The sequence below is a fragment of the Hydra viridissima genome, unplaced genomic scaffold (assembly GCF_058129835.1).
Source record: "Hydra viridissima isolate aposymbiotic clone 2 unplaced genomic scaffold, HvirCarnegie_v1 scaffold_2, whole genome shotgun sequence".
Classification (NCBI taxonomy): Eukaryota; Metazoa; Cnidaria; class Hydrozoa; order Anthoathecata; family Hydridae; genus Hydra; species Hydra viridissima.
The window spans coordinates 18,451,655-18,577,500 of NW_028324301.1; the positions used below are offsets into that span (position 1 = coordinate 18,451,655).

At 31.0% G+C, this 125,846-nt stretch overlaps 12 protein-coding genes and 1 long non-coding RNA gene across 18 annotated transcripts; 8 read left to right on the forward strand and 5 right to left on the reverse strand.

The window, feature by feature from the left end:
• Positions 1-8,510: 8,510 nt before the first annotated feature.
• LOC149892300 (zinc finger BED domain-containing protein 4-like) lies at positions 8,511-10,298 on the reverse strand. Its single transcript, XM_090078102.1, has one exon. It carries the CDS (start codon positions 10,296-10,298, stop codon positions 8,511-8,513), a length of 1,788 nt encoding a protein of 595 aa, XP_089934228.1.
• A 27,119-nt stretch (positions 10,299-37,417) lies between these two features.
• LOC149892301 (zinc finger BED domain-containing protein 4-like) lies at positions 37,418-38,175 on the reverse strand. Its single transcript, XM_090078103.1, has 2 exons — positions 37,878-38,175; positions 37,418-37,815 (listed from the first exon to the last, which is right to left on the reverse strand). The coding sequence occupies exons 1-2, from the start codon at positions 38,173-38,175 to the stop codon at positions 37,418-37,420; spliced, it is 696 nt and encodes a 231-aa protein (XP_089934229.1).
• Positions 38,176-46,852: 8,677 nt separating this feature from the next.
• On the forward strand, positions 46,853-57,317 carry LOC149892302 (uncharacterized). Of its 2 annotated transcripts, XR_016449754.1 has the most exons (3): positions 46,853-47,517; positions 47,695-51,045; positions 56,284-57,317. It is a non-coding gene; the product is annotated as an uncharacterized LOC149892302 (long non-coding RNA). The 2 variants fall into 2 exon arrangements; XR_016449755.1 differs by lacking the exon at positions 47,695-51,045.
• LOC149892303 (uncharacterized) lies at positions 54,223-54,996 on the reverse strand. The gene has a single exon (XM_090078444.1). The coding sequence runs from the start codon at positions 54,994-54,996 to the stop codon at positions 54,223-54,225; it is 774 nt and encodes a 257-aa protein (XP_089934570.1).
• LOC149892304 (uncharacterized) lies at positions 55,243-56,312 on the reverse strand. The gene has a single exon (XM_090078443.1). It carries the CDS (start codon positions 56,218-56,220, stop codon positions 55,243-55,245), a length of 978 nt encoding a protein of 325 aa, XP_089934569.1. The 5' UTR covers positions 56,221-56,312.
• Positions 57,318-57,575: 258 nt separating the features above from the next.
• On the reverse strand, positions 57,576-60,925 carry LOC149892305 (E3 SUMO-protein ligase ZBED1-like). Its single transcript, XM_090078442.1, has 2 exons — positions 58,081-60,925; positions 57,576-57,985 (listed from the first exon to the last, which is right to left on the reverse strand). Exon 1 carries the CDS (start codon positions 60,333-60,335, stop codon positions 58,287-58,289), a length of 2,049 nt encoding a protein of 682 aa, XP_089934568.1. The 5' UTR covers positions 60,336-60,925; the 3' UTR covers positions 57,576-57,985; positions 58,081-58,286.
• Positions 60,926-63,278: 2,353 nt separating this feature from the next.
• LOC149892306 (uncharacterized) lies at positions 63,279-64,289 on the forward strand. The gene has a single exon (XM_090078104.1). It carries the CDS (start codon positions 63,279-63,281, stop codon positions 64,287-64,289), a length of 1,011 nt encoding a protein of 336 aa, XP_089934230.1.
• A 5,525-nt stretch (positions 64,290-69,814) lies between these two features.
• On the forward strand, positions 69,815-72,656 carry LOC145186212 (gamma-aminobutyric acid type B receptor subunit 2-like). Its single transcript, XM_080062324.2, has 3 exons — positions 69,815-71,653; positions 71,763-72,203; positions 72,305-72,656. Exons 1-3 carry the CDS (start codon positions 69,947-69,949, stop codon positions 72,341-72,343), a joined length of 2,187 nt encoding a protein of 728 aa, XP_079918450.2. The 5' UTR covers positions 69,815-69,946; the 3' UTR covers positions 72,344-72,656.
• Positions 72,657-77,683: 5,027 nt separating this feature from the next.
• Positions 77,684-99,577, forward strand: LOC145186199 (uncharacterized). 3 transcript variants are annotated; one of them, XM_090077057.1, is made up of 18 exons: positions 77,684-77,811; positions 78,297-78,328; positions 88,703-89,050; positions 89,207-89,368; positions 90,697-90,876; positions 91,072-91,290; positions 91,562-91,720; positions 92,178-92,297; positions 92,418-92,534; positions 92,834-92,950; positions 95,520-95,645; positions 95,769-95,955; positions 96,041-96,208; positions 96,389-96,586; positions 96,712-96,788; positions 98,406-98,853; positions 99,040-99,142; positions 99,242-99,577. In XM_090077057.1, the coding sequence occupies exons 1-18, from the start codon at positions 77,768-77,770 to the stop codon at positions 99,443-99,445; spliced, it is 3,009 nt and encodes a 1,002-aa protein (XP_089933183.1). In that variant the 5' UTR covers positions 77,684-77,767; the 3' UTR covers positions 99,446-99,577. The 3 variants fall into 3 exon arrangements, 2 of the variants coding, with proteins under 2 accessions (XP_089933183.1, XP_089933184.1); XM_090077058.1 differs by having other exon boundaries at positions 77,695-77,835; XR_016449414.1 differs by lacking the exons at positions 96,041-96,208; positions 96,389-96,586; positions 96,712-96,788; ... (1 more) ...; positions 99,040-99,142; positions 99,242-99,577 and adding an exon at positions 93,679-93,748.
• A 3,476-nt stretch (positions 99,578-103,053) lies between these two features.
• LOC145197699 (proteasome subunit beta type-2-like) lies at positions 103,054-113,965 on the forward strand. Its single transcript, XM_090077059.1, has 7 exons — positions 103,054-103,198; positions 107,165-107,287; positions 109,946-110,016; positions 110,123-110,215; positions 110,497-110,566; positions 111,083-111,132; positions 111,633-113,965. The coding sequence occupies exons 1-7, from the start codon at positions 103,108-103,110 to the stop codon at positions 111,738-111,740; spliced, it is 606 nt and encodes a 201-aa protein (XP_089933185.1). The 5' UTR covers positions 103,054-103,107; the 3' UTR covers positions 111,741-113,965.
• Positions 112,255-113,965, forward strand: LOC145197657 (molecular chaperone MKKS-like). The gene has a single exon (XM_080073914.2). It carries the CDS (start codon positions 112,255-112,257, stop codon positions 113,848-113,850), a length of 1,596 nt encoding a protein of 531 aa, XP_079930040.2. The 3' UTR covers positions 113,851-113,965.
• A 362-nt stretch (positions 113,966-114,327) lies between these two features.
• On the forward strand, positions 114,328-116,669 carry LOC145197673 (tyrosine-protein kinase fyna-like). The gene is made up of 3 exons (XM_080073917.2): positions 114,328-114,457; positions 114,598-114,822; positions 115,459-116,669. The coding sequence occupies exons 1-3, from the start codon at positions 114,390-114,392 to the stop codon at positions 116,543-116,545; spliced, it is 1,380 nt and encodes a 459-aa protein (XP_079930043.2). The 5' UTR covers positions 114,328-114,389; the 3' UTR covers positions 116,546-116,669.
• A 957-nt stretch (positions 116,670-117,626) lies between these two features.
• LOC149892307 (uncharacterized) lies at positions 117,627-121,017 on the forward strand. 3 transcript variants are annotated; one of them, XM_090077061.1, is made up of 7 exons: positions 117,627-117,772; positions 118,353-118,390; positions 118,556-119,194; positions 119,302-119,869; positions 119,951-119,985; positions 120,167-120,212; positions 120,336-121,017. In XM_090077061.1, the coding sequence occupies exons 1-7, from the start codon at positions 117,742-117,744 to the stop codon at positions 120,470-120,472; spliced, it is 1,494 nt and encodes a 497-aa protein (XP_089933187.1). In that variant the 5' UTR covers positions 117,627-117,741; the 3' UTR covers positions 120,473-121,017. The 3 variants fall into 3 exon arrangements, with proteins under 3 accessions (XP_089933187.1, XP_089933188.1, XP_089933189.1); XM_090077062.1 differs by having other exon boundaries at positions 120,167-120,194; XM_090077063.1 differs by having other exon boundaries at positions 117,728-117,772; positions 118,653-119,194.
• Positions 121,018-125,846: the final 4,829 nt, after the last annotated feature.

Consider the following 125,846-nt stretch of genomic DNA (forward strand, 5'->3'; position numbering starts at 1 on the left):
TCAGTTTCTAATGACATCAAATGGCAAGTTATTGGTATGGCGCGGACAAAAAATCACACAAACGTTCAAATAGGCAAAATACTTAACATTTCTGAATATTGCGTTAGAAAAACCATCAAAACCTGGGAACTTACCAAGGACGTCTCCGACATGCCGCGTACAGGGAGACCATCCAAACTCAGCAACCGTGACAAAAATGGTATATTCAGAATGAGCAGAGAAAAGCCCAGACTCAGCTACAAAAAGCTTGCACAAATCTTCAATGAGTCAAAAAATAATCCAAAAGTTAGCAGAGAGCTCGTGAGACGAACATTGTCGGACAAAGGTATTGGAACGTACATAGCTGCTAAAAAACCTATTCTTTCAATCACAGATAAACGCAAACAACGAGTGTGGTCCAAAGAAAGGCTGGACTGGTCTGTAGAACAGTGGGCAAAAGTTATTTGGAGTGATAAAGCTAACTTTCAAGTTGTAAACCGCAAGGGAAGAATCTATGTCAAAAGATTTGCAACTGAGAAATATTCAGACAGGTTTTTGCAACATCATCGACAAGGCAGTGGAGGTTCGGTTGGCATCTGGGGATGTTTTTCTCACAAAGGTATAGGCTTCTGTGAGCTGTATGAAGGCCGAATTAATCAATACAACTACAAGAACACATTGGAAACGTGTTTAGTTCCATCAATCAGACACTTGTATGGCAGAAGCAAGCAATTCATCTTTCAACAAGACGAGGCTTCAGCTCATACAGCACACTCAATCAAAGAATATTTTTTGAAAAAAAAGTTCAATGTGATGCCCTGGTGCCCTAGATCACCAGATCTCAGCCTAATCGAAAATATTTAGTCTTGGATCGACAATCAACTGACATACCATGAAATTCAATCAACTCAGCATTTAAAGCAACTTTTTAATAAGTACTGGCTGAAGGTACCTCGCGTGATGTGCATGAAATTAGTTGAATCAATGCATAAACAAGTTTATCTTTGCTATAAAAACAAAGGAGGACACTTCAAATATTAATTTCGCTTTTTTTTTCATTTTTTGTACGAATGTTGCAATTCGTTTAAACTTTTGTGCTTCTTATTTTTCCTATAAGATTTTTTGTAATAGCTTTTTTCTAACTAAATATTAAAATTTTTATAACATGTTCATATTCATTTTAAAGCTAATTACTTTTTCTTTAATAAATAAAAAAAATTAAGTCGATATCATTTTACAGTTTATCTTTATTAAACAAAAACCAAACATACTTGATATAAAATTCTGCAATCGTTTAAACTTTCGTGAATAGCTGTATATCTCGCCTACTGATAATTTACTCTCATCAAAATTCTCAACAGTTATATAACTCATCTTTTTATAAAGAAAAGAAAATTACTTAACTCATTTTTTAATCCGTGGAAAATTCTTCAAATTTTTTATTCTGCTCCTTGACTTTATTTATTTTTCTGCGAGCATACCCGAATATATCCTCCTTCACCATGCCGCTTTTTTTAAAACGAATCCTTCCACACGTTATTTTCAACTCAAATTCATCCTTTCGACGAATAATGGTAAAGTCCAAATCGTTTTCAAAACTATATATCTTGTAATGATACCTCTCCTCATAAGGAGAACAAGAATAGGTCTCTTCATAATCTTCCGTTTTAAGATACTCGTTTATAAACGGCTCAAACAAAACCATCATCTTACTCATTTTTAATGGAAAAGAAAATTACTTACTCGAAACAATTCTTTATTATCCACCCACGAGTTAAACGAGTCTGGATATCCTAACCATTTAACCAGTGATTTGCTCTTTGTTTTGCGAATGATTTTTTCAATTCTAAATATGTCTTGATTGGTCTTTTTCATTTCCTGCTCGTAAAAAGCAGAGCTGTGGAGTCGGTAAGCTGCTGTTCCGACTCCGACTCTGACTCCTTGATTTTATCATGGACCGACTCCGACTCCCGACTCCGACTCCCGACTCCGACTCCTTCATAAGTAACCAATTTCTAACAACAAGTAGTTGTTTGTTTTACTACAGTTATTTGTTCGTAACAACAAATAACTGTAGTAAAATGTTAACATCGGCTATTTCATCACTATGATACAAATAATCCAACCACTTAGTCCACCAATTTCTAACAACAAGTAGTTGTTTGTTTTACTACAGTTATTTGTTCGTAACAACAAATAACTGTAGTAAAATGTTAACATCGGCTATTTCATCACTATGATACAAATAATCCAACCACTTAGTGCTTTAAACAATATTTATAAGAAAACAATTTCTGAACAAACAACTTTTCTCAATTCTGGTTATGCAATAAACTCTTATGCAGTCCCTAATAACATTATGAATTTGTCAAAATCATGTTTGAAATATTGTCAGTTGGACAATATTTCAAACATGAAAGAACTTGTTCTTCTTTAAGTTCATATTCTTTAAGAATCTTTTCTACTGAGACCTGGAGAAATTCGCTGGTGTGATTAGTTTTGGCGTCTTTTACTGCCAATGTCTTGGTAACTGCTTCATTTTTTTAAAAAAAGAATTAAACATTGATTGCAAAATAGTTCACTCTGTTAAGAAACACAAAGCGTCCCTTGAGACATTCATTAAGTTCTTCTTTTTGTTTAACAGCTTCTTCAATCACTAATTTTCTAATATTCTCTCTCTCCAGAGAAACAAAGCTAATTGAATACTTACAGTCTTTCTGTTTGTGGAGCAACTCTTTGGTGCTTGGTGGTGGCACGCCTAGCTTTCTACTAAGAACATGTAGCACAGTGCCAGACAATTTAAGTCGGGAGTTAGGGGATCACGAAGTTATATAGTTTAACGGAAGCTAGAGGAGAGCGCAAGGGAGGTGATATATGATTCTCAGTGATAAGCAGCAAAATACCCTATTGCTTATCACTGTTTTAAAGGCCTAAAAATAATATGTCAAACTCCTTGTCCTCCAGTTGTTGCAAACTACAATTCCCATTGTGTCTGGATATCCTACAGCTTTCAGAGCATTCTGGGACTTGTAGTTTTGTAACGACTATAAAATCCTTATGAAAATTATGAAACTTTGAAAGATTTTTTTTAAACCGGAGTCGGAGTTACAATTTTTCCGACTCCGACTCCAGCCAAAATGAGCTCCGACTCCGACTCCGACTCCACGACTCCGACTCCGACTCCACAGCCCTGGTAAAAAGTACCTTGAATTTCTTCACCATTAGCGTCAGCAATTTTATACGTAGGAGGATCTGTATACTGAACTTTTTACACGGTAAAAACCTATTAAGCCCATCTCGGCGTATACCCCTTTTCAAAATTAGACTTCTTTTTAGTAATCCGCACTTTGTCACCTATGGAAAATTTTGGTTCTTTTCTTTCATTTTGCGTCTTTCCATACAGATTCATCCAAACCTTGCTCTTTTCTTCGCTGGCTTCAACTGGTGTCATTTTTATATAAAAGTGCTTTGTGCTGTTGTAATTTTTCACCATTTCATCTAAAACGTCAATGTATTTATTGGTGTTGTTGGGTGAAAAGTATTTAACAATTTCTCTTTTATCGTTCTGTTCCATCGCTCGACAACACAACTTTTTCCCTCGTTTTCAGTAGAATACAATTGCACACCCAGCGCTTTCACATGCTTGTTGTAAAATTCTTTTCCTTTGTCCACCCACAATTTAGAACACTTTCTTTTTTCAAATATTTTTTTCAACGCTTCAGCTACATCAAGACCCGTTTTGCTTTTTAATGGAACAATCCATCCATACTTTGAAAACACATCAATCACCATGCACAAATATTTTACGCTGTTGTTGAATTTTGAAAACGATTGCATGTCAACCAAATCTACAGCCCATATTTCATCGACGTCATTCACAATCACCCTTCTTCTCTTAAAATGACGAATTACCGGTTTATGAAGCTCCTCTGCAAGCTGATCTGTCCATTTCAGGATCGTCGCGGGAATTTTTTTTTTTACCAACACCCAATCCGAATTTAGCTTTTGCTTTAATCACAGGAGTAATGAGCTTTCTTTCGTTGATTTCTTTTTGAGTGGGGTTGGGTATAGAATCCATCTGATCTGCTAAATTTCTATTCTGTCTGTCATTAAAATACTTGTATGCTAAATCGTGATGGTATGCTGGATTGTCCACTCTGTCCACCGGCTTGCTCCACTCCTGATACATGTCTGTAGAAGTCAATCTCTTATCCAAATTCGTACCAGGACCTGCAAAGTTCATCCCGGGAATATGCATTTCTCCTGGAAACTTAGCCCATGGAAGCTTCACTTTGCTCGACAGTTTATTAATCGACTCTACCACATCACCTCCTTTTTTCAAAGAAACAAACTTGCATTTGGTTGTTCCGCAAGAGTCGCAAGTCCCTTTTAACATATTTCGATTATTTTTTGTCTTCTCGTTTCTCATGTGAATGGTTTCGGTTTCTCTTTTACACTTGACGCAATACATTTTAAATATAAAAAGAAAATTTTTTTATATATAAAAATGGAAGTTATTAATCTATCATGGAACATTGGTAAAACCGAAAGAAACAACAACAAGCTTTTCCCGAGAAGCATTCGAGGTATCATCGTTGGAAAGTCTAGATGTGGAAAAACAACGTTGCTTCTCAATTTATTGCTTAGACCTGGATGGCTCGATTACAACCGATTGCAAGTGTTTGGAAAATCCCTTTTTCAACCTGAATACAAAATACTTAAAAATTCCTTCGAAAAAAAATTACCTAAAGAAATCATCCTCGAACTTTTCAACATTCAAAACAAAATTGAAGAGTTAAACTCCAGTCCTGAATGTGTCATTGAAGAAATTTCTAAAAATTGGGAAGGAAAAACAGATATTGAATGTCAATTCTTTGAAACTGAAGAAGACGTTCCTGAACCTGAATCCTTAGACTCTACCAAAAACAATTTAATGATCTTTGACGACTTGCAACTCACCAAGCAAAACAAATGCGAAGAATATTACATACGAGGACGACACTCTAACGTCGACTGCTTTTATCTCGCTCAAAACTTTTTCACGCTTTCCAGACAAACCATCAGAGAAAATGCTAATTTTATTTGTCTCTTTCCTCAAGACCAAAAAAATGTTGATCACCTATACAGAGACCATGCTGCTGTTAACATGTCTAAAGAAGAGTTTAAAATGTTCTGCAAGTACTGCTGATCTCAGCCTCATGGGTTTGCTGTCATTGATTTATCTTCTAAACAGAACCAAGGAAAATACCGAAGCGGATTTAGCGATTTTTATTTTCCAAACGTATAAAAAACATGTCCGGATTTTATTTTATCGTTAAATCTAAAAAAGAAGCTTCTACCGTAGACAGCAGCGTCATCAGAACCTACTTTGATGTTCCTATCGAACTTGGAACCGAAAAAAAGTATGAAATGGCCTTAGTCGGGCTTGAGACTTATTACAGCTATCCTAACATAACCTCAAAAAATAACGTCTTCATGTATAGTCCTAAACTAGGATCGACCAGTTATACCATCTACATTGAAGAAGGCGCTTACGAAATTAACGAAATCAACGATTACTTGCAAAAAGAAATGAAAAAACAAGTTGGAACTTTATACAGAGCAGATGGAGTCATTCTTGGAACAAGTGATACTACTTCAAGGTCCACACTTACTTTTGGAAAACCTGGAACAAACACTCAATATTGGGTCGACTTTAACGTAAACAACAGCTTAGCCTCACTTCTCGGTTTTGATAAGAAAAAATACACTTACGTTGAGAAAAAAGAAGATCCTGTTGACCCTAATAAAGTCACCAGCGTTATTGATTACTACGAATCTGAAAGCATTGTAAGAATTGAAGAACTTGCCGTCATTAGAGTTACCAACGACATTATAGGTTCATCCTATTTAGATGGAAAATCGACCAATGATATTTATTCCTTCTACCCTGATGCTCCTCCTGGATACAAAATTAGTGAAAAACCTTTTCATCTCATCTATCTACCCATTGTTGTTAGGAAAATTTCAAGAATGGAAACACAACTTATTGATCAACATGGAGATTTAATCGACTTTAAAGAAGAAGATATCATTATTCGATTTCATGTTAGAGAAAGAATTTCTTCTGTGCTGCAAGATTTACATACAAACAGTGCTATTGATCGGTAAAAATTTTTTTTCTTTTTCTATAAAAAATTAGCAATTATCAAAACATCAAACTGAACATCTCACAAGGACAAGCTGATAAAATTAAAAAAGCCGTTCAAGATAAAACTGACGCTTGCATTAAACTCACTCATCAAGACTTAAATGGAGATCATGTTCTCGCTGTCACAACATCTCAACTCAATAAAATTAAAAAAGCATACAGCAATGGAAAAGGAGTCACACTTAAACTTAGCAAAAGACAAATTGCTTACAACTCTAAAGTGGAAGGAAGTTTCATAGGAGCTCTTTTACCTTTATTAGGAATGATTGGAAGCACTCTCGCCACAAGGGTTGTTCCTGCTCTTGCTACTGGTCTGCTTGCAGGTGTTAGATCTTCTGCAGGTTCAGCTATGGTTGATAAAATCGCAGGACGAGGAATTGTATACATGAGCAAAAATGGAAAAGGAGTAAAACTCGCTGCTGCCGGTTCTGGTTTATACTTAAGACCTTGGACTAAAAATAAACCCATTTACGGAGATGGAGTCTTTATTAAAAAAGGAAAAGGTTATGAACCTATTGGATCTGGTTTGCTTCTTAGACCTAATTCAACCTTCTCAAGCATTCCATTCTTAGGCGCTATTCTATAAACTTCTTTTAAAACGTTTTCTAATGTTTTTAAAGAAAATAGACTTTTATTACTCCAATTTTACCAGTAGACATGAAAATAAGCGGATTATCCTTCTCCACAAAAACATCCAATACGTCAGAAAACAAAACAATCTTTGATATTCGATACAATTGTTCCAACTTATACACGCTATGAACTTTCATCTCATCTGACAAATCCTCTACTCCAAATTTAAAACTCTCTAAAAAAATATCTTGAGTGTCCATTGAAAAAATAAACAACCCTTTTTCCCTTGTAACGCTAAATTCAGAAGTAGGCTTAATCATTCTACACATGTCGCTAAATCTCGAAACTGAAATTCTTCTTTTCGACTCTTCTTTTCGACTCTTCTTTTCGACTCTTCTTTTCGACTCTTCTTTTCGACTCTTCTTTTCGACTCTGCACCATATGAAAAACAATCAAGAAAAACACATTTTGAACACTCTCTGTTGTCACCTTAATGCTGTACTCAAAATTATCTGAAGACTTTACATCAATAATTAAACTTACAGGACTAAAAATCGATAAAGTTACTGAGCTCTTCTTTTTCATCGTTTTAAAAGCCTTACTAATATAGCTCTCAATACCAATATACAAAGGCTCGTCAAAATTAAACACGTACTCATCAAACTGGTCTGCTGAAAGATTAACTTCGAACATTAAATTAATGATGGTTTTTGATTTGAAATGAATCCATTCCTTACTAATGTTTAAGCTCACCATCTTCATATTATAAAACAAAAGATCAAACATGGCTTTCAAGTCACCTGCATACTTTGTTCTCGCAATAAACATTTTTTTAATATTTAAATTGATTTTATTTAAGCCAAAAAAAACTTGGATGGACTTTTTTAATTATTTTTATTTAATTATTATTTAATTATTGAAAAAGGTATGATTTACTTAGAAACTTTCTAACTAAGTTATTACAAAAACGCATATTCTTGTCCTAGAATCGGCAACTATGTAAAAAGTGACGCCATCTTTAAAATTTTCCAAGATTTAAAAACCTAAGACCTTAACTATGGAAAAATTGGTAATGTCCTGGAATCGGCATTTCCCTACTACTAACGTTAAAATAAATTTCTTTTATTAAAAAAAATGATCAATTATCAAAATGTAAAACTAAACATTTCGCAGGGTCAAACTGATAAAATAAAAAAAGCAATTCAAGAAAATAGCGATGTCAGCATAAGATTTTCCCATGAAGATCAAGATGTAGATCACGTCTTAGCTGTGACAAAGTCTCAATTGAACAAAATTACAAAAGCATTTTTTATTATTAATCTCAAATGAATTTGCTTATTATTTTTTAAGACCTCAAATTTATAAATAAAATTTTAAAATAAAGTTGGCTTTGTTAATTTTATTGAATAACAATTACTATTCAATATAATATGTATGAATATATATATATATATTTGTGTTATATATATATATATATATATATATATATATATATATATATATATATATATATATATATATATATATATATATATATATATATTAGGACCCTGCGAATCGGCATTTTTAGTTTCGAATCGAATCTTGAATCGAAGCAGGTCTTGATTCGCGAATCGAATCGAATCACGAATCGAATCACTAATTGAAAGAAATTTAAGTTTTTTATCTTTATTTTTATGTATACTATACAAAATATTACAAAACTTGAATGTTATTTGAACAAACTCTTTTTGTTACTTCTAGCCCAAATTAACCGTTCCGCATTTTGCTAGGAAAGACTATTGCGTTTACTGTCGATCACTCCTCCTCCCACAGAGTTAACTCTTTCAGACGAACAATTTGTAGCTTGAACAGCAAGAAAATCAGTTGCAACTTTTGATAATAAAGGGAAAATGTTACGTTTGTTTTTCCAGTAGAGAATAGAACAATCTGAACGTCCCAACGTTTTCTCTTCGATGTATGCAGTAGTTTCAAAATTTAATTGCTCATCTAAAGTTCTTTTCTCTGGTAGAGTACGATTTTTAGAGATATGTTCAAACATTTTATCAAAAATTTCATTTGCTTCAGATGACAAATTTGCTACTTCGAGTTGAATTTCAGCGGGAATCATAGTGATATTTAAATCGTGTTTTTTTTCAGATGTCATTAGATAAGATTTTACGATTTGTTTCTCTGCCAAAGTAAACATTTCTGATTTAAATCGAGGGTCTAAGAAAGTAGCGGTAAGAAAAACGTCTTCACTTAAATCAAACCTCATTTCCAACTGCGTAATAAGATCGTCAACAAATTTACCCATCCCTCCTTTATCCATCGAGCGAAGATAATTTTTCAAAGTTGTAATGCACGGATAAACTAAACTAATGCTTACGCTTTTTTCCGCACTTAGTATAGTGGTGGCTTCAGATACTGCATTAAAAATAGGAGCGACTGCTGTTAATAATTGCACTTGTGTTTCAGTTAGACAAGTCGGTGGCACTTTCATACAGTTTTTTTTTTGTGAACACTCAACTAGAGCAATCTCTATAGAATCATTATTTTTTTTAATCCATTCCAATAAGTTAGAAGTGCTGTTAAAGCGCGTTTCCACATCCATTGGAGGCTTTGACTCAGGTTTTCCTTGAGAAATCTGATACTTTTTGAGAGCTGCCTGTCCAACTGATGATGAGTGAAAAAATCCTACTATTTTATGAGCCTTGCTAATTAATGTAACAAGAATTGGTTGGTTGTGTATAGCTGATTTCACACAAAGTTGGAGTTTATGAGCACAACAGCCTAGCCAATCAATCCCAAGAAGTTTAAGTGTGCATGGCATACTAGGAGTAGTATCGGTTGTAGCTCGGAAAATATTATCTGAAGTCAAGTCAAATTTTGACAGCACGTTTCTTAAAATTTCTTCAGTGGAAGTAGCTTTGTGACAAGCATTTATTACTTCCAGATTTACAACTGATAAACAGCATGATTCTAAAACCCAAGAGGATGAAATAAATTGGCAAGTAGAAACAAGAAAGTTATCGCCATTGTCGGCTTTAAAGTGATCAAAAGTGATGCTAGGTTTGGAGATTAACTGGCTTTTTATACTTTGTTGGAAGTTAATATATAAATCATCGACCATGTCACCTAAATTTCGAGATAAAGTGGTCGGGTGTGGTGGATGATATTGCCCTTGAGTAAGCACCGAGCACAGATTAATAAAGCCAGATCCAGAAGTTGAGTCAAATGATCTTCCATCTTCAATTACAAATCTAAGCACTGCATGGTCGTAGTTTTTTTTAATAACTCTATCTATTGGAGGTCGAATAAAATACGAATTTAACGAGGAACTTGATGATTGCTCGATTGTGTTATCGGAATTCTTTTTTCTTTTAGTAGCAGATGTGCGCTTTTTTGTTGCTTCTACGTGTAGTTTTTTATGGTCACGTTTTAAATGGTTCCATAGATGAGATAAAGTTCCAGTTTTCTGAACAGAATACTTTTTGTTGCAATTTTCTTGTTTGCATTGCCAGAATACTCCTTTTTTTTCAAAGAATTCTTTAACTGCCGATTTTTTAGAAGTCATTTTATAGCTTGATGCGAAAATAGCTTGATGTAGCACAAACAAAAAGTATCGAATTTAAAATTACTTTAGTGAAAGCGAAGTTAAACATTAACGACGCAAAAAATAAAACCTAACGTTTGCGTTACTAATTTGCGTTCCGCTCTGTTTAAATCCCTAATCGACAATTAATTTTAATGAAAAGTATGTTTACGTTTCAAAATTACTCTTCCGCTGAATTTTCTGATAACATAAATATTGATATTTTGAAAACTTTTTAACGCCGTTTGTATGAAAACATAAAGTAATTTAAATAAAAAAATGATTCGAAAATTTCGAATCATTTTTTTCGAATCGAATCTCGAATCGAAGCGACATTTGATTCGCGAATCGAATCGAATCGAAGCGATTCGCAGGGCCCTAATATATATATATATATATATATATATATATATATATATATATATATATATATATATATATATATATATATATATATATATATATATATATATATATATATATATATAACTACTATAAAATGAGAGTTCTGGCTCATTTTTTATTTTCATCGTCGTTGTGTAAATTTTTGATAATCGTGGGGTGAAAATTTTCTGGTGGTAAAAAAAAAATTCCGATGAGAAAACATTTTTTTCATGACGTGATAAACACGCGTAATGAAAAAAAAAAAGCTTTAATTTTTGCAAAGGTGTTTAAATCTTGTGCGAAAAATTTCTTTTTTTATTTGTTCTTGTTTTTGTTCTTGTTTTTGTTCTAGTTCTTGTTCGAGAATTGATTTGTACATTTCAATTTCGCGCCATCCTACTCCTTTGCTCCTTAAATATTCAATGGGGTCAAGTGTTTTTATGCTTTTAATTTTTCCGTCCTCATTTTGCAAGATCTTGTTTTTTTTGTTCATTTTATTATGCCAAGAAAATTATTTAACTCAAAAAAAATTTTTAAAAAGGATTTTTGAGAATGGGGAGTTTTGTCCGAGAAGCAATCAAGATAGGATGGGTACATATTTTCTGTCTCTTTTGAAGTATAATCCATCTTTGAGTGAGCTTCCTGTGACCCATGGTGTTAAAAACAGTCCATCTCCTTTGTATGTGGCAATTTTCATTCCTTTTCCATTGCTTTTGAGGTAGGCAATACCATTTCCAACAATTGGATCCAAGAGAAGAGGCAACCCCGCCCAAAGCGGCCTTACCAAAAACTGGGACGGCTTTAGCTGCAACCCGTCCCAATAAAGGTAAAAGAGCACCAAGAAATCCTCCTTCTACTTTTGCGTTGTGTTCCAATTGAGTTTTGCTCATTTTTATGGTGACTCCAACTCCTCGATTGAGAGCGTCCACAATTTTTCGATGTTGGCTTTCTGTTAAAAGTAAAACGTCGTTTCCGTGTAGATTATCTTTTGAAATACGTATGCTCGCGGGTTTTCCTTCAATGATTGATTTTTTTATTTTATCGATCTGTCCCTGAGACACATTTAATTTGACACGAATGTAATTGCTCATTTTTAAAATGCCGGAAAAAATTATTTCACTTCTCGAATGTGATAACGGATCGTGATGTCCTCGCCGCGAAAGTTGATTAGATTACCGTTTTGATCGACAACGCGTGTGACCATCGTGGAAATTTCTGGTACTTTGACTGGGAGGTAAACCAAATGGGTGGGTCTTTCGATGATTTTAAAGCCAGGACCCACAGAGGGGTAAAATGAGTAGATGCAATTTGATTGCGAGCCGTTGATGTATGCCAACCCGATAACGTTGTTGACAATTCTGATCGTGTTGACGTTCGTAATTCTGACAATGTCGTCGGACTCGTATTCGGAATTGGAGTCTAATTGTCTTTTTGTGAAGCCCAAAAGGGAGGCGATGGTGTTTTCCACGTTCAAATCCATCAAACAGTTCAATCCAAGTTTGATTGTTGATTTTAACGTGTTTAAATTGGATCCAATCTTGATGTTTTCTGGTGAGTAGCTGATTTTATTTGCGGTAACGTAGCTTGCGCTTTGAGACGCATAATTTTTGATTGTGTTTGAGACGGTCTTTTGCAAATAATTGTTGATGTCAATAATGTCGTAGCTTCCTTCTGGAATGACGACGTTTTCCCAATTGGCACTGTTGGTCATGCTATACCGGAAAGAATTGTTTTTGCTGGTGATGTTTGGAAAGCTATTGTACGTCTCAAGACCGAGAAAAGTCATCTCATATTTTTTTCCTTTTTCAAAAACGATTTTGTCCAAAAATTCTGTTATTATTATGTTTGATGTTCCATCCACATCGATGATTATGCCTGACATTTTTTTAATGGGTGAAAAAATTTTTTAAATGGCTTCTTTTGGAAAATAAAAATTGTTAAATTCGCTTCGATATTTTCCATCGTATTTTTTTGACGACAAATCGATAACGGCAAATCCGTGAGGTTCAGACCAGCAATGTCTGCAAAATTTTTTGAACTCTTCTTTTTTCATGTCGCTGGAAACGTGGTCTCGATAGATGTGGTCAATATTTTTTGAGTCTTGAGGAAACAGGCAAATAAAATTGGTGTTTTCTCGAATGGTTTGTCGGGGTAGCATAAAATAATTTTGAGCGAGGTAAAACCAGTCGACGTTGGAGTGCCTTCCTCGAATGTAATATTTTTCACACTTTTTTTGTTTGGTTAATTGCAAATCGTCAAAGATCATTAAATTGTTTTTTGTTGAATCGAGATCTTCGGGTTCAGGCACATCATCAGCCGTTTCGAAAAATTGACACTCCATGTCCTCTGTTTTGGGATAATTTTTTGAAAGGTAGTTGATGAAGCATTCAGGGTTTAGGTTTAATTCTTCCATTTCGTTTTGTTCCTTGAACAAGTCGAGGATAATCTTTTTTGGCAAATTTTTCTCGAACGAGCTTTTCAGTATTTTGTACTCGGGTTGGAAAAGAGATTTGCCAAAGACCTGTAAGTGGTTATAATCCAACCATCCAGGCTTGAGCAGTAAATTGAGAAGCAAGGTTGTTTTTCCACAACCTGATTTTCCAACGATGATTCCTCGAATGCTTCTTGGTAAAAGATCGATGTTGTTCCTTTTGTTTTTTCCAATACTCCATGACAAATCGGTTACTTCCATTTTTTTTAATATAAAAATAATTATTTAAAATAAAAAAAATGTACTGCGTCAAATGTAAATGGAAAACAGAAACGATCCATTTGAGAAACGAAATCTCAAAAAACAACAGAAACATAATCAAAGGAACTTGCGACTCTTGTGGAACGACCAAATGCACGTTTGCTTCTTCGACGGCAAAAGGAGGTGACTTGGTCAAATCGATCAACAATTTTTCAAAAAAAATAAAGCTTCCGTGGGCAAAATTTCCAGGAGAAATGCATATTCCAGGAATGAATTTTGCAGGGCCTGGTACAAACCTGGGCAAAAGGCTTACATCAACCGACATGTACCAAGAGTGGAGCAAACCGGTGGACCGAGTGGACAATGCAGCGTACCACCACGATTTGGCTTATAAATATTTAAACGACGTTCAAAGCAGAAATTTGGCAGATCAAATGATGCTTGAAGAAATGAACTCCATTCCAAACCCCACTCAAAAAGAAATAAACGAAAGAAAGCTTATCGCACCCATCATCAAAGCCAAAGCCAAATTCGGATTGGATGTCTCTGCAAAAAAAAAAAAAAATTTTTTTCAAGTTTAAAATGGACGGATCAGCTTGCAGAGGAGCTTCACAAACCGGTCATTCGCCATTTTAAAAAAAGAAAAGTGTTTGTGAACGACATCGATGAAATATGGGCTGTCGATTTGGTTGACATGCAATCGTTTTCAAAATTCAACAAGGGCGTAAAATATTTGCTCATGGTGATCGACGTGTTTTCAAAGTATGGGTGGATCGTTCCTTTGAAAAGTAAAATGGGTCTTGAAGTGGCTGAAGCGCTGAAAAAGATTTTTGATGAAAGAAAATGTGTAAAAATGTGGTTGGACAAAGGAAAAGAGTTTTACGACAAGCACGTGAAAGCGCTGGGTGTTCAATTATATTCCACTGAAAACGAGGAAAAAAGTTGTGTCGTTGAGCGATGGAACAGAACGATGAAAGAAAAAATGTTTAAATATTTTTCAGCCAACAGCACCAATAAATACATTGACGTTTTGGACGAAATGGTAAAAAATTACAACAACACAAAACACTCGTCCATAAAAATGACTCCAGTTGAAGCCAGCGAGGAAAAGAATAAAAATATGGTCTGGATGAACCTGAATGGAAAGATGCAAAAAGAAAGACCAGAGCCGAAATTTTTAATGGGTGACAAAGTGAAAAAAAGAAGACCAATTTTGAAAAAGGGTACACGCCGAGATGGACTGAGGAGGTTTTTAGTGTGTCAAAAGTTCAGCGAACGGATCCACCCACGTATAAAATCGCTGACGTCAACGGTGAAGACATTCAAGGAACTTTTTACGAGCAGGAGATGCAAAAGACGGATCAGAGCATATTCAGAATTGAAAAAATAATTCGCAGAACAAAAAGCAAATCACTGATCAAATGGAGAGGATATCCAGACTCGTTCAACTCATGGGTGAACAATAAAGAATTGATCCGTTTGAAAAAATGATATAAAAAAAATTTTCTTTTCATATAAAAAAGATGAATTTTGTTACGATTGAAAATTTTGACGACAGCAAGCTATCGGTTGGAGAGATTTATTCCGCATCCAAACCAATTCAGTACCAAAAGATTCCGCTTTTTTATGAGTAGCCCTCTGGAAAAGGTCCTTTTATTCTAAGAACCCCCGTTTTGTTTTCTCTGGGTGTAATTGAGAACTGCAGTTTTGGAACAAACGAGCTGGAGGGATATTCCATGTCCTTTCTCGGTTTCAACGAAAAAAATGGAATGAGCGAAAAAGAAAAAAAGTTCATCGAGGTGACTGAAAAAATATCAAAATTTCTTCGCGAAAAATTAAAGGAGATGATTCCCACTTTGAAAAAAGGAGGAAGAACGAAAAAAATAACGACAGAGGATCTGTCCATTTTTAAAAACAAATCCGATAATCCACATGCAGCGCCCATTTTTTTCGGAAAATTGTTTACAAAGAAAAGAGAAAAAAACATTGAGGTTTCTTCTTTGTTTTTCAAAAAGGAGAACAAAAAGCTGGTAAAAACAGATCCATTGACATATTTTCGTCAAAGGTGTTTTGCCGTTGCGTCTTTGAGAATCGAAGGTGTTTTTGTTGGAGCGCAGATCGAGTCCATTCAGGTTAGGATTCCCGAAGTGGTAATTGCAAAAAATGCGCCTTCAGTTCAAAGCATCATGGGTGACGATTTGGATTTGAGGGAAATGGAATCTGACGAAGAAATGTGAAAAACACGAAGAAAAAAATGAAAATAAAATGAGTTAAAAAAATTTTCTTTTCATATAAAAAAGATGACGATTGAAAACGAATGTACGTTATTGCGCGAGGCATCGGAAATTGATAGACTTGAAACTTTCCGGTTTTTGTTGCAAAACGGAGCCGACGTCAACGCACAAACCGACGAGAACGAAACGCCGTTGCATCTGACCTGTAAACATGGGTCTTTTGAAACTGCTAAACTCCTTTTGCAACACGGAGCCGACGTCAACGCACAAGACCAAAAAAAATGGACCCCGCTGCACGTCGCTTCTTATAATGGTCATTTCGACATTGTTCAGCTTTTGTTGCAAAACGGAGCCGACATCAACGCGCAAGCAGCTTACCAATTGACGCCATTGCTCGTCGCCGCTGTTAAAAAACATCTTCAAATCGTTCAATGCCTTTTGCAACACGGAGCCAATATCCACGACAAAAACTCCCTCGGAAGATCGTCTCTGAATTTGGCAATTTTTAATGGTCACGACGAATTAGTTGAATTTTTGTTGCAAAATGGAGCCGACATCAACGCTTAAGATGACGAAGAAAAAAAATGAAAATAAAATGAGTTAAAACATTTTCTTTTCATATAAAAAATGCATGCCCCTCACAAGTTTTTTAAAAACGTTTCATCGGCAGAAAAACACGTCAATTCGAGTTTGGAGATCTCGAAAATGTATTTGGGACACATGGATGAGAGGATAAAAGAGTTGGAGAGATTCAAAGAGTCTGATCGAACCAAAAATTTAGAAAATTTGGTGGAAAGAATCAAAGAGCTGGAAAATTTGGTGGAGACAATAAAAAACCTGCAAAAAAAGACATCGCAAAATATTATTGTGACAAAAAAAAAATTGGATCACCCAAACTGTTTTAACATAAATGCGCAACACGAGATTTTTGCCCAAAAAGACATAAAATTTGCTGCTCTTTCTCAAACGGCAATATTGTTGTCTGTTGGATTGAGTTTTGACAAAGGAATCGCAGTCGTCACTTTGTTGCATTCGATCAACGAAAAACTAAACTTTTACAAAAACGATGCCATTTTTTCTGAGCCTGTGGAAGACATCGTTTTGGATATAACCAGCAACAGTGTTAATGACATCATAGTCAAAAAAGGCGAAATGCTTTGCAAAATAAATCACATCGATTCGAATTAAAAAAATCTGTCTTTGTTAAAAAGATGGAGATAATAAAAAAAACTGAAAAAATTTATCCAGTTCTTCCAACCGATCCAGTTCTTCCAACGGCATCAACCGATCCGGCTATTCCATCAGCACCACCCGATGAAGGAGGACACATTTACCGTCTTCAAAAAATAAGCGAGATCCAAAAAGAAATGGAGGATGAAAAAGTGAAAAGAATGGCTTTGAGCAAAAAGTACCATCGAGTGGCAAAAGTTATTCGTTTCGTAGACGATGGGTTGCAAACGGTGTGCATTGGTTTGGGGATTACAGGTATTGCACTTTTGTCAACCGTCGTTGCCACCCCAGTTTCTATTGCGTGCGAGGGGATTGCGGTTGGAATGGGTGCTTTGTCCATTTTTGGAAACCATCAAAACAAAAAAATGATGATAAAGGCTGAAAAGCACGAAAAAATAAAAGTTCTTTCCGAATCAAAATTGAACACGATTAGCGATCACATTTCAAAATCGCTCAAGGACGGGTTTGTGAGCGATTCCGAATACGAACTAATCCTCAGAGAGCTTGAAAAATTTAAAACCATGACAGAAGAAATACGAACAAAAACAAAAAGCAGCATTGACGAATTGACTAAAGAGTCACTGATCCAAAAAGGAAGAGAAGAAGCCATTCAAGCATTTAACAACCTTTTTAAAAAAGGGCAATAAACAAAAAACACAAACGAGTGTTCGTTTTTGTTTAAGTTTTTTTCTCCGTATTTTAAAAAATGGAGTTCTTTAAAATACATGACCCAAAAAAGAGAGAAGAGATTGTAAAAAATTACATTGCCAACAGGGAGAAGCTTTACAATGAGAGCCTCAACCGGAACGTTTCAAATGCAAATTATCAGACTGATCTGTCAAAGTTTTTTCAACCGTTGATCGAGAGCAACGAAAAAGTGAAAAACGATCTAAAGAGCATCGCATACAAAGAGGATGGAAACACTCCACTGGCTTTGTCTTACCCAGAAAGCGAGACGTCTTTTGAAAAAATGAATGTTGGAAATACTGCTTTGGATTATTTGTCAAAATACGCAGCCAAAGCAGCTGTTGCAGACAGAGTGTTTGGAATCCACGCAAAAGAACGAGGAAAAATGTTTATTGGAGACAAAGAAATTTTTATCGAAAATAACGACATCATTACTGATGGAGAAAAGTATGAGGGTACTTTAGGTTTTTGGGAGCTGATCACAAGATCCAGACCTGATATGACAAAGGTAACAAACGAGGACTTGAAAAATTATGAAAAAATACTGGTCGAAACGCATGCAATGGAGAGAGAAGGGAAGCCAACCATACCAAAAGCTTCGAGAAGTAAAAAGTGGGAGAATATTGTTTCAAAATTTTGGGAAAAAAATTACACAAAAACGAGGGGAACAAAAGGTCGCGGAGTAATCATTCTCCCGAGCGATCCAAATGCGCTTGTTCAAAGACTAAGCTTGAGCATCGCCGCTGGTCATGCTGGAAATATTGCATCGAGAAACGAAGCTGTGGCCATTTGTGACGAGCTTTTGAGGCAGGGTGAAATAAACAAAGAGGAATACCGATCGATTCAAAAATACATCGAGTCGTGAAACACGAATTTAAAAAAATATTTTCTCATTTTAAAAAAATGCTCATTGTGAACAACAGAAGATATTTAAAAAAGAACGTCGTCGGAGGAGGAGGGATCGTTGACACGTTTAAAAATTTTTTGAGGAGAATGATAGCTTCAAACGCATCAAAGTCATCTCTTCATTTATTGAGGAAAGCAGCAGCAAGCGAAATTGGAAGAGAAGCGATCACCGCCGCCAGATCTGCCGGAAAAGAATTGGCCTCTTCTGCCATATCAACCGCCAGAGACGTTGCCATCGACAAAGGGAAAAAAGCGATTAAAAAAGTTTACGCCAAGACGGGGACGGTCAATCCAAACCAATTGACCAGCACGATTTTGAACGAAGCGGCAAAGCAATATGCATCTATTAATCCGATGGAAGAACTTCATAAAAAAATGTTTGGCTCGTCCATTCAAGCAAAAAAGAAAATGACAAAAAAGAACGCTTCCAGAATCCAAGATCTGGTCAAAATGGGGAGCGGGCTTTTGATTGCGTGATTTTTTTTTGACGAATCAAAAATGACATAAAAATTTTTTTCTCATTTTAAAAAATGATAAACAGCGACAGATTTAAATTCTTCAGGATCGATCGTTTTTGAGATTGATTGCCAGTCTGTGCAGACACTTCCGTCTGAGGCTTACATCCTCGTCGAAGGGGTTCTGAAAAAAGCGGACGGAACTGCTTACGCGGCAGCAGACAACATTGCTCTGGTGAACAACGCCATGATGTATTTGTTCAGTGATGTCACTTACGACTTATCAGGACAGCAAGTGGAAAGAGTCATGTATCCAGGACAGGGAACAACCATGCTTGGATTGCTAAAATATCCTTTCGGTTTTCAGCTTGCCGATGGTTTGAAGCAAATATGGTATAAAGACACCTCAAACGCAACTGGAAACGCGGGGTTTATCGTCAGGCGAGACCACTTGTTTGCAGACACCACATCCATTGGTGCATTTTCTTTTAGGGTGCCTTTAAAACACATTTTTGGTTTTTGCGAAACATACGACAAAGCCGTTTACGGATTCAGACACACGATCACCTTTACAAAAAAAGAATACGACGACGCCATTTACAGAGCGGGGACTGTTGGTACAGGAATGATCGACCTTAAAAAATTCCGACTCTTCATGCCTCGAATTGAGCTGGATGTTTTGAAAAAATCCGAATTTTTGAATCTAATGGCAAAGAAAATCTCCGTTCCAGTGGCTTACAAAGCAAACAAAGTCGAAAGGCAAGCCATTCCCGCTGGTCTAACAGAATTCACTTGGACCCTTGGAAGAATCACTGACAAAAGCGTTCCGAGATATATCGTGTTCGGTCTTCAGACAAACAGAGGTTCCAGTCAAACCGCAAATCCAGCCGTATTCGATCATTGCGATGTCAACAATTTTTTTGTGATCGTCAATGGGATTAAATATCCTAATTACAATTACGACTTGAATTTTGGAGAAAAGAAAGTGGTTATGGCCCATTCCGACTCGTTCACTTTTGACGAAAAATATTATGGCACAAACGAGCTTGTTTGTCAATCCGGTTTGTCTCTGCTTGAATATAAAAATTTGTATCCGTTGTTTTTTGTCGACATCAGCAAGCAAAAGGAAAGAGTTGTTTCCGAAACGGCCGAATTGGTTGTCAACCTAAAGTTCCGAACGGCAGTACCCGAAAGCACCGTTATTTTCGCAGTGATCATTTCCGACAAATTGATCCAATTTGTTTCAGACGGAACCAACATGAACGCTGTTAATTAGGCGTCATGAGATTCTTGACAAAAAATTGATTTAAAAAATTTTTTTCTTTTTAAAAATAAAACATGAGACTAACAAAAAATTATCTGAAAAATTTGCTGAGAGAAAATGGTGTCACAAAAACCTCAAACAATTTGTTGACCTTGATGATGATTGCGGTTGAGAACAATCTCGTAAGCAAAGATTCTCTTTTGGAAGGTGCGAAAGAATGCAAGTCGGTGGGTCGACCGAAAAAAGAAATAAAAACGGAAAATGCGAAAACGGAAAATTCAAAAAAAATGATCGATCCAAAATACGAGAGGCTTGGTTCGATTCGAAAAAAATCTGTGTCTGTGAAAACGACCAACATCGAAACCGGGGAGGTGGTTGAATACGGATCCCTTTACAAAGCGATGAAAAAGACGGGTCATGGCTGGAGATACTTGGAGCGTAGAAATGGAAAAGTGGAGGATGGGATCAAGATTGAGATTTTCAATTCTGAAAAGCTCAAAAACAGAAAAAAAACTCCAAGCCCGAAAAAATGAAAAAAAAATCCAAGTCCGACAAAAAAATTTTCAATTCTCGGAAAAAAAGAATTAAAAAAATTCTCGGAAAAGAAAGAAAAAAAATTTTTTCTAGGCATAATAAAAATGGAAAACAGAATGCGAAAAATCAGCAAGCCCGAAAAAATCGGGAAAACAAAAAAAATTGATTTCGAGTTAAATAATTTTCTTGGCAATAAAAAAATGGAAAGCAAAACTGTCAAAGAATTGCGAGATATCGCCAAAGCCCAAAAATTGAAAAATTATTCAAAGATGCGAAAGGCTGATCTCGTTAAAGCAATAAAAAACGCGAGACCGGTTCCTGCTCTCCGCGTCCTGATCCTCGTTCGATCTCCCCGCGTCAAACTGCTTAAAAGCCTACCATCGCTCCGAAACCATCAATAATTCCACCAAGACCTATCACGTGGAAACCAGCTCTTCCTCAAAAACCAACCCATTTGCAATAACCTGTCGTTGTGACTGTTTCAGAGCCGTCACGTTATATCATTGACGCTCCTGTTTCAGATTCGACTCCTGCGATGACTCCTGGAATTTTTTCAAGGTTTACGGCGGCTGTGAAAAATGTGGCTGCAAACACCTTCAACAGCATGTTTGAGTTCGTTGATCCGTTTGTTCCAGAGGTGGTGAAGAAAACAGTGAGAAGTGTGGGGAACAAATTTAAAAAAGAAATCGACTCTCTCAAATCAATGGCCCTCAAATCAATTGTGCGCGAAGCAGTTTACAAACCACGCATTCATTTTCATTTGACCGATCACGCACTGAGGCATGTTGCAAAACAATTTTCGCATCAAGTCGAAGGAAACAAAAAGGACGCTTCTGCCTTTTTAGATTTGGCGAAAGACGGAGCGATAAAAATTCTTCAAGAGAATAAAAACAAAAAAGCGAGCCTTGTTTTGACTTGCGATATGGAGAGCGTTAGCCTTACAACGGGAGAGGAGGTGCATCGAATTGTACCTTTTTTGTCAAAAGCTGGGATTATTTTGGAGTCAACGGACACAGTGTCCGCCATCTTGAAAATGGATATCAATTTAATTGACTACAGACCCATCGGTGGTCGGTCGTATATCCCTCTCGATGACTTTTTGGCAAGCAAAAAAGCAATCATTAACATGGAGAACGAAGACAACGAATGTTTCAAGTGGAGCGTCACAAGGGCATTGAACATGAAAGAAAAAAACGGAGAAAGGATTGACAAAGACTTGATTGAAAAATCAAAAAAAATAAATTGGGAAGGGGTTGATTTTCCAACCAAACTAAATCAAATCAAAAAATTTGAAAAAAATAATCCAGAAATCAGCGTCAACGTTTTCGGGTACGAAAAAAAATCCGTACACCCTTTGCAAATATCGAAATGCTTGAACAGAAAGCATGAAATAGATTTGCTGCTTGTTTCAGACGGAAAAACAAATCATTATTGCCTGATCAAAAATCTGAGTCGACTCATTTCATCCCAAGCATCCAACAGAAACGGAAAAAAATATTTTTGCAGAAATTGCTTGCAGGGGATGAAAAGCGAGGAGGATCTTTCAAAACATTCGACCTATTGCAGAGAGTACAGCGCAGCACGAATGGATCTCCCTCCAAAAAATTCGTTCATGAAATTTGGGCACATTGAAAGGTCGATGAGGGTTCCATTCATTGTTTACGCGGATTTTGAAAGCTTTGTCAAACCGATGGACTCTTGCGAACAAAACCCAGACCAGTCGTACACCAAAAAGTTTCAAAGGCACGTTCCGAGCTCCTTTGCCTTTCACATCAAATGTTTTGACGAAAACGTTTATGACGGTGAACCATCCATTTCCGAATCGTCAAACGAGAACCAAGACGTGGCCCAATTTTTTGTCGAAAGTTTGGAAAAAAGAAATAAAAGAAATTTTTGGAAAAAATTTGAAAAAAAATATGGTCTTCACAAAGGACGATGAAAATAGTTTCAAAGCCGCAACCGTTTGCCACATTTGCGAAGAAAAAATTCTCGATACAGAAAAGGTTTGCGATCACTGTCATTTTACTGGAAAATATCAAGGAGCGGCTCACAACGAATGCAACCTAAAATACAAAACGCCAAAATTCATTCCTGTCGTTTTTCACAATCTGTCAGGATAAGACTGTCATTTGTTTATCAAAAAATTGGGTGGAGAAATAACCTGCATCCCATGCAACGAGGAAAAATACATCAGCTTCTCGAAAAAAAAGTGGGAGAGTAGATTGGGAAGGACGGAAAAACAAAAGAAAAAAAAATTGAATTGAAGTTCATCGACAGTTTTAAATTCCTTTCCTTCGGTTTGGATGCTTTGTCAAAAAATTTACAGCCAGAAGAGTTCAAAAACCTCGCAAAATATTTTAAAGGAGAAAAATTCGATTTGCTTCGAAAAAAAGGCGTGTACCCTTACGATTGGATGGATGGATTCGATAAGTTTCATGAAACGCAATTGCCACAAAAAGAAGCGTTTTTCTCAAAACTCAGACACGAGGAAATAAGCGATGAAAATTACGCGCATGCGCAAACGGTTTGGAACGTGTTTCAATGCAAAACGTTCAGAGATTACCACGATTTGTACAACGATTCTGGCGGACGTCTTTGAAAATTTCAGGGACGTTTGCATTAAAAATTACAAGCTCGACCCAGCCTGGTATTACACGTCTCCCGGGTTGGCTTGGGACGCTTGTTTGAAAATGACAAAAATAAAATTGGAATTGTTGAGTGACCCCGACATGCTTCGAATGATCCAAAAAGGGGCTCGTGGAGGTATAAGCATGATCTCCAACCGGCATGGAAAATCGAACAACAAATACATGGGCGACTCGTACGATCCAAGCCAACCATCAAAATTCATTCAATACTTGGACGCCAACAATTTGTACGGATGGGCAATGTGCAAACCTCTTCCCACTCACGGTTTCGAATGGATGACAGAAGACGAACTGTCCGATTGGAGATTGGCTCCTTGCATTTTGGAGGTTGATTTGGATTATCCGGAAAGCCTTCATGATGAACACAACGATTATCCGTTGGCACCCGAGAGAATGAAAATTGGAAAAGTGGATAAGCTCGTTCCAAATTTAAACGACAAAAAAAATTATGTCCTTCACTGTGAAAACCTGAAATTGTACGAACGATTGGGAATAAAAATCTCAAAGGTGCATAGAGGTATAAAATTTGAACAACGGGATTGGATGAAACCGTATATTGACCTCAACACCGAATTGAGAACAAAAGCCACCAGCGAGTTTGAGAAGGAATTTTTCAAGCTGATGAACAATTCGGTGTTTGGAAAAACCATGGAGAACATTGAAAAAAGAGTGGACGTGAGACTGGTGACAGAAAAGGAAAAGGCAATAAAATTGTCGGCGAAACCAAACTACGACCGGCACACGATTTTCGACGAAAACTTGATTGCCGTTCACATGAAAAGGACAAAAAATTTTTATAACAAACCAATTTATTTGGGTATGTCCATTTTGGATTTGAGCAAAACCTTAATGTTTGAGTTCCACTACGTTTACATCAAAAAAAAATATCCTGGTGACGTAAAGCTTCTAATGACAGACACGGACTCGCTGGTTTATGAAATAAAAACGGACGATTTTTACAAAGACATTGCCGACGATGTGGAAAAAAAATTTGACACGAGCGATTTTAGCAAAAGCCATCCAGCCATTCAAAGCGCAGGGTTCAAAGCGGGTTTAAACAAAAAGGTCATTGGGATGTTCAAAGACGAAACCGGAGGAAAAGAGTTTGTCGGTCTCCGGTCAAAATTGTACTCTTACAAAATCCATGAAAAAGAGCACAAAAAATGCAAAGGGGTCAAAAGAAATGTCGTCCAAAAATACATCACACACGACGATTACAAAAAATGTCTCGAAACCAAAAAAGAAAAGGTAAACAAAATGAATGTCATCCGATCCCATTTGCATGACGTTTACACGGAGGAAATCAACAAAACCTCTCTCAGCTCCGACGATGATAAAAGAATCATTTTGGATGATGGGATACACACGTTGGCTTATGGTCACTACAAAAAAAGACCTTGTCCTTATTCGGTCGATAAACCTTGTTTCAACTTGATCAATTATGATAAGTTTTTCGGTCCAGAGACAGAGGCAGAGCCAGAGGCAGAGCCAGAGGCAGAAACAGAAACAGAGGCAGATCTAGAGCCAGAGTCAGAGCCAGAGACAGAGACAGAAAGGTTGATCGCAGAATGCAGAAAGATAATCGCGGAGAACAAAAACATTTCAAGTAAGTCAAAAAGGTTAATCTCAGAGTGCAGAGGGATAATCGCGGAGACCAAAGGATTTTAAAAAAAGAAAAAAAAAGGTAAGTGACAAAAAAAAATTAACAAAATAAAAAAATGAACTAAATGATCAATGTGGAAGGAGTTATTTTACCGAACGAGGCTTTGACCAATTTTCAATTGATGGAAGCAGCAAAAAAACTAAAAATAAAAAATTTTCGAGGGGTTTTTGTCAGACATATTGCCAAAAAAACCGAGAAAAAAAGAATGCGGGATTATCAACACGGGGGATTCGAGCACTGGAGGGTTTCATTGGGTGTGCTGGTACAAAGACGGAGACGCAAAGTTCAGCTTTGACTCTTATGCTCAACCCCCTCTCGTCGAGCTCGTCGATTATTTAAAAAGCCCTGTCTTTTACAACAGCGAAAGTGTTCAATTTGGAAACACGTCTTATTGCGGTCACTTGTGTCTTTACGTCTTGAAAAAATGTGAAGAGGGAAACAGCTTTCAAGACGTTGTCAACACCCTTTGGTGATTGCAATTTAAAAAAAATTTTTACCCTTTTAAAAAATGATTGACAAATTCAACAGAAATGAGTTCAGCGTTTATTTACACAATCTTACATCAGACTCAGCAAGCAACGTTTATATCAAAACGGATGGGTCAAGCACCATCACTGCAGACATTGATTTTAACTCAAACAAAATCATCAACCTGGCAGAACCAACCAACTCACACGACGCTGCCACAAAAAATTACGTGGACACGCATTCAACAGGCGGAGGTGGAGAAACGGTGATTGGAGCTGCGGACTTGGATTTAAATTTTCACAAAGCGATCAATTTGAACGAACCGACCAATCTTCACGACGCCGCCACTAAAAATTACGTCGACGTCAGCTCAAGCATGCGCGTCAAAACAGATGGAACGAGCACAATCACTGCTGACATGGACCTAAACTCCAATAAGCTGATCAATGTGAAAGATCCAACCGCTTTAAAAGACGCAGCGACAAAAAACTACGTCGACACAAAAGTGGCATATAACAATATCTTTTACACGGACATCAACATGACAGCACACAAATTGACCAATTTGGCAGAGCCAACTTTATCCTCGGATTCAGCCACAAAAAATTACGTGGACACGCATGCATCAGGAGGAACTGGCACGGTAATTGGCACAGCGGACTTGGATTTGAATTCTCAAAAACTGATCAATGTGCTTGATCCTTCAAACACGCAAGACGCTGCGACAAAAAGTTATGTGGACGCTTTGTCACAAAAATCCAACTTTTTAGGATTTGTTCCCAATTCAAGCTTTTCGTCATTGGGATTAAAGTCGCAAACGGTAGCAGGATCAACCACCGCACCGGTTTTCAGCTACATTGACGGTCCTGGTGTTCTGAGAAGATTATGGCTGGCTTTGAGCGGAGCCGGAACAAACGTCCCTGGAAATGTTTTTATTCGGATATTGGCAGACGGAGAAATCAGAGTGGGTAATTATTCAACAACCATTGACGCTGTTGGTGTGGACGCCGCTGCTCTTGCTACTGATTTGCTTTTTTCACCTCTCGGAGGACCTTTTTACGCCAACTCTTTGCAAGGATGTAACATGTTCAGCACCACATCCTTGGGAGGATATTTTACCGTCGACTTGCTGTTTACATCAAGCTTGACCATCCAATTGGTTAATAATAATGCTGCAGCCATTACTTACTGGATTCAACCGTTCATTTCCACATTCACCTCCATTCCTCCTCTCCTTTCCTCCGTTAAATTGCACTGCAGGACGTTCAGATATTTTCAAACAGCTTACGGAAACGAATATGTTTTGCTGAACACCCACGGAAATGGAAATGGAGTTTTTCTAAAATACATCCGAATGCACATCATCGGCTCCACTGGAAACTGGTGGGAGCCTCGAGTCAGAATGTACGACGGAAATTTACCTCCCGGAAACGGTACTGTCCTTAGCCCCTGGACACCTTACAGTGCAAAAAATTACAACACTTTTCCTGGATACGACGGAGACAGCAAATGCATCTTTTCCTCATCTGGACTTGAAGATTTTTACTTGTCCTCGTGGAACGGATCAAACATATCATCGTTCAACAACAAATCGACGGAGCTGCTGTATCAATCCAATGCTTCCATCGGATCCACCACCACAATTTCCTTTTACAGAAATTTTGCAGAAGCAGACTCCATGCCTAGCGTCGCAGCCGGCAGAAGATTCGTCGTCACTCTCAACTCCGGCGACGCGCAAGTCGGTCAATCCGGAAGCTTTTACCTTCTTCTCGGACAAGCCTATTATTACGCTTAATTATCAAGATTTAAACACCTTTGCAAAAATTAAAGCTTTTTTTTTTCATTACGCGTGTTTATCACGTCATGAAAAAAATGTTTTCTCATCGGAATTTTTTTTTTTACCACCAGAAAATTTTCACCCCACGATTATCAAAAATTTACACAAAGACGATGAAAATAAAAAATGAGCCAGAACTCTCATTTTATAGTAGTTATATATATATATATATATATATATATATATATATATATATATATATATATATATATATATATATATATATATATATATATATATATATATATATATATATATATATATATATATATATATATACGCTGCCAGTTTCTCTTTTCAGAATTGTCAAGAAGTCTTTCTATTTTCTTGTTCTTTAAGAACATTGAGCACTTTCTATTTTATATGTTCTGCTCTGAATATTGAGCAATAGTTTTGTAAAATACACTAACACAATTTACATCCAATTTAAGATATCTATTGCAAGTAATAAGTAATCAAGATTTGAATAATAAATTATGTGGTTTGTTATAAATCATTATATTATATACTAATTCATAACATGTTATGAACTCATGATATATACTCAAAAAATTAGAAAACTTTCCTGTCGGACTTTTTTTAGTCACCGCTTTATTATAAACGTCTAGAAAAATCCCGCGAGATCTGAATGGCATAATTTTACGTCACCCTCAGATAAACGAAACAAACCCGGAATTTACGGAGACTGGCCTTAAACTACATGAGTAGTAAATAAATAATAATATTCTTTCAGTTTTATTTTAATTATTTTAACAAAAAAATAAAATGGCCAACAATAGTATAGCAATAACTAAGATGCTAAATTCGTCAAAGTCTGACACAGACAAGCTGAATTCAATTTGGGAAGAATATCTCTGGACAGATCGAATAGATGACGAACTCAACAGCTCTGATGATGAAGTTGCCATGGCAGACCATGAATCCGAAATTTCTGACTCTGATGATGAGAAGGATGAAGTTGATATGAAAAAAATTGATTTTGAACTGGCAATAGAACATGCTCAAGTTACTCCAGAGATCGTTACGGTTACGATTACGGTTATATGTTATATAAAATATATCTGGTAAAAAACGAAAAACTGTCAATGAGACGCGACCAAGAGATCGAGGTCGGGGTCGTGGTGCACGACGACGTGGTTTAGACTTAACTGTTTTTTTTATTTTTGTTTTAAACTTTTAATGTTTGTTTTAACTCTTCACTTTTTACTCTGTTATGCTTGCTTTTAAACCAGCACATGAAATTTTTTATAAACAAGATTTAGGTATTTTTTTTGCTTTAAATATTGTCAATAGATTTAAAAATCTAAAAATTAAAAAATTGATAATAATTTAATTTTCTCGATGTACTAAAAGTGTTATAATTTAAAAAGTAATCAAGCTACAGTAATATTTTTTTCAGGACTTGTTGCAAATGTATTACAGTAGATGTGTGCCAAATTAGAACAAAATCCATGCATGGTTGCTAAGGAGTTTTCTATTTTATATGACATCAAACCTTTAAACGCGTTTTTTTCCGTTTTAAAATTTTAATATAGATGTTACATTTTTGCTCATAACTTTGGCTAGGGTCAAGCTAGAGCAATAATTTTTGCATCATTTTAAAGCAGAATATTATACCTTTTCAAATATGTATCACACTCAAAACTAAAAATTTTATACATGTGACTGGTTTTGGTCAGATGGGTCACATATTTCTTCTACTTAAATATTAACAGAAATATAAATAGAAATAGAGATAAAAATTAGTTTGAAAACTTGCTACGTTCATTTCAGCAATTTCTTTTATTGAAAACTTTATGCATGCCTCTAAAATATCATTTATTGTTAAAACGAATATTAATGAAAATTTTCAAATAACTTAATAAATGATTAGTTCTTTTTCGGAAACTGTTTGTATGCATCAAAAACTATCACGTTTTATTAAGGCAAATATTAAGGGAATATTGAGGCAAATATATAAATAAAAAGTCCGTAAACCGAAAATGTTATTTGATCCGTGTTTTCGAATTTTTAATCCGAAAAGTAATCCTTATTAATAATCTGAACCGTTTTTGTGGATTTTAAATTCAATAAATAATCCGAAATATTCGTCCGATCCGATATGGCAAACTTAATCCGATTCGTTTCTTTTTCTTTTATTTCACTTTTTTTTTCTTTTCAGATGCCTAAGCTGTCTAATATTTGGGAATTCTTCAACAATGTGGAGGAAAACAAGGCAAAATGCAAGGCCTGTGGCAAAATATACTTAATCAATAAAAGCACCACAAGTCCTTTAAGGAACCATTTGAAAAGAGTTTATGTAAACAATTTATGTAAACAATTAGAAAGGAAAGACAAGCAAAAATCAACAATACCAGACATTTTTGATGAGCTTGCCTCTGAAGACTCAGATTTTGAACAAACACAAGAAAGAGGAAAAAAGAGGAGATGTCCACAGACACAAAAAGATACCCCAGCATCTCTACAGCCTGGACCAAGTGGAACTTGTTGCACTTCCAACACACAGACACGGCAAGGTAGAAAACAGGCTACCAAACCTGAATGGGAAGTTACTGACATCAATCAAAGAAGAACTGTTGTTGACATTACTAAATGGGTGATCGAGGACACTCAACCATTTTCTATTGTAGAAACTGACGCATTCACCCGGATGATGAAAACTGCAACCAACGGTCAATTCAGAGCCATTACAGCAAACAATATATCTACGAAATACATTCCTCTCCTTTTTAAATTTATCAAGGAACAAGTAAAAAATATTTTCAATTCAGACAAGTCAAATCTTGATGGAGTGGCCTTTACATCCGACGTGTGAACCACTGATCACACCTTTTTGTCTTTCATGAGCCTTACACTCAACTATATAGATTCAAAGTTCCAATTAAAGCTCTTCTTGGTGGAAATGTCCTACTTCCCCAAACAACATACTGGCGACAATATTTCCAAGAAGCTCAATGAATCTATCAACAAACTTGAACTTGATTTTGGAGTCAAAACCTGGAAAACAGTCGACAGTACAGCTAATGTCCAAGCAGGTGTTAGGAAATCAATTGGATTTCAAAGTGCAATTTGGTGTGTCAATTACCGTCTAAATCTAGCTGTCAGTGGTGCTGTTAATGATAAAAGATGTCCAAAGTGGTCAATTCTCAACCACAAAATAACAAAATTAGTAGCTCACTTTAGACTACTTGCGTTAAGGAAGTTAATATGCTTTTGTCAAGCCGCGTTTTTTTAACCGATTGTGTAAATTAGCTTCTGTACTACCATAACGTTTAATTTAACATATTCGAATCAATTCAAATAGCTTAAACTTGATCTGAATTTCTAATCCATTTTCAAAGCTTAAAAAGGAGTTTGGGCTATTCGAGGCAAGTAGAGTTCAAACATTAAGCTTAAATAAGATTGATGCTGAAAATGATTTACAAAGTTATTAATTGTTAGTGTTTTGAAAATGTAAATTTAGTTATTGAAGTTCTTTTATCCATTTATACTTTGATTTAAAATTTGAAAATATTTTTTAGTATTTTAACACTGGTATGTACCGGTATTATAACTATTTGAATACCGAAAACCAGTATTAGAACATGGAAATACCATTTGTTATTAACTTGAATTAAAAAAAAATTCTGCCTGTGAAAATGTAAAATGTACTTGTTTAGTACATTTTACATTTCCACAGGCAGAATTTTACTTGTTAGTAAAACACCCAAAGTTATTATTTATACAATTGCGTAGGCAAGATAGGAAGGCATGAGGTGAGGAAGGGATTTACAGTTGTGGACAAAATAATGGTAGTGGTTAGTAAAACAATGGTTTGTGATAATAATTTTATGTAAATTTAAATATAAATTAATAAATTTAGGCATAACAGTAATACAAATACTGAATAATGAAATGGGAGTAAAAAATGTTGGTAGCACTGTTCAAATTATTTTAGTCTACTATATTCGTATATAAAATTCGGGGAAGTCCCGATTTTTATATACGATTATATCTAGATTTGTAGGTTAAAATAACAAATCTGTTGTTTCCAATCAATTTATTTATATTAGCTTTTTGTTTATTTGGTTTTAGTAAGACTAATTAAAGGTAAGATTAATTTTAGTGTTAATTTAATGAAATATATAAAATAATCGTATACATTTATTTTATAAATAGAAATTATGGGTCGTAATGTAGGCGAAAAAAGGGGCCGAAAACAAAAAACGACTGAACATGAAGACAGATTGATAAAATGTGCTGCTTTTGCCGATCCTTTTGTAACTTCCCGCCATACTAAAGAAGATTTAAATTTAAGCGTTTCTTCGAGAACAGTACGTAGGTGGTTAGTACAAAATAAGTTAGTCGCCAGAAGCCCAAGAAAAGTTCCCCTTTTGAAAAAAAGGAATGTGGTAGCAAGATTACATTTTGCAAAAACGCATGGAGATAGGCCTGTTTCAAAATGGTGCAATATTTTGTGGTCTGATGAAATCAAAATTGTTTTATTTGGGTCAAGTGGACGCAGGATGTATGTAAGGAGGCTACCTAACTCTGCATACAAACCGCAATACACCATAAAAACTGTAAAACATGGCGGAGCAAAAATAAATATTTGGGGTTGTTTTTCTTATTATGGTATAATGTACCAAGACATATGCCTTCAAATATTTTGTAATATTTGAAGGTATATGTCTTGGTCCATAATACCATCAATCTTATCTATAAGATTGATGGTATTATGGACCAAGACATATACCTTCAAATATTACAAAATACCATGTTGCCCTATGCAGAAGAAGATGTGCCCCTAAGATGGATTTATATGCAGGACAACGATCCAAAGCATACCAGTCGCAGGGTAAAAAGTTGGTTCATCGAGAATAGGGTTGCAGTTATGGATTGGCCTGCACAGTCACCGGATCACAATCCGATCGAAAACCTTTGGACGGATTTAAAAGTGGCAGTTTATAGTCAAAAACTAAAAAATCAGCAGGAGTTAAGGCAAGTTGTCCAGAATGCTTGGAACAACATTCCTTTAGAATGTTGTCAAAATTTGGTTAACTCAATGCCGAATAGATGCAAAGCTGTGATAAAAAACCGGGGGCATGCGATTAAATATTAATTTTTTACTATTGTTTAATTTAACTTATATCATTTTTTTGTTAATAAAATAAATTATTTGCAAAATAACATTAAATAAATTAATACTACTATTAATATGTCCAACCTTTTTTTTATACTTAAATAATTATTATAAATAAAAGCAAAAATTTTAAATTTTCTACTAATTAGTTTATCATCTCACACCTATTTAATTAATAATCCAGTATTACAACCTCATTTTCAGTAACTGTTTAAAGATAATAATATTAATTCGTTAATTTTAATCACACCACAATTATTTTGTCCATAACTGTATGTGTTAAGTAGAAGATAAAAACTTTCAAATATATTCATTGAATAAAACTTGAATGCTAGCTGTTTTTATGATTTAGCTCGTGCATATGCATTCAAGCTTTTAAGCAATTCCCAAAAAAAGGAATTTTTGAGGGGGGAGGTTTTGAAGATCTTTGTAAACAAATAGGTGGATTCCGGAAACCCCCACTCCTCCCCAGCCATTACGAAAACCTACCGACAACGTTTTTTGTAGGTACATATTACTTAAATGAAAATTTTTTGGAAGCCTATAAATAATAAACCTTATTATTGGTCTTCGTTAAATTTAAAAAATTTAATAACATATTCAGCAAGCTTTGCTAAAACATAAGGCTATTGATGCTTTATTAAGTGAAAATTGTGTGGCAAGGCACTAAGGTACATGCATTAAAAAGCAATATTTTAACAAGCTTGGTTTAAAAGTAAACTGTGAATAATATAGATACGTGCGTATCCATCTATTTGCAGCACCGATTTTGTAATCAAAATCTTCGACCATTTTATTATTGCATGCAAAATGTCATTTAAAAATATTATGTAGCAGAGACCTAATTTTTTGTAGCAGAATAAATACCTTAGTTAAGCATTTTCCGCAATATTATGAAAAATGGGAGGGGTGATCTCAATGATTAAATGAAATAGTCCATCATTATAGCCAATTTCATTAAAAACAAGAATGAATATCATCATAATAGCTTACTAACTTGAAAAAGAGTATCCATATGATGCACCTCTGATTTGTTCATAATAATCCCTTTGCACACGATTATTATATTATCATAATTATTATAACTATTATAATAAAATATACCCACAATTCTGTTAAAAACAATATTAAGCAATGGGAAAAGATTTTATTATATAAGCAGTATTCATTACATATTAACATATTACAAATTATAAGCGTAATAAGGTGTAATGTTATAATTACATAAAGTATAATATCATAATTACGCAGAAACTAACATTACGCTTGTATACGTGATATTCAGCATATTAATTTATGAAATTTTATTATTGATTTTTAATTCATTATTAAAAATATTTTATTGTTTTAACCAAATAAATTAATTGAAGTACTAAAATATTTTTAATATTATGACAACATTATTTTTTATTAAAGCGCAAATAAACAAATAAAGTTCCATAACAAAACTACCGTTAGCCGAAAGGAAATTTTAATGTTGGTTGCAGTTTTCTTAAGGTATAAGACCCCTCAAAAAGTTTTTAACTAAAATAACTTTTGACAAAAAACCAACTTTATTCTGAGAAAAAACCAGGTAACAACATTTAAAAAAATAAAAAATAATTTTATCAGTTGTCATGGTTACCAATTAAAATAGTCAACGTTGAAAAATGTTTGTGCAACCCCGGCCATACTATCTCAGTAACTGAAAGCATTTAGGGTATGAAATTTTGGCAAAAGGTTAATAACATATTGATCTACAAACTGAACTAAAACTATTTTTAAAAAAATAAATATTTGAGTTACGCTGAAATTTTTAAAATGGTGCAGTAAGGTGGTTTACCAGGAAATAAAGTTTATATTTTTCAAATTTTTCAAATTTTCAGTTTAGATTGTTTTAAGATAATTAATTATCCCTGAATTCATTTCTGAAATCTGTTTTTCAGAAAAATAAACACAAAAGGTTTATTTTAAGATTTAAACGAGGTGGTTAAAATAATTTTCCATAGCAACGGCCCCTATCAACACACTTATCTTTCTTGTTTTGGACTAATTTTTGTATACTTGGCATACTTTTCAAAAAATTGAATTTTAGTATGATGGTTAAGTCTGTTCTATACCGTAGATTAAAAAAAAATAAACGAACTACATTTACTTTCAGTGTTATATAAGAGATGAATAAATGACAAAATTTTATATTTATGTTTACCTTTACTGATGAAGTTGTTTATGGATTTTAGTTCTTTTATTATTTAAATATAGCTAATATAAAAAGTAAAGGGAAATAAAAAAAATTATTTAAGAAAAGTGAAGAGGACATTCGCTGGGAACAAGTTCCAAAAAGCAAGTAAAACCGAAATAGTAACAACAACTTTACTAAAAAAATCATGTAGTGCTAAAAGGCTTAGCAAATTTAAATTGAATGAAAAACAGTGTTCAGATGATTTTAATTTAACTATGTATTTTCCTATTCTCAAAGAAATATTAATGCAAGTTGGTAGCTGCCCAGATTGTCAAAATGGAGTAACCATACCAGGGGCGTGTACAGGAATTTTTTTGGGTAAGTCGCAGTTTTAACCCCCCCCTCCCCCCCCAAAAAAAAAAAAAAAGTTAAATTTTAGCATCCCCCTCCCCCCCCCCCTTCCTCATTCACAAACGCATATATGAGGTAAGACGGTGTTGCGTTAAAAAAGTTAGTCGTTAAAAAAGTTTATTAAAAGTGAAATCTGCGCATGCGCAAAATCATTAAAACTTTTTTAACGCCTTACGGCGTTAAAAAAGTTTGTACGTTAAAAAAGTATTCAAAATGGTACCGTCAATCGGAGTAACTTTAGTCGCCGGGGTGACTTTGTTGACCGGGGTCAATTGTTGATTTTTTTTTAAATTCCTAAAACTTAACAAAGATAACATGTTTTAATTTTCTTAGAGATACCAACAATATATATCGACTATTATATCAACAATTTTGGTATATCAACAGTTTTTGTGAATATAGCACAGTTACTTCGTAGACTACATTGAGTTTATTTTGGCATTTTTTGACACTTCTGATACATTTATTGAACCATTTGAATTCTTAGCCGGTGAAAATGCCGAGGAAATATAAGCGAAAGCGTGGTTCAAGAGCGTATGCAACTTCATACAGTCAAGAAACGTTTTCCAATGCTATAAAAGAATGTTTAACTGGGAGAATAAGCGTGAGAAAGGCTAGTCGACAGTTCGGAATATACGCTTCCCATTTGCTTTAACCGCTGGACGTTGCTGTTTTCCGTCCGCTAAAGATAGAAACGCGCATCAAAGAATCAATACCAAAAAATGTGGAATATTTCCCTTCGATAAAGAAATGGTCATGAAGCGTTTGCCACAGGTTAACAAAGACATTGGAAGAGGTACCGGTAGTACTGTTAAGGAAGTATTCAATGAAGATATAGGTCTATTAGTGAAACATTGTGGACAGGATGGGAAAACAAATCGCACCAGAGGGAAAAAGATCACACCTGGCAAAGCGATAACACCGCAAGATCTGGTGAATAACACAACTCCTACCACATCAAAGAATAACAATAACACCAAGAATAACAGTAATACCAAGAATAACAAGAAAAGGGCAAGAGTTGAACAAGTGTCATCATCCTCAGATGACGATAATGACCTACTAGAAAATGACTTTTAATGACTTTTGCACAATAACAGGGAGCTAGTTGCAAAATATTTTGTCCATTTAAATGTTCTTTTCATTTTTCTCTAAGTGTTTAAGGACTGATGATTTTTTAAAACTCCAAAAAGTGACCAATGTTACCCCATAGCAGGGGTATTATTGATCAAACATGATAAAAACCTGGGGTAACATTGGTCACTTTTCGGCGTTTAAAAATAAGTATTTGTAATAAAAAAATTAAAAAAATAAATATAGAGGCCTATAGCCAAGACCTATAATGTTATTACCACAAGAGAAAACTGTCAAAAATTAATAAGATTCAGAGATGTTTAAGAAAAACTCCCAAAACTGACCAAAGTTACCCTGGCTAATGATACTCTTTAATTTGCGCAACCCTCAAATCCACAACAGAATATGCTTTGAAATTTTGATTAAGGCATTGGGAGGCATTCTTTTTTTATTTTTGAGCAAAAGCTCTCAAAGAGAGTTTCAATTATTTTTTCCAAATTTTTTTTCCCTGTAATTTTCTAATTCTACAAAGTTATACAATTTTCATGACATTTTTTTTTTTCATTTGACCTCCTCATAGTATCAAAGCTTTTAAACTCCTAAATAAATTATATTTCATGAAAAAATAGAACATAGATACTCACTTCTAAAAGAATTATACTATACTAATTATAGTAATATATACAAAATCAAATATTTTTAAATTCTCATATTATAGTTCAGAAATATTAACATTTCACCATGAGCTCCTGTTAAGCTATATCTCTTTGCAGTATATACATTTCCACCTATACTAAAAAGTCTTTCACTCTCCACAGAAGACAGTGGGCAGCTTAAATACTTTAAAGCAAGCTTTGCTAATAGTCGCATTTTGGTTTTCTGTGATTTCCACCACAACAAAAGATTGCTTTCTTTGTCAATAAAGTCTTCATTTGAGTAGTGTTGAATTTTGTTTAATAAAGTTTCATTTGAAATTAAAGTTTGTGGTTGACCGATTTATTTAGAATTAAATCCTACAAGTTCTTCGAAGCAATTGTCAAAACCTATTTCTACTATATCTTTCTATTCATTTAGTACTGTACCATTATTTTCATATTCTGAGTCAATATTTTCAATGTCACAAGCTGCAGACAGATCATTTTCAGTAACTGATGTTTTTTATATTTTCATGGGTTTTAATAAGTTGAATGGTTATGTTCTCAGTACTTGTTTTAGCAGCTGAAAAGGTGTTTTCATTTTTGAACATTTATAATTTGAATCTGGGATCAAGAAATATTGACAAGATGATGTTATAGTTATCAGTATATTGTTTGAAACTATTCTCCATTGAATTAGTTGTCATCAATTAAAGCTTTATTAATGAAATGTTTCAAAAACTGTATCTGTGGTATAATATCTGAGACAATAGAATTTCTTTCACTCAAGCGAACTCTTGTTTTGTGGAAATCTTTTAGCAAAACACAAAACTGTCCAATAATCATCCATTTGTTTGCATTTAATAAAGGAAACTTACCATTTTCAAGTGTATACATGGTTAGAGGTTTCCTTTGTTTATAAATTAGTTCTAACATATGACAGATACTATTCCACCTTGTTAGAACATTTTGAATAAGTTTGTGCTTAGGAACATTATTTGCTTCTTGAAGAGCTTTAAGTTTAGGGCAGGCTTGGGAAGAATGGCTGAAATGCCCAACAATTGAATAGCAGTTTGCAATGACATTCTTGACAACTGTTTGTTCAAAATTACACTCATTAATTACTAGTTACAGTGTGTGTAAAAACAAGGCGTACTATCATATGGGCTATCTTTAATAGCCTTAACAATATTTGTACCATTATCTCTAGCTATTAAATGAATTTTTGAAGGTGATATTTTAAATTCAGCCATAATATCTTCAATCAATTCAGCAATATTTGCTGCTGTATGCCTCTCAGGAAAAGGAGCTACTCTAAGTACAACAGTTTTCTGATTAAATGTATTGTCTAAACAGTGACCTGTCAGGCTAATGAAGCTTTCATTTGAACTACTGGTCAATATATCAGTATTAAAGCTTATGAACTCAGCAACTGAGTAAACATGGACAGCCATTTTTAACATAAAGTATAAAATAATTTCAGCAACTGAGTAAACATGGACAGCCATTTTTAATATAAAGTATACACTAATTTTTATTATTTTACATACCCTAATGAAACAATGCAACTTTTTTAACGTCTAATTTCATTCCCTAACGAACACTCCTTTGACCATACTGCGCATGCGTAACGCATGTGCAGAACTATTTGTTAACTTTTTTAACGACTAACTTTTTTAACGCAACAACGGCTTAGCAATCGCCCGATATTTTATCGCACATGATGCTAACCATTATCAAACATCATCGCTTCGCACGCTATCTATTTTTAGAAGAAAATGATGATAACCATAGTCAGCACCAACGCTGAACAATTACACACGACCTATTCTTATATGAAGCAAAAAAAAATTGTTGAAAAACTGTCTAAACTTTATGTTTAAGAAATGTTTAATAAATACTCACTAAACAGGGTGTATGTACCAAGGGAAGTCCAAATTTTATTTTTAATGTTTAAAACCCTTTCTTTCTTTTTATATTTTTTAAAATGCAAGTAATTAAAAAGATACACAGCTTTGTATAAAATAGTTGGGGATGTCCATTGATATATTTTAATATATGCTTGTTGTTAATTACAGTCTTCTCCTCCTGATGATAAATATCAATAGAATTTGACTAAAACTTTACTCAGGGTGTAATTAAAAAGGGAAGTCCGGAATTTGTTCTCTAAGAAATAATTACTTTTATTTTTTTTAAATTAACAAAAGAAAATATTTAAAAAATGAAATACCTTATAACTTAATAAAAAAAGGTATGTCCATTCAAGTTTCTTATTAATTTGTTTAAGTCAAAAATTAAAACAACCTCCGTTTAAATATATAAATCGTTTTTTTTTTTTTTAATAAACTTTAGACCGTTCTCGATTTGACAAGCACTATGCGCGAGGTTAGAATTATTTAATTCTATCTCCTATTTTAAAAGTTGGGAGAAAATGAGTTATTAATTTTAGTAAGTAATGATTACTTCTAAAATGCGCTCTATTTTACAAGTTTTTTTCTAATTTGTTTAAACATAAATTATTTAAAGCATAAGTTATTATTTCTTTAAAAATTAAGACTAAGTTTTTAAATAATTATTACTTTAAGAAAAAAATCAAAAACTTTCTCCCAACATTTAAACTTGGAGATAGAACAAAATAATTCTAACTTGGCGTATAATAAAATACTAAACCGTAAATCTAACTGTTATGCCGGATTAATAACTTCTTACCATCCGTTCGAACAGTTAACCTTGTATAGTTTGCTTAATTATTGCTTTAGTTTATTATAATTATTCGCTCTGTTTGCTTTTATCTACCGACGCATCATATTTACTTAACGAAATATTGAAGTTGTGAAAAAATATGTATATATACATATTTTGGGTATGTCCAGCGACGTAGCAGACATCCCCTAGACACGCCCCTGTCATACAAAATGATGATTCAAAGAGAATGGGATTTTCACACAGTTTGAAAATCAAATGCACATCGGCGCTACTGCAGTTTCTCCCCCCCCCCCCCCTTTTTTTTATTTTTGATTATGATAGAGAATTTTATGCTGATTCAGAAAAATATAAAAACATGGACCTGAAAATCAACGGAAAGTGCTCTATTTCGAAGTCAAAGTTGAAAAAAATCCCACTAAAAACCCTAATATTCGCCATTTTGAAAATATTAAGTTAATGATTTTTTAGCTGACAAAAGCAATACATTTATAGCATGGTTTTTACATTAAAAAAAGTCGTTAAAGTATGTTTATCATTTCGTTTATTACACTTTCGTTATAACACTTTAAAATAGTAATGCGAAGGCTGATGGAAACCAGGTCTTTTTATTGCGCAATGTAACGGTAATTAACTTTCGTTAAAAATGAAAGCGTTTTGAAAAAAAATGGCGAATATTAGGGTTTTTAGTGGGATTTTTTTCAACTTTGACTTCGAAATAGAGCACTTTCCGTTGATTTTCAGGTCCATGTTTTTATATTTTTCTGAATCAGCATAAAATTCTCTATCATAATCAAAAATAAAAAAAGGGGGGGGGGGGAGAAACTGCAGTAGCGCCATGCACATCATGTTCATATGAATGGTGCACTTTTACAAGTAATACTGCGGACAAAAGCACACAAAGTAAAGGCAGGAGTGCATTTGATATTAACTTAAGAATGATTATTGCTTTTAATCATTATTGAAAAAGTGTGTTCATGGAGAAACACAAAATTGTAATGAAGGGATCAATAATGTAATTTGGTCTAGGTGTCCCAAAAATGTGTTTGTGAAGAAAGCTACCCTTGAAATTGGAGTGAGTTCAGCTATATTGAGTTTTAATGAAGGAACATTTGGTCTTAAACGCGTTTTTGAGTATCTAAATATACCACACAGTGGTAAGACTGTAACCGGTTCATTGAAAAAGGACAAGCGTTGTGTTAGTAATATGGAGAGAAAAGAAAAAAATTTTATTAAAAAAAGAAGAATTCAATTAAGGGGATTATCTAAAGGCTGGTTTGATAAAGAACAAGAACTTGAAGCTAAAAAATCAAATGCTTCTGGAAGTTTTTAGACTGTTTTTTATCTTTATATTTTTGAAATGCTGTTTTCTCAATATGTCATTCTTTGCTATTTGCCTTTACGTGGAATAAGATATTTCCAGATTGGTTTAAGACATGGAGCTGAAATTTTCAGCATTTGCAGTTATAACTTAGATTTGGAGACTGAACTAAAATCAAGACATAAGGTGCTCTATTTACAGTGTTATTACTCATTGTTCATAATTTTTTCATGTAGACCCCCTGAAAAGTGGTATAAGTTATAGCAAATTTTAATAATTGGCCTTTCTACTTATGCAATGAACTTCATTTTAGTTCAGGAACTAGATAATATAAGCAAGATTATTTGTGCAAAATTTCGAAAGAAAAAGATAATTTATCTTTGAATTTTCTTGTTTCATCCATGTGTACAGTTTAATGCCTTTTTCAGCTAAAATTTGATGTTTTTTTATAAAAAATTTCAGAAATTCAAATTTTTTTTCATGACCAGTAACTAAATTTCGCTATTGGAACTATTTTATTTAATGTTCTGAAAAAAAAAATTCAATTTAACAAAAAAAATTTATTTCCTGGTAAACCACCTTAAAAAAACGAAAATTTTTAAGATCAAGCTAGTATAAATAAAAAAGTCTTTACAATATTGCAAAACTTTTAGTGCCAATTGTATAACTAGATGCAATAAATATTTGCTGAAAGTTTCATGCAAATTGAACATGCCATTAATGAAATAGGATGGCCGGGAGGTCTAAAATTTTACATATTGAGAAAAATGCATTTAAATATAACATTCATAATTGTAACAAAAATTTTCAATGAAAATATCAGTTTAAAAACAGTTACTTATAAGAACATGAACCAGGATCATATAGTCTACTTTCTTGGTCATTATCTGCATTTTTTTTTTTTTTTTTGCACCCACGAAATACTTTTCGTTGCTTTTTTGATATTATCCGATTTTGATACTCTGCAAAAATTAGACGTTTTTTGTTTATGAATGAACAACCTTGAAGAGTATATATTCCTGGAATCGTATTCAACTTTTCAAATAAAAGAACACTTGTTTTTTTCCAATACTAAAGTTTGAAACAGTGTTGTAAACTCCAAACTCCAACTGTGTTAAAGAAACATACTTTGTTTTGGGTATGCGCTGCCATATCATTCCACAGTGGGCCAGAATTGACTTTTACAAAGTTCGTAACTAATTTAATATTAGAGCTATATTTACTAAAATTAGTATGAATACTAAAATGATGTCTGCGCTTTTTATGAAGGTAATATTTTTTTATCGTTGCCTTGGATACCTTTATTTTGATTAGCAACAACCTACTTTTGTTATCTGCAGATATTTTATAAGTACTATATTCACTAAATTTGGCATGAGTACCAATATGAGATCACACTTCTTAAAAAAGTGACAATTTTTAAAATTTAGTTGCTATGGATCTTATATTGCTTAGTTACTGGATACTTTCCTTAGTTACAAAGTGGTAAATTGATATTTGAATATTTTATCGGATTTTTGACCCACCTATATTGAATAACAATTGAGTATTTAGGTAAATACTCAATGGCTGCACTTTGATGTTAGAGACAGTGGAGCTAACTCCCCAGTGAGATACCACATGTGATTGCTGAAAGCTTTCAGAGCAGCATTTGCTAATTAAAACATACCAAGCTTCCCAAGAAGAACCTCTTTGTTTTCTCTGATCTCTATTGCTAGTAACATTTTAAGTTCTTTAGACAGCATTTTATTTTGTTGTGTATTTGTGAATTATATGGCATATTAGTCGACTATTTATACTTTTCTTTAGTCAAACATTATGAAAAATTTGTTTAACCAAAATTACTATAGAAAACCTACATAAATAAGCATTGAAATTTAAATACGTTTTAACGAAACACAAAAAGGAACTGAATAATCGATTAAATGCAGATTTTGAATAATTAGTTCATTATGGAGTTACTAAAATCCTTTTCAGTTTTATCTATAAAATATCTACATAAAAACACAAACAATGAATGTTCAATAATTTTGAAGCGCTAGCGTTGTTTCAAAAATGGCCGCTAAAAATCACGAAGAAAATATCTAAAATAGAGATCAAAAATCTATCTGAAGTTTTTTTTTCGAAAAAACGCATTTTTTTTATCTGAAAAAGCGATTCCCTTGTTCGTTTATAGCATCGGATTTAATAACGAAGTTTTTATCTTAAAAAAAGAATTTTTTGAACGTTTATAGCAATGGACTTTTTTTTTCTTCGCTTTTTACGGTAAAAACTTCGTGTTTTTACGGAAAAAACTTCGTTTTTTATGTTTATAGCATTGGCCCCAGCTAAAAAACCAGAAAAACACCTTCAGTCAAGAGCTAGTTAACTCATTTACTAAAAGAGTCACTGAAAGGAGGAATGTTATATTAGTAAACTTAGTTAAATTATCTGCATAATCCTGATGTCATTAATGAAGCAACTCATGACATTTTCGAAAATTCCATGCCAAAGAGAAATGCAATTGCTACTACTGCATCAAGTTTGTTTAATCGTTTGTTTAATCGTTTGTTTGAGCAAAAGAGAAGTGAGTCTATAGATGAGGAAAACTTGTCAGACAATGAAACTAGTCAGGAACAAGTACAGCAATTTACTTCCTTGTCAGAAGAGCTGAGTTCTCCATTAGAAGGACACTCAAAGGGGTTACACTAAAGAAACAAAAAATAGAATTAACTTCTAAACTAATGCTCAAAGAAATGGCAGTAATTGAGCTAACAAAAAACGAACAAGCAACTTAGATTTGTTGTACACAGCTTTGAAGTCAATACAAGTAACAAGTGTGGAGGCTGAAAGGTCATTTTCTACAAGTGGTCTATTTGTTACTAAACTAAGGTCAAGGTTAAATGATGAAACACTCAATGCTTTATGTTTTTTACGTGCTTATAGTCTTAAGAAACGTAAAATTAACCATTTAAAAGACTTATTTGTTTGCTGCTCAATTGTATTCAATGTATGTTTATGACATTGTTACTATATATATTTAAGTTTTTGCTGCTGTTGTTCCCCTGAAATATATAAAATAAAAAGATACACTAGAAAACCGGAAAACCGTTTTTAAAACATTGAAAACCGCGGTTTATTCAAAAAACCGTTTTTAGAAAAAACTTAAATTTTCCTTTCCCTAATATATATATTATATATATATTAAGGTGTGTCATAAAACAACATTTTTTGAAAGTGTGTTATGAAACCCCATAAATGTGTTCTATGTAATAAATTAATACTAAATTTTAAAAATTTTTGAATAAAAAATATTTTTAGTGGTAGTTCAAGACCCTTAAACATCAGAAGGGTTCCTAATATTTTTAAAAAAAAAGTCATTTAAAAGCATATCATGTTGGGTCTCAAAAGAAGTGAAATTTTATAAAAGTTTCAAAAATAATAACAAAAAAATTATGGAAACACAAATTTCAAAAGTTTATTTAGAAAAATTATGAAAAAGAGTATTTTTTTATTTTTTTTAAAAAAATGATAGTTTTTAAGCCATAAAAATCTCGGATGGGCAATAAATTTTTTTCAAGTTCGTTTAGTACTTTAGTTATACCTTCGAGTCATGGGTTCTCTGAAACAGGTTTTCCCGGTTTTCTTTTGATTAGTGTTTTATATATTTGTCTCAGAATGGCTACAGAATTTTCTTGAACTTTACTAATAAAATTAAGTTGCAATTCTATCTTAACTCGTTTTTGCAAAAGCTGTATTAAACTTTTATACTGTGACTGATTTATTTTTCATGTAATTGTCCACCTGGTGTTTTGGCTGTCTCGTTCTTTTCTTCGATCAAATGTTATATGTTTTAAGTTTGGTAAAACTTGAGTATAATATTTATAAATTTCCTCATTTTTCATTCTCACAATATTAATAAAAAAGTTTTCTAATCCACTTATAACAAAAATTGAAAGAGATAAAAAAGAAGATAAAAAAGAAATTTTTTAAACAAGAAAGATATTAACAAGGACTATAGCAGTACTAAAGACCATGAGGCATCTCAGAGATAAACGGCTATGAAGCGTCATATATGCTGGCTGAAGCGTCATATATGCTGGCTAAAGCAAAAGGAAAGTGCTTCCTTAAATAAATCAGTGAAAAAAAATCAGGAAGAATCTGAAAAACTAGTGGAGTTTACTATAGTTAAAAAGTTATATCTTGGAAAAAAAATATTGAATTGCATTTTTAAAGGAAGATTTGCGTAATGTGAGGAGGGAGAATTAAGTTGAAAAAAACAATTAGGAAAAGACTTACACACGAAGACTTTACCTATCATGTAAATAAACGATAAGAAGATAAAGTATAAGATACAACAAGGAGAGTAAGAAAATATTATTATTTGTGATTTTATTAACGCAATTAAGGTATGGTCAAAAATATCAAAATTTTTCATTCTTTGAAAGTAATTTTTCTTAGGATTTTCATTCATGCTGAAAACGATAGAATTATCTATTTTCCAATATATTCTATATAAAGCCTTCTATTTTTCATTTTAAAAAAGGTACTATGAAAATTGCTCCTTGGCAATGGCATAGCAACAAGGTAAACATAATGTATTGATTCTTATTAAACTGCCTTAAGCAAGTATTTTCTATAGTAAGTTTTTAGAAAGTATTGAGTGATATTTGCCTTCTTTTTTTGCCTTCAAAGTTATAAAACCAGCATTTATATATGTTGTTATCACTTTATTTCTTGTCATATTTGTAAAGTGACTTAATAGCAAATGTTATCTATTTTAGTTACTTGTGCTAAATATAGCCTGAGTATAATCATTCATTATTGTGTTTTAAAATGCTTAATGTAGATAAAAGTAGATATATTATTTCTAATTGTTCAATATGAAAACTGATGCTTTGAGGAGAAGAAAAATTGGTGCCTTCAGAGTGTTTAAAAAAAGAAAAAGCACTTCTATAAAATCAAGTTTGCCAATTTTTGCCCAGAATGAAGATTATTTTGTGAGCAAAGAACTGCCATTAATTGAGAGTAATGCTTTAAGCATTTTACCTAACTTTACAACATCAACCAGCAATGTTATTGCTAATAATGAAGCTATTCTATAACCTTAAAGTAATAAAAATAAGTCTAGCTTATTTGATCTTGATATTATTGTACAAACTCTTACCTTAGTTGGAACCCTGACTGTGAGAGCAAGTCTATTAACATGAATATAGATCATAGAAATAAAAAAAGTTCTTTGTTGTTATTGAGTTGCACTGAATGTTTATGGAATACGAAGTTCTATACCAGTAAAAAAGTTTCAAGTGAAATTTCTGAAAATTTTTTTGATATAAACTTACGTTCAGTAATTGCAATGCGTGAAATTGGAAAAGAACATAGTGCATTAGAAAAACTATGTGGTTTTTTAAACTTACCACCTCCACTTCAAAAAGTCACATTTAATGATGTTCGATATAAAATATCGCTGTTATTTAAGCATATTGCAACACAATCGGTGATCAATGCAGCTCTTAAGTTTACAGTAAAAGATGATACTTGAATTTCAGATGTAACTGTTTCTTGTGATGGTACTTGGCAAAAACGAGGATATACCCAGCAACCACACAACGTTGAAACAACGTTGAGATAACTAATAAATAACTAATGAAATAAATAATAATGTTAATTAAACATCTTTAAGGGTGCCTTTTTGAGATTCCGTGCACATTGGGTGTTTATAAACAGTTGGAACAACCGCATTGGTAGTTGTCTCAGAGCTGGGGAAAAAATTCTAATTATCAAATTTGATTTAATACGTTACGAATTTGATTTGACTGGCTCCTAAGAACCATAATTGAGACATTCAACCGCCACAATAATGTGCCATTGTATGTGAAAATTTAATGTTATAGGTTAATTAGATTTTTTTAGAACTAAATCTTGTTTTAGTCGACAAATTTTAGTTAGACTAAAAAGTTAGTCGACAAAATTTAGTTCGGCTAAAAAGTTAGTCGACTTAATTTAGTTAGACTAAAGAGTTAGTCGACTAAGTTTAGTTGACTAAAAAGTTAGTCGACTAAATTTAGTTAGACTAAAAGTAACCTTAACTCCCACCCCTAAATACAACTGTCCCTGAATATTGTGAGGAGGGAAAATGATAAAATTGAAAAACATTATCTTTAAGTTTTACCCGACTCAAGCTAATAACATTGGAAGGAAGAAAAGAGTGAGTCAACCAAGAAAAGACGTACATACAGAGACTTATTCATCATGTCGTATAAATAAAACACGAGAAAACTAATGAAGCAAAAATAAAAAATAACCATTAAGAAAAGACGTACATACAGAGACTTATTCATCATGTCGTATAAATAAAACACGAGAAAACTAATGAAGCAAAAAATAAAAAAATAACCATTAAGAAAAGACGTACATACAGAGACCTATTTACCTGTCAAGTAAACTAATGAACTATAAAAGCCCAAAAAAAGAAAGAATCTGGCAGAGAGAGAGAGTGTGTTTTTTTTGGGAAGACAGTTTTTAAAGAGAGCTTTTATTGGGAGAGTTAAGAGAAGAAGAATTAGAGTTTTTAAGTGAAGTCTTTGGAAGAAGAGAAAGAGTTTTTGAAGAAGAGATTTAAAAGAGAATTTTAAGAGAAAGAGTTTTAAGAGATTTAAAAGAGGAATTTATGAGAAAAAGAGTTTTGAAGATTTAATAAGAAATTTATGAAAAGAATTTATGGAAAATTTAACAAGAAACTTATGAGAAGAATTAAAGGAGAATTTAAAAGAGAACTTTATGAGGAAAGTTGGTAAGAAAATATTTGAGTAACTTTCGATATGCGTTATTATGAGAATTAATGTATTGTTATATGTACAAGTTAATATTAAGAGAACATATATATTGATGAGAAATATTTGAGAATATTTATTAAGAAAAATAAGTAAAAGAAGAAGAACCAGTAGTAAGCACCTTTGTTTGCATTTAGATTATTAATATTATTGTTGATATTACTATATGCGTAAAATATTGTTATTGAAAAGTTTGATGCTTTACTGCTCACCTTAGCATATCTGCGCCACTAGATTTACGTCACACAAATATAAGAGTGCTTACCGTTACACATCAATAGAACATTTGTTGAGTTTTGTAGTATAGAATATACTGAGGACGGCGAATGTAAGTTAAGCCTTTTCGATTAGACCTTGCCCATTCCTTACCAAACTATTCTCAAACCTAGCCCTTTCCTAACCAAATACTCCCCAGACCATCAACCTAGTTCCCAACCTCCATATACCTAATCCAACAACACACACTAAACCCAAACTTCCCCTTCCCCTTCCCATTCCCCTTCGCCTTTACTGCAAAAGAAGAAAACATAACATAATAATAAAAATAAATAAAAAAAAAAAAAAAACCCACAGCCCTCACAATATCTATTCAACAGACCAAATGATTTTATCAAAAACTGTTAAGAGAAGATTTCACTTGCTAATGACTCTGAGATGACTGGAGCTTGGCTACAAAGTCATGGAGTATTTACGGTAAACAGTTTCTCAGGTAATCATGAAGGTTACACTTTAGATTTTAGAAGTGACAAATTGATGCCAAAATGTTCTTGCAAAAGTTTGCGTGAATCTGCATATTTATGCCAGTATTTTTTCCTGGTATTTATAAGATTTCCTGAAACATGGTCATGGAATTCTTTGTCATCATTATATAGAAATTCTCCTTTCCTGACTGTGGATAATGATGATGAGAATACTGTATACATTCCAATCAACTCACCAAGCCCATAGTAAGTTGGTGATGAATCAATGTTATACAGAGAGTGTTTGTCTCCGGGACTTGACTCGATGAAAAAAACCCCTATAACAACTTCAACTCTTTCACATATTCGCTATATGTTAAATCAGATAAAAAAGTTAACATGATGTCGATGAATCAACTATTGATAGCAATGAAGTTTGTGAAGATTTGGCAAAGGTCTTAAAGAAATTTTCAAATGCCACCGAAAAGGAAAACAGAATTCCAGTTAGAAAAGAACTGGGGGAACCCAAGTGAATTAAAATATATAAATAAAATATATAGTAAGTAAAAGTCTCCAACATTTTACTTGTTACAAAATGACATTTTAAAGATCTATATTTTCCTTATCATTATTTTTCTTTCGTTGGTCTGATATTCCCAATTTTCTATGAGTCCCCTTCTACTACTCCCATTTTTTGAAATGCTAAAATTTAAACCATCAAAAAATATTACAATCTTTGTATTCGTAGCGTTAGAAAAGCGCTCAACAACATTACAACAAGATTTTAATAAGTTGAGTTCTCCGTGAAATGGGAGCAGCAGTTTTAGTATTTACTAACCAGCAAAAAGTCTGTTTAAGAAGTGATTTAATTCTCACAAGTTAGATAATATTTTACCTTAATACTTACTGTCTTACGAAGATGGATGCGGTAACGGAGAAAGAAGACGGTACTGGGTAATTTTCATAAGGGGAATGAAGATGACAACAAAGTTGGAGTGTGGAAAGACCAAATGAGTCTAGTGGTTATAGTCGACTCCCTGGCTACAGGACATGATTATTAGTTAAAAATGTAGACACTTTCTATTTGTATTTAAGATTTGACATTGGAAATAATCTGTTAAATATTTATACCAGAAGTAACATCTTAATAGTTATTAACATTGAACTGTTATTAACTTTATTTAGGCCTACCTCTAGTCCAATTTTCATTGTAAAAAAAAAATCTTTTAGCAAAATATGAAGTAAAAAATCTAACATTAATAACATTTAAAACCTTCGTTTCACAAAACTCAATATAGTTTTATCAAACTTGGAAAATTCATTTCCATTATCAACCCACTGACGTAAAAATACCAAGTACAAAAATTCTTAGCTGTGTTTTGATCAAATTTACGTTAATTTTTACGGACATTGTGGAGTGACCTCTTTTTGAGGGATGTTTTAGTATCTCAACCATTATATTGGAAAATAGATAATTCTATCGTTTTCAGCATGAATGAAAATCCTAAGAAAAATTACTTTCAAAGAATGAAAAATTTTGATATTTTTGACCATACCTTAATTGCGTTAATAAAATCACAAATAATAATATTTTCTTACTCTCCTTGTTGTATCTTATACTTTATCTTCTTATCGTTTATTTACATGATAGGTAAAGTCTTCGTGTGTAAGTCTTTTCCTAATTGTTTTTTTCAACTTAATTCTCCCTCCTCACATTACGCAAATCTTCCTTTAAAAATGCAATTCAATATTTTTTTTCCAAGATATAACTTTTTAACTATAGTAAACTCCACTAGTTTTTCAGATTCTTCCTGATTTTTTTTCACTGATTTATTTAAGGAAGCACTTTCCTTTTGCTTTAGCCAGCATATATGACGCTTCAGCCAGCATATATGACGCTTCATAGCCGTTTATCTCTGAGATGCCTCATGGTCTTTAGTACTGCTATAGTCCTTGTTAATATCTTTCTTGTTTAAAAAATTTCTTTTTTATCTTCTTTTTTATCTCTTTCAATTTTTGTTATAAGTGGATTAGAAAACTTTTTTATTAATATTGTGAGAATGAAAAATGAGGAAATTTATAAATATTATACTCAAGTTTTACCAAACTCAAAACATATAACATTTGATCGAAGAAAAGAACGAGACAGCCAAAACACCAGGTGGACAATTACATGAAAAATAAATCAGTCACAGTATAAAAGTTTAATACAGCTTTTGCAAAAACGAGTTAAGATAGAATTGCAACTTAATTTTATTAGTAAAGTTCAAGAAAATTCTGTAGCCATTCTGAGACAAATATATAAAACACTAATCAAAAGAAAACCGGGAAAACCTGTTTCAGAGAACCCATGACTCGAAGGTATAACTAAAGTACTAAACGAACTTGAAAAAAATTTATTGCCCATCCGAGAGATTTATTGCCCATTCAAGAAACATCTGCAAAGAAAAGGAAGGATCGGTCATGAAAATCTTGTAAAGTTTTAATGGAGTTTTTGAGGAAATTTTAGAAGAAGTTTTTATTGTGGTTTTTTTAAAAAAGAGTTTTAGAAGATTTTCAGAAATTCTCCTGATGAGAGACTTTAGGGAAAAAGTTTTGAGGAGATTCTCCTTTTTTGAGAGAATTTCATAAGAAGCATTTTTGGAGATTTTAAAGAGAATTTTATGAGAAGGTTTTAAAGAGAATTCATGAGGAATTCACTTAGAGAATTTTTTGAAGAAGATTTAAAAGAACGAGATTTTTTCAGGAAAAGAGAAAAAGAAGATTTAAAAGTGAGCACAGTTTATATAGGCCACGTGTCCAAAAGTGGTAAGAAAAAGATATTTGAGTGACTTTAAATGTGTCATTATCTTTATAAATGTATTATTATTTGGATAAGTTAATATTAATAGAATATATAATCATGAGATAAATAGTGGAGAATATTTATTAAGTAATTTAAGTTAAAAGAAAAAAACCAATGGTAAGTATTATTAATTTTTATATATTTCAATTAAGGCATCATCATCATCATCATCATCATCATCATCATCATCATCATCATCATCATCATCATCATCATCATCATTATTATTATTATTATTATTATTATTATTATTATTATTATTATTATTATTATTATTACTATATGTATTAATATTTTTTTTGACAAGTCTCACTCTATCTTATTCTATTCCTGTGCTACTCATAAACACCCCCCACATATTATTGACACCACCATGCTAACAGTCTTATTTCACTGCCTTTATAATCTCATCATCTTAGCACTTAACTCTTTAAGCCCAATTCTCACAAATACTTAAATCCCATCCACATACTTAAAACTCCAACCACAGGTTTTAAACCCTGCCCTCACAACACTTTGAATAAATCTTGGTTTGAATCATCAGAAACACTACTGGTTTCTGATTAAACATTTTCTTCAGAATCTGAAATAGGTTCTCACATACTTCTCTTACTGCTTTTTATTTTTTCTCAGTTTTCTTGAAAACGATTATCATTGCGACTTTCTGAAGATAATTCTTTTTTTCTTTTATATAAGTTCTTACTTAAAAATTAATTTTGAATTATATTCAGAATATATCAACCTACTTTTGATATCAAGAGTAATATGCTTTATCACTAATTTAATTTGATTATCGGTGAGATCTTACTATGGCCTTGGCAAGGTATATATTTCTGAGGTAGAGGCTTTGCTCCAATCATCATCTTTTACTTTTCTGAGCTTTATTTTTGAATTGATATAGAAAGAGCCTGGCTGTGATGCTCAGGGAATTTCAGAGTACTGTATAAATTTGCTTGAAATTCTTGTTCCTTTTTAATGGTGTCAACAATATCCCGCAGAGTAAAACACAGCTAAGCAGTAATTTTAGAAAAGTGCTATGGTAATTTATGTTCCTTTTTGTAGATAGATCCTAAATGTGTAATTGAGTTTTTTATTTGATCAGTGAAATCAATCTTAATACTGCTCCAAAAGTGACAATTGGTTTACTTTAAATGCTCTTGTTAATCTTACATGCCACCACCAAAAATCATAAACGCTGCTAAAATAAAATCAACAATATAATGCTTGTGAGCTTTAATAACCCTAATAATCTGATCCCTGTCAGAAGAAAATAGAATCTAGCCATATATTATTGCTCTCTCTCTTGTCTTTTGTTGTGATTCCCTCTAATGATAACATTGCTTTTTATCATCAGTTGTAGTATTCTTCACTTTTACCATTTTGATGTTTTGTTTTTTTTTTGCTTTTGTTTAATTAAATCATTTGTATCCTAATCATACTTATACAAGCTAACAATGATAATGACACTGTAATTCAAATATACTACAGTCTCCAATAGACTATACCAAATGATGCTTACTTGACATCCTTTTAGACTAAAATCTGGATAAAAAGTGTTTCAATAGTTTTGGTTTCTCAATACCTACAAAAGGATTTTATCCACGTTGAGTTCAATTTTATCATAGACGAGTTCAATATGTTGTGGTTTTCTTAAAGTTGAGTTCATTATATGTAATATATATAGGTTTAGTAAAAGTTTGCCTTCCGCTTAGTTTTGAGAATAGTTAAAATTTATTGCAAGCTTTAATAAAGTTAATAAATTTATCTTCACACCAAGCTCATTGGTTTTCCTAATACAAAAATGAAATGGTTTGTACCATTGTCTAAATATTTCATTTTGCAAAGTATACATCTAAAATGACATTTAATATCCATTCTTTTTTTACCCAATTATTTTTCATTTACATTCCATTTCTCTTATGATAGTTGTATCATTTTGTAGCTATACTAGTATACACTAATATAGTTTAGTAAAGATAAGCTCAGTATAAACTAAACTGGTTTAGTTTTACCTACTTCAATGTAGTTTAGTTAATAAGAAAAGTCATAAAACAATGGAAAGAGGGATAACAGTTACACTATTACAAGTTGAAGGTGAAGTTGGAAAACCCACTTATATAAAAATAGCTGTTGCATTTCCTCATGATAACACTAAAAAAAATTTAGATTTTTATATAAAGCAAAGAAACCTGTTCTAAGAAACAACAGAAGACCTGGTCAAACTATTAGAAGAAACTCAGATGCAAAAGAGTAAACGCAAAAATTTTTATGTTTTAAATAATTGCTCTGTGCACTAATTAGACCAAGAATATTCAAACATGTTAAAATTTTCAGGAATCAAGTTTTTTCATAGAAGACATAAAAAGTTGCAGCTTCTAAGGGACTTGGTATTATTGAAACTAATGATTTAAAATCAAGAGAAAAAGTTCTAAATCTAAAAATAAAAAAATGGAATGCTATGTCTAGTTTTAAAAAGAATAGATCTGTTCTAGATAAGTGTAAAAAAAATCAATATGCCATTCACAAAAGTAATGTCAGATTTATTAGAAAAAATATATAAACATTTTGATGGTGGTATGTCAAGAAAACTTTATAAATATCTTTTAAAATTTCTAAGAGAAAAAATGGAAAAGTTTGAAACCTATTTACTTTAAATAGATTTAGTTCATGTTAATCCATTTGGTGGCTCATTATTGTACGCTTTTAATAGTAGGTAATTCTAATGTTCGTCAGTCATTAATTGTAAGTTAGTCCTTTACCTTGGTTTGGTTCATGGCAGTCCCATGTGCTCAATTAACTATTTATATATATTTATAAAAAAAAAATTTCTCAAGATTGAATATTAAAAGAGTTTACAAAAAATGTATTTTAAGAGGTCATAAAGAATGTATTTAGCTATAGCAAATATTAACCTTGATATTTAACTTAGTAATCTCTTCTATCATTTTTAGTGTGTTTATCTGTGTTTCCAGCATTTAGTTGATAATTTGCTGGTAATTTTATTTTCTCTCTTTTAGTTCAGTATCCCAGTCATTTATTCTGAGCTGAAGAATTTTTTCAATACTTTTGCTTTAGTATTTGTTAAACTAGTCTTTATAGGGTAAATTATAGTTATTATTCCTCTCATCAGCACCATTACCTTAAAAGTTGTTAACTTTAGGAATTTCATAGCATCTTACATCAACTTGTTTATCCTCAAAAACATTTAAACCAATTACAACAGTATCCATTTTTTCTGTTAATCTGTTGGCATATTCTTTAGTTTTAGTTTGCTCAACAGCTATTGTAGCATCTTTATTATATTTTATTTCTACTACAATTCCTTTTTTATTTTTTTCATCAATAAACATTATATCGGCTATTCCCTTACCAAGGTATATCTCTGTACCAAATTTAAATATAGACTTGAGTTGGAGTGTTATGTAAGTCATCACACAATGTATAAAATCTTCATTACCATGAAAGGCTTTCTCAGTAATATTATCTGCAATATTCTCACCTTTAAGCTTTTCAAATTTGGGGAATTTCGCTAATAGTTTTGTAAATGATTCTTTAAAGCTTTCAGTAGCTTTCCCAGTTTCTATTTTATCTTTAGAATCAAGAATTTTTTGCAATTCATCAGTAACATCCGTAAAAAACTTTGTATCTATATTATATTCTTGTTTGTAATACTCTAGCAACTTATTTTGAAATTCAGCTTTTACTTCGTTATTTGGTAGTTTGAAATCTTTTTCTGTAGAAACAGTTAAGTAACCAGCAGAGAACAAGTAAGAAAATAATATGTCAGCTACTGATTCATTTATTTCATAGTTCGAACCTAAGTTCATAACTTCTTTTAATATTTGAAAATCATTAGAGCTAATTTGCTTCTTTAAGTTAAAAAATAAAGAATCATCGTTTAACAACCGGCCCATTTTACTCTTTACTGACGGTACTTTAAACAAATCTTTTATAAATTCTATATTACCGCTTTCTTCCCAGTAATTTTGCAAAATTACTTTTTTTAGTCTCTGTGTATCTTTTATATACTTATGTTCTTCAAAGTTTGTCAAACATTTAACTATCGACCATGGATTATATGTTTGGCTTTCATTAAGTGTATAACCATTATACCAATCTTTTATATCTCTAGCTAAATTTTCTGGAACTTCATATTGATTTTACATATATTCAACCTCTTGCTGAGTAAAGCCATAGTACTCAAAAAATCTTTTATCTAAAATGTTATACTCACTTAAATTTAGTGCAGAAAATAAATTAGCTTTTGCTATTCTAAACACGCCAGTTATTAGCCCTTTCTCTAAATAGTCGTTATCTTTAAAGGTAGTTTCATTTATACCTCTAAAAAGGTCTACCACCTTTTTTGATTCTTTGTTGCTAAACTTAATGTAGGAGTGATTTATTGCAGCATCATACTCATCCATCAATATATAAGTTTTTTTTCCAAAATGCTTTGTTAAGAAACTACTCAGTGTAAACAATCCTTCAAATACTTCACTGGTAGTTAAATTTTGGTGTTCTAGAGAATCAATATATTTGTTGAAAAGTGCAACTTCATCTCTTCTTAGTTTACTACTATTGAATAAATATTCGTGTTCTGAGAAGCTCTTATGTAACACTGTTTTAACTCTTCTTAATACTTCTTCATACGAATCTCCTTTGGTATTTTTAAAATTAACATCTACTACTGGAAATTGACCTTGACGTTCAAGTATAATATTTTGATGTCTAGCTATTTTAAGCTCAGTAAGTAGTTTTCTTCTGCCACCTGCTAATCCCAAATCTATTTCTCCCCCTAAAAATAATTTAGGATTTTGTCTTTCATCTCTAGGTAACAATTCGCCATTTTGGGTCATTTCTATACTAAGAAACTTTTTAATCATGTCCATATTAATGCTTTTGCCCCACCTTCTTGGAAAGGTCATTAACAATGTTTCTCCTGAATCTTCTAGGAAATCTTTTATGAGTAAACTCTTATCTACGAACGCAGTGCTGTTTAGCACCAACTTTTTAAAATCGCTCACTCCAATAGCTGTTTGTGGTTTTAGCCATTTTTTCCCATCGGGGTTACTATGATAATTTCGTACAAAAGCTTTACTATAATTGAAAACTGTAAGATTTGCTAAAGATTTCCACATATTCTATACTTAATTCAAAAAATTCTATCTTTTACTCGTATAATAATTTTCACTTTTTTGTAGAGGAGAGACTTTCGATTGCCTTAAACGAAGATATTCGCGAACGAGTAAAATTATTGTTTCCCGAAAATCGATCATATTTATTGAATTTTTCGTAAAAAACGTCATTATTTGGTTCATAATGTCCGGTCATACTCTTATTAATGGATTTAGTTGTTATATTTAATCGTAATAATCTGACTTAGTCGGTTACGGAAATTTCCGTCAAACGCGTTTTTGTTTTTTTATTTTTATAAGAAATTTGTACTAGAAGCCCCAAAATCTTAACTGTAAAACATTTTATCATACTTGTTAACATATTTTCAACTTCTATTTTACATACTTTTTCTCTCTTTTGATAATTTGAAACTTAAGAAACTCTAAGAAACTTTTAGTATTAAAAAAATTTTTAGTTGTTAAAAAAGTCCCCATAAAATAGAAGCTTTCTAGTACTAGCCCATTTGCTTGGTTACTTATTAACAAAAAAAAACGTGCAGGTTACGTTAAAGTTCGTAAAAAACAATATGGGTCATTTAATAATAAACGATTTGGTGTTTTTAATATAATTTTCTTTGTTTAAACGTGTTCCATTTACTACATCAGTTCTTGTTATTTTTAAAAGAGTTTTTAAAGTCGTATTTTAACGGGTAACTTTTGCGCTTCGACACTTCCCCCCTCCCTCTTTCACTCCTAATTTTATGATTGGTTATGATAAAGGATTTCATGCTGATTAAGAATTGTATAAATATTTAGGACTCAAAATCCATGTAAAGTACTCTAATCTGAAGTTAAAAGTACTAAAACACAAAACAAATCGCTAATATTCACCATCTTGAAAAATGATTTTTTTTGTGTAAAAGTATTAGCAACTTGTTTTTTATTTTTATAATAAAGATTTTAAATAATAGAACGTTATTGGGAATTCATCGCGTTTATCATGCCAGTTTATTTTAGCAGGATTTTTACTTTTTTGATTTAAATATCTTTAAAATTTTTATGAAATAAGTAGAAAAACTCTTTTGTAGATTATAGACAGCAATAAACTTAAAACAACTTAAACTGTTTATATTTAAGAAATATACATTTTAAACAATTGACTTTCCTTTAATACAAGTTAGTACCCCCCCCCCCCCCCTCCACCATTTAAATACTTTTTCTTTATTAATAATAAATATTTTGATTGAAATCATAAAAATTTGATATAAGTTAAAATCTCCAAAAAGGAATTTGTTTCACAAGAATAACGTTTTATAAGGCCGGGTGAATAAAAATGAGCAATTGCTTTTACTCAGTTATTGGTCAGCTTTACGTGAATAGAAACTTCAACAACTTTTCTTAAGTTTTTATTCACGTAAAATTGAGCAATTACTGAGTAAATTGCTTACCTTTACGTGAATAAAAATATAAGGAAAACTGCTGAAGTTTTAATTCACGTAAAGCTGACCAATTACTGAGTAAAAGCAATTGCTCGTTTTTATTCACCCGGCCTATAGCTTTGTTTGTCGGTTTGATAACCCTCAGAAGAACGTCTTTAATAAACCAAAAATAGTTTTTTATGGTAGAAACCAGGCTGGCAATTTTTTGCTGTTGAAAACAAAATCCACCGCCAAGTTAATTAACTCAAGATGGCGAATATTAGCTATTTGTTGTAGAGACCGCCGATTCGTTACTGTTTATCGGTTTGCGGATTGTGCACCGAATTATCTATGCTAAACGGTTCAAACTACTTACGGATTGATTTGATCCGAAAATAATTTATCGGAAAATAATTCGTTAAAATTTTTTCGGATTATTTTTTCGGATTGCAATCCGATTCGATACTTTCGGATCGGATTGCAATTCGAAAAATTTTTTTCGAATTGGAATCCGAACCGATATTATTTTTACGGATTTATACGGATTCAGAATAAAAAAAGCTTTCGAATTAAGATTCATTTTTATTTACTTATAATATTCAAATATACAATGAAACGAAATGATTTCCTTGTTAAGAAATAAAAAAAAGTCAAAATCACACTGAAAGTTAATCATTTTCCAAATTCATTTCCTGGCCACACAATGTCTTGAATTTTACTGAGTTGCTTAGTGTTTTCTTTCATATATACCAACATCTCAACCTTTGAGATTGAAAGATTGGTTCTTCTAGAGCTGTATATATACCCTGCTGTTGAGAAAACTCTTTCAGATGTTGATGATGCAGCAGGTATACAGAGGTTTTTTCTGGCCAGCCTTGACATTATTGGGTAAATATACTGGTTTTGTTTCCAGAATTCCAGTACATTTGTATTTGCTGGAACTGGTTTTGAATTCAAATACCCCTCAATTTCAGTAGAAATGGCTTTCTTGGTGCTTGTTTCACCTCCAGGATTAATGTAACCTGCACCAAACACTTTCTTCCTCAGTTGTTCAGTGAAATCAAAGTCGTCATCATCTTCATCATCCAACATTGAAGGGGAAGGAGTGCTTTGGCTAGCCAAAATTTCTTTTTTTGACAGTTCTTCCATAGCTTTTTTTACTGCAGTTTTGACTACTTCAAATTTTTCCCCCTCATCCACAAAGCACATGCCCTTGCTGTTAGGATCTAAAAAATGAGCTATAGAGAATTCAATATTCATCAACTCCCCTTCGAATCTTTTGTTTAGATCTTCATTGAAGTAGTGAGCAAGCTCTGATGACACCTCGGTTTTTGGCTTGATCATCTCCCTTGCTAATCTTCCTCTGATGTTGTATAGGCAATTAATAACGGAACAGATGCTAACATTCTTTTCACTGCTGCATTTCTCAGAGAATTCTGAAAAGCCTCTCAGAAGCCGGATGACAGATTGAATAGATTCCACTTCATCATCTGTTGGTAAAAGATCTGTCAACTTACAACCTCCAGAAACAGTAGGGTTCGGATTCTTTAAAGAATGCATCGCCGGAAGAAGATCCACCACAGACTCCATTTGATGGAGGTCAGAGTTCCATCTTGTGGGGCATCTCTGTACTAACTTCGTTCTGGAGTTTTTTAAGGCTTTGGGAGCATTAACTAAAATCATAGCTTTTTGAGAGGACTGGTTGAAGTGACCTACTAATTTTGTTATTTTGTGGTTGAGAATTGACCATTTTGGACATCTTTTATCATCGACAGCACCACTGACAACTAGATTTAGACGGTGGTCGACACACCAAATTGCACTTTGAACCCCAATTGATTTCCTAACACCTGCTTGGACATTAGCTGCACCGTCGACTGTTATCCAGGTTTTGACTCCAAAATCAAGTTCCAGTTTGTTGATAGATTCATTGAGCTTCTTGGCAATATTGTCGGCAGTATGTTGTTCGGGGAAGTAGGACATTTCTACCAAGAAGAGCTTTAATTGGAACTTTGAATCTATATAGTGGAGTGTAAGGCTCATGAAAGACAAATTGGTGTGATCAGTGGTCCACACGTCGGATGTAAAGGCCACTCCATCAAGATTTGACTTGTCTGAATTGAAAATGTTTTTTACTTGTTCCTTGATGAATTTAAAAAGGAGAGGAATGTATTTTGTAGATATATTCTTTGCTGTAATGGTTCTAAATTGACCGTTGGTTGCAGTTCTCATCATCCGGGTGAATGCGTCAGTTTCTACAATAGAAAATGGTTGAGTGTCCTCAATCACCCATTTAGTAATGTCAACAACAGTTCTTCTTTGATTGATGTCAGTAACTTCCCATTCAGGTTTGGTAGCCTGTTTTCTACCTTGCCGTGTCTGTGTGTTGGAAGTGCAACAAGTTCCACTTGGTCCAGGCTGTGGCGATACTGGTGTATCTTTTTGTGTTTGTGGACATCTCCTCTTTTTTCCTCTTTCTTGTGTTTGTTCAAAATCTGAGTCTTCAGAGGCAAGCTCATCAAAAATGTCTGGTATTGTTGATTTTTGCTTGTCTTTCCTTTCTAATTGTTTATATAAATTCAAGTGGACTCTTTTCAAATGGTTCCTTAAAGGACTTGTGGTGCTTTTATTGATTAAGTATATTTTGCCACAGGCCTTGCATTTTGCCTTGTTTTCCTCCACATTGTTGAAGAATTCCCAAATATTAGACAGCTTAGGCATCTGAAAAGAAAAAAAAAGTGAAATAAAAAAAAAAAGAAACGAATCGGATTGAGTTTGCCATATCGGATCGGACGAATATTTCGGATTATTTATTGAATTTAAAATCCACAAAAACGGATTAGATTGTTAATAAGGATTACTTTTCGGATTAAAAATTCGAAAACACGGATCAAATCACATTTTCGATTTACTGACTTTTTATTGAAATATTTGCCTCAATATTTCCTTAATATTTGCCTTAATAAAACGTGATAGTTTTTGATGCATACAAACAGTTTCCGAAAAAGAACTAATTATTTATTAAGTTATTTGAAAATTTTCCTTAATATTCGTCTTAACAATAAATGATATTTTAGAGGCATGCATAAAATTTTCAATAAAAGAACTAATTATTTGCCTTAATTATTGAAATGAGCGTAACAATTTTTCAAACTAGTTTTTATCTCTATTTCTATTTTTATTTCTGTTAATATTTAAGTAGAAGAAATATTACAATATAAATTTTATCGGACCAATCCACTAATTGAAGCAATCCGCAAAGCGAAATAATTCGCAAAGGAATTCGATCCACAAAAAAAAAAAAAAAAAAACCGCAAAAATTCAGTTTGAAATATTCTTAACTTTTAAATCAAATTAATATAATATTGGCTTACCGTAATAAATGTAGGTGAAGAATAATAGACTTGATCTGTTGAACGAATTGTTGTATGTTAAGATTTCCAAATAGAACTGATTGAAAATAAAAAAGAAATCCACTATTTATAGGACGCGCACATAATAAAAACGTAATTTTTTTGGACCACACCATTTAATGGTGACGCGAACGGAACGCGATTCGTATAATTCGCTAAGCGAATTAAAGTTAAATTGATTTGTAAAAATTTTTCGGATTAATAATCCGAACAGCAAAGAGAATCCGCAACAAAAAAAAATCCGCTAGTGGTTCGTAAATTAGTTTTCGGATTATTAATCCGAAAAATTTTTACGAACTGACTATTTTAATCCGCAAAATAAGTCGGATTGGCTTTTTGCGGATTTTACGAACCGAATCGGCGGTGCCTAAATATGGTTGAAAAATAACGATCTAAGTTTCAACGTTATTTCAACGTAGGTTCAACGTTAAAAACAAACGTTGAAAATTTCCGCGTCTTTTCTACGTTAATTTTCAGTTATTTTCTAACATCGATGCGTGTTGCAATAATTATTGCTATTAATAGCAATAAAAAATTTACCGACGCAAATGTATTTCCCTTACAGGCTTTTGCTGATTTAAAATGGATTTAGATCGCGTTAAAATGACACTTAAATCAATCTGAACGTTTAGGAATCAATTCTAAACGGATTCCGAAAAGCGATTATTGCTTTTTTTTTAAAGAAATTGTTTAAAAATGCCTTATGACTTAAGGCACAAAACAACACATTTAGAAGACATTCACAATTACTTTTTATTTTTGCAATAAAAAAAAATTCTTTAAAATGTGTTGATAACTATATTAACTAAATTTTCCGGGATCTTTCTCAATAACGAGGGATTGATTCTTCAATAGAAATTCTTTTAGGATTTGTTGGAGAGAAAGTAGAAAAGTTCTGAGATCTTTTCGGATGGAGAGGCTCAGATGAAGGGATTCTATCAGATTCATTGGAGTTATCTTTGTAGTTATAATTTCCATCATTATCACTGATTTCCTCAGCCATTGATGCGTGATGTCTTGAAGCAACAGTGGTCTCATGCCCATCAGGCATTCTTACATGAAAATATTTACTATTAGCCTCTAAAAGCTCAATCTTTTCAACAAGAGGATCATATTTGCAGTGTCAAGCATGACTTTTAAGCAATACAGGACCCGAGTTAGTTAACCATGTAGAAACAGAGTGCCCATTAGAAGAACATCGACTGAATCCAATTAATTGTTCATGAGGTGTACCATTAGTAGAAGTGCAAAGTAAGGAGCGCATTGAATGAAGGACATCGGGTAAAACACGTTCCCAGTTCATAGTAGGTAAATTCTTTGATTTAAGAGCAAGTGAAATTCCTTTCCAAATTATGCCATTGTATCTTTCGGTTTAAAGCTTACGAGTTGCGTCAATTTGATTGAAAAATCAAAATTACTTTTCTTCTTACGGAAAAAATCCACGTACGCTACCATTTTTTACCACATAACAAACGTTATATTGAGTTTGTAATCATTTATTTGTTATCTTTCAGCCGCCACTCTTATTTTTATGACAGATTATTTTGTTTCAAAGATATTTAAGAAATTTACAACTTCACATTTGCGGGGAAAGTGCGACAACGCTAGTTACTGAAAAAGATCGTTAAAGTAAACGTTTAGGCTAGCAAGTTAATAAACTTTATTAATCGTCAAAGTAAACGTTTACGATATTATCATTTTATGAAAGAATTTTATGTAAAAGTAAAACATAATTTTATTAGAAACTTTAAAAGAATATAATATAACTTTGTTGTCATTTAGTGCCCAAAAATTTTTAAATGAGAAACTACAAGAAAAAAACTAATCAAGCTAACTGGAACGAAGATGACATGAAAAATGCTATAACAGCAGTAAAGGTAAACAAGATGTCTTTAAGAAAAGCTTGTAAAAACTTTAGTGTGCCAAAAGATTCACTACATCGGCGTGTTAAAAAGGCTTCACTTGAAAGTAGTTTACATACTAATTTACTTGGAAGATTTAGAAAAGTGCTTTCTGATAACCAAGAACAAGATCTAAATAAGTATGTTAAAGATATTGTTATAAATTATAACTAATTATCAATTTACAACTCCCTTGAGAAATATTATAATCGTCGCGTTATAACTACCATTTAATTTTTTATTGTATTGATCTACGTTATTTGATAGATAAAACCTTTGGAGTTAAGAGGTTATTATTTCAATTTATCTATTAAAAAATTAAAAAAAAAAAAAAAAATTAAGTAATTTTCATGGAGAAATATCTGCGTCCTGAAAGATTTGACGCGAATCCAAATTCTTCAACATCAGGTAAAGAATGGACTCACTGGTTTAAAACTCTCGAAAATTTTTTCTTATCTTCAGAATCTACATCTGACGAAAAGCTAAGAATATTAATAAACTTTGTATCACCAACTGTTTATGAATATATATCCGATTCACTATCTTTTGAAAATGCGATCGACGTTCTCAAATCGTTGTACGTTAAACCAAAAAACGAAATATTTACTCGGCATCAATTAGCAACACGTAAGCAACAAGCTGGCGAAACACTAGACGAATTTATACAAGCTCTCCGAACTCTTGCAAAAGATTGCAACTTCAAAGCAGTAACAGCCGATGTTAGAGATGCGTTTATCACTGGCTTAAACTCAAGCATAATACGTCAAAGGCTAATGGAAAACACGAGACTCACACTAACATCGGCATTCGACCAAGCACGCTCATTAGAATTTGCTCAAAAGCACTCGGAACAGTACCAATCTAGCGTACCCCAAATCGATGCAATGCATAATGCAAGAAAATACACTGATAATCAGTTAACTTCACCTCCGTCCACAAAACTGTGCTACTTTTGTGGAAACAATCGCCATCCACGCAGTGCTTGTCCTGCTCAAGAAACCACATGTCACAAATGTCAAAAACGAGGACACTTTGCAAAAGTGTGTAAATCAAACAAATCATTAGCTGTTACCGAATCCGATGATATAGTAGCAATGATTAGTGCTGGGACAACTAATTGCCTTTCGTACGCAATTCGGAAGGTGGAAATAAATGGGTGGAACTTTTCTGCTTTAATAGATACGGGAAGCTCGGACAATTTTATCAACAAATACATAGTAGATAATTACCAAATCCCATATACGAAAAGTAGCGGCAATGTACCGATGGCATTATCATCACTCAGTACAAAAATTCAAGGCTACTGTAGGGTAAATATGATTTTCCAAAACCAAAAGTATGCTAATATCACCTTTACCTAATTTACCTAACTTATGCGCTGATATTGTCAATTTTACCTAACTTATGCGCTGATATTATCCTTGGTCAAGCTTTTATGAAACAGCATAGCAATATAACAATCCCTTTTGGGGGAATATTACCCCCTTTGTCAGTTTGTAGCTTAAAGAAATCGCAAATATCACCTGCAACATTATTTGCAAATCTTTCCAAAGACTGTCGACCGATTGCAACTAAATCTCGAAGATTCAGTCACGTTGATAAGCTGTTTATTCAATCCGAAATTAAGAAATTATTAAAGGACGAAATTATAGAACCAAGTAACTCACCTTGGAGGGCACAAATTGTAATCACTACAAATGAACGACACAAAAAACGAATGTGTGCTGATTATTCCCAAACTATAAACAAGTTCACTTACCTCGATGCCTATCCTCTACCCAGAATAGAAGACCAAATTAACGAATTGTCCAAGTACCACTATTTCAGTACTCTTGATCTTACTAGCGCCTATCATCAGATACCACTTCTAACAGAAGACAAGCCATATACAGCATTTGAAGCTGATGGCAAACTATATCAATTTACTCGCTTGCCATTCGGTCTAACAAATGCCGTTGCTGTTTTCCAACGGAAAATTGACGAATTTATAAATGAGAACTCTTTAAAAAACACCTATGCGTATTTAGATAATATTACGGTAGCAGGGATGACTCAAGCTGAACACGATTTTAATTTAAAGAAGTTATACGAAACAGCGAAGGAAAACAAACTTACTTTTAACAGCAGCAAAAGTGTAATTTCAGTTAGTTCAATAAATCTACTTGGCTATGTTGTATTTCATAACAACATAAAGGCAGATCCAGAAAGATTACAACCCCTACTTAATTTACCTTTACCACTTAATGGTAAAGCTTTACAAAGAACTGTAGGACTCTTCTCCTATTACTCAAAGTTTATCCGTAATTATTCTGAAAAAATTCTTCCATTATTACAGTGTCTAACATTCCCACTCAATCAACAAGCTACAGACGCTTTTAAACTACTAAAGAACGATATTGCAAATGCTGTTGTAAAAACAATTGATGAAACAATCCCATTTGTTGTCGAAAGGGACGCCTCTGACTTTTCGTTGGCTGCAACATTAAACTAAAATGGTCAGCCAGTGGCCTTCTTCTCAAAATCTCTAAACCAACATGAAACGCACCAACCGGCTATTGAAAAAGAAGCATACGCGATTGTAGAAGCTCTTCGGAAGTGGAAACATTATTTGACCGGACGCCATTTTACCTTAGTAACCGACCAACAAGCTGTTTCGTATATGTTCAATCAGAACCATCGAGGCAAAATTAAAAACGATAAAATTATGCGATGGCGTACTGAACTTGGTTGCTACAGCTACAACATACAGTATCGACCAGGAAAGTATAACCAAGCAGCTGATTGTTTAACACGTTCCTCGTGCTCCGCTTTACTGACTCAAAAATTATCAAACAATGAAAACTCACTTTGTTCGTATATTAGTAACAATAAAGTAAAATTAGAGGAGCTTCATAATGCTCTCTGCCACCCAGGCATCACAAGAATGAATCATTTTGTCCGCAGTCGAAACTTACCATACTCTATAGAAAAGATTAAAAGTGTCGTAAACCAGTGCATTACCTGCTGCGAACTGAAACCTCGATTCTACAAACCACCCAGTACTCATCTTATAAAAGCAACCCAACCATTCGAGCGCCTTGACATAGATTTTAAAGGCCCACTTCCAACATCAACTAAAAATTGTTACATCTTTACAATTATTGATGAATACTCACGATTCCCATTTGCTTTTGCTTGCCCTGATACTTCTTCCTCATCGGTAATAAAGTGTTTTAAGAATCTTTTCTCGTTATTTGGCATGCCTGCTTATGTTCATTCTGACAGAGGAAGCTCCTTAACATCAGAGGAACTACGTACTTTCCTTCATACTCGAGGTGTTGCAACGAGCAGAACGACACCTTATAACCCTAGAGGAAACGGACAAGTAGAGCGCTTTAACGGAATAATATGGAAATCAATAACATTAGCCCTCAAATCGAAAAATCTACCAGTCGAAAACTGGGAAATCATGTTACAAGATGCCTTACATTCGATACATTCTTTACTCTGTACTGCAATAAATGCAACACCACACGAAAGGTTCTGCAATTTTCCACGGAGATCTACGAACGGACAATCTATGCCAACCTGGTTACTAGAACAAGGGAAAGTATTTGTAAAGAAGCACTTTCAATCTAGTAAATACGATCCCCTAGTAGAAGAAGCCGATCTAATAGAAGCTGAACCACAGTACGCCCACATCAAATATCCAAACGGACGAGAATCTACTGTATCAATTAAAGATTTAGCACCATTAGAAGGAGATAAAAAAAAACCCTAATCCTAATCCTGAAAATGCTGACAAAAAGGATTCCATTCACTCAGAGCATACCCCACAATTAAATAAACCACTAATTACAGACCGAGAAAACTTGCTTGATAGGGTATCTGAAATGGAAACTCATCCAGAAGTACAACCTAGCCCTTTTCCCAGACGTTCTCAACGAAATCGGAAAGCGACCCAAAGGTTTGGATTTGAGGACAATTAATTTTATTGATTGGAAGAATGTTATAAATTATAACTAATTATCAATTTACAACTCCCTTGAGAAATATTATAATCGTCACGTTATAACTACCATTTAATTTTTTATTGTATTGATCTACGTTATTTGATAGATAAAACCTTTGGAGTTAAGAGGTTATTATTTCAGATATGGACAATTTATTTTATGGTCTCTCAATGATGGATATTAGATTGATAGTATTTGAGCTCTGCAAAAAAAATTTAGTTCCAAATCCTTTTAACAAAGATAGTAAATAAGCAGAAGAAGACTTTGTGCAAGGCTTTTTATCGCCATTACGCCATCCTGATTTATCACTAAGAAACTCAGAAGCAATTTCTATAAACAGAGTATTTGGTTTGAACGAAGATAAAATTAAAATCTATTTTAGTAATTTAGAGAATTTGTTAGATATCACTTTGAGCCACATCAAATTTTTAATTGTGATGAGTCTGGGTTGTCATGCGTCCATAAGCCATTAAAAGTTATCTCATCTACAGGAAAACGGTATGTTTCATCAGTGACAAGTGGGGAAAAAGGAGTCACAACAACAATTTTATGCGCATATAATTCTGTTGGTCATTATGTACCATCCATGATGATATTTAAGCGCAAAAAAAAGAAATTATTACTCACAGATAATGCTCCAGTTGGAACTGTTCAAGGATGCTAAAAAAATGGCTGGGTTAATACTGATTTATTTTTTGAATATATACAACATTTTGTTAAACATGTACGATGCATCTTGATCAACAAAGTTTTATTTGATGGTCATCATTCTCATACCAAAAGTTTAAAACTTATAGACTATGCTCGTGACAATCGATTGTTTTTGCTATCGCTACCACCACACACAACTCATATACTTCAGCCATTGGACCATGGATTTTTAGCCTTTGAAAACCTTTTTTAATCAAGGATGTATGAGATGGATGCAAAACCATTCAGGAAAACGAATACAAATAGAAAATCTTGGAGAAATTTTTAATGAAGCATATTTAACAGCTGTTAATATGGAAAATGCTACTTCTAATTTTAGAGCGACTGGAATTGTCCCATTTAATCCACATTTGTTAGAAAATGAATATCCAAGGACATCTTTAAGTGTTAATAATGATAAAATCAGGTTATCCATACCTCATGAAATTCACTTTGAACGCGATAACAAAAAAGAATGACTACATTAGAATTAATGAGTCATGATAAATTAAAGCCAATTGAAAGCTTTTTAGAGACCACTGCTTCTTCATCAAGTTCTTTTGAAGACATACTTCAAATTCCAAAACTTTATCCTACAAAAAGAAAATTAGCTGAAAAATCTCAAATTATAACTAGTTCTCCATATAGGAAAAAAATTTACTGGAAAAGAACAATGATAATAAATTAAACAAAAAAAATATAAAAAAGAAAAGAAAATTAAAGAAATGCTTAATTGAAAAAAATGTAAACAATGAAGAGGAATGGTTTTGTCCAGTTTGTCTAGGGAAATGGTGCAATGATACCCAAATTGACTGGATAACTTGTTGTGTATGTACTGTTAGGGTACACGAAGAGTGCACATTAAATGATGTTAGCTTTTTATGTGAATAGATTTTATTCAAATTTTTTTACAAACATCAAACTTTGCACATGCATTTTTTTTATTGATTATTTTTAATTTCTATCATGTTTTTTGATTTAAAAGTAAAAATTACATTATAAAATGATAATTTTGTGTTTTTATTTGCATTCTTATATTTAATCAGATCGAATTTATTAAAAGTCTGCTTTAATTTTACTGAAAATTATATTTTTTACTTAGTTTTTTCTTCAAATGAAATCTGTCTCACTTTGCCCCAGGTTTTGGGGAAAGTGAGACAGGGTAGTTATTGTCTTTTTGAATTTAATTATGTACCAATGCAACAACCTATCACCACAAATATTTAAGAGATTATTAGACACTTAATGTGCTAGTGGCCTGCAAAATTTCTTGTTATGAAACGTGATTCTTCTCAAGTTATGAACATTCTCCCTGAAAGTGTCTCGTTTTGCCCTAGGTTACCCTAATTCGTAATATTAGAATAAACAAAAAAGTTGGCAGAAAAAGTTGTCCATACAAATGAAATTTGTTTAGAATATTAATTTTGATTGAAGGTTTCATAATTTTGCGCTACAACATAACTTACAGCTGCATTCTATAACAATATCTGTTTTAGCATTCACTTGCTACAATTATTATGCGACAGAGTGAGTAAAGAAACAAAAGGAATGCGCGGAACGCGTTGTATGACATTTTAAATTCAAACAGTTTATTTGTAAGTAATAAGGCGAATTTTCACTTAAAAAACATCAAACTGCTAAAGTCTAAATTAAATAGAATAATCACTTTGAGTAAATTAACTGGAATGAATTAAATTTAAAAAAACATAATTGGAACTATTTAAATAGAATAAAGTGCATTATATTATAGCAATCAGGATATTTGTTTGTTGAGACTTTTTTCTTTAACGCAGGCGAGTTAAGGTTCACTAAACTGAGTTAGCTTCGCTGATGTAAAATTCGCTTCTCTCAAACTGAGTTGCATCAAAGATCGCCTTGTTTACTAATTTGTTTGTTATATTTTATTAAAAAGGATACAAATATATTTTCTTAGGATGTTCGTGTTAAGTCAAAGTTAACTTATTCAGGAATCTGTGGTTTAGACGAAGACAAATGGTTATTATTCGTTTTACATAAAATAACGAAACATTTAAAGATAAAATATGTATTGATAATTTTATTTAAACATTTTTGTGTTTTATTACTTATTAAAGAACTGCATAAGACGAATTTTTATCCCAAAGTTTAAGAATGAACCAAATGTTACGGAACGCTTTCTCAATCTGTTAATCAAATATCAATAAGTGCTAAAATTGAATTATTATGAAACCGTTTGAAACGTCACATAATAAGCTAATCTTCGAAAAAAATCGGAGAAGAAAATATCGTTTGAATGTAAAAAAAAAAAAGTTAGCAGAGTTAAATGTAATCAAAATTACAAGAAGTTGTTATTTTAGATGTTTGAATATTTTTTGTTTCTTTTTCTTATGCCACGACTGCATGGGGAAAACCTTCATCTCGCTGTGCTTGTTCCCTCAGATAAGTTAGACATCAACTGCACTAAAAGTGCCATACAAATGGCAATTGACGATATTAACAAACTACCTAATTTCATAGTGCATAATAATGTGTCTTTTAGTTTGCATGCCCACTTTGTGAGTTCTGATTTTGAAGTCGCAAGCATTATTGAAGCTCAACACTTCTTATACAAGCATAACCCTATAAAGATTGTTACGATTGGTCCGCCTTATATGGTCCAGAATGAATATTGTATCGATTTTGCAACTGCTCATGGCAATTTACTGTTTTCGTATAGTGATGCAGGCAACGAACCATTAAAGGACTTTTTTCAGCTGTATTTTACTACAACCCCTTCTATTGTGTCTAGTTTTATTGCCGTGAAATCATTTATAACAAAATTTAACTGGACTAAAGTCGGAATAATTTACGATTACTCAGATGATCATTACCTTAAAAATGCTGATAATTTAAGGGAAGTACTTGAGAATGGAGATAGTCCGGTTAAAATATCGTCCTTTCAAGGAATATTGAGTCTTCAAGTATCTTATAAGATGGAATCGGTGTTTGAAGAACTTCAGAGAAAAGGTGTAAGAATTATAATTGCTCTGCAATCCGTATACGGTGCAAGAAAGATTTTTTGCGAAGCTTATAAACGAAAGATGTTGCTGCCAAAAATGATCTGGCTTTTGTTCGAAATTTTACCGAATGACTGGGCTACAAACAATTATAGCTATGGTGAAACAGATGGCTGCACAGAGAAGCAATTACATGATGCTGCTAACGGTTTTATTACATTCACAAAGCAAACACTTCGAGAAGATAATGTAACAACTTTAAGCAATATAACAAGCGCAGATTTCATGCGTAGGTTATACGACTCTGCTGGTAGAATTTGCGATAGGGCTGCTGCGTATGCATATGATGCAGTTTGGTTATCTGCTCTCTCTTTAAAAAACATGGCAATTAATTTAAATCTTTCTACATACAATTATACAACAGACTTTGGAATAAATTTCGAATTTCCACTTAAGTTAGCAGAATACACTAAAGAAATTTCTTTTGAAGCAATAACAGGTCCTCTATCATACAAAATCCAACTAGAAAAAGGGACATACTATGCTCGTATTGGGCAAATATCCATACATGTGCATCACGCTGAATCAACTTTTGTTGGGTTGCATGATACTTCTTCAAATACACTAAAGTTAGAGCCTTACGCAACAAATATTTTGTTTGGAGATAATTTAGTACTAAATGATCAGCCAACCTATGTAACCGAACTGACATCATTTCCGTTTTCTCTCCTTCTAACATTTTGGCTAATTGCATCAGTAGGAATATTCGTTTCACTGTGGTTTATCAGTTTTTCTGTTACAAATCTTATTGGCTCAATGAGATACTTATACTTTCTTCTTACTCTCGGTGTTATCTTCTGTTACCTTTCTGTAATCGTGTATGGCATAGATACGCGGTTTATAGACATAAAGTTGTTACCTGCAATGTGCACAACATTCACATGGTCTTTATCGATTGGGTTCACATTAATGTTTGGGTCACTGTTTTCAAAGGTGTGGATCAATTATAAAACTACGACACTTTTGGCCAACAACTATTTAACTGGTTACTCGGGAAAAACTGTAATGGTAAGCTATGATCAATCTAAAACTAATATCAGTCTTTTAAACACAATTTTCATTTATTTCATTTCGCCCTTTCTCGAACTTTTTTTACGATATTTTATACATTTTATAGAAATTTATTCAATGGCCGACTCTTTTTGGTGGCTTTTTGCTTGTTGATATCGGTATATTAACAAGCTGGATAACCATTGCCCCATTTAAAGAGGTGATTAGGAATACAACCATAAGTGATCCCTTTATTGATAATACAATAAAAATTAGCCAAGTAGCTTTTTGCACGAGTAAATTTAGCAAAGAATTTATAATTGCAATATATTGCTTCAAAGGATGCATGCTCCTATTTGGTTTATTTTTCGTTTGGCAAACACCTAGCAAAAAAAAGACGAATAATATTGCACTATCAATTTACAGCGTTGTTTTCGCATCTCTGGTCGTTGTTATTACTACAGCAGTTATATCTAACAAATCCAACTACAACATTATATATACTATTGTAGGAATTGGTATTTTTGCTTGCACCGCTACAACATTATTACTGATTTTTGTGCCTGAGGTAAAAAATGATTTTATTTGATTTCTCCCATACAGATTTTGTTCGAAATCAATTTCTTAAAAATCCTTTTTCATAAAGAAAATCATTTTTGCTATTTTTAGATAAAGAAAGTGATCGGAAGAGGAAAAAACACAGATTAATCGGCACATCAATATAGTTAAAAAACAATAAATCAAATAAACAAAACGGGAACAGTTTCGTTGTCAACATTTCTTATATTTAAAATGAATACATTAACTATTGTTTTAAAATGAACACGTTAATTATTGTTTTGATTACGTTAACTATTGAAAATTTGACAATCTTCAATAAATCATAGTCCTCAAGACAATCTTCATCCTCACGAAATATTTGTAATATTGCTATTAATGTAGTATATTTATTTGTTTAGTATTTTCAAATTCTATATCTGTAAATTTTTGTATCTTTACAGTAAATGCCATTTATGGTTGGTGAACTTTTTTTCTATTTGTCCAAATCGAAAGAAACTTTCACAGAAGTTTAACTGTTTAAAAAAAACAGTTTGGTAAAGAAAAACTTCCGATTTTTTTTATTTAAGTAATATTTAAAATATAAAAAAGATTTGTAAAAAAAAATCAGAGTGCAGGTTTAAATTCAAATTTTACCGCACGATAAATTATAAAAATTAATTAGGTCTCAACTTTAAATTTAATACTCGGTTTGATAGCCTTTACAATTAATAAATAGTTGGCAAGGCATGGAATACACAAGGTTGGTCCGTGTGTTGATTTGTAAAGAAATCCTGTTTATTTGTTGGCTTTCTGCATATTAGTTGGGGACTCAAATGCTCCCATAAGTGTTCTTTAAGACTCAACTCAAAACTTTGCGATGGTCATTCAAAAAGCACTAGTTTTTATAGTTTTAAGTTAAAAAGTTCTTTTACTGATTTTGGTTGTATGTGTTATATCATTATCCTGCTAGAATGTCCGATCACCCAGTTGGCATCGACGTCATTCTCACGTCGGTTCGATGTTAGTTTTAGGTTAGCGACGTCGCCAACGTAAATTCAACATCGCACCAACGCACAGTGGGCCAGAATTCACTTTTACTGGACAAAATTCGTAACTAACTTAATATTAGAGCTATATTCACTAAAATAAGTATGAGTACTAATATGATGTCTGCGCTTTTTATGAAGGTAATATTTTTTTATTTCGTTGCTATGGATACCTTTATTTTGCTTAGCAACAACCTATTTTTGTTATCTGCAGATATTTTATAAGTGCTATATTCACTAAATTTGTCATGAGTACCAATATGAGATCACACTTCTTACAAAAGTGATAATTTTTTAAATTTAGTTGCTATGGATACTTATATTGCTTAGTTTCCGGATACTCTCCTTAGTTACAAAGTGGTAAATTGATATTTGAATATTTTTGACCCACCTATATTAAATAACAATTGAGTATTTAGGTAAATAATGTTTTAGGAATAATAAAAGCAAAAATAGTGCAAGAAAACATTGTCAATTTTAAATTGCACCAAAAAATTTATAAAACAATAATATCGTTTGAACCTTCCCATCAATCATTGTAAGTTCAATAATACAATTCACTTCTATAGAAGATCTGCAAACCTCAAATAAAATCATTCCCAAGCTTTCTATTTCACTTTTAATGTACTGATCTTCTTCAATCACAGATTTCTTGGATTCCATTTTGTATGCAAATCTTATGGGTCTACAATTGGCTGTGGAGGACGACTTTTGATTTTTCCAAATAGGCACCTTTTCGTTGCTGTTGTTAAATCCAGTCAAATCCAATGGTACTAGACAAGTAATAAATAGTGATTCTTCACGCTTTAAATCTCTGTTAATGTCGGGTTCTGATAAAACTTGTTTATAAATACTTTAGCCAGTAGCACCATCAAAACCATCCTTACACGTTAGTGTCATTGTTTTTATTGCTTTGTCGTTCAATATCAAGTGCCTTAGCACAGGTTCCCGAACTGCACAGATTCTTATCAAAGTATGAATTATTAAATCTTTTAAAGGAACTGAAGCTGAATAGTCCTCCATTGTTATGTTTGCAGGTTAACATTTCAATTTTGCATCTCTGACATCATTGTAAGCAGGGTAAATGTTATATTCTAAGACTCCGCTTCTAACCAATTGATAGGAAGCTTTTGTCAGACTTGCATCAATTATTAAAGCCAGTGCTTCGTCTGCTGAATATTTAGTTGCTTTATCTGTATTTGAAATATTTAAAACGTTCTTGGCAGCAACAATAATAGATTCATCTCTAAATTTTTTATTAGCAGCAAAAAATAATTCATTGGATGAATGAGATTCAATTAAACAAGATACACGCCGTTTTTTAGTTTTATTAGAACTATTATCAAATGCAACTGGTTTTCGACCACGTCTACTTGCAGTTGGTTCATTGTCTTTTTTTCTGACAATTAAATATTCATTAAGCCAGCTCACAAACTTCTTTTCAAAATTTTTGACAGTATAGTTTGCAGATTTCCACTTTTTTTTATACAAGTAAACAAATCGTTGAACAGCGTGTCTAAAATCAACGTCTTTAAAATCAGCAAATTTTGGCTGAATAAATTTTAATATATCTTCAGAAATATATTGTTTTGAAATACTAAGATTGTTTTTTTGGAGAAAATTATGAATGTCTAAGTTTAATAAAACCATATCTAAATTATTATTGTAGCAAGTATTTTGTATTTAAAAGTTTAATGTTATAATATATATGCCGTCCGGACTACTAATACTTGTTATTAATTAAGTTACTACAAGTGTTAGTAATTAAAATTAAAAGTAATTAAATTACTGTTAGTGTTAGTAATTAAATTACTAACAACTACCGAAAATATGTTGTTGCTATGCTATGCAAAGTAAGGTATCCATACTAACCAAAAAAAATAATCCCATAAGAATTGTGAATCTCATTTTAATACATATCCCCATATTGTGTACTTAGCGCATGTAAAATACTGTTAAAACAACGTTAATGTAAAATTGAGTTGTTGCCATGCAAAATTTAGTACCATAGCAACCAAGTTAAAACATAAAATCTGAACGGGGATTTAAGGGGACGAGCAATCAATTAAAACTCAATTGAAGCATCATATAGCTCAAATAAATATAAGACAGCACATGGCAAATTGTGGTAATTATTAGTTATAGTGCGGCAAAAAACAAATTTCTTAAGGAATTTTTTTTTTTAATCTGTGATTTTCAAAGTATAACTGAGATAACATGCTATGACAAATTTATTTCACACATTTGGTTTTTCTTATCTCTAAACACTCTAGAATAACATGTGCTAATTTTTTGTTTCAAAAAGTAGATGTAGTTGAAATATAACACAACGTTGATATCACCGTTAATTACTTATTTAAAATTTTTTTTTTTTTTTAATTTCAATATTCAAATGCTTAGAGTCCTGGTAACTAAGGGATTTAATATAAGTAAGTTATCAATAAATTTATCCTTATATATATAGATACTAAAATTAAATAGGTTTTCAAGATTAGACAACTAAAGTCTTTCCCATTTTGTCCACCTACTGGCCCACTGTGCAACGTGAGAATGACGTCGAAAATTAACATCGAGTTGCGATGTTAAATCAACGTCAAAACGACGTAAAACATCGCGATGTAATCGCGATGACATCGCGATATCATTGAATATTATCGTTGATCCAACTTTCCATTTCCAACGTTAATGCGATGTCGCACTCGACGTCGCCTAAACGTTAAACCAACATCGCCATGCCCACTGGGCACTTGGGACATTTTTTCTTGAATTAAGTAGCAAGATTTTTTTAAATTATATCTTTGAACATGATTTGATCCAAGATGTTTAAAAAAACCTTTAATTAGACAAATTTATCCGATTGAACATCTACAGAACTTTCCCCATACAAAGTTCTCCGACCCAAATATTATTTCATATTCGGCAATCGATATTTTGAGCTTAATCTTTGACCTGAAGGACGACAAGAATACTTATTCCATCTAATCCTAAAAGTATGAACTTTCTTTCGTCATTCCTCAGAGTCTTAGCTGCTATAGTGTTCTACTTACATATCGTGAAACTCAACGCAGGCTTTTTTATGCATCACAGAGAACTTGGTCTCTTTGTTGGACTTCTTTTAAATAAATTGGCATAATGTAGCCTTCCTTTTGTTGTGTCTACACTACAATTTACTTTATGAATAAAAAACATTTCAGAATTCAAATTTTCAGCACTCTTTCAGAGATTTGCTTCAGACAAGTTAACGAGTTCTCTATCGTCTATTTTTTTTGTGGCAATTCTTAGTCTTTCTGAACGTTTTTTGTTTTTAATAATTCCTTCCTCACATTGAAGTTTCTTAACTATTAGAGAAACTGTGGGCTTTAGATACATTAAAGTGAGATGCTAGTTTGCTATAAAAATTTTGGTTGATAACACTTCGAACACTCAAATAATTTTTGCAAGAGGGGCTATTTTTCGTTATTAATTTAATTGCTGTAAAATAAGCATCGAAGTTTGGTTTTTTTCGTTAAAAAAAACAAAAAACAAACAAAATACAAAATTAAAACAGCACTCTTTACGCGTTTAAACCAGGAATTTTTTTGGTGTGACAAATATATATTCATGCATAAATCAAAATTTTTCATTTTTAAAAAAAAAAAAAAAAAAAAAAAAAGGAAAACGGATTTAATTGAATAGCATTATGTCTATTGCGCAATATCTTGAATAGTTGAAGCAAAATGATAGAAGATATCTGAGATACAGCAAATTTTTTGACAGAATCTTAAACTTTGTGTCTAAGTAAGTAATTTTAAATTTAACTTATTTCAAATGACTGATATAGAAGTTTGTAATTTATTCGTTATTAATAAAGAAACAAAACTCTAATGCTTCCTATACAATGCTATTGGTTAACTGATTTAATGATAAAATGTTTTGAAATTATCTTTATTTCCCACATTCAGCAATTCAAAGAAAATAAAAATTGAAACTAACAGGAAATCGTTTTAAGAATGTAAATAATATTTTTATAAATCGTAAAAAAGTTATTTACATTCTTAAAAACGATTAACCTTTGCACGGGTAATTTTTTTCATTCCTCGTAAATATTTTTTTTTGAAATAAAATAAAAATGTATCGGTTTTTTTTTTTTTAAAAAAAAAAAACAACCAAAAAATCTACTTTTTTACAAAAAATGTTTTTCATAATGTTAATTTTTAAAATGGTAATTTTTTTGAAAAAATTCGGAAAAATCAACAAGAGAAATAAAGTAAAAGTTCTGCACTTCTACAGTTTGTATTCACTTATGAAAAAAAGTATTCCTTATTTTTCTTAAAAAATATTTTCTTCAACTTTAGCCGTTGAAAATACTTACTAGGACGAAGAAGACAAAAACTATTCGCGAAACTATCTTTGTATAAACATTCCACACGCAGTTTATGACGCGTTTTTCATTGTCATATTTACTCAAATTTTACTCAGCGCGCTTTTTTTTACAGGAGAATGTGCTAATCGAAATGATAAGTGCGTACTTGTAAAATATAAAAACATAAATGTTAGAAAAAGAAATATGGAAAACTATTATTTGCACTTACTTTTTATAGTTCTCAACTGGTGAGCGTTTAATATATTTTTTGTGTAAGTATTTTTATATAATCATCGCGTGCGTTACGATACGAATTTCACAATTAAGCAAAGTAAAGAATCGAGCTAAACTTATGTAATTACGCATGAAATTCAACAGTTAAATAGTCCTTAGAGTCTTGATCATTTTACTGAAATAAATATTCGTAGTAATGATGCTTTTGACAGATTTCTTAATCTGTTCAACGCGTTTGAAATTTATTGATAATAGCTAATTTGTAAACAACGCTCCTCATTTAATCTATCAAAATTGAGATAAAATCGACCGACAAGCTTCCCCCTCATACAAAACAGTTGCATTTCCCATAACTTTTTTCAGATCAAATGAAGGTCTGCAGGTAAACGAAAAATGGGTTCTTAATGGTTTACCATGAACGCAGAATTGAAAAAGTTAAAAGCTAACGGATTTTTGACGCTCTACATCAAAGTTTATCAAATTATTTTTCTGTTTTTAGTTGTTTAACGGAAACTTTAACCGAAAGCCAAGGTAATATTTGTTGTTATATCATATAAAGTTATTTGGAACCTTTTTGTGTGACATAAGAGATGTTGATGTCTTTATATACTATTTTTTAAAATACTAACTGACAGTAACTCGTTTATTAATTGGTAGCTGATTGTAAACGATATTATGAACTTTCTTGATTTAATTAAAACTGGTTGGTTTCCGTCTTGTTTGTTACTGTGTGTTTTGTGAAACCAAAACTAATTTGCCCAGTTTCTACGTGTAGTTTTTTTTCTCATGAGTAAGGACATATAAAAAGTCATGGTAAAAAACGTGCAAAAAACACCGCATACTTTTATTTTGTATGTTGTTATTTTTGTATGTATTTTGTATGTATTTTGCATTTCGTATTTTGATGCGGTGTTTTAATAACATCAAAATACCACCATTTTTATTACAGTGCAATCTCTCTAATTCGAATCTCCTTAATTAGAAAACCTCCTTAATTAGAAAACCTCCATTCGATTAAATGTAAAGTCAAATGTAAAATGCGCCTAAGAAACTCTTATGTTTAACTTCCCAGTGGGCACGGCGATGTTGGTTTAACGTTTAGGCGACGTCGAGTGCGACATCGCATTAACGTTGGAAATGGAAAGTTGGATTGACGTTAATATTCGATGTTATCGCGATGTCATCGCGATGTTTTACGTCGTTTTGACGTTGATTTAACATCGCAACTCGATGTTAATTTTCAATTCATTCTCACGTTGGTACGATGTTGAATTTACGTTGGCGACGTCGCTAACCTAAAACTAACATCGAACCGACGTGAGAATGACGTCGGTGCCCACTGGGTTTCTATAATTCCAATCTCTATAATTCGAAAACCTCCACAGTTTAATTGGATTTTTTGGACCCGTTAGTATTCTCTCCGTAAATCAAACTTTTTAAATTTCTGACTTGTAAAAAGCTTGTTAACCATTCAGCTCTTTTTTCAAATTTCGAATGTTTTAAGTTTTTAAAAAACGGTTAACGTGGAATTATTCTCTTCTGTTTTAAAAAAAAATCATGGCTTCAAAGAGTCCGCATAAAGAAAACAGTTTAAAGCCGAAACACGATGTTCTACTGGAGAAACGAAAAACAAATAAAGAGATTTCGAAAACCTTTGATTTTCTACCAAACACTCTTTTAACCTGGAAAAAGAATAAAGATAAAATCTTTGACACTTTTCGTCAAAGAATTTGGCTAAACGGGTGAAAGTTGATACGTATTATCACACCAACAAAGCTGTACTTAAATGGTTCAAACGAATGAGAGCTTATATTCAAAAAAGACAATCTACAATTACTGACTTTCTTTTAAAAATTTAAAAGTTTAAAACACATAATCTATATTGCATTTAGGCCTAAGAATCACTATTTGTTTGTTTTTTTCATTTCTCTTTGTTACTTTGACCAGAATATTTGAAAAAAAGTCAACTTTCTATAAGTCGAAAATCTCTCTAATTCGAACTTTTATTTTTCCCCATAAATTTGAATTAAATAGTTTGTAATTTAGTAGTATATCAAAAAGATATTTTTGGTATTCTGTCGTGTTTATCCGTATTTTCCCCCGTGTTTTTATAAAGATATGCCGTGTTTTATGCGTTTCTTTTTACGATGATTTTCGTCTGTCCCCACTCATGAAATCTACTTAAGTCAGTGTTGAGGTAATGTTAGTAAGTATTGATGTATGAAATAAGGAGTGCGTAAATAGTAAATGATTCATATTGTTGGAATGCTAAAACTTATTTTGGGTTGTTACTAAAAAAACATTTAAAACTTTACAGGCTCAGTTGACACTAAAAATCGATCAAATTTCTCGCCCGGTTAGGTTTTAATGTTAGGTACAGAAAGTCTTCGGTTAGTACAATATAAATATTTTTAAATTATAGTATATAAAAATGAAGTAGCATTGTTATACTAGATGTATAATGTTTTTTAATCTTCATATAAAACAATTTGAAAATATTGAATTTTTGTTCTAATCCTCTTCAATATTCCAGAAAACCTTCCCAAACCATTTTTAAGTAAAAGTGTTCTTAAGAAATTTGCGAAAAGTTTTGCAATTCAAAAAGTTCTGGTTCCCGTTGATCACTACAAAAAACTGATATCATTATCGTTAAGAACAGATACCGTAACCGGAACAAAAACCGAAAGAAGTTATTATAATTTGAAATAATTTGATTTTGAAAGGAAGTAATAATTTTTGAGATTGTGTTCAAGAAAGTCGTGTTTTTTCTATTGCTAAAGGATGGGATTTGAGTAATAGGAGCAAATTCATCTTAGAGAAATTCAAAAGTATTTATTTAGGACGTGAAAATGCATTTCGTATTTCGAAAACCAGTTTAAATTCGGAAAAAACTATTTGTATTTTTGATCCAGTCCCAGTGGGCACGGCGATGTTGGTTTAACGTTTAGGCGACGTCGAGTGTGACATCGCATTAACGTTGGAAATGGAAAGTTGTATCGACGTTAATATCGATGTTATCGCGATGTCATCGCGATGTTTTACGTCGTTGTGACGTTGATTTAACATCGCAACTCGATGTTAATTTTCGATGTCATTCTCACGTTGGTGCGATGTTGAATTTACGTCGGCGACGTCGCTAACCTAAAACTAACATCGAACCGACGTGAGAATGACGTCGATGCCCACTGGGGTAGAGTGGGAACTGAGTAATCTATTTTTTTTATAGCTGAAAAATAGTTTTTGGTTGTATTTTTCATAGAAACTTTCATCTCTTAAACACTGACATCATTGAATGATGTTTCAAAAACTGATAGTTATTGTTGCTACAATTGAGATGCAGTGATTGATGCAAGAATCGTACTTGACAATATTTTGTTTTGTCTCTTCATAAACAGCCTTCATTTTTCAATGAGACTTTGACAGAAAATTCGATTGCCACTGTCGAAGGTTTTAGGAAGGTGGCAGCAATGTCTAACTTTAGAAGTAAAATTCGCTAACGTCATTTTTTAAATTTATTTAAAAAAAGTTTATTTAAAGTTCAGTCTCTGGTAATAGTTTGTTTTTGATCACAAGTTGAAACTATTTACCCTTTTTTTAGTCTTCCTATTCTTACCTTGTATCAAAGGCTTTCTTCAATTTTACTAGTTTAACAGCTTTTCTTATGTAAATTAAAATTTAGCATTTCGCTTCAAATTAATAATAGTTTTTTTCAAAATGACAAACATTGATAGCAGTGTTTACGCCGAAGTTTACATCTTGTATTTATCATCCTTAAAAACAATCTTAATAATAACGTATCTCCAGTTGACTCATAGTAAGTTTCTTTTTTCAAATTCTAGTTTTTGAAAAAAGAAAAAGAAGAATTAGAAATTTTTTCTTTTATTAAGTTATAAAGTTGTTTTATAAAGTTGTTATTTACCATAACCATCATTGCAAAGAAAAAATCGTAACAAATATTGTGTTTTTCAAAACATCTTGTTAAGTTTCTGCAACTTACAAATTCAAGGACTTGTCTGCAGACTTAAATGGGAAACATGTCCATCAACAAATAAAATAACAGGAAGCGTTATATTACTTCCTTTAAGCCAAGGGTGAAAAAGTTTGCCCAGAATTCCAAAAAAGGTTCCGTCTGCATTAAACCAGAATCACTTTTTCTAAGTGCCCAACTAGAAGGAAAATTTAGCGTTATTTCCGGAGAAGGCGCTCATATTTTTAAACCAACAATGGAGTTACAACACTGCTGTTATGATTGCCAATAATAAGTACTGTGAGACACTCCTTGTCATTTAAATTAACTTGTTGATGTATTGTCTAATCTCTTTTTCCTGCCAGGACCTTTAGTTCCTCTTGGGTTAAGAAAAAAGGCTGTCTCGTCGCCATTAAAGAGCTGTGAGGGTGTCCATCAGAACTTGTAAAATATCTTTTTTTTAAAACATTCTTAAATTTCCGTGAACCAACCTAAAATATTGTCCTGTGTCCCTGATGCACGGGAAACTATTAAGTTTTGGCTTATACATTTAGATGTATTACTATTTCTTCTTAAAAATCCTTCGATCCACGTCCTCCTAGGAGATTGTCAGCAAAGGGATTGTCTCTCCTAAAGTCAGTCATCAACCATTGAACACTATCTTGAAGCTTTTTTACAGTTACAGGGAACCCTGCTTCTGCCATTTCTAGAACCCAGTTAGCAATAACTGTTTCCTCTTCATAGCTTAAGATGGGTTGAGGTTCCATTTTTCTTTCTATGGGTGACTTGCATTCCACTTTATATGTTAGAGTAATTATCGCTACACCATATTTTTTAGCCGCTGCCCAGACTGGTGTATTATTAGTTCTAACATGGCTTCCTTAATTGCTTTCTCTGAGAAATTCCCAAATTGGCCATTTATGGCAGGCATAATGAATCTGAAACACTACAAAAAAAAAATGGATTCAGAGGTGACACATCATTGTTCTAGTATTTGACCACTTGGTCATCTATTAGATAAACCTAACCTTTTATGCTAAGAATACAAAAAACAGTGAAATTTTCTATAAAAACATGAAACATGCATATTACGATGAGTTAAGATAAATAAAAGAATTACTTAGTAATTGACCACCCTGGTCAATTACTAAACTTTTTAAATTTTCTGATCCAATATTTGAAACCCCTCATAACTGACTACAGATGGACTGTAAACAGGCGATAAATAAGTTTTAATTAGTATCAAATATACCTTTTTCAAAATATAATCATCTAATATTAAAAAAAAACGTACTTACCTTTTAAAATTAATCTTATTTGTGACATCTCCTTAACAAATTGTGGAAGAAAACTTCAAAAATTAGGCAAGAGCGTAGCACATTAACATTGACTGTCAGCTAGGGTTCGTTATCGAAATTGCAAATTTCGAAAATTTTCGATTAAAACGGTACCGAAATACTTCTTTCTTTTCGAAATCTATAAAAACTTATGAAAATAATCGAACTAGCCAAATTAATTTCGAAAATAAAAAAGGAATTTCGAAATGTGAAATTAATTTCGAAATAAAAAATTGCACTTCGAAAACTGAAATTAATTTCGAAAGAAAAAACAGAATTTCGAAAAGTGAAATTAACTTCGAAAAAAAAAGTGTATTTCGAAAAGTAAAACTAATTTCGAAAGAAAAAATAGAATTTTGAAATGTGAAATTAACTTCGAAAAAAAAAGTGAATTTCGAAAAGTAAAATTAATTTCGAAAGAAAAAACAGAATTTCGAAATGTGAAATTAATTTCGAAAGAAAAAAAAGAATTTCGAAAAGTGAAATTAATTACAAGAAGAAAAAAAAAGAATTTTGAAAAGTTAAATTTATTCCAAAAAGTAATTTTAATACCTTATATTTTATTTGCATAATAGTATTAAAATAACCGGGTGCCTAAATAATTTACCACGGGTTGTTTCGGCAAGTAGACCTTTTATTATATATATAAATAGTATTTATATATATAATAAATATTTATATATATATATAAAATAATACATATATATGTATATATGGCAAAATAATACTATCTTGGTAAATTTAAGGTGGCACACAACTGAAAACAAGTTGTTTTTTTTAAGTAATCAAAATTATGATTTTTTTTTTTTTTTGGTGAGAATAAATTTATATTAAAATAAAATAAAAAACAGCTATTTTTTTTTTTTTTAATTTTACTATCCATAATGGCCAAAAATGTGTTGTAAAACACGTGTTTTTAGTAAATCTTTAAAACCTAATAACTTGTTTTTGCCTCAACAACTCGAACTAAAATTTTGAGTTATGTAACAAAAAGATTGCTTAGGTATAAATATAATTGTTTGAAATCGTTGTAAATCTCATCTAAATAATCCCAAGAGAGTAATTAGGCGTTTACGTTACAACAATGATTTCATATACGTGCGTTACAGGCCTTAAAGGAATTGCATATTATAACTTTTAAATATCATAATTATATCATTTAGGAAAAGCGCACGAACTTTAATGCAAATTCTAAATCTAAAGTTTAAACTTACGTTATGCAAATTTAAAATTAAAAAGTGTTTAAACTGGTGTTCATATTGACTTAGACTAAATCGACTAAAAGTCGAAATTAGTCGACTTTGAAAAATCTTAGAGTCGATGTAATCGACTTTGGATTTTCTACTAATCGACTAAAAGTCGATTTAGTTGTATAATAGTACTTATACATGTATTTCTAATATTTTTTTATTTGATTGAACATTATAAATTTTTTTAAATTTTATTTTGTTAACAAAAGCAAATATGATTGTTGAATAGAATGCAGTTTTTTCAGAGCCGGAATAAAATATTTACCCCCCCTTCCTTTCATATTAAATTAGAAATTAAAATATAGTATCTCCCTCCATTATATTAATTGTTGAATGAAGATGCTTTTAAGCATCTTCATTCAATAATTAATAACTAAAAATTTGTATAGTAAAAATTTAAAAAATTCTACGTTCAAAATTTACAATTTAAATTGTAAACAAAAACACTTAAGTAGCTTTTGCTATATGTAGGTTTTATTCACTTTGAGAGGGCTAATATTTTATATGAAACATTTCACCGTGTAGATGTAAGTGGTCATTCGCAAATTATGTCACGCAAAAAACTTTTCAGATCCCCCCCCCTCCCTTTTCCACAAAATGTCACAAAATATCAATCCCCTATCTTATCCTGAGGGTTCTAATCCCTGTAAAAGAACCTTTGGGGTTCTAATCCCTGCAAAAATATTTAGAAGCAAATTTTAGAATTTCGAAGGTAAAAAATCGTTTCGGTATTATTTTCAGAATTTCGAAATCACAAAAATATTTCGAAACAAATTTTATAATTTCGAAGATAAAAAATCGTTTCGGTATTATTTTCAGAATTTCGAAATCACAAATATATTTCGAAGCAAATTTTAGAATTTCGAAGGTAAAAAATTGTTTCGGTAATATTTTTAGAATTTCGAAATCGCAAAAATATTTCGAAACAAATTTGACAATTTCGAAAGTGAAAAATTATTTCGGTAATATTTTCAGAAATTCGAAATCGCAAAAATATTTCGAAACAAATTTGACAATTTCGAAAGTGAAAAATTATTTCGGTAATATTTTCAGAATTTCGAAATCGCAAAAATATTTCGAAACAAATTTGATAGAGCCAAATTGCAGAAGAATATTTTCCCGCTGTTTTTAAAATCGTTTTACCAGAGTAGGGCTTATTTTAACAATTATCCTTCTAAATGGTCAACTACTGGCACATAGTCAATTACTCATTCATCATTGACTGAAAAGACCAAACCTGTAAAAAAATCAAAAAATTAATCCAATCACCTATGTCACCAATCTGATCTGGATCATCAATTTTACCATCCTGGTCATCAACAGTTGATGATAATTATTGTCCAGGAATATTTTTGTCGATTGGAGAAAAGCTAGCACAATTGTCTGTAGCTGACTCAATATCTGGACCATCTTCATCATTGTCATTTGCGCTTAGCATTCCAGCTGGAAAAAAGATAAGAAGTTCAATCCAGTATCAAATTATCCTTAAAAAAGTTCTATAACCTTGAAAATGATAAATACAGCAACAAATGAGATTTGAAGAATACTTACAGTTATGTATGAAACTCAGTAATCGATATGTAAATACTATGATATTATGCATAAGTAAATCATTTAGCAAAATTGGAAAGGTGCTTAGCATTGCAACTAAAAATAATGTAAGAGTTTCAGGCCTAGTTTCAAATTATCCATGATAAAGGTAGTAAACCTTGAAAATGATTAATACAAAAACAAATGAGAAATAAATAATACTTATAGCAATGTATGAAACTCACCAATGAATATAAAAATATCATGATAATTTGAATGAATCAATTGGCAAAACTGGAAAGGTTTTTTTAGAAATATAAATGTAGTCTATAGAGACTTGATAAAATTAACTCAACAGTTAAATCTGCCTGAAATTTCACGTTGGAAGATGATGTAAAAGTTGTTAATTCCACCTACAACTTGTTCAATGTTCCACTTCATCATATTCTTCAATATCAGTGTCCACACTATAATCATCTGGCAGTTCTTCTAATACTTCACTTATTTCTTTCTCGTTCAGATAGTTTTTAGGCTTTATAGTTATCTGAAAAATGTCAGTGGCATTAGAATAGAGTTTCAGCCAAATTATCTTTCATACATTTAATATTTTATAAGAATAAACTTTGTAATAAATACAAATGGATCATGGGCAACCCTAACCACATTTCCTAGTTAACCGAATAGCCAATTGGTACCGCGAAGTTCCTTTTACATAATGACTCATTATTTTTTATTGAATTGGTATTTATTACGTATAAATCATCATTATATATCTATAATGATGATTTATACATAATTGTATGTATAAATTGTATAAAAGGTTGTAGCTTGTGGCTGCAGTGGGGTGGCAGTGTAAACATGACAACCTCTTCTTTTGCTATATCAATTGTCTTAATAGAAAGGTGTGTATCATGATTGTCCAAAATCAATAAGACTGGTTGTTCATTTGAATATTTTGTTGATAAAATAAAGTGGTTCATAAATAAATAAAAACTATCAGCTGATGCATTAGCTGTCCCAACTGTTCCAGGTGGAGTACTGTGTACCATTGAATCTTTGAAATGCACTCTAAAAAACATCTTAAATGGAGGAATTGCATTTCCTAAAGCATTTACCATAGCAAGTATTGTAACCAAAATACTCTGCTTAAATGATTTTTCCTACTTGCTTATCTTTTTCACAGGCAATGACTTTTATATCCCCTACTTTCTGCACTGTACAACAACCTGTCCCATCATGGCTCATTGCGTTATATATGTCATTAGGATTAAAATTATTATTTCTAAGAATTTTATTCCAGATTTTTAAAAAATTCTGCACTATTTGTTTTACTAAAACTTGTTGCACATGACAAACTGGTTACTTCTGGTCTATATAAAGAAAAATCTGTAAATCTGTTCGTAAAACCACACAACCAATCTTCTCCAGCAGTCAGGCTTTTTGTCCATAGTAAGGGAACAATTTTCCTGTTGAGGTCAGCAAAATCATAAACTAATTTTTTAAACTGAGTGTAAGTAAGTCTATAATGTATCCTGGAGGCCTTCACTACGTAATCTTTTAACAATACTTTTTCTTCATTAGTGAAAACCTATTTGTATTTGCAGTTTAATGTGTACTTTATTTCATCAAGAACATATTGGTTAGCTTTTCCCATATACTGACAAAAACTTGAAAATGTGTTTTTACAAAGAGCAAAGCATTTTTAGTTACAGCAAAAATGATTTTCCCTTTCTTAATTATTATACACACTGCCTCCTTCATGTTTACAGAGCTTGTGTTACCAATTTTTTTTGTTAATCTGTTTTCAATTTCTGATCATATTGACTAAAGCAAATAAAACATAAGCAATTATTATTGTCTATAATGAAATTATGTAGGTAGTATTTTGTTAAGCTATTTTTTCAAAATGATAGACATAAAATATTATAAAGTCATAATAAAATAATACTCAATTCAAAATTTTGTTACTGCATAAAATTAAAAAAATCTACTCCAAACATATTTTTATCTATTATATTCATATATTTAAATGTTGTTCAAAAAATAAAAATTACTAACAACAGCATATCTCATAACTTGAAGCTAAAAAGTTCAATAAAATTTATTAGTTTTAAGTTATGAGATATGAGATAAGTGGGATATGAGATAAATGAGATTAGGTTATGAGATATGAGATATGTGGCTTTTAGAATGAAATTTTTTTATTGTTTAGTCTCCGTTATATTAAACTAAATCTTTTAAAGTCATATTTCTGTTTACATTTTAATGAAGATACCTATCATACATAGAGGGTTTTTTTTTATCAGAACTGTTGTTAACAATTTATTTGCTAACAGATATGTACAAGTGTGCAAAGTGGCACATTAAATGGCTGTTTTATTAGCTGCTATTTTCTCATAAATTTTCAGGCACTCAGACCATTTACTATACACTTGCCTTCGAGCTCGATTATGAATAATTTTTTTCCCCTAGCTGTGTCTTAGTCTTGGTCTTAAAATTCTTGTTCTTTGTCTTAGTCTTAAAACCTTTTGCATTAAATTTAAATGGTGCTGGTCTTGTCTCCAGGCTCAAGGAGGCTATTATATCTTATACACTACATATAAATCTATTTCTAGATTTATGCTTTACAGCTTTTCTGTAATCAATTCCCCCCCTTATAATACAAACAACTTTTTGCATCTAATTTGTATAGTTTTTTCAATGATTATCTAATCAGTTACTAAATAAATTGTTTTTTAAAAATCTTTTTCATTAAAAATTTGAGATTTCTCACAGAATAAAGTAAAAAGAAGTTACTAAACAATCAAATTTTTCTTAATAGGTTGTCAATTTGTGTTAAATGATGAAAGTGGTATTATTGAAAGTCCAGGATATCCAAAGCCATACTCCAACAATTTGAAATGTTCATGGAAAATAATTGTTCCTCTTGGTCGTCAGATTGTCCTCACAGTTAAAAAATTTGAAATAGAAAGAAGTTATAATTGTATGTCAGATGCATTGTATATTTATGATGGACCAAATGAAAAAGCTGATCTTTATTCCAAACCTTATTGTGGTATCAATATCCCTTCTGATATCAAATCCAAGAGTAATATTCTGTTTCTTCGCTTTATAACCGATGAAATGGATAATGCAAAAGGATTTTCTATGCAATACTATTCAGTAAAGAGTTAGTTATTTCAAAAATTAAATTCTGATTTAATTTTAAAAAGATTGTGTTTTTTGACAGAGAGTAATCTTTAGATATTTTCTTGTAAATCTGATAATAATGATTTAGATATTTTATTTTTTAATAGTGTGTATACATAATCTTAAATATATTTAGTATGCGATTTTGAATTTAACAAATCAAATGGTTCTTTTTCATCACCAAATTACCCTCAACACTATAATGCTAATGCTAATTGCTCATATCTTATTAAAGCAAATCCTGGGCAAGTTATTGTTCTTCAGTTTCTTAATGTTACACTGGAAAATGAATTTAATGGTAGGTGAATAAATTGCTCTACTTATATTGGTTTTAAAAGTTAGCTTTTGTTACACAATGTTTTGAAAAGAAATTTTTAATTTTTTTTTAAATTGTACAATATTAACATTGCTACTCATTGATAAGTAGAATAGAGTTGTTTGTATTAATGACATAAATATTTGTTTTTTTTTGTTCTTTTTTTTTTAATAAGGAAAACACTTATTTATGACTACCTAAAAAAAAATTGCACTTGATGTTGAAAACCCTCACAATAGATTGTACAACTAATCCCAAATCTCAAATCTATTTTATTAACGTTTGATAAAACTCTTAATAAGTTGTCTATTTAACCATAGTTCAGAAAATAGTTGAGCCCGTGTTTAAATACAATTAAATGTTCAAAAGTGTTATTAGATAGTAAGAATTAAAAGTTTTCAAAAGATTTTTCAAAAGAAAATAGATAAAATTTATCCATGCACCCTTTTCCTTGCCATACAAAAAGTTAACTTAATCATTGTTAATAAGTGCATATGCCAACAAAAATTCCTTAATTTTTGTAGCAGTAAGTGATGAACATTTACCTATCAGTTACTTAAAAGCTGCTTTTTTCTTTAACATTGCTTTTGTGAAGTTTTTCATTAACTAAAACTTGATGTGTATTGGAACTAGTATAATCTTATTTATTCACATAAGAAACAACAATACTTAAAATGTACACCCTGAAGACCAATATAGAGTAAGATAGCAACAATTTTTAGATCACCACAGATTGACATGTTGATGTTGATCTTAACTAACACATCTTAAGAGCTCTTTCAATTTCTATTCAATTCCATGTGTGGTTCAGTGGATGTGAAGACAGATAATCTGGATTATGTAAGGTTATTGGTTCATCACTGTAAGCTTCCTAAGGTTCTTTTTTTGTATTGTAATATTTGGATACTGCAAAAAAAAAAAATTTTTTTCTAAGTAAGGCCTTTGTTAATTGGAAGCATCATCCGAAACTTACAAACATGAAGTTACAAACATGATAACTTGTAACATTTTAAAATTTTAAAATGTTATAACAATAATTTTTTTCAATTTTCTGTTGTTTTTTGTTTGTTGGTTGGTTTTTTTGATTTTTTTAAAATGTTTACCATTTTATGAATGATATATTTTTGAACATTTTTGATTTTTTATTCTGAGTGTTACACACTCTCTGTCCTGTCACTTAACTTTTTTAAAAATATTATTCAAAAATTTTTTAAATCATAAATTGTTTAGGAAATTGTTTGGATTCTATCAGTGTATATGATGTGTTTAGGAAATTGTTTGGATTCTATCAGTGTATATGATGTGTTTAGGAAATTGTTTGGATTCTATCAGTGTGTATGATGTGTTAAAGAATGGTTTGAAACTCCTTAAAGAATTTTGTGGATCATTTAAAACTACATTTACTTCATCATCGAATCAAATGTTAGTCAAGTTTCATTCAGATAATTTAATCAATAAACCTGGTTTTACTGCAACTTTCTACAGTCTTAGTAAGTCTTATTTGAAAGTAATAAAATTTCTTAGTTTTTGAATAAAGTTATGATAAGTGAGAGAATTGAGCCTATTAACTTTATTTTTCACTTATAAAGGTGTGACAAAAGAACATTAAAAAAAGTTCTTTTAGACTTTTATAAAAGAAATACCAAAGTAGTAGGTTATTTATTTATTTCAAATACTGCATACAGATAGTAAATGTCAGCAGTCTGAGTTCCAATGTGCCAATGATAAATGCATACCTTTGATGCTGCAATGCAATGGTATTAATAACTGCTTTGATAATTCAGATGAATTGGAATGTAGTTGTCAAGAATTTAAATGCTTAAATGAAAAATGCATTGAGTCAAAATTTGTTTGTGATGGCTTGGATCAATGTGGGGATGCTAGTGATGAGAGTCAATGTTTGGGTATGCAGTGTTTTTTTGTTGAATATTTTTGTTTACTGAAAATTTAAAAATATTTGTTACTTATTAATTTTTTTCTTTATAAAAAATGTATGAAATTATAAATTTTTTTTCTTATAGTTTATTATGAATCTATGTATTGATCACTATATCAGATATTACTGTCATTGTAGTAAATAGACCTACTCTTAAATGTTTCTCATGTATTTCCTATGATATTATATTAATTATTGTAATAAACTATTTAATGAGTCTCTAATTTTAAAAATTGTAGGTGCTGTAACTACAATCAAAACGCAACTAACTTCATTAAAACCTTTAACTTGTGGTTACACACAGTTTAAATGTGCTAGTGATAAATGTATACATCCTTCAAAACGATGTAATGGCCAAAATGATTGCATAGACAATAGTGATGAAATTGATTGCAATGGTAAGTGTACATATGCAATGGTAAGTGTAAATGTGCAATGGTAAGTGTACGTATGGCTGAAATAAGTTTAACTAATAAGGATATGTTTAAAGCAAGCAGATTTAGAAAAATGTAAACATTAGATTTACACAGTAAAATAGTATGTAAAAAAACCGTGGCTCATTAAAAAGTCTAATTGAAAAAAAAAAAAAAAAAAAAGCAAAAGCTTGATACAAAGATACTTGACTTGATAAAAACAAAGATACTATATTAAGACACTATAGCAAAATAATTAAAACTGAGGGCTATTCTTCATAGCTCAATAAAAATAGCAATAACAAATGATAAAAGTCAACAGGAATAATGGTGCAATAACTTAGTTAATATAAAATAAGTATTACTTTAAAAGCGTTTTTAAATCAGTAAATTTAAAGGATAATCTTTTGAAAGGAAGTTAACTTTTATTCAAATTTCATAGGTTTATGCAAAATAAATAATGGTGGTTGTGAGCATATTTGTATAACTGATCAAAAAAACACAGTGCAGTGCCAATGCTATTCAGGTTTCAAGCTTGACTCAGATCGTGCATCTTGTATAGGTATTTTAGTAGTTCTGTTGTAAAACAATAATAGTTTTTTTTAGTATAAGTTTACTTTTAAGTTTTAGTAAAAATGTTCAAATGGAAAAAGTTGTAATAAACATGTTATTACTTGTTCAGATATAAATGAGTGTTCTTCACGGCCTTGTGCTGAACTCTGTACAAATGAATACGGCTCCTTCAAGTGTGGATGTAGTCAAGGATTTCACTTACAAGATGATCAGCGCACATGTGTTGGTATTTCAATTGAACTCATTTGAAATTTAAAATTTTTAAGTATTGAAATGTTTTAAGATCAAAAAGTACTATAAGCAAGATATAAGTATTACATTAAAAAAGGTTCACTTAACATTTAATTAAATTAAATTACCCTTTTTTTTTTTAATAATTCTACTGTTGATTATTCATAAAAGCATTTATTGTTTAAATTTAATTCTGTTGCTTAAGCAAATAAATAAAATCTCCTCTTTAACAGTTCAACATCTAAAATACCACATGCTTTGTGTGATATTTTTATCTTATACTGTTGTATTTAGACTTAGATGAGTGCACATTTAAATTGGATAATTGTGAGCAAAAGTGCATTAATAAAATTGGTACTTTTGAATGTACATGTTTTGAAGGTTATCTGTTAAAAGACAATGTTTGTAGAGGTTTGAAGAATTTTTGTTTTAGCTTTGCTTTTGTTTTGCTCTATTTCTTCTATCATTAAAATATTTAATGTTATCCATTTAAAAAGATTTGTTTATGATTTTTTATTTATATAATTGGGTGTTATGTTTTTTATAAAGTTTTATGTACAGGGCTTGATAGACCTCAAAAAACTTTGGGATGTTTGTCCCCCAGACCATTCTTCCTAGAGGCTAAGGCCCCCAGCCTCCGGCTTCCAGCATTCAGATAATGGTTAAGTTAAATCTGTAGAAACAAAATCCTAAATATTTGGTTTCAATTACTGGTTTTGACAAGAAGAAAATATTTAACTTCTATCAGTTTAATTTTTTCAATGAAAAGTATTTACTCAGCTTTTAAATTTTTTAAAATTTGGACTATATCTAAAAATTAAAGAAAAAAGAAATGTTTAACAATTATTCAGAGGATTCAAGAAAAAGAACATCAAATCATTAATAATCCCAGATTTCAAGCTGCTTTGCAAATTAGAGGCTATAAAAGTCAGCCTAGAAAACAAATACTCAAGTTTACTTGTAGAATTGGCAACAAGGTTGACAATTTACAGAAAATGGTTGATTGCATCAAAGATATCTGCCTTTTTTTCAACACCACTCCCAAAAAGGTCTTGTTTATCTATTAAACAACCTGGCAATACCAGGAATTTTCCTCACTGCAGCACAAAAATCTACCACAAAACTTTCTTATTTTTTAGAACGTCTTGTGGAATTTTTTGGAAATTTTCTTCATGAAGGGCAAAGAGTTGATTCCTTAAGCAGTCCAAGGTTTGAATTAGCAGATTTAAGTTTTTGGTTTACTGTTTGAATTTTACTCTAAAAGCAGAGCAAAATTAAATTCATGTAAAGTTTTGAAACAGTTTTAAAATTTAATTTAGGCCCTGCAACACTGATAAGAACTATAGTTCATGAGTTTTAGAATACCTTATCATCATTATTGTGCTATATTTCATAGAAAATATGAAACCAGAACTGCTGCACTGAATGATGTTGTTATGAAGCTTAGTCTCTCTACACCCCAGGCTTTCTAGAATTTTTTAAGCAGTTTGAATTTTTGCAGTATGAGTTTTCTAAAGTATGTTAATAGATAATAAACTCTATCTGTTTTGGATTAACTACCTTTAATAAGTTGGGCTAAATCTCTTTGACCTGACCTATTTAGAAAAAGAAAAATTCAAATCAGTTGTGTAAACGTTGTTCAAAATTTACACAATTGACTTTGTGCACAACTGCATAGATCAAAGTTATGCAATCTGTAAATTTCTATGGTTCATTTTTATAATGTTTAAGCCTTATTTAGACCTTTTATTGTGTTTGAATAGTTTTAAACCAATATTTAAACTATAAGTTATCAGAAGATCAAAAGGAGAGATTTTTATTCAAGAAGTTTTATGAGATTTGCAGCTGGATTTGAAGTTTCTAAGATATAAATTTGTAGTGTTATTTAATGTTAAAAGCAAGATAGTGTTTTAATTTTTAAAAAATACAGAACAACCTCATTTTACAAATAAGAGATATGGCAGGACCACTACAAAGCTTTTGATAGATGATGCAAGAAAACTGGGTGCATAATTGGTTGCAGAGTTCTGTGAAAAAAAACAGAATGAATATTGGTGTTGGAATTTAAATAATTAAATAATTTCTGTCTTGGAGTGTTCATCACGAAATCCAGATCTTAATCTGGTTGAACATCTAACATTTAGATTGACAATTTAACAGAAGAAAACTATCAAACAAATATGATTTTTTGTACTAAGTGAGAAAGATATCAATCAATGTTCCTATTAAGCTTGAAATTAGAACATCAGTTTGACAATACTTCAATGCTGAGACATTATCAAACTGTTTCTATTACAATAGACTGCCCAACTAAGTACTGGTGTAATTTTGTTTGACATTTAGGATTCTATTGTAGATATTACTATTAGTAACCTTTTCAGTATGATTTGAAAAAGCTTTTCAGAAATAAAGCAGGAACAAACTGAATTTTTTTTTTTTTTTTTTTTTTTTACATATTTTTTTTTACATATATGGCTCCTCTTATTTGCATAACCCTGTAGCAGATTATAAAAACATAACTAAAACATAAGTTTTTCTCGTCAGTTACAGCTCTTGAGATATTGCTATACAAGCCATTTGTAATTTTTTTTAAAAAGTTAGTGGTTAAGAAAATAGCTGCTTTGACAAGATTCTAGCCACTGTCCTGGAATTGTTAACTTATTTTTGTTTCAAGGGTAGCTTAAAATTAAAATAATATAGTATAGACCAAAAAAGAAACATAATTTCCTAAACATAAAATTTCTAAAAATATCTAACAATAAACTCACACACTACAAATCAAAAATTAATAAAAATGAGGTGGTCTCTTGAGCTATTTGTAGTATTAGCTATATTAAGAAAGTTGATATCTGTTCTTAAAAATTTTTAAAAATTTTTCCAGGTTTAACTTATTAAATTTACAATCAATACAAAAATGATGGAGGTCCGGAGGTTACAATCTTAAATTTTTCTCTATTTAACGACGTTCTTTCGGTTGTAGATATCAATGAATGTGAGATAAATAATGGTGGTTGTGATGAGAAATGTGTTAACACGATTGGTAGTTTTTTTTGCAAATGTAACTTTGATGGACATAAAATGATTAAAGGCAAAACTTCGTGCGAAGGTTCGGTTTGAAAAAAATGTCTTCAAAATATTGATAAGTTCTTTGGTTTTTAAGTTAAAGTAAAGATTGAAATAGTTTAAATTAAATGTATTAAAGCGATGAATATTTTTTTTCTAAACCTAGACATTGATGAATGTACAAATGGCTTAGCAAAGTGTGAGCATATCTGTTTAAATACTAATGGAAGTTATGAGTGTAGTTGCCAAGCTGGATTTTACTTGAGTTACGATGGAGTAAGTTGCTTGGATGTCAATGAATGTCATGTTGGGACACCTGGTTGTTTAGGAAATTGTATTAACACAATAGGAAGGTTTAGAAATTTAAAAAATTACTTTTCAAAGTCAGTTTCGTTATTTTCTTTGTTTTCGCCATTTAAGGGCAGATGTTATCTTTAGTTACATATGTGAATGTGCAGTAGGTTATCGATCAATTAGAAATCAAACAAGTTGTGAAGATATTAATGAGTGTGCCATTATAAATGGAGGTTGCTCACATATTTGTGAAAATACAAAAGGAAGTTTCTCTTGTAAATGCCAGGAAGGATATACTGCTCGAGATCATAGGTATTATCTCATTGCATTCTTGGTACACCTGTACTAAATAATAGTAGTAACACAATAAGTATAATAAACTGTATCTCCTTGTTTTTGTTATTCTACTTATGATTGCAGTGGATTTCTTGGTATTTAGAGTAAATTTTCTTTAGTATGTTAATTTTTTGTTTCGTTACTTTATCATTTCAGTTCATTTACTTGTGTTGATAAGAATGAATGTGAACACAACCCTTGTGAAGGTACCTGTATAAACTATATTGGGACATTTAAATGTGAATGTGCTATTGGCTTTCAGCTTGTAGATCAATTAAAATGTCAAGATATTGATGAATGTAAATTACCAGAGTTACATAAATGTGAACACAATTGTATTAACATACCAGGCAGGTTGTAAAGTTGTTTCTTTAAAAATACCATGAAATTTTATAAAATAAGATTCACATTTAACAATACATTTTTTTGGTAATGTTTACTTTTTATTTAAATGGCATTAAGAATTTTTTTTTGTTTAGTTACTTTTGCATGTGCCAAGACAATTATATCTTAAACACTGATCAGATGTCATGTACTAAGGCTATTAACAACACAGGTAAAGTACCTATTTGAAAGTTAGATAAATTTACAAATTTGAGTTGCATTTTTTTTTTTTTTTTTTACCATTTTGCTTTAGCATTCAGAAAGATTTAAACATTTCAAATATTTTAAAATTTCCTTTCATCAGAAATAAACTTCTACAGCAGCTTTTGGGATCTCCATTACCCCTCGGGCCACATAAAAGTAAAAAAAGGTTATACCCACCTGGTAAAAAACACTTTAAAAAATTTCCAATAATGTATATACATAGAACAAGCGAGTTGCAAGTGTAGTACTTGTTTGCATGATTAAAATTTCAATTAAAAGCAAATGAGATGTTTGGAAATGCTGATGTTACTTTACCGGAAAAGTTATATCTGGCTTGATTTCTATTGTTGGAAAATTGAGAAATGCTTGAAAATGTCGACCTAAATTACTAAATAATTTTTTGATTTATACAGTTTTATTAAAGAAAATGTTTGATCACATATTTATGTAAAATCAAACAATACTAGCTTGTTTTGTGTAACCAATTTTAACCCGAACACAGTGTAGCATTAGAGTTCTATTCAGAAAGGCATGAAACCAGAGAAGTAAAGCTGGCTCAAATTTTTCTCACTAATTGCGATTGGACTGAAGGTCAATGAGTTCTAGTTGAAGATCAACTGGAGCGCTTTCTACTTTATAAAAGTTGAGGATATCAAAGATAAGTTATAAGCTATATCTGTAGCAATAAAAAAATACTTTCACAGGGTTTGATAAGTTCCTTTCAATGTTAAAAAGTGATCATAGTTATACGCTTATGATTTACTTAGGAAAGTGATTTTTTTAAAAAAACATTTAATACTGTTTGACATGACATGAGATCTTGACAAGTGACAATTTTGTTAAAAGTTTTGAAATTGTGTAAAATGTGTAAACAAAATTTGACCTTTAATTTTGATTGTGTGTATGAGGGTAGTGGTTATTTTTTTTTTTTTCAAAAGCAAATTTTTTTTTGCTTTCAAAAGCAAATTTTTTAAAATCTCAAATCAATTCCCAGACTTTTTTCAAGGCTCTTCCTGATACATCTACATCATTGTGTTTAGATTCTAGTTTTTCCAGTAGTTTGAATTGATGATGAATTAATACTTTTAATCTTGTATAATTCACCACTGACATTCTGTATTCGTTTAAGAGACATTCCACTGGCATGTCTCTCAACATGACAGTGGACCATGTCCATATGGACAAAGGTGTTTGCCTAATTTGCAGAAAACTTATCCCAAATCAAATTTGGGCTAAACACCTAGCTTTTATATTGGCATATTTACAGCTTTCTTTTAGCCCGAGTCCTTGCGGTCTTCATTTCATTTGATTCAGCATTAATCAACTTTTCACTAATTAGCTTAAAAAATTTTTTTTTCTAGTTTAAATTTTAATTAATCAAAATATATTTTAATAAAATACTCGGCGGGACACGAACAATTGCATCAGGTGGTATATGGCATGCAGGCTGGACGTTGTCCAGGCCTGTTCTTGTCTCATCAGAATAGGTCTGAAGTTTTTGTATTGTACATTTTAAAAGTTCTAAAAAATAAGGCTTTTCGAAGATTTTAAAAATTCCAAAGTGGATATATAAATTACTTTTTAGTTTGCCAAAGAACTGTCATTAACATAACGGAGATTTCTTCAAACGCATGGAATGTTGTGTCGGAAGGATGGGCATGGCAAGCATCTTTGAGCATTGATTTTACTCATTTCACTACCCCACTGTTTAATTGTATGGGCATACTTGTAAGCGACGAATTTATTCTTACCACTGGTCACTGCCTAAGATTTGGTGTTGATATAAGAATTCCTCCGCAAAACATCCTTGTTTCTTTAGGCAGTTATATGTATGGCTTTTATGATAACGATAACAACATACACGCAAAGGAAATCATTTATCATCCTACTTTAGACTTAGCTTTGATTCGTTTGTTGGAAAGAGCTCCACTATCAAATCGCATTCAACCCGTTTGTTTACCTCAAGGAAAGCATGATGTTGATTTATCTGAAGCAAAAGAACTTTTAGCTGCTACTTGGTCACCCGATCATGTGTTAGTAGAAGACGTTATTCTATCTTTTAAAACTGTAATATCTAGGGTGATGTAACAACGTTTTACAATTTACTTTGTGCATTTGTAGTAAATTCAGAGTTGTGCTTGTTTTTCAAACATTATTTTGAGTATTTTTCAGAAATTTTGCCAGAAAATTATATTCTTATGTTTTCATACTATTGATAGAAACTTACGACAAGTCGTTGCAAAAATTGCAAAAGCAGAGTGTTGCGTGCAGGATAAAAAAGTTAATCAAGACAGTATATGCACCAGGTTTAACATTCAGGAGGTTTGTTTCCAAATTTTCTACCTTTTTGCTGATGTTTAAACTCGATTATCTTACGTCTAGTAAACTGATTCTGAAATTTTTTACTTGTTTTGTTTTTAGTTTCATCTCCCTATGAGTGGTTCACCATTACTTGGGATATCAAGGGAAATAACTAATCAAACTGACCAAAAATGGTTGCTGTCGGGAATACTTATACGCGGATCTTATTATCGTGACAGTAGTTCGCTAACTTCAAAACCTTGCCTAGAATACTATAAAGTCGGAATGTTCGTTGACTGGATACGCAGAATAACTCAGCACTAAAAAAAAATTGACTTGGTCCTTTTTTCTAAAAATTATCTAACTTATGTATGCAATAATAATAGCAGTTTTATTCCTTTTATTCGTTCGCTTTAGTTTTATTTCAATATAATTTTAATACAATGTTGGCGTATTGATGGTTTTGTTTCTTTTTTAAGTTTCCACTTATAATTTCTAATTTTCTATACTTTTTTTTTTTTATCATCGCACTCAATTTGAATCTTTAAACGGAAATGAAGTGTTTTTTAATTGCTTCTAAAAATTCAAATAAAAGTAATACTATTTAAAAAATTTTTTTAATTGCATAAATCAGTATTTTTAAATTTTGATTGATTCCGATTGGTTTACTACTAATTCATAGACTATTAAATAGAAAATTTATGGTGCAGTCAAAAAAACTTACAATTACGCATGCTTCGGCGAACAGAATGGTATAAAAATTGTCAACGAAGATCTCTATTAGATTTTTACATATAAAGTTTATTCTAATAAGAGTCGCTCACGAGAGAAGCAAGTAATATAAAATAGCGATAAAAAAGGTAACATTCAAAATATGACATTGAAAGTCCTTTAAACAAAATGACATTTGTCCCAAAGACATTAAGAGTTAGATGTATCAAGAAAGTGTCTTTAATAGCCTAGGGCATTTATTTGGAAAGAAAATCCTAAAAACAGGTAATTCTGTTTTTTCACAACTTAGTATTATATCCAAGAGAGTAAAAGTTTTTGAAAAATCTGGCCTCTAGTTATTTAAGTTTTTTTCTGGTACTTTTGGTTTTAAGATATTTTTTACAGAGTTCCTTAATTATTTTAATTAAGAATGTTTTTTATTATATAATAGGGTGTAGAAAATTGGTGAATGAATGCTTCTGTTTTCTATTAAGTTTAATTTATTCTAAACCGGATGTTGGACTGTGTATTGATTACTGGGGACGAGTTTCAATATCGACAATTTTTTCTTTTTTGAAAAAACCTCAATGCTATTAAAAAAAAACCCTCCGTTTGATATCTTTGTAAATGATAAGCAAGGTTGTCAGCAAAATTTTTATTAAGTTCGGATTACCATTAGAGAGTTAAGTTATGTTTTTTGGGTAGTAGAATTAATAGTTACTTCCTATAATTACTACACTAATAGTAATTACTGTTAATATTTTTATTGAATGTTTAAGGGTTTTTTTGTGTGTGTTTTTCAACTAATGGTAAATGAACAAATTGCACACTTGTTACTCTGGTAAATTAAAATTTACATTTAGAGTTTAAAATGTTAAAATATTTAAAAAAAATTGAAATTAATTTTCATTTTAAAATAAAAATTTTGATTCACGATAAGAAAATCACACATCTAGAGCCCTAAGCAATGTAGTTCTAACTAAATCGTCAAATTGAGTGCACTTAATGATTAAAAAATCTATATGGCTAAACAAAAACTGCCTAATAGCCTATAATATGTACAGTAATATCAAAGTTAATATCAATATAATTTTCTGTGAAAGTAGTATACAACTTGCAATAACTCATTTTTGTGATGAATAAAAGTTACTATAAATAAAACTTAATCATTTTCAATTCAAAAGCAAACCAATTACTGAAAATTCTACATATACACTTGTCGTTAGTTTGCTCAATACACTTTTGCCTGACAGAATATGTAAATTACTTTTTTTCCTCTCCAGAAAATCAATGGAGGACTTGTGGTGTTAATTGCCACTAAAAAGGCAAGCTCTTTTGATGAGTTAAATGGTAATCATTGTTGTCTAATCCATCTTCTGTTGATGTATTCACAGAGACAATATTTTTCAAAGATTGCTTAGTAGGCTCAATATCAGGGAATATTGTTTTGTCTGAAATCCAGAAATTTGTTAATAAGTTCAGCCCTTTAGTTACTAATATACAATTTCTTTATTAAAGGATCAAAACAAAGACTGATTAGCAGTAGAAGTCAGAAAAAGTCTCTATTTAACTAAAGATTTTATACCCCTCTTTAACTCTTTACAACATAAAATAATCTTATTCTTAATCATTGTAAAGAGTGCCAGTGTTAACCCATTCTTGCTTAGCAACTTAGTAAATTTCTTAAATTCATGTGGAGAGTTGCACAGCCCTCAGAAATTATCATCATTATTCAAGCCAAGATCAAAGTTTTCAATAGCAGGACAGATTCATGATCAGTTGATTTTTACATCAAGTGTTGTCATCGTCAATGGTCAGGGTTTTCATTGATATATGCAATAACTCAAAAAATATTTATTTTTTCTATCCTTTGTAATCACAAGATAAAAATGTGTTAAGCACATTTGGTGGTTGTGAAAAAACTTTATTTAAATGTAAGTGTGACTTTCTACTGGTTCAAAACATAGTGTAACCACTTTAAAATTTCAATCACTGTCAATAAACTCACTTTGATAACAAAGTATATATATGCATTATATCTATCTTTCTATCCATTGATACATCACAAGGAAATGGCAGTAAAAAAAGTGCAAAAATAAGGATTGATAAGTTTATATCTGGCAGTGCAGATCTGCACAATGTTCTTGATATTGTAAATCAAAGGTTAAATTTCTTTTTGAAAAAAAAGATAAAATCATTCTTTGTCAAAGATGTTGAACCTTAAAGTAACCTTTATAAACTCTGCATCCACAATTTCATGCATTTGCTTGCAAAGAACAGATTTTTTAGTCCCTGTTTATGTTTGTTATAGTGTTGTTTGTTCTCAGCATGGTTTTACCTGTTACCTGTAGTGTTTGTATATTTTGTATTATACACTCTATCTAGTATTATACATTCTTTTGCTCTCAGTTTTGCTGTTTTCTAAATCAAAGCAAAGTTACAACTTTTTATTACACATTTTGAACTCAGTCTTGAGCATAATTTGACTTAAGGCATTAGTAATCAATTGCGGTTCAATAAATACTAGTCATCCCATAAATATATATGCATCATTTTTCAATGATTTTGTTGTAACACCAGCCACAAAGCAAGACCATGTGCTTTTTTTTATGTGTAGTAATTTTTTTTTTTTTTTAGCATTAATATGCAAGTTAGTTACTAAAAAGTATTTAGAATGTGTACTTTTACAAGTAGAATGTGCAGAATTACAACTAAAAGAACTTGTACCAGCCATTTTAAATTTCTTTATTGTATTTTAGCAGTATTTTTGTTTTTACTTTAAGAAAAATAAAATGGTAGCCAAATAACTAATATTTAAATAAATATTGAAGAGTGAACCTGAATATGTTTTCCTTGGAGTAAAACTAGCATTGCATTGAATGAAGGTGTGAATTGGTATTATTATATTACAATATACCATGATTATTCATTTTATTATTTTGATGGAGTGTTAGTTCATAATTTATATGCATGGGTGCAGTGTAGTTAATGGTTGATGGCTGGCAAAAAGCTAATAACCAGCTCAACCATTCAGAAATGGTTTGCTATACATATTCATTGAATTCTTGCTTAGAAATGAAATTCTGAATCAAATGATTTCAGAATCCTATTTTTGCCATGTCATAGTTTAAAAGGGTACAAATTGGTTGTTACTCTTTAAAAGCCTAGATTCTTTTTTCTTAATCTTTTTTTTCAAAAATTTGTATTTTTTTTTTTTTTTTTTTTGTTATTTTTTGTTATTTTTTATTAGTTTAGGTAAAAAAAATAAATGTATAATGGAATTCATTATTGGTATCCAAGGAGCTGATTTTGTATTGACTGCTGCAGATCAAAATGCTGGACGCAGTATTGTTAGAATGAAAAGTGGTATAAGTGTAGTTTTGTATTTTTTTTTTTTTTTAACTATTTTTATTAAAAGGGTTAAATTACAGAAATATTACACTATACTTGTTTACATATACATATATCTTACTTAAACATTTGTTAGGGTTATGACATTTTTCAAATTTAAAAGCCTGTGGTGGAAAGCAATGAACTTTTGTTTTAATTTTCAGAAATGACTTTTTTTTGTTTGGTTGTGAAAAAACTACCGCATCTGACAAGGTGTTGTAATATATGGAATTATCATAAGAATATTTGGCTGTTTACATTTATTGCAAAAGCTGTCAATATAGTAAATAGTAACTTATCAGAAAGGCTTTAAGTTTCTGAACTTGCAGTTTAAATTTCTGAACTTGCAGTTAAGATGTTTGTCTGTTTTAGAAGTGCAGTTGCAGCATGCAGTTGATTGTATGAGACCTCTGTATAATGCTGATTTGAAAACCATGCCTTTGATCATGTAGTTGCAATGAAGTTGTAAATACTTTTAAGCTGACCTCTCCATTTCAGAAAGAGAAAAAATGCTATCAATCTAAATAATCCCTGTGAATTCTACCTAGCACTATGAGGGAATTGCAGATTAATCAAGCCCATTTTCCCTCCTTGTAGAAATTATATGTTTCACAGAGTGCTTCAAAGAAACCTGAAATCATCCCTTCATCCTGGGTTTTCATGCATTGGTATCTTTTTTTTACCAGAATAACTTTTTTGTAAGTCCTCTTTCCTGGCAAAACATTTTCAATGAATTGATAGTTGATGTTAGGTGAATCTCTTAGAAACTGAGGTGACTGTGAATCTCTTAGAAACAAGGAATCCAACAATTGCCAAAGAACAAAAATGTGGGTGGTGACAAAAAATAAATTGAAGCTTGTCTAGACCCTTTTGTCTGAACTGTCGCTGGAGTCTAATAACATTCTACTGCTGATTACAATTTTTACCAAGAGACGTGTTTATTTAATATATTCAATAAGAAATCTGAAAATATAATATATTCAATAAGAAATCTGAAAATATAATACAATACATTCTATGAGAAATGAGAATTAAATTAGAAGTATTACATAATAGTAAGTATTGTGTACCAAATGATTTGGGTGTGAGAGGTTTTTTATATGGCTATAGGGAAAAATTAGGCAAAAGTTCATCAAAGGCAATATCAGGGAGTAATTAATATTTTGAAAAAAGTTAAATAGTCATAATCTTGTGTTCATATTTGAGTTGAAGCAAATTTAGGATATCCCATTGAAACAATTTATTTTTGAACCTAGATTTATTGCAAATTCTAAATTTGTAAAATATGAATAAGTTTACTAATTTGTTACATAATTGAGACAAAAGTTCTGAATCATTCTTACTTTAAGAGTGATTGTAAATAAAAGTATATATTTGGTTTGACAATTTTACATTTTACTAATAATACTAAATATAGTTTCTTTTTTAAAAAGTCTTTCATTCTCTAAAAACTAACAGGTCAACCTTTTTTTTTCTAAATACAATCAATTTTTGTCAAAAATTTTAAAAGGTACTTCTGAGAGAAACTGTATATAATTTTAGCTTATATATTAGTTACTAAAATCTTAGAATTGATTATCTCAATGTTATTTACTTTTTTTTTTTTTTTAACAAAGAAAAAACTAGTAGTGAATAAAGTCATTTACAGCAAAAAAGAGGGTAACTGCTGAGTGATATCTGCTACAAAGTTTAACTCCTGCATATTTAATCTAAAGAATTATTTACTCGAAAAATACTGGTCTAAACATTAGTGTCCAGAAATTTTGGTATAAACGTTAGAGTTAGAGAGAGAAGAAATGTCATAAAAGTCAGTGTAAAACGATTTCCTCCCGTTAAAGGTACTTACTGTATCTATTTTTCTTTTTAGATCCTTAAAGGAAAGATTATTAAAAGAACAAAAATGTGCCAGATATATATGACTGGTAGGCAGCTCTACACTGGTCTCTAGGCTTATAAAATTTAAAAATTGAGTCATCTAATGAGAAAAATTAAAAGATAAACATTTTTAATCGGACATTATGCATTCAGTGCCCTAGAAATCTTTATGTAAGAAATGGAATAAAAATATTTCAGTAAGGTGCAATAAAAGGTTTTTAGGAAATTTTAGATTCTTACAATGGTTGAAATAGCATTAAACCACAATGACTATTGAGAAATGTTTGCTTAAATATATTTTGAAAAAAACAACAAATGTTAAAGAAATTCACAAATTGGTGTCAATGATTATCACCTCCGAAATGGTCTACGTGATAGACTCTTGAATCTATTGGATTTAATTGTAATAGCTTCAGATATATTAAATGTGTTGGTTTCTAAAAGTCCACAAATCAAATAAAAAAGCTGAAATCTTCTAATTCAAACAATTTTGTTGTCAGAACATCTAGCTATCAGAAAGATTCTTTAGAGAAACAGGTTGCTTGCTTTTTCTTCAGCTCAAGCCTATCATTCAACTCAATTGAAAAGCCAGAGTTTCAAAAACTTTTCTGCAGATATGTTCCCCCAAGTTGCAAGAAATTAGGAGAAGATTTACTGGATGATGTGTACAATGATCTTTCTAATGAGATTTGTAAGGATCTCGAGAATAAAACCACACTGGTTATTTGCCTAGATTGGCATTCAGAATGATCAAATCATTACCCACTCTGTTCATGGTTGAAAAAAGTGTTTTTTGCAAAATATTGTTGATTCTGTTGAGCAAAGAAGAAAATTGCAAATTATTGCTTTACGATCCTCAATGAAGAATTTGTAGAGATGTTAGCAATACTGCCATATTGAATTAAGTTGTAGAAAATCTATTTCAGAAGTGTTTATCTTACCCATGATCTGTTAAAGATGAAAGGATGATGCATGTTACAGTTGCCCAATAAAACTTTGGAACAGTAGACCAACGACATGTTAGAACTTGCAGGTTACATGGCTAGAGACCTACAAGTGCAGCTACAATCTTTATTCCGAGATCTGGGGAAAAAATAGGAAAAATATACCAGTAAATATTGGGAAGTTGATTGACAACATTAGATAATGTAAAAAAGTCAGCAAATTCCTTAAACAAATAAAAACATTTGGAGCCGCTCTAGACAAGATGCAAGAATTCTCTTGTCATTCTCTCATGTTGTTCTCATCTGGGGCTCACTGATGAATCTGGCCGACCACCATATATGTAATCAAAAAGAACAACTATGCAACCCTTTCACTTCCTGGCTTACATGATGCATTATTGCTATCTTATTCAGATAAAGAGTGGCTGGTGGAAAGAAACCCAAGTTCTTCTAGCTTACTGTATAAGCTAACTCTCAAGAACTCTGAACATCAAAAAAAAAAGAGCAATCAAGGGTCCTACGCAATGGCTTGAAGATGAAGATATAAAATTGAGGAAAAGTGAATTTGATGAAAATTCTACAATTGATAAGAAGGATGACAATGTAAAAATTTATCTATTTTTGAGGAACAATAGTTCCCTTTTTAGCAGATTTTAAGTCCAAAGTATATAAGCTAGGGGAGATCAAGTTATAGCAACTGCTCAAAAACTATATTCCCCTAGCACAGAATGGATTTTATGTATAATCATGGCTTATTAATTAAATATGTTATTAACAGGAAATTTGTGAACTAAAAATAGATATAAGTTGAACTAGTTTTTTTTTTTGTTTGTTTTTGTTGAGTACTTATTGTAAGTTTATGGTCCTTTTTTTTTTTTTCTTTTTTTTTTGTATTCAGTCAGTTTTTTTTAAGTTAAAGGTTTACAAAATAAATTGTCTCAATCAAATATATCTGTAGTTTAAATGATTAGCTCTTTTTTAAATATATGTACAATTGTTATAACAATACATCTAGAAAGAAAAAAAATTTTTGTCTTCCTATTACTGTACTGGTTTTTTAATTTGAATATGAAGTATGAGTTATTAACTGTATTTTTAAAGAGTTCACTAATTTTGTGTTTAGATCTGGATAAAAACTACGCATTAGGTAAAAACTTACTGATGACAGTGTGCGGTGAGTCAGGTGATACAAACAATTTTGCTGAATACATTGCAAAAAATATACAGCTCTACAAAATGAGAAATGGTGAGATTGTTATCTTAAATTTATTCTGAATATCAAAGTATGAAGAAAAAGATTACTAGCGCATGGATAGATGCAGCATAAATAACCTTTATAAAAATCTGAGCTCTTTTTTGAGATGTTTTAGAAATCCATAAAAGCTCTATTTTTATCTGTATATTGCAGGCAAAATTCCATCTTAGTAATGATATAAAATATATATTAAAGCTTTGTCAGTTAAAAGTTATGTGTGTAAGTAGATTTAGATGAATATTACTCCTTATATAGACAAGACTAATGATTGACTGGGGCTGATAATTGAACGGTGCTGGGGCTGCTAAAATTTTTCTTTATAATATTATTTCAATAAAAATTTATCATATTTTTTTCTTATTTACAACCCTACTAATATTATTTTTTAACTGGGGTGGGGGTTGTTAAAAAGGCCAGGTTTAGCTAGGCTGGGGTCCTGGTGAATCACTAGATAAGACAACAAAAAATTTCATTACTTTACATGTACCTTTTTTTTAAAATTAATTTGCTTGTGTTGCTTTTTTTAATCACAAAAACAATACCTATTTCATCATGTCTGGAGATAGTTTTAAAGTACTGTCAAAAAAACTATTTGTCTGCTTCATCATGTCCAGCTGCAGTTTTTCCCACTTATAAAAACAAACTGTGAATTTAATAGTGGAAAAGATCCAAGTTCTAGAGTGAGAAATAAGGTCATATGGAAGTAAGGTCAACTGGATAGGTTTGTTACAAGAAGTAATTGCACACCATGTTTGTGAGTATGTCAAGAAGGAAACAAAACATTTATGTTTTAAAACAAAATTCAGATTCACTATCATCATGCAATACTAGTAGGAAAAAACTCTATAATTGTTCAACTGGAAAAGAACCACTCAAACTTAACCATATTACAAATCTATCAATTGCTGAAACTTAAAATTAAATGTAGTTTTACTGACAAATATCTCTAAAAGTAACTCCTTGTGACTAAAAACTAGTTGACTGTCTTGCTCCTCATTGAACACAGGTAAACAATTAAACAATTAATTGTGGCCATATTTTAAAAGTAAAACTTCTACATTACAAATTTAAAAAGGTCTGGTATTTTTAAGTATTCCCTGTTAGCAGATCTTAAACCTTTAAATATTAATCTTAAATATATATAATCTTGGAATATATACAATAATCTTGGAATTTCAGTAAGTTACCTGAATTATTCAATATATTTAAATTTATAGAAATCTTACTATTACTGCACCAAATAATAGTGCTCATTGTTCCAATTGTTTTAGTCAAACATATTTTGAAAAGTACTCATGTACTTGGCATGAATGGGAATGTACATTTGAATTTGGACCCTTTTGCATCATTATACTATAGGTTCTTAAAATATAAAGAAGCTGGTTATCTAATGAAGCAAAAGCAACATATTGAGGTATAGTTAAACATTGCATAATTCGAATATCCTTATTCGAAATGTTAAAACAACCGTACTCAGTAGTAACAAAATAGATTATAAGTAATATTTAACCTGTTCAAATATATTTTTGAAACTTTGTACAAAATGATTCTGCAATCTTCAATAACAATTTTAATCTAGATTATTGTAGTGTTCTCCAATCATTCTCTGTTAAGCTATATGCATGTAGTTATGCATGTAGTTATCTAGTCGTCTTCAGTTAAGTTACATGCATCTTGTTATGCAAAAGGTGTTTAGTTTATATATATCAAAGTACAAATGCAATTAATTTATTAGTTAATATATTAAGGTAAAAATCAATTAAATTAAAAGAAAAGAAAATATATAATTCATATTTCAGAATTTAAATTTCACACCACAATTTTTTTTTTCTTTCTTATTTTTACTTTTTGAAATCAATCAAACTTCTCTTGATCAGTTCTGCTAGCTAACTGCTGAGGCAACACATATGAAAATGAAATCAACTGTTCACCAGCTCAGCATATCAGAAAGGCTCATGTGAAGCATTTTAAAAGATTTTTCAGCTCTTTGAATATTTAATGTTACATTACTATAAAATATTTTAATAATGCAACATTACTGTAATGATGCATTACTGTACCTACCTGTAAATATATTGAAATAATTATTAATATATAATAATTAGTAATATATATAAAAATTTGTCATATTAACTAATAATAGCTATATATTATTTGTTATATATAATAGCTATATATAATTTGTTAATATGATAAATTTTCTTCAAAACTTATATCTTTATTTTTTAAATTATTACTAATTTAAAAAATAAAGATATAAGTTTTGAAGATAGAAAATTTGGCTGCAAGGAAAAAAGACAATTTTGAGGATTTTATGAAATCTTAATTTTTTTTTTTTTTTTTTTTTTTTCCTAAAAAAAAAACTACTCTCAGATTTTTATGTTATTTATATCATATCTACCAATGCCCTATTAATCTTTATCCAAATTTATGGCCTATCCTTCAATCAAACCTAAACTTGTATTCATTCTATGGTATGTTACCCTTAGTTGATATAAAAAGGTCTGATAATAATTTTAAGCCTTGCCAATAACCTTTACATAGATTTTATGTAAACAATTAAATATATTGTAACTTAAGTTGTTACAATACTAAGGTGTTTTTTATATAACATTGATTAAAAATTAATAGGCTATTCTTTTTAATTAGGATATGAACTAACGCCTCATAGTGGTGCCAGTTATGTGAGAAAAACATTAGCTGATTTTTTGCGTAGCAGAGTATGATGTTAATTTATATCGTATTTGTTTATAAGAAATCAGCTTTTTTTTTTTCTTAAATTGTTTTACTTTTATAAATTGCATTATGAATTTTTTTGACATTTAGACACCATACCAAGTCAATCTATTATTATCTGGTTGTGATGATGAAGGTAGACCAGCGCTATACCACATGGATTATTTAGCAGCAATGGCTAAAGTAATTACTTTGTTTGTATGATACTACTATTTCATTTCTTAAAATCTTAACAAAGACTTTACAGTAACAGAAAATATTATCAAATCTTTTAAAAAATTTATTGCGAAAGCTGTTAAAGTTTAAAAAGCTAGAATATATAACAACAACCCCACAATGAGTTGTTGTTTTCACTATTGAAAGTTACACTTTAATTTAAATGCTTCACATATTTTAAATGTGATCTTGTTCAGTACCTATTGTTTTTAACTTTATTAACATTATACTCCATTAAATTCCTTTAGGTTCCATTTGGTGCTCATGGCTATGGCTCATTTTTTTCACTTAGCACTTTAGACAGACACTGGAGACCTGGTATTACTTTGTTATTTGCTCGATTAGTTGGCTATTTTTGAAATGTCACTGTATAAAGTTTTATTGTAAAAAACCTACACTGCAATTTGAAGCATAGCATAAGTTTAAAAAAAGCTCTTTGAATATTTAAAGCATAGATGGTTACAATGTTTTGATAGTATTTATGTTCATCAGTTTTTTCTTATTTTCACTTTAGAGTTAACACAACCAAATAAAAAATGACTGAAGTTTCAGCTAAAAATCCTTAAATTAAACACTTCATTTATTTGAAACCATTTTTTTCATATTAATGCTAAATGCTTTATTAAAGTTGGCAGATTTCACTTTGGAGGCCTTTTTTTTTTTTTGTTAATAATTAAAAATATTATCTTGTTAAATCTCTTCTAAAGAAAAGTTTTAAATTTCAAATCTAATGGTTTTAAATTGAATCCTCTTGATTTTTCAGTGGTGTAAAAGGTCTGTACTCCCTGTCATTTTAATATACTCAAAGATTAAATTTTTGATTGTCTGTTTAAGGTATGTCTCGTGATGAGGTAATGGATCTATTGAAAAATGTTATTGCACAGGTAATTGATTATATTTGATTTATGTCTAGTATTATTACTGCTAGTAACTTTTACATATATATATTTTTAACTATATTTGTTGTTACCATTTATTTTTCTGTTTATTATACTTGTTTTTATGTAGAAGTTAAATAGTTTTATAGTTTAATATATATTATATATTTTTTATTTGGAGTTATTAACAAAAATTAGATTGATTAGTCCAAATTTATATATGAAAAAGTAGTTTATTACAAAATTATGATCTTTGTTGTTCCTGTTGTTGTTTTTTTTAAGATAATTTAGTTATGTTTATTAATTGGATAGCATGAATGATATTATGTTTATCAATTGGAAAACGTATATGTTATTATTTCACAAAGTTACTTGTTTAAGCTTATGAAAGCATTTTGTAAATGTATTTTTCTATAGAAAGTTGTGAGGTAAAATTTAAAATGATAATTATTGTTTGACAGTTATTATTTTGATATAAATCAAAATTCTTGTTATTCACATTTTAGGTTCAAAAGCGATTTATTGTGAGTCTTCCATCATTTAGTATTCGCATAGTAGACAAAGATGGGATACATAATATGGGATGTTACACACCTGATAAAGTTCCTAGTTGATCAGAATGCTGGAGTGATCCATTTTATTAGTGTATTCTTATTTGATCTTATATTAAATGTGAACGTTTTAAATAACTTGTTTTTATTTTTTCTTGATAAAAAGTACTAAACAATTTTCGTTTATATTTTTGAAAAGTTTTATTTTAAAAGTAAGTTTAGTTTATTATTTTAAAAATAATTAAATTACATTTTAATACAAATCCTAAAGTTTGTTCATATTTACCTATTTAATGAATCAAAGGAGAAAGATTGAGCTAAAAGGTGATGTTGTTATTAGTTTCTATTAACAACATCAACTTTTAATTCAATCTTTCAAAATACTTTCAACTCAAACTTTCAAATAACAGGGTTGAGTGATTTATTTTGATGTTTTGTGCTTCAAATTTTAAATACAAATAAATTGTTAAACAGTTTTAGCCATATATTTGTAGGTTAAATCTGATATTTACAACTCAGATTTTTATTTCAAAATAATTTTATAGTGTGCTATCATTTTAAGGCTCTTGTTTTGTAGATGACTGTTCGCATTTGTGATGTAGAAGATATGCACAAAAGTATTGAACAATGCCAAAGTATTGTGGCTAGAATATTTGGGCATAGTGTAAAATATATCTTGTTAAGAAATACAACAGGTGATTATACTCGTATGGTGGTTTCCTCACAAGATTTGTTTAACTATCTTCAACCTAAGTGTGATGTATTAAAACTAATGTTAAGTTTTTTAAAGAATCATGTAGCTGTTACTATGGATGGTGGTTTGTTTACATTCCTAATGGCTTCAAATTTAATTTTAAAATCAGATTGTTTACCTTTCTTGGAGCTTTCTTCTGACAAAAAGTATCTTCTCACAGAAATTAAAGAATTTTTAAAAAGTTTCAATCCCTCTATTGATATGGGTAAATATAGAGACATTCAATCAATCATTAAGACGGTTTTAACTCCTAAGATCATGCTTAGTTCCACAGAATTGGATCATATATGTGTTTTATATGCCACAGCTTTTGCAAGTACTATGAAAAAAGAAGAAGTGAAAATCATTCGTCAAACTTCATCTCAGATAGAAAATAGTAGTATTTATGATGGGTTTTTGCTACCAGTTGATAATTATTTTAGTGAAAGTTTAGTAATCAAGATGTCAACATTGCGTGTTTGTTTAGTTGATGTTTCAATTTCAATGGATAGTGAAGAAATTTTAGGCGAGGAAAAGGAAAAAGTTATTATAAGCAATCGAACTAATCTAAAAGAAGATGTCTTAAGTTTGTTGTGCAAGTTTTGTTACAATTTATCAAAACAAGCCGATATTTTGATTTGTCAAAAAGTTGTACACCCGAAGTTGAAATATATGTTCAAACAAAGTAATGTTATTTGTGTTGATCGAATAGGAAGTCTTGCACTGTCAACATTAAAATCATTATTTAATTGTAAAGTTGTATCAACTCTAAAACTTACTGATTTCTCACAATATATTTCAATACTGAATGATTTTAAGTTTTTAAATTTAAATAACCGAAAATTTTTACATATAGTATCACCATGTTTGTTGAAGACACTCTTTTTGTGTGCAGACAATGATGAAGAAGTTAATACATTAGCTCAATGTTTTGAAGCATCTATGGTTTTATTACAAGGATTAACAGTTCATCCATCAGTAGTGTATGGCGGAGGCTGTATTGAAACCATAATTGCAATGCAAATGTTGTACTTACGTGATAAAAAATTAAAAGTCTCCTGCACAAAAAACCTGTGGAAAGTTATAGGTGTTGTTATGAAATCACTTCTCAGTGTAGCTATGTCTAATGAGAGTGAAGTAACTGTACTCGAACATTTTGTTGATGATTCATTTCATCATCATTGGATTAATCCTAAATTTCAGTCCATTTGCTGTTGCGGTTCAATCAGCAGTAATATTACCTTAAATTATATTCCGTTCATTGAACTAATACATTCTGAAGATTTTCACGGATTAGCTAGTGAAACAAAAAGAATTAACTTGGTTTCATTTGCTGGAGTTGTAATTCACCCATCTGAAGTTTTTCTTAGTAATCTTGAAGCTTCTGTTTTACTATCAGATATTGTGTCTCATATTTCTTATCAAATTTCGCAAACTTAATATTTTTTTGTCTATAATGTGTTAATGAAGTTTCTTTTTTATATGCATATTTTATGGATGCTAAAACTATTACACTGTAGTATAATGACCAGACCATTTATTTATACAACTCTAATGAATGGCTTTTCATTGAAGAAAAAACAACCCAAAATGAAAGTTAGTTCTCAAACTCAATATTAATGCAACCATTTGTTAAACTGTTTGTTAAAATTTTTGTTATAAGTTTTATTTGGGTATTTTTTGGCAATAAAATTGTTACCATATTCTTTTATTTCATACTGTTGAATATTCGATATTATTTAAAAAGTGTTCATATAAATTTTCACTTTAATTTTAATGAGACAACTGTAACTTGTTAATGCATCAAAGTAGGAAATACCCTTTAGTCCAACAACAATATTTGGGACACACCCTTCCCATACACCTTCATTTCATTTTTTACAATAAATTTTTGCCTGCAGTGGGAATGATCCATTTCTAGATCTTACATGAGTTATGTTAATTCTCTTTTTAAGTAAATTTACTAGTACAACAATGTGATGGGAAATGTTTGTTGTTGCATTCCATTGACATCAAATGTTGAGGAATTCAGTGAAAAATTAAATGGGTAAATATATTTTTCTATATTCATATAAAATAGATTAGTTTAGTTATTTAAATATTAGATAATTTCAATCCTATCATTTAAGTGTTCTATCAGTTTTTTTATCTCAATAGTCTTAGATTTTTAACTTTATACATTTGTAGTGCTAGCACCCAAAATGAAGCTTTTTCATCAGAAAATATTTATGTGGCTCTATTTAATTTCACGGCTAATTGTGAAGCAGAACTATCTTTTTCTTGTGGAGAAAAGTTAGAATTGCTCAATATCTCTAAAGGTTCATGGTGGAAGGCACGCTCTCTTCTTACTAATAAGAAAGGTTATATACCAAATAATTACGTGGAAAGATATGACTACTTAAAGAAATATGAGTATGATTTACATTATTTTGTAATTGATATTCTACTATATTTTCATATTATAAAGTATTTTTCTTTCTTAAGGTACTTTTACCTAATGTTAATTTGAATGTTTCTTTATTCTATTGTAGTATTTAGGAGAAAAAGAATTTACTCCTGTGGTATTCACCTATAAATTTTCTATATGAATTCTAGTTAGTAAACAATATTCTGTTTTGTTGTAACTAATTTTTCCTTGTTATAAAACTGATGCTTGTCAATGATTTTTGGGTAGAATGCTGCACTATGATTGCCTGGGATAACCTGGATATATTTTTGTTAATTTTAAATTTTTTGCATAATCATTATAACTTGTGTCATAAATGTGTTTAAGAACAGTTTTAAAAATCTAAACAAACTTACATTTGGTTTATGTTTATTTAAAAATGTAATGTTATTAATGTTTTATATATATTTTATATCATTTTAAAAATGTAATGTTATTAAATGTTTTATAAAATTGTTTGAGGATAAAACAATTTAATTTTCAAATATAAATTCTATTGTTTCAAAGTTTTCTAATAGTATTGCTTCTTTATTGCTTTTTTTTCTTCTTTTTTTCTTATTTCTTTGGAAAAAAAAAAGAACATACAAGTATTTCATTTTTAGTTGGTATTATGGTTTAATGGGGAGAAGTAGTGCTAACTTAGCTTTGCTTAGTAATGGTTTTCCTGGTTCTTTCATGGTTAGGAAGAGTGAGAGTAAACCTGGAGACTACACTTTATCTTTGCACAACGAAACATCTCTGAAGCACTATCATGTTAAAAAAACAAAAAAAGGAGCTTTTTACATACTTAAAAAAGAGTTTGCTGACCTGCCATCACTAGTTGAACATTATAGACATTTCTCAGATGGTTTAGCTAGGAGACTGAAGGATGCATGCCCATGTAAAAAAGTTTGGGATATTCCACCTAACAAAATTATCTGTACAAAGAAGCATTTGGGTAAAGGAAATTTTGGAGTTGTTGTGGAGGGAAGGTTATATAGTTCAGTAAATGTGGCAGTTAAAGTTCTTAAAACAAATGGTTGCAAAAAAGATGAAATTAGTTTTTTAGCTGAAGCAAATAACATGAAAGATCTATCGCACAAGAATCTTGTTCACTGTTATGGTGTATGTTCATTTGATGATTATGTATACATTGTATTAGAATTGGCTGAGCATGGTGCGTTACACAAATTCCTCAAAACTCCTAAGGGTCAAAGTCTTACTTTTGATAATTTAGTAAGCATAGCTTCTCAAATAGCTTCTGGAATGGTATATTTACAACATAAACGTTTGATACATAGAGATATTGCAGCAAGAAACATGTTGGTAGGATCAAAAATTACAATTAAGATTGGAGATTTTGGTTTGAGTCAATTTTTACCTATTGGAGCTGATGAATATTTTGAGAAAGAAAATGAAAAAAGATTTGCTATTAAATGGGCTGCTCCAGAGACTATTATTGAAAAGAAATTTTCCTTGAAATCTGATGTATGGAGTTTTGGGGTTTTATTATATGAAGTATTTACAAAAGGGCTTGCACCATATCCAAGTATGAGCAACCATCAGGTGCTAGAGTATGTATATAATGGTGGTAGAATGAATCAACCAGATATTATACCTGAAAAAATATATGCTGTAATGTTATCTTGTTGGGATATTATACCAACAAAACGACCCTCTTTTGAAAAATTATTAGATTGTTTTAATTAAGCTATATTTTTTGGCTCGAGTATGTAGATATATTTTTCTTATAAAAAAGATGCTTTTTCTAAAGCTTTATAGCATAATATATATTATAGATTATTGTTCTTATTTTAAAGAAAATAATATTTTTTTAAATGGATTTTTAGTATTTTAATATTAAAATAGTGAAATTCTAATTTTATTACTTAAATTTTCACATTTTTTGAAGTGGTTCTTTGTAAAATAAGTTTCTTTGGTTTTAAAAAGTTTTAAAAAATGTTATTAGTTTTTTAAAAAAATTTTATAGCTGCCATTTCTATAGTTTATGCATTTTTTTATGTATTACTATAAAGGATTTTTATTTGCATTTTATTTAATTCAAAGATTATTTAGATCAGTACAGTTTATAAAAATTTGTTAATTATGAGATTTAGTTTTTATATAGAAAAGTTTATTAAAACATGATTTTTTTTCTGTTTAAGACTAGAGAAGTCTGTACATAAAGACTTTAACAAGTCTTAATGTACGAAATGTTTATTGAAAAACTGAGCTTTGTGCATTTATAAGCATTTTAGCAGCATAATATTTTGATATTTAATATAAAACTTAAGCAAAAAACTTTATAAAATTTTTTTGCAGGGTTCTCTTCTTTCAATAAAATTTAGTAATATTATATAGAAGTTTCAAAAATGTTTGATAGTACTTGATACAAACGAGCAGAACATCATAACTTTATAATATTTGTATACTTCTTGGCATACTTTTAATTGTTTTTAGATAATGATCAAAGAGTTTTAGATAATTTAATAGGTTTTCCGGTTCTTAAAAGTTTTTTAAGTTTTTATGCAATTTTTCTTTGAAAACAAATTAAATGAGACTTTCTTATCTTACTAAAACATCTTTTGTAAAACAACTTTTGTAAAAGATCTTTTGTAAAACTGATTGTGTGATGGCAGTGTTTTATCTAATAATATGACAAATATAACTTTTGAATTTTTGTATTTTCATTAAAAAAAAGTTTGAAAAGTAAATCAGTTTACATGAATTTTTCTGATTCTTAAGTGAGTTATTATGAGAATCCAAATTTCTATACCAATTACTTAAGATGTTTTGTTTGACTGGTTTTAAATTATATTAAATTATAAAGTTATATATCCTACTGCTACGCAACCAAGTTGTTAAATATTTGTATTTTTATGTATCTATCATAGAAAAAAACAAAAATGCAAGGATTAGCTGACGCATTTTGTATAGGTAATTTTCTTTTGGCTTTTTTTATTGTTGTTTTGTTAATGATATAAATCAAATCCAAAAATCAAATTCTTCTCAAAAAATCTGCTAATAAAACTTATACAATCAATAACACATTTGGCAATGATTTAATGATGAAATAAGTTGAAAGGATTGTTAGATACTTTTTATTGAAACTGTTGTTGTGATTTGAAACAAAAGTTTTATATGGTTACAGAACTAATTTTATCATTTTTAAAATTACGAAGAAATTCTAATGTTATTTTGTTTAACAAACAAACAACTACAGTTTAAGACAGGGAGACAGTATTTTAATTCCGAAAATTTTAACACGGACAATATTAAAAGTTTAAATTGATGCTTGAACACGTTTCATTTGCATAAAATGTAAACAAATTGTTTTATGAGAATGTCAATTTAGCTCTATTTCAACTTTAAATATAGTTTACAATTCGGATAGTTTTTTATATTGTTAAGTGTTAGGAAAGTCATGTTTCAAAATTCTAATTTTTGAATGTAATAATAGATGTTGCCTTTTTTTTTCTTTGTAAGTTAATTAGAATACGTATATAAATTCTTTTAGATCAAGAAAAAGAACAAGTTGTGCCTAGTTTTAATGACGTAAGTTTATCAAGAGAATATGACTCTTAAAGCACTACTGATGTGAATTTATTCACAATGAAGTACAAATATTGTCCCTGAGCTAGCATTCAATGTAAAACTCTTGTAGAAAAGTTTATTCATTCAAAATTGTTGCATTTATAATTAAATTACATTTAATTTTAGAATAAATCTTTTGAGTTTGGAAGTCATTGCTCATTAAAGAAGCGAGCTTTTCCGTTTTTTAATGAAGCTAATGACAGCGGCAAAAATTCTACCTTAGGAGTATCACAAGTAAAAATGTCTAAATTCAAGAAAATGAAGATAGGTGAAAATGATCATCGATCAAGTTTTGAATCAAATATCTCGGTATCGTGGAATCAGTTTGAAGATTTTTTTAACTTTCTTAAATACCGCGTCTTCTCTTTTGCTATCAATAAGTATCATCGGATAACTTTGGGAAACACTAAGCAGAGTAAAAAACTGAATGTCGCAAAAACTTCTAAAAACACTGAGTTGTTTTTTGGTTTATGTACAACATACGATATTAAAAATGTAAAACACAAAACGGGTATTGCAACAAATAATGAAATAAATCTTTCATCAGATAACGAATTATTGATATCAAAAGACCAAAATCCTCAAGACTTAGGTAGTTTTGTTTTACATGAAAACGTCTTGTTTCCTAGTAAAACAGAAAAGAGGTTGTCATCGCCTACAGCTGTTGGTGCTGTACTAAATCTTAACTCACCTCTTTGCTCACTCAAGTTGTATGGTAATAAAGCTGCGACAGAGGAGGAGGGTTCGGACTTACTTGTATCAGAGGTATGTTAAAAGTGTTTCTATCAGTGTATTACTGCTAATTGCTGAAAATGAACTCTACATATTTTACAAGATAGTAATAATAGTTAAGAATCTTATACTACTAATAGGCTAATGAATATTACAATCTAAAACCTGAAATCCATCTTGAGTCACTTGTGCTGCCGAATGAATCTTCTTTTAACAGTGTTTCAAAGTTGGAAAATTTAGCTGATTCCCCTGTTAAGGATGTAGAAATAATTATACAAAGTTCTCCGTTACTTTTTTCAAAGGATTTTCAAATTTCTTATAAAGAAGTATTTGAAGAACTGCATGTTGTTCCGAGCGAGAATTTATTTCACGACGATATAAATTCAACAAATATAGAATCACTTTATCTTAAAGGTTCTCACGAAACATCTTGTTCTTTAAATAATAAGAAAGCGTCATTATTGGGCAATTCCTGTCTTACATCAAAGCAAGAAAACACTAAATTTCCATCATCTTCTGGCTTCAGCAAAAGATCTTTATCTAAGGAGACTCTTGACTACATAATATCTGAGCTCATGTCAACTCAAGGAGCTGCTCCAATAGGCTGCGATGCTAGTAGGGTAGTAAAGCGGAGGATTAGTTTTGATCATTTAGAAAATTCAGTGGTGCCTGATATGAAGGGTATTCAGTCAGAAAGCCTTTTGAAAGGTATGTACTTGAAATATTATTTTTTCAGTCTTTGCGCTTCTGTTTTCCATAATTTGGTTATAAATTTTGTTTTTCTATTAGCTCACAATGCGAAAAAAGCCAAAATTGTCCCAGAAGTAAGTTTTCCGGATATAGCTTGCAAAAAAATAGATAACATTTAGATTAAAAAAACATTTACAAGTCAATTTAACGTGTGGTTTAACTTAAGTTGATGGTGAACTTTACTTCAATTGTTCATGAACTGTTTTGATGTCCTAATCTTTTTGTTAAAATGTTAATTTTTAGTTAATTTTTTAGGGTTTCAAGCCGCTCGAGCAATATACAAGTAATAAACGTCCTCAAGGTTTTTTGTTTTTTTTCCCAGATTATTTCTGATATAAAGTAAAGTAATTTAAACATTAACTTCATTCCTACTATTTTTCCCTGGATTCCTGCAAAAATCCTTTAAAATTTTTGCTTTATTTAGATTCCAGTGATCCAGTTCCTTTTTCTCACGAGATTTTTATCAATAACATACCTAAATGTTTCAAAACACCTCAGAAATTGAGGCTTGGCTTATCAAAAAAAAGGAGAGTACCATCTTTACATACTCAGTATAAATAAATGTTTTTTTTAGAGTTTTCGAAAGTTTTTTAGTTTTTATCCTGTTATTTCCGGATATTTATTCTGTAAAATACGTTTTAATTATGTTTCTGGAGAAAATTAAAAATTGTTTATATTTTTGAACTGTAAATATAGAAAAAGTTTTCGTGGATACTGAATTTTCTAATGTTTAATTTTGCGAAATTTATTTACATAATTTTCGTTTGTTAAATGACGATGTTTAGAAACTAATTTTTACAATTTAACTTGTTTTTTGATTTTTAATTTTATTTATTTCAGTACTTTATCTTTATTTAAATCGTTTCTGATTATACTTTGATAAAAATATTTCAATAGTTGAGTTTTAATTTGAAAGTAATTTTTTGAATATCTTGACTTGAAATCTTTGCAACGTAATTAAAAATCCAAATTTAAAAAACAATTTTAGTTTTTTTCAGCTCTTTTATTTTGTGGAAGTGATATTTCATAATTTCACTACGGTTACATTATGGTCTAAGTTCTCTTTGAGCTGTTAATGATAACAATGAATAAAAGTTAAAACTTTTCTCGTTCTCGTTTTTAAACATTCCATATTGAAGTAACAAATGTAAACGGGATGCAATTGCGTTATCATGTGTAACATCAATTGTGTAACATCAGTCTAACGGGATGCAATTGCGTTATCATGTGCATGTGATTGTGTAACATCAGTCTAAAAATCCTAAAATATTCTATTTTAAATCCGACAATAATTATAATCAGTGATTACTCAACATTGCAGATTCATAAAAGAGACCATATATATATATATATATATATATATATATATATATATATATATATATATATATATATATATATATATATATATATACAGAGTGTGGCAAAAGAAACCATATGATTTTTTTTTCTAATATTAAATAGAAAGGAAAGAATATAGTTTTCCTAAGTTATATAGTTTCGTATATAGGGTTTTAAGAATAAATAAAGTATAGATGACGCACTAAATTCGTTTGGGTATTTTTAAATTTAAGAAGTGTGGTGAATGACATTTAAAAAAATGGCTTTCGTACAACGCGATGCAACAATCACTAAAAAATGGCTTCGTACACGATGCAACAATCACTAAAAAATGGCTTCGTACACGATGCGTTCAAATTGTTAAGTTATTTTATGAAAATCAGCGTTCTGTGAAAACTGTTTTTTTTAGAAAATTACGTGAACTTTATGGTTTACATAACCATCCGTCTAAGTATTGCAAACTCTGAAGTGTCCATTAGACGACGTTCACAACAAGTTGGACTCAGTGTATCAACAACATGGCGTATTTTACACAAGGATTTAGCTCTGAAGGCATATAAGGTAAATAACACAGAACTAAAGGCATTTGATCATTTAAAACGTCGTTCATTTGTCAATTTCATCAATGAACAACCAGCTGCTTTTTCTTACAAAATTATGTTTTCCAATGAGGCACATTTAGAACTTGGTGGCAATATTAGTAAACAAAATTACAGTACCTGGGGTAAGGAAAATCCATGAATCATTCACGAGAAACCTAGGCATTCTACACAAGTTACTGTTTGGTATGCATTATGGTCAAGTGGTGCAATTTGACTTTACTTTTTTAAAAAAGATGCAGGTGAAGCTGTAACTGTAAATGGTGATCGATATCGTCGGATGATAACCGGATTTTTGTGGCCTGAATTAATGAATATTGATCTAGAGGACATTTGGTATCAATAGGATGGCACTACACCTCATTTTGCTAATGATTTTTGCTGATAATTGGCCACCAATTATCAGCAAAAATGGTGCTGTTAATTGGCCACCAAGGTCATGTGAGTTATTACGGTTGGATTATTTTCTTTGGGGTTACGTGAAAAGCCAGGTTTGTAAGAATAATCCATAGTCGATTCCTGAACTTAAGGATGAAATTACCCATGTCATTGGTGAGAGCCTCAATTATGTCAGAGTGAACGTCTGTGGAGCTTCAAGAGGAGGTCGTTTACCAGATATTATTTTTTGTAAATAAATGTTATTGATGATACTTCGAAAGTTTTTGAAAATGAATAAAAGTTATGTTTTGTATTTATTCTTTAAAAAAAAACCGCGTAATTTGAGACACCTTATACTTAGAAAACGATCGTGTTATTGGTTTTCATTAAAAAAAATTTAGAAGTTATCGATTTTCAATGCTAAAAAAAGGGTTACAAAATATTTGTTACACTAAGTGTCAGCTTATTTTTATAGGAACCTTTTACTACTACCTTTCTTTCAAATAAAAAGTTTAGTACCGTTTTGGAATCAATCATAGATATAGGAAGTGACACAGTTTTATATTCGTGCAGCTTTAAAGTATAGCTAAAAGTACAAATATTTTTTTACTCAAGATAAAATAAAAGTATCCTTTTAGCTTCTGGTTATGTAATGACTTTGTATTTTTGTGATACTTAATGTCTTGATTTAATATTTTTTAATTCATGCTAGGAGTCTTGCTTGCGTATTATAGTTATTTAGTAAGTATTTTTAAATCTAGAAACTAATAATTAGTGTGGATGCTGGAAAAGACGTAAGACTAGTGGCTCAAGAATTTTCAAAAAAAAGACGTTTTTATTACAAATGTTTGAGCTCTATTTTGAATGCTCCTGGTTTACAAGATTATTTACAGTGAAACCAACACTGTAAATAATCTTGCAAATAGCATTGTTTCAACTAGCACTGTAAATATTTCAGCATTATCAAAGAAACTTTAAATAAGTCAAACAATACCAACAAACATGTTAAATCCTTGATTCGTCACAAAAGAAAGAACTTTACGTTTTTTAACTTTATAGACTATGGCTGCTCATGTAGTAAATTTACTCTAGCAAAGAAATCCATTATGGATCTAATGGGCAGTATTAATTGGATGTTAGTATGAGATTTGTTATTGCCATGAGAGATTTATGATAGGGCATTGCTGCTCTAACAAATTTCTATGAATTTCTGAATTTATCTCCACCAATCTAAAACAAAATATTCAAGCTAAAATAAAAAAAGTGAATCCAGAGTAAAGGATTTACAATGCTAACAAAGAAACAGAAGAAATAGTATGAAACTGGTCTGTTTTGAATTTAGTTTTTAGTTTTTCATTTACATTAATATCTAATGTCTTATATCCAATCACTTATTTTGTTTACCTATTAAGTAATTTATTGGTTTGAAAGTCTTATGGTTTATCTTTTGCAAGTGTTTTTCTTACTCTTAAATTTTTAAAAAAAAAAAGGATTTCTAAAGCCAATTTAGGCTTGAAACAATCATAATTATATTTTATTATTAATAATGTAATAATATTATTATGTTCAATTATTTTGCCAAAGTAATACTGTAACTGTTTTTCTCAAAATATAGTTTTTGAAAAATGGTGAAATATGTAACTTCTTTCAAATAAATGTTTGGTGTCTGAAATTTGGCACATTGATTGTATTCTATATAATCTATTGACTGAATTAACATTTTTAGTTTTACTACCTTAGTTAATCAGGCCCAAAATCTGTTTCTCAGATCAGAATTTTGCTGCCATTTTGAATTATCTTTTAAACAAAAATTTTTTAATGTTTTTTTCTTTAAATTATCCTTTAAATTATCAGACCAATTGGATTTTGGATGCATGAAAGATAACCTCAGAAATGAATTAGAGGAATGAAACAATACATACAGTTAAAGTACAGCAGACTATTTGAAAAGGTTGTTTGCCAAAAAAAAAAGCCTCTGACATACCTATCTGAACAAGACAGGTCTCATATATACATACATACATACCTACATACATACATACATACATACATACATACATACATACATACATACATACATACATACATACATACATACATACATACATACATACATACATACATACATACATACATACATACATACATACATACATACATACATACATACATACATACATACATACATACATACATACATACATACATACATACATACATACATACATACATACATACATACATACATACATACATACATACATACATACATACATACATACATACATACAGTGCTCGAAGTGAGGCGGGATGGGGCGGGATGCCATCCCGTTACCTTTTTAAATTTTGAAGACCATCCCACCTCTTTTTTTTATGCATATTTTGGGGTGGGATGCCATCCCGGTACATAATAAATTAATGGAAATTTTATTTTATTTTCCTCCTATAAATAAACTTGTAAAACAATTTTAAAGAATTTAAATGAACTAAAGTCTCAGCTGTTATTTAAAAATTTGCGGTAGAAATTTCAAAAACTAAATCGATAATTATAAAACATTGTGTCTTTTCTTTTGTATTTTAAATAAAAAGTTACCAAGCAACAAAAAGCGACATTGGTTTTTTTTTTTCGATAAAGTATCATTAGAGTTTTTTTTGGTGAAATAAAATATAGTACACAGTAGATTTACTCAACATTAAATGTTATGATTTAAAAAAAATTTACTTATTTTAAATATGGGTAAATGGCTAGCAAGCGGAAGGAAAAGAAAGTTAAGCAGTGATAGTTCTAAAAGTAATTTGGAAAATGACACTGAAATAAATAAAGAAGTGACAGATTTTTCGAGTATTGAAACTTGCCAATCCTTTCCTCAATGTGATGGTATTTTTTTTCAATTATTTAAAAATTGGTAAATACAAAAAAATAAGACTTGTTTAAAAATAAAATGTTTAAATATATCATTGTTTTTTGATTGCTTAATGACGTTTGATGTGAAACACAACTCAATATTTTACGGTGACAGTCTCTTAAGAATATAACGGACCTCAAGTTGTTTTTTTAATATAGGTTTTTTACTATAGGGATACTCTAGGGATTTATAATTCCTTTATTTAATCTACACAAAATACGAAATCTATAATTTTAGGATAGGTGGGATGGTGATTAGAAAGTATTAAAAACCATCCCGCTACCTTTTTTTTCCCACTTCGAGCACTGCATACATACATACATACATACATACATACATACATACATACATACATACATACATACATACATACATACATACATACATACATACATACATACATACATACATACATACATACATACATACATACATACATACATACATACATACATACATACATACATACATACATACATACATACATACATACATACATACATACATACATACATACATACATACATACATACATACATACATACATACATACATACATACATACATACATACATACATACATACATACATACATACATACATACATACATACATACATACATACATACATACATACATACATACATACATACATACATACATACATACATACATACATACATACATACATACATACATACATACATACAT

Excerpts from the sequence above, each read along its gene's own strand:
- LOC149892300 (XM_090078102.1), bottom strand. The coding sequence starts at position 10,298 with ATGACTTCTAAAAAATCGGCAGTTAAAGAATTCTTTGAAAAAAAAGGA.
- LOC149892301 (XM_090078103.1), bottom strand. The coding sequence starts at position 38,175 with ATGGCTGTCCATGTTTACTCAGTTGCTGAGTTCATAAGCTTTAATACT. Across the intron at positions 37,816-37,877 it reads TAAAGATAGCCCATATGATA|TTGTCAAGAATGTCATTGCA; the intron begins GTACGCCTTGTT and ends TTGAACAAACAG.
- LOC149892303 (XM_090078444.1), bottom strand. The coding sequence starts at position 54,996 with ATGGGCCGGTTGTTAAACGATGATTCTTTATTTTTTAACTTAAAGAAG.
- LOC149892304 (XM_090078443.1), bottom strand. The coding sequence starts at position 56,220 with ATGTGGAAATCTTTAGCAAATCTTACAGTTTTCAATTATAGTAAAGCT.
- LOC149892305 (XM_090078442.1), bottom strand. The coding sequence starts at position 60,335 with ATGCCTAAGCTGTCTAATATTTGGGAATTCTTCAACAATGTGGAGGAA.
- LOC149892306 (XM_090078104.1), top strand. The coding sequence starts at position 63,279 with ATGGAGAAATATCTGCGTCCTGAAAGATTTGACGCGAATCCAAATTCT.
- LOC145186212 (XM_080062324.2), top strand. The coding sequence starts at position 69,947 with ATGTTTGAATATTTTTTGTTTCTTTTTCTTATGCCACGACTGCATGGG. Across the intron at positions 71,654-71,762 it reads ACTCGGGAAAAACTGTAATG|AAATTTATTCAATGGCCGAC; the intron begins GTAAGCTATGAT and ends TACATTTTATAG. Across the intron at positions 72,204-72,304 it reads TACTGATTTTTGTGCCTGAG|ATAAAGAAAGTGATCGGAAG; the intron begins GTAAAAAATGAT and ends TGCTATTTTTAG.
- LOC145186199 (XM_090077057.1), top strand. The coding sequence starts at position 77,768 with ATGGAAAACTATTATTTGCACTTACTTTTTATAGTTCTCAACTG. Across the intron at positions 96,209-96,388 it reads TATACTGCTCGAGATCATAG|TTCATTTACTTGTGTTGATA; the intron begins GTATTATCTCAT and ends TTATCATTTCAG. Across the intron at positions 96,587-96,711 it reads TGTATTAACATACCAGGCAG|TTACTTTTGCATGTGCCAAG; the intron begins GTTGTAAAGTTG and ends TTTTTTGTTTAG.
- LOC145197699 (XM_090077059.1), top strand. The coding sequence starts at position 103,108 with ATGGAATTCATTATTGGTATCCAAGGAGCTGATTTTGTATTGACTGCT. Across the intron at positions 110,017-110,122 it reads CTGATTTTTTGCGTAGCAGA|ACACCATACCAAGTCAATCT; the intron begins GTATGATGTTAA and ends TTTGACATTTAG. Across the intron at positions 110,567-111,082 it reads AGACAGACACTGGAGACCTG|GTATGTCTCGTGATGAGGTA; the intron begins GTATTACTTTGT and ends TGTCTGTTTAAG.
- LOC145197657 (XM_080073914.2), top strand. The coding sequence starts at position 112,255 with ATGACTGTTCGCATTTGTGATGTAGAAGATATGCACAAAAGTATTGAA.
- LOC145197673 (XM_080073917.2), top strand. The coding sequence starts at position 114,390 with ATGGGAAATGTTTGTTGTTGCATTCCATTGACATCAAATGTTGAGGAA. Across the intron at positions 114,458-114,597 it reads TTCAGTGAAAAATTAAATGG|TGCTAGCACCCAAAATGAAG; the intron begins GTAAATATATTT and ends ATACATTTGTAG. Across the intron at positions 114,823-115,458 it reads GACTACTTAAAGAAATATGA|TTGGTATTATGGTTTAATGG; the intron begins GTATGATTTACA and ends TTTCATTTTTAG.
- LOC149892307 (XM_090077061.1), top strand. The coding sequence starts at position 117,742 with ATGCAAGGATTAGCTGACGCATTTTGTATAG. Across the intron at positions 117,773-118,352 it reads AGCTGACGCATTTTGTATAG|ATCAAGAAAAAGAACAAGTT; the intron begins GTAATTTTCTTT and ends AAATTCTTTTAG. Across the intron at positions 118,391-118,555 it reads TTGTGCCTAGTTTTAATGAC|AATAAATCTTTTGAGTTTGG; the intron begins GTAAGTTTATCA and ends ATTTAATTTTAG.